The following is a 121,896-nucleotide window of genomic DNA, read 5'->3' as shown; positions in this document are numbered from 1 at the left end:
CTCGAACCTGCCCTGAGGCCGACCCGCGCCGGGCCACCTGGAGAGCTCGGAGCCCGGGGGTGGGATCTCAAGCGCGCGCCTGGGACGCCTCCTGCTCCACCTCACGAGGACTTTCTTCCTGAGCTAAACTGGGTGTCCCATGTGCGGCCTCAGCTTGTAGATCGTCCCCTTGTTCCTCTGACAGGATTTTCTGAGGTCCAGGCCAACTAACCCTAACTAGGCTGAGGAATCTGCCTTTTTGCGGAGACTCAACTCAAGGTGCCTTCTGTGTGCATTTGGGGCTCTTGAAGCAGCTTTTGTGATTACCTCTGGCGGGGTTCTTAGTAAGCAGTGCTGATGATACTTTGATTTATAGCATGTCAGTTCAAATAGTATTGTTATATGTGGCTCTTTATGTAGTCCCTAATAAATAAAAACAGAATTTTGGGTACTGCAAAAATATTGGAAATGTTGCCGTCATCAGTACAAAAAGGTATTGTACTGTGAAAATAATTTTATAATTAATGTTTTTGTAATCTTTCTCTCAAAGTTTTAATAGAATAACGTTTCAAAATTGCACTAACGAAGTTGGATAAAGTCGCAAGTTCTTTAATCTTGGTTATCTTGAGTAAAATATAGGAAGACCAGCTGAATTTTGTTTTCTTGTAAGTTTTATAAGGCGTTATTTCAGTTTTGCATCGAATTAAAATGTTTTCAATACTGATTTATAGAAGGTGGAAAATCATGGTTGTGACATAAAGTTATCTCGGGAGTAACATTTAATTCACATACATTAAACTGTAGTATAACTGCGCTCACAGCAAAGTAGCTGCAACTCTAGAGGAGCTGCATAGCAACTATCCAGGCTTTTAGATACTGGAGTACAGACTACTAAAAAGACCTCAGATAGAAATCTAAGTCAAATTAAACTCTTTGAACCATGTGTGCTCTTTCATACTCTTCCTGAAGATAGTCTAGTGCTGACATCAAATTTTGTTATATCTGTGTTTGAGGATTGCAGCTTAAATGTGCTGAAAAATATTTAATGTGGGTGATGTCTTAAAACTATTACCCACCTTATATACCACAATATATATAGTGTCAGAATTTTACTAGCTGTCAGTTACTGTAGAAATATTTCAGAGGTAAACGGGCAAGTTTCCACCCGCAGATCCACGTCTTTGTAACAATGAACTGTACTGCTGTAGGTCATGTTAATTAAAAGCAAAGACTCTTAAATTTGCTACAAGCATGACTGTTTTATAGCCAGAGTTACTCATGTCTTGGTTCTCTGGGTTTTGGACCAAAAATTGGAATTGATTATAGTTACATGTTTAGGTGAATTGGGTTGTCACTCCAGACATTTGAGTTTATTGGGTCTTTTGTGCATTGATTGACTGCAAGCAGTAGTTTGACTTATGATGAATTAGAAGTAATAACGTGGTTTTCTGTTTCCTTTATTCCACGTTGCCACTGATCCTTTAGGTGTTGCTTTTCAGATGAGGTTCCACCATCTGAACAGAAATGACCTTAAATGTTGAAAAGCTGAAAAGTCATGGGACTGTAAACTCCAACTAGTCTCAATACTTCATGTGTGAAGGGTGGAAAAATTAATGTGTAGTAGTAGAAAACACAGGATAGATGTGGGGATGTAAATGCTTGTCTTAGTCCACTGGTTTCCTGTAGTATTAACTGCCTGTTAGTCATTTGCAATTAAAATGTGTTGATAAACTAATTACCTGAGAGTCAGGTCTGGAATACCCTTTGATGTTATCATTACCTGCACACCTACAACATGATAAGATTATTTCACACATCTAAAGATGAATGACTTGTCTATAAACTTTTACGGTATATTTATTCTGGTTTTAGACTTTAGAAGCTGACCAGAATGTGTTTGAATTCATACAGAAATAATGTTGATATTTGGAACCCATGTCGAACTTCTATGAAGAAAGGGCAACAATGATTGCAGCCGGGGATTTGCAGGAATTTGTTCCTTTTGGTCGAGACCACTGCAAGCACCACCCTAATGCTTTGAATCTTCAGCTTCGCCAGCTGCAGCCAGCTTCCGAGTTATGGTCTTCTGATGGTGCTGCTGGCTTGGTGGGATCCCTTCAGGAGGTTACAATCCATGAGAAACAGAAGGTTCCATTAAGTTTGCCATTATACTTTTGAAACATAGTGATGTGATCTACTTGTAATTTAAATTTACCTAGATGGTAATTGAGAAATGAGTATGGTGCTAATATTCTAGAGTAGAGGTTGAGATTTGATAATTTCAATAAAGACTGAAATAATGAGTTGTTTATATTATAGTGTCCTAACATTTATTTAGACACATGATTCACAACCTTATAGTGATAGTCAAGTTCAATACTATGTTTATGATCCATTTTAAACTTTTCTTTCACTTAGTATGTGGGGACCATATTTCATGTTATTTGATGTTCAGATGGTAGTTAGAAATGGTCCTGGCTGTAAAAAACTTACAGAGGCGATAAGAAATGCCACTTAAGTACATAGAGTAGTATTTAAATACAGGAGTGAGATGTATATGTGGAAAAATCAATCTTTTAACTGCATTTTCATACCCCTTTGGTATACCAAAGTCTCAGGGAGGGGGGGTCTATGCAGTTATTGAAACCCTTCTCACATTCATTTTGAGGAGTGGGGCAAGGGAAGGAAGGTATTTGCAGCCATGAAACAGTAAAATCCACCTTGTGGGTAAACTCCCCCAGTGATTTACATGTGCACCTCATTGCACCCTCTCCACTGTCCCCTCGTTCTCCTACACTTATGCCCTTTTTGTCTTCTAAGCATGTTAATATGCTTTTGGCAGAATAACACTAATATAATATAAAATAGTATAGAAAATTCTTGAGTAGCTTCTTGTTTATGAAATCTCATAAGCTCTATAACACAGATACCCATGCACCCCACTGTTAAGTACCAGACCTTGTAAGAGTTGGGCTTTAGATTGAATTTTACTCCACAGGCAAAGAGAGAGTAGGAAATTTATATCTGGATGACTGATTAATAAATATTGCTCCATACTATTGAAAAAGACAAAAAAGGAGTGTTTGAATATGTCTTTCATTTGTTAATTTTTAAGGAAAGCTGGCAGTTAAGGAAAGGCATAAGTGAAATTGGAGAAGAAGTGGATTATGATGAAGAACTCTATGTGGCTGGAAATATGGTGATCTGGAGCAAAGGAAGTAAAAGCCAGGCATTGGCAGTTTATAAAGCGTTTACAGTTGACACTCCTGTTCAACAGGTGAGTTGATTTGAATTTTAACATTTGATTGAATAACACCTTTTTGTTTAAAAAAAGAAAAAAATTTTTGGGTTAAATTTGATAGCAGTGATAGAAAACACAGCATAATGATTCCAGCAGCTGGGTGTGCATGTAGTGAAGATAATAAATAGGAAAATAAAAATTTCATTTCTATATATTACATTTTTTCACACTATTCTTTGTCAGTGTAATAATCTTTAAACATTGTTCTTTAGTAATTTGATTTGTTATTGTCAGTAAAAGTTATAAGACATTAGGGTACAAAAAGGATTAACATGATTACAATTGATTACAAAGTATTAATAAATAAAATTTGGATTTATAGTGATAATTAGAAAAAAGACTGTAGTTGATAATTTGCTGTAATTAAAGTTAGCTATTACACCTAACTTAATTCTGAAAATTGAAAAAAAAGGGAGTTAAGCATTTTCTCTGCCTTTTTTAGAAAGACATATAGTTCATTTTCAATTAATGAAGGAAAACATTTACTTACAGAATAATGCCAGCTAGTTTAATAGCACCTTTTTTATTATAAAAAATTAAAAATACATGTATATAAAGTAAGTAGAATAACATAATGAATCCCCATGAACCAGTTTCATTAATTATCATCATCCATTAGCCATTCTTGTTTCCTCTATACCTCCAACCTGCTCTTTATCTCATGATATTTTAAAAATTGATCTTCTAGTCCCCATATTTCCTTTAACTAGAAGTTAGTTTTAAATATTCTGAGAAGGAAACTTAGTAGATGACATCATGTTTTTCATCCTGCATTATAGCTGGAGGTACATAATGTTCCTTTGTTTCACTTTTTGACCAAAGGAATGTCACCAAATGCAATATTTTTTTGAACCTTGTTAAATTTATTGGTTCTAGAAAATCAGCTGAAAGAGATATTTTTGGTGGTGAAATAGATCTGCTATTAGGTGATGTTAGAAAATTGAAAATTACCTTTTCTCAGGTGGAATGATGACTTTGTGGTTACCCAGGAGAACGTTTTATTTTTAGGAAGTGATACTGAAATATTTAGGGGTACAGTGTCATGATATCTGCAGTTTTCAAATAATTAGACTCCCGGGACCTCCCAGAATCCCACATGTAAACAAATGCACAGACAGAAACAGATATGGCAAAATGTTAATAATTTAAATTAAAGTGAAAATGTTAAATTTATTTATTTATTTATTCATTAAAAAAAAAAAGATTTATTTATTTATTTATACAAGCACTGGGTACAGTAAGAGGGTGAGAGAATTCACCAGAGCAGGGAGCAGAACAGGCAGACTGACGAAATACACTGCTGAGGGGAGCAGTGGGCAGCAGGAGGGGACTGTACGCTATGTGGGACCCTTGCCCAGTGGCCGGAGATCGAACCGGGACTGCAGAGTCTGTGGACAACTTCACAGCGCGGCGCTCAACCACCTGCACCACCAGGGGAGGCCCTAGATATATTCTCTTCCTTCTCTTTTCTTTTACCTTAAGATTGTTTCTGAGTGGAATCATAAGATCTTTAATTTCAGTCTGTTTGATCTGGAGAATATTATTTAATCTTGCTAATATGGAGAAAGATAATTTTATATGTTGGTTAAGCACAAGGGGTTAAGCACCACACTATGAAGCAATCCTCAGCCTCTGTAGCACCAGTCGATCCCCAGCTGGCCAGGGAGCAACCCACATAGTGCAGCAGACCTCTCCTGTCTTGGCCGCTGCTCCCCTCAGCAGTGTATTTCAGTCAGTCTGCCTGCTTTTTTCCCCACTCTGTCTCTGGTGAATCCTCTCACCACCACCCCCCATCTCTGACCTGTATGAAGCTCGTGTATGCATAAATAAATAAATCTTCAAAAAAAAAAGATAATTATATAACTCTTTTGGAGATTATAAAATAGCTTAGCAAATTTTAATTCTTCTGATAGTCTTTTGCTTTATATGGGATATGGGATTTAATACAGTTGAACCACTGTTTAAATTTGCTTTTGCTGCAGAACCTATGTATAGCAGGTTTTTGAATTTTGTTTTCTTTTCTTTTCATAAAACTTATTTGCAAACATAGTTTATCTTTCCTGTATAATTTATTACAGTCTAATTTTATCTTATTCTCATTTATTCCCATAGTACTTGGGTTAACACTGAGGAGGAGGGACTGTTATTATGTAGATATCATTATTATTATTTAGATACAAATTTCTTAGATAAGCATTTGTTTTGATTTTAGGCATTGTGGTGTGACTTCATTATATCACAGGATAAGTCTGAAAAGGCCTACAGTAAGTTTCTTTTTGAAAATTTATTTCATCTGATGATTCACATATTTATTTCATTTTTTTTGTTGTTCAAAATAAGTACCCACTTTTAGTAATGGTTTAACATAAATGTTTTTTCTGTCGTACATTAAAGAATTGTGCTGTTGGGATTTGCAGATGTTGTTGATTTTTTTTGGAAAAAAGTAAATCTTATTGTACCCTTTTTTTCAGGTAATGATGAAGTAGAAAAATGCATATGCATATTGCAAAGCTCATGTATTAACATGCATAGCATAGAAGGAAAGGATTATATAGCTTCTTTACCTTTTCAGGTAAACTTCAGTATTTCAATGTTTTTGTGTTTTGATGGACAGTGTTCTTGAATTAATTGGTTTTGGAAGTTTGGCTGCTCTTATATTTTGTAGTAATCAAGAACATGATTTTTAAACAAATAACTAAATTTTAGCAGCTTTAGTGAGTAACCATTTTTCCATCCTTTGCATAAAACAAATTACTTAATGAAGTTTGAAGTCTTAGAATTTTTTTTCTGATTAAGTGATAAATAAGAAATCATTTTGGTTATATTAAAACACATGAGTTCATAAGTAATTTGTAAAAATGAAGAGGAGAATGGAATATAGAGTGTTTACTGTCATGTTAAATCCCGTTGCAACTAACTTCTAAATCAGTTAAGGAAAAGCAGTCAGGGAGGTAGGAATATAATTGTAAAAATGCAGTATCATGAATATCAAGGAAGAGTGTTTTAACAAGAAAAGCACGACTAACTCTCTCCAATTATGCTTAAGCAACTAATCAATGAATGTACATTGATATTAGCAGCATGGTGCTCACAAGTGGCCTTAATCAGAAAAGTTTTGAATGAGTTATTGGAGGCAGAAGCCAACTTTGGGGATAGGTTGAAGAGTAGAGGGGAGATGGGTGTGGTTAAAGCAAAAAAATAAAATAAAACACATGAGTAATATTGATCTTTCTGGTTTCTCATCATGTTTTTCTTGCCTAGTGCTATTTTAAAATTTTACCATGTTGTCATTTTGGTACTCATTTTAGCCTCTCCAGGAATTTCAGATAGAATTTTTCTTTCTATTTTGTCTTAGACTGGCTTATTAGAATTACTAACTTAATTATCGTGTTACTCTGTAAAACTTATTAAATTGGAATAAAATCTAATGTTTTATACTTTTCTTAAAAACATGTTATAAAGAGCAGTTTCTCTTGCTTTTGCTTTTTTCCCATTCTTTCACTTGACAGGTTGCAAATGTTTGGCCCACCAAATATGGATTGTTGTTTGAACGAAGCAGTTCTTCACATGATGTACCTCCAGGTCCACCTAGGTACTGATTTACTCAGATCAGAATATTATTATTTGTGGCTTTTGTTTACCTATAAGTTTGGGATGATAATAACAGCATACAGAATGCTATTTTCTCTCATCTAGTATTGTACATCTTTGAGTTCCATTTCTCACTTGGTACTTAATTATCTATAGCTACTTTTCCCCAGTAGTAAAATTGAACAAGCCCATCACTTAAAGATGGAGACTCATTTCACAGTTCTACTATTTTTTTCATTGTGTCACTTAGAGCTGTCTTAGCTTTAGTTTTCTTCTCTGCTGCAGGAATATTATTATTGTCTTCTTAGGATTTATGCAAATATTAAACAAGGGAATGTATGTAGTCTTTCACAAAAGACTTAGTACATTTTAGGCTATGTAATAAATGGTAGGTGCATATTGGTGGTTTCTCTACCTTGTTTACCGAATAATTTGTGAGATCATTGAAGGCAAAACATACAGTACCTGTCACGGTGTGATGCAAATAAGTAGACATTAAATTTTGAAAATAATTGCTTATAGGTTTTAATCTCTGTGTTTAAACAAAAGTCCTGTTTTTTTCCTCTTTCTTTGATCACTCCTTAAAAAATGAGCCCTTTTTATTAAAATTTTTCTTTTTTAGGTGCACTTCTTTGTAAATAGGTGAAGGGAACTTTATTAATTTTTTTACCTGTCGTAGATACATTGCTACTATGAAAGGTTAAAATTAGGAAGACTGCCTTATGCCCATTACAGAATTTATGCTATAATATAATGACTGCTGTTTGTAAATATGCCATGAGTTGTATTGATTTCCCACCATACACATAAAATTACCCTGCATAAGAGGAGTTATTTCTATGAATGAAATAGAAGATACTGTGAAAAACAATATGTAAAACATTTAAAGAGTTGCTTTCAGAGATGGTAGGTTTCTAGTTGCTTGTGTAATCTGAAGATATTTCTTTTCAAAGAAAATGTAAAGTTTGTGCACAAATGAAGTCATCCTGTGATTGATAATTTGCTTATTACTAGAGAACCTCTACCCACTATGTTCAGCATGCTGCACCCACTGGATGAAATAAGCCCACTTGTTTGTAAATCTGGAAGTAAGTGTATCTTTATAAAATTCTTTTAATAAGTGCATTCTTTTTGAGTTTGGGGAGGAGAAAGAACTAAAAGGACCTTATAAAAATTTGATTTGTTTTAAAAAAATAATGTAAGCATTTAAAAATAGTTTTGTGTTATAAAAAGAATTCATATTAAAGAAAGTACTTGAGTAGCCTAGTATTCGTTATTTTAAGTTACTCTTTTAGCAAAAATAGGGCCTGTCAGCCACTCAAATACTGATAGATTTGCTCACTTACCTATTGATAAACTCTCATCTCTGTTGCTTAGTAATTACTAAGTAAGTGAGTGTTCTTAAATGAGCTGAATTTTTCTTTTTTTTTAATAAAAGAGATGGTAGGACCTTAGGCCTATAGTATATAAATATTAATGTTTCATCTTCTCTATAATGAACTTTTATTACTTCCTATCGGTATTTCTAGATGCTTATTTATTTTTAAATAAGTTTTTATTGAGGTAATGTTTGTTTATAACACAAGTTTCAGGTATACAGCATTATAATTTGACATATATAGATGCTTATTTTAAAATTTCAAATGTAACCAAACATCATAATCATAAATAATTTTATAAGTATATAAATATCTGATGTAAAATTATGAATAATAAGGAATTGAAGGCTAAGAAAAATTTATATTTGATTTTAACTTTAGTACTTTGTCCCAAGTACATATTCTGAAATACCACTGAGGTTTTTATCTTCTCTATCAGGATTTGGCAAACTACAGCCCCTGGGTTATATCCAGATGGCAGGCTGTTTTTGTAAGACTTATGAACTGAGGATAAATTTTATTTTTTAAAAGAGCTGTAAAAGCAAACAAAAAAATTATGCAACAGAGCTGGTATGTAGTCTGCAAAGCTTAAGCTACTTATTCTTTCACCTTGTTAATAATTTTGTGTTATATTGGTAACGGTTACAGACAACTTATTACATGTTAGAGTCTGGATTGAATGGTGTCCAGCCATTATTGATCATGTTCTTTTTAATCATGTTTTTGAATTTTCAGTGACTTCAGGGATTGCTTATTCATAATGTTAAAATGTAAAACTAAATACAGTATGATTCTAATTTTGTAAAAACAAAATGTGTGTATGTATAGGAAAAAAATGAAGGAACAGTTAATTATTAATGGATTAGTAATTAGTAATGGATATTTTAAGATGGTAGAATTATAACTGATTTTTCTTTTTCTTTTTTAAAATTTATTTAATTATACAAGCACTGGGTACAGTCAGAAGCGTGGGAGGGTGAGAGAATTCACCAGAGCGGGGAACAGAACAGGCAGACTGACGAAATACACTGCTGAGGGGAGCAGCAGACGTGGCAGGAGAGGTCTGTCGCGCCATGTGGGATCGAACCAGCACTGCAGAGGCTGTGGGCAGCTTCGCAGCCCAGTGCTCAACTGATGTGCCACCAGGGGAGGCCCTGATTTTTATTTTTCTTTATAATTATTTATATAAAATAAGTGTTTTTAAATTTTCTGACATTTTAACTGAGAGGGAAGTATTTAGGAAGCTATCAATAAGGATATGAGAAACCAATTTGTGATACTATAGAAAAGCGAAATATACTAGGAAAAAAATTTTCCATATGTAATCACTAAAGCAGAAATAGTCTGCTGTTAAGTTCTATTTGAATAGTTACTATAGAGGACAAATTGCATACAGAAGAACCAGTAAGGAAGTCAAATGTGGCAGAGTAGTTGATTGTAATTTATAAATAAGCCAGTTATTAAATTCCTGTGGCTGAGGAATTTAGTATTGAGTCAGTGCAAATTTGAACATGTAATTGCATATATGTGAAATTGAAACTGATAACATATTCTTTTTTTTTTTTTTTAAAGATTTATTTATTTATTTATACAAGCACTGGGTACAGTCAGAAGCGCAGGAGGGTGAGAGAATTCACCAGAGCCAGAGCGGGGAACAGAACAGGCAGACGGAGCAGAACAGGCAGACAGAGCGAAGACACTGCTGAGGGGAGCAGCAGGCGAGGCAGGGGAGGTCTGCTGCTCCATGTGGGGGTTCGTCCTGGCCAGCGGGGAATCGAACCGGCACTGCAGAGGCAGCTTTGCAGTGCAGCGCTCAACCGCTGTGCCACCGGGGAGGCCCTGATAACATATTCTAATGTATTCTAAGGAAGTTGAAAATGCCCAAAGTAAATTTATTAAAAATTCAGGATTAATATATTAGTGGAGTACCTTAACTAGCTTGTTTTCTCTTTGTATTTTGAAATTGTCAGAAGTCACTTCATAAAGAACAGTCTTATAACATCTGTTATTCCGTATGTGGTTATTTCTGTTTTATCTTTAAGGTCTTTTTGGTTCATCACGAGTGCAATATGTTGTAGATCATGCAATGAAAATTGTTTTTCTCAGCACTGACCCTTCCATTATAATGACCTATGACACTGTTCAAAGCTTACATTCTGTGTGGGCTCTCCGAAGAGTCAAACCAGAGGTAAGGATAAATGCAAGTCACTACTTAATGTGAGAGCATAGTTAATCCTGAAAACTAGTGCATGTTTTGGAAGAATCGTTAGTGAAATAGATTGATCTTAGGAAAAAAGAAACACTTTGTCTTTAATAACTGGCATATGCCCTGCATTCTCACAAGAAGATTATCCTTTTTTTTTAATAAATTCTTTTTTTTTTTTTAAGATTTATTCATTTATGCATACAAGAGCTGGGGAACAGGCCAGAGGGTTGGGGGGGGGTGAGAGGATTCACCAGAGACAGAGTGGGAAACAGAACAGGCAGACTGACCAAAGTACACTGCTGCGGGGAGCAGCAGGCGAGTCAGAAGAGGTCTGCTGCGCCATGTGGGATGCTCCCTGGCTGGCCAGGAATCAAACTCTTGATGCAGTGGCTGCAGATAGCTTCATAGCTGCATCTTAACCCTTGCGCCACCAGGGAGGCCCCCTATCCTTATAATCTAATTATTGTCTTTTCAAATCTCCCTTCTCTCCATTTGGACCTAAGGAAGAGAATGTTGTTTTGAAGTTCTCTGAACATGGGGGAACCCCACAGAATGCGGCCACCAGCAGTTCCCTTACAGCACACCTCAGAAGTCTCTCCAAAGGAGATTCTCCTGTGGCTTCACCTTTCCAGAATTACTCCTCCATTCATAGCCAGAGTCGCTCCACCTCCTCACCAAGTCTACACTCTCGTTCACCTTCTATTTCCAACATGGCAGCTCTAAGGTGGGCATTAAATGTGGCAGTGTTTCTTTGTATTAAACATGATATCTTGAGAAAAGGATATTTTATTTTCAAATTTTCTCATGTTTTGAAGGATTTAAAATTTCTGTTGACATCTCCTGGGTATTTTTTAGAGAAATAAGCCTTTAATCCAGTTGTAGTACTTTTAATCAGTCTTTCAGGTCTACTATGTTACTTTTTTCATTGAGTCATCTATACTTGTTTTTAGTTGGCTTATTTCTACAACTCAGTGGTAGCACTTTGATGAATATTAATTGCAGCAATATTTTTGTACTATTTTCTTTTGTCTTAATTTACATTAACTTATTTTTGTTAATCGTTATTAGTGATTTAGGGGCATTTTTTGTTAGAATGTATACATAATAACATGTAGAACATGTGTTATAGATCATGCAATGAAAATTCTTTCTCAACCCTGACATCTCCCCAATTATGATAATATATTAATATATTCAATGTTTTGAATAATATAAATAATTTTCAGAGGCATAAAATAAACTTATTTCTAGTTTTGAAAGAATAAATTCTAACAAGAATTTTATGTCTTTACTGGATCTAGAAGATGTGGTATATATACACAATGGAATATTATTCAGCAATCAATAAAGATAAACTCATGCCATTTACAGCAACATAGATGGAGCTAGAAGGAATTATGCTTAGTGAAATAAGCCAGAAGGAAAAAGAAAAGTATTGGATGGTTTCACTTATAGCAGGAATATAGGGGAATCAAATAAGACATCAGTGTAAAAAAATAATAACAGTACAAAATACAACAAAGCAAAACGGACAATTATAAATCAGAGACATACTGCAGGGAAGGAGGTGGGAGAGGGATCAGATGGAGGGCGGGAGGAGCACAGGGGCCTGTGGTGATGGTGCATTGGGGAAGGAAACTATATGGGGACTACACCTGAGGTGGGGGGAAGCAATTATTGTTTAAAAATGAACAATGATGTAAAAAAATATATAAAAAAAGAAAAAAAATAAAACAAATATGCATAGTAAAGATAAAAAAATAAAGAATAAAATAAAGAGAATTTTATGTCTTTAGAATATAATAAAAATACATGTAAAGCATGTTAAAGCTTTTTAAAAGTAGCTATTCTTTTTTAAAAACATTGTATTTTTTACTGGGATTATGCCATGAAAGCTCTCTATACATAGAATTTTAAAAAGTGTTGTTAGAATGTTATCTGTCAGCCTGCATTGTTAATTTGATGGACTTGCTTTTCACTTTATTTTGCAGTCGTGCTCACTCTCCTGCCTTAGGAGTGCACTCTTTTTCAGGAGTGCAAAGATTCAACCTTTCAAGCCATAACCAATCTCCAAAGAGACACAGTATTTCTCATTCTCCAAATAGTAATTCTAATGGCTCCTTTCTTGCACCAGAAACAGAACCAATTGTTCCTGAACTTTGTATTGATCATTTATGGACAGAATCAATTACTAATATAAGGTTTGGAATATATAATTTTATGTTCAAAGAAAAATATTTTGTGTTTTCTTTAGTAATTCGTTAATTCAGCTAAAACCAGTATCTGTGTTAGTGGCTGTGGGTTAACAGGCAAATAAGTTACTGCCCCTGTTTTTATTTATTTTTTTTAATTTATTTTTTTAAGATTTATTTATTTATTTATACAAGCACTGGGTACAGTCAGAAGTGCGGGAGGGTGAGAGAATTCACCAGAGCCAGAGCAGGGAGCAGATCAGGCAGACTGACAAGTACACTGTTGAGGGGAGCAGCGGGTGGCAGGAGAGGTCTGTGCGCCATGTGGGACCCTCGCCTGGTGGCTGGGGATCAAACTGGCGCTACAGAGGCTGCGGGCAGCTTTGCAACCCAGCGTTCAACCGCTGCACCACCGGGGAGGCCCTGCCCCTGTTTTTATTTATTTTATTTATTTATTTTTTTAAAGATTTATTTTATTTATTTATAATGCACTGGGTACAGTCAGAAGTGTAGGAGGGTGAGAGAATTCACCAGAGCCAGAGCGGGGAGCAGAGCAGGCAGAAGGACCGAAGTACACTGCTGAGGGGAGCAGCGGGCGGCAGGAGAGGTCTGCGCGCCATGTGGGACCCTCCTCCGGTGGCCGGGGAGCAGCCGGGGATTGAACCAGCGCTGCAGAGGCTGCGGGCAGCTTCGCAACCCAGCGCTCAACTGCTGCGCCACCGGGGAGGCCCCTGCCCCTGTTTTTAAAGAGAGAATTAAGGACACTGCATGTTCTGGTGGTTGGGCTTTGGAAAGACGAATAGGTGTTCACTGGGCAGGTAAATGAGGAAGGGGCAGAGTAGTCGAGATTGGTTAAGAGCAAAAGTTTAGAAATGTGAATGCATGGTATGTTCATGATTCCTTATATGTGGGTCATAAATTTAACAGGAGGAGCAGAGCAATAAATATGCCTTGTTGGCTTATATGGGGTGATTGAAGCAGGAGAGACTAGATTCGAATTTCAGGAGTGTTTAGGGATTGGGTTCCTGGGATTTTTGGAGGACCTGTGAATGGATGAGCTTGTGGTTACAGGGGTGGAATTATAATCAGTACTTATGTATATGTCTGTTACTCTGGGTCTTTCCTAAGGGGAGGGTTTTCATATTCAGCCCAGTAATGAAGATAGAATTAGAAGACACCTAGCGACTGAAGTCCTGGATGCTGAATATTTTGGGTGTGAAGAGAGACAGAGTTGCTGCAGTGAGACAAAGCAAAAGAGGTCAGGTCGGATAATCAGCAGGAAATGTCAGGAAACGCAAGAAAAGAATAAAGTACCAATTATTTTGTGCTGGTGAGATGTGGCACTAAATGATGAGTTCAATGAGATAGTACCTAGATGGCAGTGAGTTCACGTGACTTTGACCAGAGCATTTGTGGTGGAGGAAGCATGTGTGGGGAGGGGGTATGAAGTAGAAAAAGTAAATGGGGACTGAGGAAGTAAACATAGACATAGAGACATACATAGTTTGTGTTTGAATGGGGATGAGCATAGAAAACTAGCTAGAGGAGTCTCAGGGTCAAGGGAATTTTGTCTTTGCTGAAATAGAAAAGTTAGAAAATTAGCCTGCACTTTTTTTTTAAGATTTTTTTTTTAAAGGTTTATTTATTAATTTATGCAAGCACTGGGTACAGTCAGAAGTGTGGGAGGGTGAGAGAATTCATCAGAGCCAGAGTGGGAAGTAGAACAGGCTGACGGACGAAATACACTGCTTAGGGGAGCAGCGGGCGGCAGGAGAGGTCTGCTGCAGAGGCTGCGGGCAGCTTCGCAACCCAGCGCTCAACCACTGCACCACTGGGGAGTCCCTAGCCTGCACTTCTGCTCCTATATACTGCAGTGTGTATCTAAAAAGTAAGGATATTTTCTTACCTTGCCACAATACCTTTTTCATACTCAGCCGAATTAAAAATTCCTTTATATCATCTAATACTCAGTCTAGCTTTATATTTCTAGACTTTAGTATGAGAGGGTAGGCTCCAGGACTATATCCACAGGAAGGAAATATTGAAAATATAGGGGAGAGGAATAAAGATCCAGAAAAATGCACAAGTGGAGAGATGGTTGATGGTTATCAGATGGTTCGAGCAGGAGCTTGAGCTCAACCTTACAACATTTTCTCTGAAATAGAAATCAGTGTATAGTCTGAGACAATAGGGTCAGGCATGCATTTAGTTTAAGGAAAGTAAAGATGTGAAAACAATGTTGAAATAGATTGTCTTCCTCATGTAAGAGAAAAATTTCACACACTTTAAAAAACCATTTGTCTTTAAATAACTTAGTGGTAAGTTGGGTGTAATGTAGATACTTATTTTACAGAATCACAGTGTACTGCGCCACTCTAGAAAGCATTCTTTGTGAATTAGAGGTGCGGTTTAAAAAGGAAGGATGAAGTGAAGCCTAGTTTGAGAGATGAAGATAGAATAGATTGGAATGGCCATATTATAAAATCTGCCTCATTAGACCCTTTAAGGGGTAGGAATTCGATTTTGTATTACTTTAGTGAAGGGAAGGTACTTGGCATAATAATGGAATTAAGAATCTGTGAAGTGGACTCAGAATCAGGGAGCTGAAAGGATCCTTAGAGGTTAGATCATGAAGTTAAAATCTCAGAAGTGTTTTTGGTTCTTCAAGGTTATTGCTTGATCCAAGGAGCTTTTAGATTTCTTACAGAATATTTTCAAAGACCTTTAATAGTTACCATGGTAGATTTTTGAACTAATGTTGACAGTTACTTTATTAATGTATTTATTCCAGAGAGAAAAATTCACAAGCTTCAAAAGTATTTATTACATCTGACCTGTGTGGGCAAAAGTTCTTGTGCTTTTTAGTAGAATCCCAGCTCCAGTTACGGTAAGGGTGTTTATTTCTCATTGATTCTGTGTAAATAAACTTAGGGTTGCTTTTTCATTCATCTGTAAAAAAATTGGCTTAAGTAACTTTACTGAAATAATTATATACCATAAAATTGACATTTTAAGTAAACATGATTTTTGGTAAAATTTACAGGTATGCAGCCATCACTACAATCCAGTTTTAAAACATTTTTATCACCTTAAAAAGATCTTTTGTGATTGATTTGCAGTCAATTTCTGTTTCTGATGTTATCTCAGTAGAAAAAAAAATTCCCTATTGATTAGGGTCTTAAGTCTCATGTGCTTATTAGCTGTTCATTTATCTTTTTTTTTTTTTAAAGATTTATTTATTTATTTATATAAGCACTGGGTACAGTCAGAACCGTGGGAGGGTGAGAGAATTCACCAGAGCCAGAGTGGGGAGCAGAACAGGCAGAAGTACACTGAAGTACACTGCTGAGGGGAGCAGCGGGCGGCAGGAGAGATCTGCGCGCCATGTGGGACCCTCCTCTGGTGGCCGTGGAGCAGCCGGGGATCGAACCAGCGCTGCAGAGGCTGCGGGCAGCTTCGCAACCCAGCGTTCAACTGCTGCACCACCGGGGAGGCCCTGTTCATTTATCTTTATAGGTGAAAAGTGTATTCTAATCTTATGCCCTTCTATTTACCTTTTTATTATGACATAATTACAAATCATAGGCAGTTGCCAAATAGTGGAGGAATTCAGTGTACCCTGAATTCTTTCTTCCCCCAGTGATAACATATTACATAACTATAGTATGTTATTGAAACAAGGAAATTTACATCAATATAATCCACAGACCTTTTTCACATTTTATTGTTTTACATTTACACGCTTCTGTGTATGTAACTGATTCTGTGGAGTTTTCTTACATATATATATTTGTACAAACACTGTATTCAAGACACAGAACTTTATTACTTCAAGAGATTGCCCACGTTATTCCTTTATTGTCACATACCCACCCATCACTATCTATAATTTTTGGCATTTGAAAATATTGTGTAAATGGAACCATACAGAATGTAACCTTTGAGATTGGCTTTTTCCAGTCACTAGAATACCCTTAAGATTAGTACAGGATATGCATGTATCAATGATTTGTTTCTTTTTTATTTTAATATTTAGCTGTGTAAAGTTTCAAGAGAGTAATGATAAAACCCAGCTCATTTTTGGCTCTGTCACCAACATACAGGCAAAGGATGCAGCACCAATTGAGGTAAATGCAGGCACATAGCTTGAGAAGTTGAAAATCATGGTCCTTAATTTGCACAGATTGCAAAATAAAATTATTGGCTTTTTTTTTTTTTTTTTTTTTTTTAAAGAAGATAGACACTATGCTGGTCCTAGAAAGCAGTGGAAACCTGGTGTTGTACACAGGAGTAGTTCGGGTAAGTAATTATCATTTCACCCCTTTAGTAGGACTGCCTCCTTAATTACTATTTTTTAAATGTTATATGAGTTTAATATGTAAGATTTGTTACCTCCTGTCTAGCATTTGGCAGAAGATTTCTGTAAGAGTTGAAGATGAAGGTTGGTCCTAATTTAGAGGCCTTGGATGCACTGCCATTATAATGATCCTCTTGTGAGCCTTGGGAAAATTTAATGTGCATAGGTAGATTAAAAAAACATGTTAACTGAAGTTTTATAAAGAATATCATTTTAAAATTGATATATTTGTAGTTTAAAGTAACAAAATTTGTATAAAATTTCCTTAAATGTCAAATGTATATAGCTGTATTTTTTAATAATTGTAAAATTTACTTATAGAATAATGCAAATATCAAATTTAAGTTATAAAATTTAAATATATAGAATTTAAAGAATAATGAAGTGAACATTCAGATAGCCACTGCTCAGTATTTAGTATTCTGGGTGTCTTTCTGGGTTGCATTCCATCTACCACGCCAACCCCACCATCCTGACTTTTGCAATATTCAGTCACTTGGTTTTATTACTACTTTTTTGCAATTATGCATGTATCACTAAGGAGTAAGTGGTTTAGTTTTCCTTTTTTAAAAATTTTTTTATCAAGGAAACCATACAATATACTTTCTGACTTTTTTCACTCAACATACTATTTTTAGATTTATCTGTGTGGATGTGTTGATTTTGCTTAAACTCACTGTTACTTAGTATTGTATGATTATACCAAGACTTATTATTTTACCAGTCACTAGAGTTGTTTGTGTGATATTTGCTGTTTCCGCTAATAAACAATGGTTTCAAAAAATCTTATTTTTATAGACTTCCTAGCCTTTTTATTTGTGTATTCAACTTGGCCCATATGGTGCTAAACTATTTTCTTAAGTACCAATTTACACCATCTCCTTTTATTCCTTGCATCTAATAGTGTGTGAGAGTTCTTAGGTGCTGCTTTATGTTTTTGTTAATCCATAATACTATTAGTAGTTGGGTTTTTGTTTTTTTTTTTCATTTCCTCCAAATTGTTGCCTCATTATGGCCAAGTGAGCATGAAGTCAAGGCACCCCACTTGGCATTTGCTGGCAGAATGGAGAGCAAGAAAGTGTTTTTCATGGTGTTTATCTGGAGTAGGTTGATCTGAAAGTTTTCTATCCTGTTAGACTGTATCTTTCTCAATACTTTGACTAGGGAGAGCAGGATTTCTTAGGCTTTTTTTGTTTGTTCTCATACTGAGATTGTGGTCTGTTAAAACTTCTGTACTGTCAAGAAGCCAGTCTGAGAACTGAGTCGTGTACATACCAGTGGTTAGTTCTCAAACTTTTTACTGTGATGTTGTTTGTCAGTTTTACACATAGGTCACTCAGAAACCCGCCCAGATTTCATGCACATATTTAGGAAATCCTTCCCTCTATTTCCTTCCTCTCCAGTTCTTCCCTTACTTTCTGCTTAGGAAAGAGAGGGGTTATTGTCTTGTTCAGTTTCAGGGCAGGTATAGAATATAATGCTTCAGCCACAGTGTCTGCATGCCATGGGAATGTGGAGAGGGGCTGCCTCATGCTTATGAAAGTAGAACTCTGTCCAGAGTGGCAGAGTCTGCCCAGAGGAAGAAAATGTCTGATGATGAGGAGGGAGATACCACCTACTAGTTGTGGAGTAGGAATGTAAGTTAGATCTGGCTCAGAGTCTCTGCTGGTAGAGGGGTACCAGCTGGTCCTCATTGTTGGGATGAGAGAACTCTACCCACCAGGTCACAGCTCCTGATGAAGTAGGGACTGGGAGCTATGGCTTTTTTGTTCTTGTTTGCCTGGAATTGGACACCTATGGTAAAAATATTTCTGCTCTGATTAGTCACGCTTTCTTGACTCTTTGGCTAGAAAAAACGTTTTCTTGGGATCTCTTTTGTTTTGCACTTGTAGGCATTTCTGGGTTGCAAGTCCCTGGAGAGCTCAAGGCCTGGTTATGTAAGAAGAAAAAAAAACAAACAAAACCTAGGGAGTTCATGATAGGTCATTGCTTGTTTTTAAGACCCTGTCCACTCAGTGTTTTGTTCAGCATTTAGACTCTTTTATCTGTTGCCTTATGAATTTTGTGCATTTTTTTTTGTTATTATAGTAGTTAGTACTTTCTCCATGTTGTCTTGATAGCTTGATAGGTCTCTGTGATAGCTTTTTAAAAAAACTTCCTATCTACCAGTTTTCGCTGTCATTTTTGCTTTTTAATTCTAAGGGTTTATTTGGGCAATTTTTGTTATTTTACTAGCTTTTGGGCAATATTGATGTAAATACATATGTTGCTAAAATTTTTCTTTAGTTTATAGTATCTCCTTTTAGTTTTATTAAGAGATTTCATGTTGTATGGATATGAATTTTGATTGTTTTTCCTGAGAACACTATGGCTAGCTAAAATTAGCATGGTCAACTCTTTTAAGGTCAATGAAGAATTTATGTAAAGTTCTTTTGAGGAGAAAGTATTTGAGAGTTTATGATGGAAGGCAGATTATGATCTGGAGACCACATACAGGCTCATAGTAAATGGCTGGAAAACAATCCTACAAGCAAATGAGACCCCAAAAAAGTTAGGAATAGCCATATTTATATTAGACAAAATACACTTCGATCTTAAAAAGGTAACAATAGACAGGAATTGTCATTATATAGTGATTAGGGAAACAGTACATCAGGTTGAAATAACGCTCGTTATCATGTATGCACCAAAGAATGTGAGAACATATAAGACAACTATTAACAAACCTGAAAACAGACATTGGCAACAACACAATAGTTGTAGGGGACTTCAACATCCCACAACATCCCACTCCATCAATGGACAGATCAACCAGGCAGAAAATCAACAAGGAAACAATAACTTTAAATGAGGAATTAGACCACCTGGGCTTAAAGACGTACAGAGGGTACTACAGCCCCCCCAAAAGCAGAGTACACATTTTTCTCAAGTGCACTGGAATATTCTCCAGTATAGAGCACATGTTAGGTCACAAAACAAGTGTCACTTAATTCATGAAGATTGAAATCATATCAGGTATCTTCTCTAATGAAATTGGGATAAGATTAGACATCAATCACAAAAAGAAAGCAGGAAAGACCTCTAGTATATGGAGAAAAGTCTAATATTATATCAGTATATGCAAAGAAAGCATTTGCTAAGATTCAACAATTGTTTGACAAAAACTTAAAAAAAAGTAGATGGAACATACCTAAATATAATAAAAACTATGTATGACATTCTCATAGCTGACATCATATTCAATGGTAAAAAATTGGAAGCTTTTTCTCTAAGATAAGGTATAAGACAAGGATGTCCACTTTATCACTACTATTTCATATAGCTTTGAAAGTGCTAACTAGAACAGTCACACAAGAGAAAAAGGGATCCAAATTGGGAAAGAAGAAGTAATACCATCACTATTTGTAGACAGCATGATTATATTCATTAAAAAACTATAAGGATTTATTTTCTTGTATATCACTCAACTTCATGTTTTTAGCCCCTGAGAAGTAACTGGTGTTCTTTCTCTCTGCCTAGAGGCTTACTCAACAAAATTGCCACTTATAGTATTTGAAAGCTTAGGAAACTTGCTATTTTTACCACCAATAAAGTAGAAAAATGCATAGCATGTGGTATTGTGTATAATGTCTGGGCTATATTATTATCTCCTTTCATCCTGTAAAAAAAAGTCCTCGGTAATGGGAACAAAACAGATCAAGAGAAATTATACTTAGATATTTGTAGTTGGGTGGGGAAAATTGATACATTATTAAAATTTTAGTTCTCTGTGTTTTTGAGTGTGTCTGGTGGCTATAAACTTTGAAATCTCAAAAAACATGTCTGTTTATGTGCTTTTAACATTTTATTTAAGCATATAATACATAAGACTAATCTTTTTTTTTAAACATGTTTTACTGCTTAAAGGTAGGAAAAGTTTTTATTCCTGGACTACCAGCTCCTTCCTTGACTATGTCCAACACGATGCCTCGGCCCAGCACGCCACTTGATGGTGTTAGTACTCCTAAGCCTCTTAGTAAACTACTTGGATCCTTGGATGAGGTGAGAAATGTAATAGGTGTTGTGAAAAATTAATAGTATTTTAAAGAAGTTTGATCACATCTTGGTTCTTGCCATGGATATCTTTTTTGTTTTAAAAATGACAGAACTGGAAGGTTACCTTTTACTTGTAGCTATGTTTCAAACACAGATGATTCAATAGATGTACATTCACCTCCCCTGACATTTAAGATGCTTTTTGAAGGTGTTACTGTCATGAAAATGATGCATTCTTTTCTATGAGGGATCTCACAATTTACTTGGGTGAAACGGGTATAACTCTTTGTATAAGAAATTATAATTTTAGGTAGATTCTTAAGACTTATGAATGAGGAACAAAAAGTATTGGAAATTCACTCATAGGAAGATTCATCCTGATGAGTTGATGTGATGGAACCAAAGGCTCATTTCTTAGAGTCACATGGAACTTGGTTTGAATCTTGAGGATAAGTAGGATATAACTGGATAGAATGGGACATTTGGAATATGAGAATTACATAGCCATGGGCATGGAACATGGAGGCAAGAGAGTGCAAAACATTTTTTGTGTGTGTGTGTGTGTGTGTGTGTGTGTGTGTATACTTACATACATTTATGTATATTTAGCTTTATCTTAAATTTTGTTTATATTAATGGTTCAGTAGGGTTTCTGGCTGTGTTTGGAGTTTGTCTCTGTTCTTTTGTTGTACTTATTCTCTTGTAATTTGATAACTACTTTTTGTATAATGTTTTGATTCTATTTTCATCTTCTTTATTTCTTCTAATTATTTTTGTTCTGAGGTTACTATGAGGTTTATATACATGTTCTATGCTAAGCTAAAAAGCTTATAGCTTTTTAAAATTAAAAGCTTGTTAATCTTGAGTTCATTCCAATAATTCCCATTTTCACTTTCCCCGCTTCCATGTTTTATATATTTGATGTTTTGCTGCTTCTAAATGGGGTTTCTTTTCATTTTATAGAAGTCCTTTTAGTATTTTTGTAAGAGTGTTTTGTTGGAGGTGAATCCCTTTAACTTTTGTGTCTGTAAAGCTTTTTATTGCTCTTAAGTGTGAGTTGGGTAGAAGATTCTCAGTTGGAGATCTTTTCCCTTCAGCACTTTAAATATATCATGCCATTCTTTTCTAACCTGTAAGATTTTGCTAAGAAATTCTTAAATCTGATTTTTTTCTGGGTGCTTTTAGGATTCTCTCTTTCATTTTTGCTGTTTTAGTTATAATGTATTTTGGTTTTGTATCTGGGTTTATTTTGTTTGGAACTCTGGATCTGGATGTCTGTTTCCTTTCCTGGTGTGGAGAAATTCTTGGCTATTGTGTTTTTAAAATACGAATTCTGCTCCTTTCTTCTGGAACCCCTATGATATGAATGTTGTTTCTCTTGATATTGTCCTTTAAGTTTCTTATGTTATCTTCATTTTTTAAACTTCTTTTTGCTGGTCCTTTTGTATGTTTTCCATTATCCAGTCTTCCAAATCATTGGTTTTGTCCTCTGCTTCATCAAGTTAACTGTTGAGTCCCTCTGTTGTATTTTTTATTTTTTATTTTTTTATTTATACAAGCACTGGGTACAGTCAGAAGCACGGGAGGGTGAGAGAATTCACCAGAGCCAGAGCGGGGAGCAGAGCAGGCAGAAGGACCGAAGTACACTGCTGAGGGGAGCAGCGGGCGGCAGGAGAGGTCTGCGCGCCATGTGGGACCCTCCTCCGGTGGCCGGGGAGCAGCCGGGGATCAAACCGGTGCTGCAGGGGCTGCGGGCAGCTTCGCAACCCAGCGCTCAACCGCTGCGCCACCGGGGAGGCCCCCTCTGTTGTATTTTTTATTTTATATGTATTTTATTTTTTAGCTTGGTGACTTCTCTTTGGAACTTTTACATATTTTTTCTGTCCTTGTAGTTTTCATTTTGTTCATCCATTGTCCTCCTAATTTCAGTAAGCATCATTAAGACTGTAGCTTTGAAGCCTTTTTCCAGCAGTTTACTTAGTTCTGTTGCTTTCGGATTTTTTCCTAGGGTTTTGTTTTGATTCATTTGATACAGATAAGTTTCTAGGGGAGGTGGGATGTGAGGAGGTGGATACTGTTTAGTGCATAGGGCACAAGTGTCCTGGGTGCTGTAGCTGCTTGAGCTGAGAAGGGTATTCAATCACTGTCAGCTCAAGACTGAGTTTTCCCCAAAGCCTCAGGCTGCAGTTCATCCCTCAGTAGCAGCCGAACTCTGATCTCAGGAAGCTTTGCAAACAGTGTGTTTCCCCTGAGGCTCAGGCATGACTAGAGTGACTGGGGAGCTGTGGGTTTGGACCTCTACTGAAAGAAGCAGGTACTGAGGGTGTTTGCAGTTTTAGTAGCAGGCAGACTGCTCAGAGCCTGCAGAGCCCAGGCTGGGGAGGAGCAGTTCTGTGAAAGCTGACTGAAAGCAAGCCCTGGTTGGAGCTGTGAAGGTTGCCCACTACTCCCAGTAAGTTTTACAGACAAAGCTTTGGTGGTTACAGTGGGTGAGTGAGCTCCAGGAATCTTGTGGAGCCTGGGTGGGGGAGGGACACATATTACCCCTGGGGGGCTTTAGGTGCTGACTGGCAAAATCCCAGGAGGGGGTTTTTCTGCTCCCTTAAGTTCACAAAGTTTTCCCTGTAAGTCCAGACATTGGCAATTACTTTCAAAAGGAGAGTTAGAGGAGTAGTGTAAGAGTTCTGTGTGATTTGGAAGAATTTCTTCTATAATGTAAAATGTCCTATAAATTGAATTATAAGAATATAAAAAGGGTTGGTCTGTCATGACTGGATTTAGGAATTGAGGTCATTTAAAATCTTTATATATGTACATTTGAACAAGTAAATGTGCTTTTATTTTTAAGATACACATTTGCCCATAGAGAAATACCACTAAGTACTGCCCTTTTTTCCTTGCCTTCTGTTGACCTCTAATTCTTACATTTTGCCAGCCTTGGCTGCTTCAAATTACAGTTTATGTCTCTAGTTTTAAGAGATGCCAAAAGTGTTGTTGCGTCCTGATTTTCCTCTTAGATGGTTGTCCTTATATACTCTCAGTTTCTATATTCCCTCTACCCCTACCCACAATCAAATATTGCAAATGCCCAGAGAATTGTGGACTGTTTCCCTGTGAATCCCGTCTTTCTCTCACAGATCTTGCCCCTCAGGTGCAAGTTGTCTCCACAGCAGTCCAGTGCATCAGAGGCTTTGCAGTTTTACCTAATTTTTCTGTTGTTTTTGGAACAACAGAAAGATTTTTAAATCATTCTATAGAACTATTAGGCCATACCTAAAAAAGAAATAATTAATTTCTAAAAAAATTCTTCATATGTGTTGTATTTCTGACTTTTTACAGGTGGTTCTGTTATCCCCAGTTCCTGAACTAAGGGATTCTTCAAAACTTCATGACTCACTCTATAATGAAGAATGTACTTTCCAACAGCTTGGAACTTACATTCATTCTATAAGAGATCCTGTCCATAACAGAGTTACCTTAGTAAGTATATTTATTTTTAAAAGATTAGGTAACTTTCCAAGAAGTAATGTCATTTCAGATTTGTCAGAATGCAAGATTTTGTCTGAAAAATGAAAGCATTTTCCATAATTTTTGAAATCTCTTTGTGTTGTTTTTGCACTATTTTACTTTATAATTCTGCTTAACTTTTTTAAAAAATTTTTTTAAAAGATTTATTTATTTATGCATACAAGAACTGGGGTACAGCCCAGAGATGCAGGGAGGTGAGAGGATTCACCAGAGACAGAGTGGGGAAAGAGAACAGGCAGACAGACTGAAATACACTGCTGAGGGGAGCAGCGGGTGAGTTAGGAGGGGTCTGCTGCGCCATGTGGGTCACCTCCCTGACCGGCCAGGGAATCGAACTCATGCTGCAGTGGCTGCACACAGCTTCATAGGTTGCATCTTAACCCCTTGTGCCACCAGGGAGGGCCCTCTGTCTAACTTTTTAAAGTTTTTTTTTTTTTCTTTAAAGATTTATTTATTTTATACAAGAACCAGGGTACAGGCCAGATACGTGGGAGGGTGAGAGAATTCACCAGAGACAGAGTAGGGAACAGAACAGGCAGACTGACGAAATAAACTGCTGAGGGGAGCAGCGGGCGAGACAGGAGAGGTCTACCCTGCCATATGAGACCTTTGCCAGCCGGCCGGGATCAAACGGGCATGCAGAGGCTGTGGACAGCTTTACAATGCTGCACTCAACCGCCTGCGCCACCAGGGGGGGCCCACTTTTTAAAGGTTTTTATATTAAAAGTGATTGAAAACAAAGCTTCTTTAATCAGTTGAATTTTATATTAACAGCATTTTTGTCTTTTTAAGTTTCCTTTGGTGATGGTGAATTTTAGTGTCTATAAAAATTACACTATTAAAATGAGAATTTTGGTTTTACAGATAAGCACATTCATAGTTTCTGAAATTTTGAAGTACTCAGTTCTTTTTGAAAATATTACTTGTTTTCCACATATTTTATTGAATTTTGCTTTGATAGGTAAAGTCTTGTAAAGCATCAGCTATTTTTAAGACATTCAAAGACTTTAATGCATAAATTCTATACTTGTTCTTTTTGTTTCTGTTCTTTTCACTAGGAACTGAGTAATGGCTCCATGGTTAGGATCACTATTCCTGAAATTGCCACCTCTGAATTAGGTATGGTTGAAAATCAGACCTCACTTGTTTGTAGTTTCAGTTTGGTTTACCAGATCTGGAGTAGTTGCTGACTTTTTTTTATATTAATAATTTTACACTAAAAATTAGGGCTTTAAAATTTTGTTATTTTTGAAACCATGGGTATTTTACTTGCAGAAAAGCTATAAAGAACTGAGGGGCACTGTATAATGTCCATTCCATGTATGTTGTAAGGCTATGGGTACATGTGAAGGATGTGATAGTTCTGTTTCTCTGTGATTTATTTTATCTTTACAATATATTACAATTTATGGCATGCATCAACAAATTGAGTAACAGGAAGTCTAAGCAACCAAAGTAGTTTTTGGTAATTTGATGGTTTTTAATTCAAAAGATATCTCTTAATTTCAGGTAAATTGAGAAATTAATGGCATTGGTTTAACTGAATAAAACTTAATATTTTAGTCAAAATATAAAATATTTTAATAAGATTGGTGTCTCCTTGAATTAGTATTGAAATGCTATTTGGAAAATACTGGGTGAGAATATATCTGAACATTGAATAGTAAAGAAAGCTTTAGAAATCAAAGAATTTGCCAAAAAATGTAAGAATGCTGGTGCAATCTAAGAAAACATTTTAGAAACTAAATGCTATCAGAAATGATTAAAAGTTAGAAAGCTTTGATTAATAGGTATGTTCATTCATTTGAAACATCCTTTAATGCTAGTTAAGCTTTGTAATTTGATGATGCATATATTGAATGTTAGATATTTACTGACATATTTAAGCAATGTTTCATATGAATTTATTCATGTAGAAATTGTGTGCTTTTAATAGACTGACCTTTAATTTCTGTCCAAATGGGGACATTTTTGAGAGTGAAATTGGGAACTGTTAATAAATTGCTTGACAGTACTTATAAATCAGTTCTGTCTCAGGTAAACTGTGCTATTTGGTCACAGAATTTCTGCTCCAAAGTTAATGATTGTAAAACTGCCTGAGACCTCTTGTAAGACCTGTTGAATTCAGTGGTTGGTTTAAATGGCGAATGATTGACTAGGCAATGTTTGCATCCCCTAGGCTCTTAAATGCCAGTTTTCTTTTCACAGTAATTGACCTTTACATGGTGGTAGTTAAAAAATATTATTTTTAAAGGGGAAGAGAAATGCATGTATACGAAGTACACTGAAATCAATCTTTACCTTTAATAGTGCAAACATGTTTGCAAGCAATTAAGTTTATCCTGCCAAAAGAGATAGCTGTTCAGATGCTTGTCAAGTGGTACAGTGTCCACAGTGCTCCCGGAGGACCCAGTTATCACTCAGAGTGGAATTTATTTGTTACTTGTCTCATGAACATGATGGGTTATAACACAGACCGGTTAGCGTGGACCCGAAATGTAAGTACATAAACTTGTTTTTATTCTTGAATTATCCTGTTGTTATCAATGTGATGTTTGCATGATTCATAATACATCATTCTAGGTATATAACAGGTCAGTTTATTAATAGGCATACCTTGTTCAACAAAATGGAATGATACTAAAGCTTATTGTATACATATTATAAATTTAATATTTAATAACAAAATTTTATTAGTAATTACAGTAGAGTTTTTATAACATGGTAAAACACACTTGACTGTTTCTCATTTCATCTTTCTAAAATGACTGCAAGTTATGATAGGATTCGTAGTAATAATTTTGGTTTTATTGATGAAGAAACTGAATCAGTGATCACAGACTAGAGATATGTTCAAAACAGGCCTAGACTGTGTCTTCTGATCCATGGCTTAGTATTATTCTTTTTTTTTTTTTTTTTTTTTGTGGGCCCTTTGCCAGTGGCCGGGGATCGAACTGGCGCTGCTTAGGCTGTGGGCAGCCTCGCAACCCAGTGCTCAATCACTGTGCCATCAGGGGAGGCCCTTAGTATTATTCTTGAAGCCAGACTTGGTTTTCATATACATATTGCTTAATCTGTGAGGAAGAAGGTTTGGCTTGAGGCAGATTTAAAATGCTTTAACCAAGCTATCTACTTTGTTAATGATATAATATTGGATCCCTCACCTCACTTCCCAGAAATGTTCTTACAGGCCCATAATAGTTTTTTTTTTACAAAATTAGCTGGGTGGTATCTTTGGTATTGGTGGTTTCCACTTGGCTTTGTATATCATTCCTAGGACTACCGTGTCTTGGAAAATGTAGGAATTAAGGAGAAAATATTACTGAGATAACCACTCTGAATGTTTTTTGGTATTACATTTTGATAATTATGAAATAAATGAAAAATTTTCACATCATTAAAATTTTTCAAAAAAACCACCCTTATTTTATCTTGTAATAGGCTATCATGTAATTTTATCATAACTATCCACTAGCTATAATTGAATGTTTTTTCCTTATGAGTAATTTGCATACATTCTCTTACATTGCTAGTCATTTCCCAAGAATTAAACTTGGGATTACTAAGTCAAAAGTACCTACTTGCGCCTGTCTCTGCCATAGAATTGTTAGACTGCCCACTCTAGATGGACTTTAAATGCCTACTTATTTCTAATGCATTGCTAACATTGGGTTGATCCTTTGAGACTTGGCAGATTTTGAATCTGGCTAAAAGGTCCTTGTTCTAAAAGAGTCATGACCTTTTTCATTACAGAAATAAGGGAGGAAACTGCTTTTGCACTATCTGTGAGCCAGGCACTGTACTGGATGCTTTTTATACATGATTTCATTTAATCTTTACAACAACCCTAGGAGATAGTTATTGTGCTATGTTTTTCTAGATGAAAAGAATGAGCTTTGATGACTTTCCATAATTGGTGAAACTGATTTTTGAACCTTTTAAGTTGATCACTTGACAATGGTAAATTCATGTGATTTTTGTTTTGTCTTTTGGCATTATCTTCCAGTTTGACTTTGAAGGGTCGCTTTCTCCAGTGATTGCACCGAAGAAAGCAAGGCCTTCGGAGACAGGATCTGATGATGTAAGAATTATTTCTTGTTAGTATAAGTTAATTTATGTATATTAGTACTAGTCTTCCATTTTGTTGGTATTCCTATTGATTTGTGTATATATTTCTGACACCTTTAGCTTTATTTTTTTTTCCTCAAATTTTATTTATTTAAAGAAAAAAATAAGATGTTTGAGCAAAACCACAAGTGGTAAAAATCATTTGGTTACAATGAATGTTATGTCTAGATAGTGTTTAAATTGTGACTATATTAACAATTTTTTCTCTTGCAAGAAAATATGTAAACATTTTATTATTTTATTATTTATTTATTTTTAAATAATAAATTTTATTTTTATATTCCCCATACAATTGCAGCCCCCCCCCATTTACCTTTAGCTTTATTTTAATGTGAATAAGTTATTTTGAAGAGTAGCATCTGTTATTTTCTGTGGTTATTTACTTTTATTTTTAATGATTATTTGAAAGTTATTAAACATACACATGCTGCATGATTTATGCTTGGGTTTTTAGATATTTTATTGCCAATTAATCATCTAAAGTGACAGCATTTACCTTTTAATGCAGTATTTCTCCAGTTTAGGTTCTAAATGTATCAGACTACATATGTATCTTCTTAAGTAGTCTCCATTTTTTAAAAATTGAGGTATAATTTACACAAATGAAATGTTCATAGCCTAAGTATACAGTTTGATCAATTTTTACAAATTAATACTCATGTAACTGACACCCCTCTTAAGAAACAAAACTGTTCCACCTTTCTATAAAGTTCCTTTGTGTCATTTTTAATCATTCCCTTCCTCTCTTCTTGAAGCAACCACTGATTTGAATTCTATTACCATATGTTATTTCTGCCTATTCTAGAGCTTTTATATAGTGAATAATAGATATAGTATGTAATCTTTATATATAAGGAAGGTTTTTTCAGCATATTGTTTTTGAGATTCATCTATGTTAATATAGATATCAGTAGTTTCTGCCTTTTTAGTACTACTGAGTGGTACATATACTATAATTTGTTTTTTTAGTCTTCTGCTGATAAAACATTTAGCCTATTTCCATTATTTGTCTACTATGAATAAAGTTGCTATTAACTTTCAGTAGTAAGTCTTAGTGGACATACATTTTCAATTCTCTTGGGTAACAACTAAGCAATGAAATTGTTGGATCATTGCTGGTTCCCAAACCGATTGTGCTATGTTGTTCTCTTACCAGTAATAGTAAATAGAGTTTCTCTTGTTTATATCTTGGCCAGTATTTGCTGTCGTCAGTCTTTTTCATTTTGATCTAGTTTCTCTTAATGGTTTTAATTTGCCTTCCCCTCATGACTAATGATATTAAATACTTTTTCATTACCTACTTATATATTTTTGTGAAGATTCTCTTCAAGTCTTTCCACCTCCTTTTAATTAGACTTAAAAAATATTTATTGAGTCATAGACATTTTTTATGTATTTTGGATATGAGTTCTTTGGCAAATACGTGTTTTGGAAATATTTTCTCCCTATTTAGATGAAAAGAATTTTTTATTTTGGTTGTCCAATTTATTGCTTTGCTACTTTGATGGTTAGTTTTGTATCTGTTCCAAGAGTTTTAAAGTTAAAATAACACATTGTATTAAGCTTTGCAAAAATACCAGTAAATTTCAAGATCTGAAAATAGCATAGATTATATTCTTTCAGCAATAAATCACAAATTGGATCCAGACTCAATATTTGTTAAATGTAGTATAGTCAATCTGAATATAAAATTCAGTTAATAATTAGGTTACATTACTAGCCCCAGCATCTTATAAACATAGATATATATGCAAACTGGGTATAACTAGACCTTTTTCAAAACACAAATCAGTGGAGATGTCAGTAAACGTGTCTGCCTACATTTGGCTTCCATTCTTTCCTTCTCTCCATAGGGCATCACCTGAGATAACCTTTTAACTTTCTCTCTCAGTTTTTATCTTAGTTGGAGTCTTCACCCAAAGTCTCTTCCCTAAAACGGTATAACTAAAATTTTTCCAATAGTTTTAAAGATGACTTATCTTAATGTTTATCATTGGCATCTGGAAATTGTTGATGTTGGTCTTGATATTTCAGCATTATGAATTTTTTTCATATTTGTAGGTCAACTTACAGTGAAAATGAAACTTGAATTGATTTATATATATATTTTTAAATGATGACATTACAGGGAGGCTTCTTTTAAAAATTATTATCCTTCTTTATTCTTCTCAGGACTGGGAATATTTACTAAATTCAGACTATCACCAGAATGTTGAATCTCATCTTTTGAATCGATCTTTATGTTTGAGCCCTCTGGAAGTTTCACATGTGAAAGATGAGGATTTTTCACAGAATCTCAGTCTGGATTCTTCTACACTTCTCTTCACTCATATACCTGCCATCTTTTTTGTGCTTCACCTTGTCTATGAGGAGTTTAAGTTGAATACCCTAATGGGCGAAGGAATTCGTTCACTTGTTGGCCTTCTTGTTCAGTTGGCAAGGTAAATATTGCTTGTAGATTAGCAGCTGCCTAGAGGTCTGTAGGTGACTATCATAGCTATGAATGTTATAGTGATCTTGTAAGTGAATTTCTGAAATCTACCTCTTTAGAAAACTAGAGTTTTCTAAACTCTAGAAACTCTATGGTTTATAATTCCTGTAAACCACAGAATTATTTGAAGATATTGGCTAAGTAAGGACCTTATGGGCTGGACTGAGATTTCCGGTCTTTGTTCTAAGATTAGTCTTAGTGTGTTAAACAGTGGGGGTAATCTGTTTATCCTATTCATTTTGATAAGATGGATGGCTGCATTGTGGTGGAAATTCTATAACACTTGCTGTTTTGGAATAATACCTGTATTCAAATAGTTCATATGGTTAATAAAATCATAATTTACATATATAAATTATCACATAGGTTGGTTTTATGATCCATAGTTCAATGGTAAGGAAAGTTGCCTATGTTTGTTTCTGAGAACACGAGTAGTATTTACTAGCTGTAGTATTTTGCTATAAATTGTAACTGGTTCTTTTGATCCACAATAAGGTTGTTCGGTTAATACGTTGTAGCAGCATTTTTAGCACTTTGTGTTTGGCACTCAGTTCTAAAGATCATATTTAGGTATTAGTACCTTTGTGACTCAGTGATAGAGAAACTTAAATTTGAATTGAAATGTCTACCTCCAAATTAAGATTACAGTACATTTTCTAATTTCTGTGATTTTCCTTGAGATTCTGACATTTTGTAAGACATGACAATTTTAATTGCTCATCAGTTTCTCTCTCTCTTTTTTTTAAAAAGATTTATTTTTTTATATAAGAACCATGATATAGGCCAGTTGCACAGGAGGGTGAGAGGATTCACCAGAGACAGAGCGGGGAACAGAACAGGCAGACTGACGAAATACACTGGTGAGGGGAGCAGTGGGTGAGACAGGAGAGGTCTGCTCGCCATGTGGGTTGCTCCTAGGCTAGCGGGCATTGAACTGGTGCTGCAGAGGCTGCAAATAGTGTCACAGCGCTGTGCCCAACCACCTGCGCCACCAGGGAGGCCCTCATCAGTTTCTCTTATTACAAATTATTGCTGTCATGAATTTTTTTTTTTTTTAAAGATTTATTTATTTATTCATACAAGCACTGGGTACAGTCAGAAGCACGGGAGGGCGAGAGAATTCACCAGAGCCAGAGCGGGGAACAGAACAGGCAGAAGGACCGAAGTACACTGCTGAGGGGAGCAGCGGGCGGCAGGAGAGGTCTGCGCACCATGTGGTACCCTCATCCAGTGGCCGGGGATTGAACTGGCGCTGCAGAGGCTGCAGGCAGCTTCGCAACCCAGCGCTCAACCACTGCGCCACCGGGGAAGGCCATGAATTTTTTTTGTAATAAAAAATTTTCCAAACCCTAGTCATGATTCTCTGAAATAAGTAACATTTGCATAATGTTTTGCATTTTATAAGAGGTATCTTTTCCTACGTATATTATCTTATTTAATCTGCAAAACTTCAGAGTGAGTAAACTGGTGTTTCCCCATTTTCTAGAAACAAATACTGAGATTCATAGAGATGACTTGCAGAATATTACACAGCTATAAGTAATAGGAGAAACTAGGTACAGGGTCTTTACTCTAGTTTTACCTCTACTAAATTTGGCAAAAGTATTTTGGGTTGCATTTGTCATATTGTGCACTTTAAAATTCAGAAATAAAATAAAGACTAGGTTTGATTATTTTTTATCTTACTGTTTTCATTGCTATCTTTTTTTTTTTTTTTAAAGATTTATTTATTTATTTATACAAGCACTGGGCACAGTCAGAAGTGCGGGAGGGTGAGAGAATTCACCAGAGCCAGAGTAGGGAGCAGAGCAGGCAGACGGACCGAAGTACACTGCTAAGGGGAGCAGCAGGTGGCAGGAGAGGTCTGCGAGCCATGTGGGACCCTTGCTGGTGGCCGGGGATCGAACCGGCACTGCAGAGGCTACGGGCAGCTTCGCAACCCAGCGCTCAACTGCTGCGCCACCGGGGAGGCCCTCGTTGTTACCTCGTTGTTATCTTTTTTTAAACTGAAAAGTTAAACTGATAAATCATTCTAATTGTGGGAAAGAAATGCTATACTTTCATCATTATTTATTTTTATGTGTTCTTTACTGTTTTAGGGACTTAAAATTGGAACCTTATGTAGATCATTACTATAGAGATTACCCAACACTTGTCAGAACTACTGGACAAGTATGTACAATTGATCAAGGTAAGTATGCCATTTAAGAATTTTACATTGTAGTGACTTTTGCTTGTATCTTTCTCAGTGAATAGTGGTTAAATTTATTTCTTGCAGTTGGTTTTGTTAATATTTAGAACTCTATTTAAATGAGACACTTTTCACATGTACACAAACTACAAAAACCATGATGCTTTACTTTCTCCCACTGTTTCCTTCTCTGGCAGAACTGTGAGGGTAGGTTTAAGTAAGAGTGCAGGATTATTGGAGAGATACAGGTAGCTTTGTCTGTGAGGATACTCTTTCTGCCCTTCTCTTCTTTTGTTTTGTTTCTATTGTTTTGTTGTCTGATGTCTTTTTAAGGTCAACAGATTCTAAGTCAGAGGCATTGTCTTTCCACCTGGCAGATTTTAGTTTGTAGTGTTTGATTTCTGACTAGAAGGGGTAGTAGGGATAGGAAAGGGCTTTCATATACTCCTCCAAAGGAGCAGAGCTGTGTTTCTGCAGTCCTCCAGTCCAGCTAGGCTATCACTTTGTTTCCAGGACTAGATAAGGTCTGGCAGGTACAGGAGGCCTGGGAAGAGTCTTTTAAAACTACTGTTTCCCCTAGACTCGAAAAGAGGGAAGGAGGGGTAGTTTCAATTAGTCTGGAAATCGGGAGGTGTGATGAGAGCAAGGTGTGCATAATTAAGAGGAACTCCTCTTTACCCAGAAAGAAAGAACCTTAAAAACACTACTGCTCTACTCCTCAGTCAGGGCAGCTCTCCCACTTTCTGAGACTGCCCACTGCCTCTTGCAGTGTACTGTCCTATTACTTCCTAATTTTGTTGCTGACTTATTTTGGTGTTTTTCATGAAATTCTTTCCTTGAGAGACACCAATGATCTTCAGGTGTCACTGTTCTCAATAGTATCATAACTTATTAAGTGTGTGGAAAAATAGTACCCATTTCTAACTGCCAAGAATACTTAGTCCTGGACCCATGCTATTCAGTAGCTCCTAACAATATGTTATTTCATTTCACTAGTATTAAAAATTGAATTCCTTGGTTGTACTAATTGCATTTCACGTGCTCACTAGTGGTTGCCATATTGGACATCACAAATAGAATATCCCAGGTCTGAGCTAAAGGGACTTAAGATTGGGTCCCAATTATTAGAACAAAGCGAGATCCTGGGTGTCTCTTGCTTTTTCACTTTCAGGATTAGGCAAAAATTTTGGTTAGATTCTTTATATACCTTGAGCATAAGAATCTGCTAAATTTTTACCCAGGATGGGTTAGAATAATGGTCATTTAAATTCTACATCTTATAATATAGTCAGTTACTTACTGTGGCATGAGGCATTTTAGAGCATGTGGAAAAATGTTATTCTGTTTCTAAATGACAGGTGCTGTTGATCACTTTTCTTTTAGTGTGAATATTTATCTAATTTTAAGGTCAAACAGGATTTATGCAGCACCCATCATTTTTTACTTCTGAACCACCAAGTATTTATCAATGGGTGAGTTCGTGTCTGAAGGGTGAAGAAATGCCACCCTATCCTTACCTCCCTGGAATCTGTGAAAGAAGCAGACTTGTAGTCTTGGTAAGTATCCAGAGTGTTGCTTCATTTGTTTATATTTTTTTTTACAATGTAATTTAAAAAAATTATACAGAAAATTAACCTTTTTTCACTTTGTGTACACTTCTGTGAGTTCTGGTAAACTTATAAGTTCATATAATCACCACCCTAATTAGGATACAGAACAGTTTTACCTCCTACAAAATTCTCTCATGCTTTTGAGATTCATCCAAATTGTTGCCTGTATCATTAGTTTGTTATATTTCACTGCTGTGTGCTAGTCCCATGGATGGCAATAGCACATTGCTTCATCCACTCACCCTTTGAAGATGTTTGGCTTGGTTCCAGTTATGACTCCAGCTGCTGTAAACATTCATGTCCAAGTTTTTGTGTGAATATGTTTTTATTTCTTTAGAGTAGATACCCAGAGGTGGGATGATGGTCATATAGTAAGTATATGTATATGTAAGAGGGTACTGTCTCTCTTCTGTCTAAAATGAGAGATGGGTAGGGAAGGAAATAATCTAACATTTATTAGTGGCTTTTTATCTTCAGGCAACTTTATGTACATTTCCTCACTTAGAAGAAGACTATCTTTTTTTCTTTTTACTGTGGTATTTTTGAATAATGTAAATGACAGTATAAAAAACTGAGATAAAAATACATTGTGTTGTGTTTGTATTATGTGCTAAGTATTTTGAACTCTTTATAGAGTTTAATGTATTTTTTCTTTGTCTTATCTGTCTTTGCTTCACTCCTGAAGATTTAGGGTGAGGACATAGAGAGATGTAGTAAATAAAGATGTTTTATCTTGATAGTTAATCCTGCCTATTTTCAAAATGGATTGAGGCAATTCACAGTTTTAAAATGAATGTTTCGGGCCTCCCCGGTGGCGCAGCGGTTGAGCACTGGGTTGTGAAGCTGCCCGCGGCCTCTGCGGCGCCGGTTCGATCCCCGGCTGCTCCCCAGCCACCGGAGGAGGGTCCCACATGGCGCAGACCTCTCCTGCCGCCCGCTGCTCCCCTCAGCAGTGTACTTCGGTCCTTCTGCCTGCTCTGCTCCCCGCTCTGGCTCTGGTGAATTCTCTCACCCTCCCGCGCTTCTGACTGTACCCAGTACATGTATAAACAAATAAATAATACATACTTCTTTAAAAAAAATTAAAAAAAAATGAATGTTTCTTAGCAAGATCTTCTTTTTTCAATAATTGCCTTTATTTATTTTTGAATAAACCCTGAAAAAAATTACCTCTCTTGAGCAGATGATCCTTAGTCAAATAAATTGGTTTATATATTTTTTGTATTGTTTGTAAATGAAGATAATAGTGTATAAACTATTTAAAGTCACATTGAGTTACTGTTAGATACCTGCTTGAATAGATAAAAGTCAGAGTTTTGGTGAGCAACTAAAACTCTTATAATTAGCTTATAACTGCAAAAATAGCACAGTATTTTTTTTTTTTAAATAGCACAGTATTTTGATGAAAAAGTTCTTATAAAGTTAGATTTTATAGTTATCATAAGACAACACAGTCCTACTCCTTGGTATTTACCAAAGAGAATGAAAATACATTCTTACACAAGACTTGTATATGAATGTTTATAGCAATGTCACTCACAGTTGCTGCAAACCTATGAACAAGCCAAATTCTGTTTGAGTAAACAAAATTTGTACCTTTGTAATCGAATACTACTCAGCAGTAAAAAATAATATACTACCGATGCATGTAATAATCTGGATGCGTCTCAAAGTTATGCTGAACTAAATTAGGATACATAAGACTATATATTCTTCGATTTCATTTATATGATATTGTAAAATAGGTAAATCTGTAGGGAAAGAAATCAAATGAGTTTCTGGTGCTGGGTATTAAGAGAAGTGGATTGACTATAAAGGACACTAGGGATCTCTATGGTATGATGAAAATATCCTGTATTATTATAGTAATAATGTTTATATCATTATATAATGTTTATCAAAACTTGAAGTTCTACACCTAAAATGAATGCATTTTTCTATATAATAAGTCCTTAACTTCATCTATAGGTTCTTGGAAAATTTTGACTTTTAAGTGAAGTGATACATAATGAAACCCGGTCCTTTTAACTTTGATGAGAAAAAAGAAATCTGGGGCCTCCCTGGTGGCGCAGCTTTGAGCACTGGGTTGCGAAGCTGCCTGCAGCCTCTGCAGCACCGGTTCGATCCCCGGCTGCTCCCTGGCCACCGGAGGAGGGTCCCACATGGCGCGCAGACCTCTCCTGCCGCCCGCTGCTCCCCTCAGCAGTGTACTTCGTTAGTCTGCCTGTTCTGCTCTCCTCTCTGGCTCTGGTGAATTCTCTCACCCTCCCGTGCTTCTGACTGTACCCAGTGCTGGTATATAAATAAATAAATAAATAAATAAATAAATAAATAAATCTTAAAAAAAAAAAAAGAATTAAAAAAAAAAAAAGAAATCTGGCCAACATTGTATGTTCTTATTCAGGTATCTGTTGTATATATACTTAAACATCAGTTGTTTAAAAATCTCAATGTTCTCCTCATGCAGAGTATTGCACTTTACATACTTGGTGATGAGAGTTCTGTTTCTGATGAATCATCACCGTATTTATCCAGAATAACTACAGGTAAGTCAGTGTAATGTTAGGTTTTTCAAAACAGATTTTTTAAAATGTTGATTGGCTGTAAGAGTTGAGATTAAAAAATTTTCTAAAAAATTTTGTTTGCTTTAGCGGCCATGTCCTTTGTCTTGTTTTATAGGTGATGGTCCAGCATTGCACTTTTCTAGTTTATAGTCCACCGTTGATTTTCATAGAATTTAACAAACTATTTTCTGTACCTAACAGGGACTACTTTAGCCTTAAAGAAATTATTATGCTTTCTAGCCTACCAGATTACTGCTTAGGAATTGCTAATGATTTATTTCTGTGCAATTTTTACATGTTATAAGATTTTTTTTGCCAGTATAACTATCAAAATAAAGTTTAATTTTTTTTGTCTTTTAGCCCCACAAAAATTGCAAGCAGAACAAGAAGAAAACAGGTGACTTTTATTCACTTGTGCTTTTATATTAAAAAATATGAAACTATTTGTTGTGTTATATTGTTCTGTTTTATAACTGTTTTGTTCTCTTACAGGTTTAGTTTCAGGCATTCTACATCAGTTACTAGTCTAGCTGAAAGACTAGTTGTGTGGATGACTAATGTAGGTAAGGTAACCTTTGTGACTTTTTATTTGTCTTTGAAATACCAGTGAGAAACCCTTGCTTTCCCTGAATACCTCTTTCCTAACTAGAACCTGCATCCTCAAAGTGAACTAGAATTGTGAAGCATGACAAAAGAGGGACTCTTGGGCCTCTGTGGCGCAGCGGTTGAGTGCTGGGTTGCGAAGCTGCCCGCAGCCTCTGCAGTGCCAAGGGTTTTGATCCCTGGCCTCCGGGGGCGGGTCCCACATGGCTCGCAGACCTCTTCTACCACCTGCTGCTCCCCTCAGCAGTGTACTTTGGTCCTTCTGCCTGTTCTGCTCCCTGCTCTGGCTCTAGTGAATTCTCTCACCCTCCCACGCTTCTGACTGTACCCAGTGCTTGTATAAATAAATAAATCTTTTAAAAAAAAAAAAGAGAGGCTCTGGCTCTAAGAGAGGGTCCCAGAGGTTCATAATTGTGTTCCATTCAGACCATACTTCCTTTCCCTGACAATCTACAAGTTTCATAAGTAATAACTGGGACACCAACTTTTTATCTGTTGGTGGGTAAAGAATCTTTATTTGCCAATCATCTTAAACCGGCCATGGCTGTAGCTATCTAGACTAGCCTCTGGAGAACTCACTCTCTACACATTTAAATTTGACCATTGTATCAGAATTCAGTATTTCTGGCAGAATACAAATATAATTGTGTAAGTGTTTTAGAGTATGCTTTTGAATGATACAGGCCAGGTATTTTAGGTACCAAAATGAAGGATCAGCTTGGAAGAGGGAAAGAGAGGAAGAGTTTTCTATTCTCACAGTTCATTCTCCTGGGTTTTAACTTGAACAAATTTTTAAAGAATTTTTTTTTTCCAAAAATTACTTAAAAGAGCAAAGTTAAAAATGATGTTATAACAATATAAAAAAATAAGGATATTATAAACTAGTATGCTAGAAAGTAATACTTTAATGAACATTAAGGATGTTTCTGAATTTGTATTTAAAGAGTGTTCTAAATGATATAGGTTTTTTTTTTTTTTTTTTTTTTAAAGATTTATTTATTGATTGATTGATTTATACATACATTCATACAAGCACTGGGTACAGTCAGAAGCGCGGGAGGATGAGAGAATTCACCAGAGCCAGAGCGGGGAGCAGAGCAGGCAGAAGGACCGGAGTACACTGCTGAGGGGAGCAGCGGGCGGCAGGAGAGGTCTGCGCCATGTGGGACCCTCCTCCGGTGGCCGGGGAGCAGCCGGGGATCAAACCGGCACTTCAGAGGCTGCGGGCAGCTTTGCAACCCAGCGCTCAACCGCTGCGCCACCGGGGAGGCCCTGATATAGGTTTTTACTGTTCTTTATTGTATGTCTCTTTGCCAATTACAGTAATTGCCATATGATATTACAGATAGAATACATGTGCTGAGAATCATTGAATCAGTTCTACCCATTTGTATATTAAATAATTAATATACGTTTATTCTCTCATACAAGGAAATGTTTTTACCTCAGTCAACTTTCTGTGTTAACAATCAATGTATATAAATAATGTATAATGTAAAACTTACAAGATCCTTACAGGAAAAATAGTTTTTATTTAACCTGAGCATCTGAAAAAGGGTATGCATACAAAAAAAATGCATGTGTTGAGAAAATAACAGCGAAGTGAATACTGATGTACTGGTCATCCACTGTTAGAAATAGTTATACTACACTGTTAGAACATTGCCAGCGGAGGAAAAGCCTTTAACCCCTATATACTCTTCTCCAACACACCCTACCACTATAGGTAACCACTATCCTGTACAAATTTTGTTACTTGTGCTTGTTTTTCATGGTAGTTTTAGCATCTTTAATATTTCTTAGTGTTGTATTTTTGAACTTATATATAAATGTTTTCTTGGATCTTCTTTTTTCACTCAATACTATTTTTTAAAGATTTGTTTATGTCAATGTAACATAAGACCATTTATCTCTGTTATAATATCCATTGTTTAAATGTATCACCACTTACTCATTCTTCTAATGGAGCAATTGGTCTGTTTCCTCCCCTTCCTGTTTTTGTATACATAATGAAACATTGTTGCTAATGAGTATTTTAATACTTGTGGTCATATACACAATTCCTGAATCATTATTGATGGATGATAGGGATAGACCTATCCATGCCAAATGTTTTTGTACCAGTTTATATGATCACCAGCTCTGCATGAGAATTATTGTTACTCTCCAGAGTTGCAGACACTTGGTATTGATTAACTTGAATATTTGTCAGGTAAGTGTGACATTAAATTTTCTAGTGGTTTTTAAGAAATGTATCTGTTATACAGTCCAGCCATTCCACTCCTGGGAATCTACCCAAAGAATGTGAAAACTTACTAATTCTAAAGGAAACCTGCAGCCCTGTGTTTATTGCAGCACTGATTATAATAGCCAAAATATAACAACCTAAATGCCCCAAAACAAACGAATAGATCAAGAATATGTGGTGTATACTATTCTATTAAAAAACATAAACTCATGCCATTTGTGGCAACATGGATGGAGCTGCTAAGTGAAATAAATCAGGGAAAAGGTAAATACCTAATGATTTCACTTATATGTGGCATATAGAAAAACCAAACAAAGGGGCAAAGACAAGCCCTGAAAACTGACCACAGATATGAGGTATAGGGGTGGGGGGAGTGGGTAAAAGTAAGGGTGGGGGGTGAGCACAAGGGAATATGGTGATGGACTATGGATGCTTTATTGGTATGAGAACTGTGGTGACTACATCTGAGGGGAGAAATCATATATTGTTCAAAAATAACAGTGATATAAGAAAAAAACCTACATTTTAAATATTTAAAATAAATTTTTTTCTAGTAGCTTTAATGTGCATTTCCTGAATCACTTGTTGCATAGAGCATCTTTTCCTATGTTTATTGACCATTTCATCTGGAAATGTCTCTTTCTTTGTGTTTTTCCTGTTGCATTGTTTATCTTTTTAGGAGTTTTTAAAAGATCTTTTTTTAATTTATGCATACAAGAACTGGGGTACAGGCCAGAGGTGCAGGGGTGAGAGGATTCACCAGAGACAGAGTGGAGAACAGAACAGACAGACTGACTGAAATACACTGCGGAGGGGAGCAGCGGGAGAGACAGGAGAGGTCTGCTGCGCCATGTGGGTAGCTCCCTGGCTGGGGATTGAGCTCACATTGCAGAGGCTGCGGACATCTTCATAGCGCTGCGCTTAACCCTTGCACCACCGGGGGGCCCAAAAGAGATCTTTTTATGCTAATCCTCAATGTCAAGACACTGGTCTGGTAGTAAGATGAGTAAAAAGAATTTTTTCCTTATTTGTCAGGATGTTTGTTAATTTAAGTCAGGGGATGCCTAGGATGTTGGCAGGTCTAAATGAAAAATTTTGTCACTTCCTTTCACCATTAGGTTTCACTTTGAGGGACTTGGAAACTCTTCCCTTTGGAATTGCTCTTCCTATCAGAGATGCAATTTATCACTGTCGAGAGCAGCCAGCTTCAGACTGGCCAGAAGCTGTCTGTCTCTTGATTGGACGCCAAGATCTTTCCAAGCAGGCCTGCGAGGGAAACTTACCCAAAGGGAAATCTGTGAGTTTCAGTATAGAAAGTTCAAAGTTTTAAATCAGAGTGGAAGTATTCATTTTACTTTATGTCTTTTTGCAAGTTTGCAGATTACCTTTTGTATTATATGTCATATGGCTCTTCAGTTGGACAAGTCTTACTAATTGTAAATTGAACATGAAAACAGGATAATTTGTGAAAGCTTTATTTTGCCTGGACCTTTCTTTGTCCTGAGTTGGGACAAGTGCTGAGTCAGCATAGCAGCTACCATGACTTTTTCCCACTTGTATCATCTTAGTAATTAATGACTTTGCAGTTATTACATAGAAAAAGGGAGAACACATAGATCCTTAATTTAAATAATATATAACTTTTAAATACTTTTGTGATGGATTTCTTGAATTTAATCTTTTAAGTAGACTCTAAATACATCTGTTTAATCACATAAACATAAACTGAAACCCCAGGTAAAAGAATTATTTTGCAGGAAACGGGGCACTAAAATTATCTTTCCTGAAATGCTGTCCTTTATAAATTGTCAGATTGATGATTGTTCAGGAATGGGTTCTAAGAACTCTACAAATAGAGAGTGAGGTACTCTCACTACTGTTAAAATCAACCTCTTTTAAAACTTAAAACTGGACCTTTTAAAATGTATTCTAAATCTCTTATTAACTTAAAAAAATGATAGCATTCTGTTTCCCTGAGGATCAGGGAGGATATTGTTACACTCCTCGTAACTTTATGTTCCTAAGAAAAACAGTGCAAATTTAGTTCAGCTCTTAGCCTTTGAACCTAAGCATAATAATCAATATATTGTAATTGCTTATAATCCAGGTTAAATCTTAGGCTATTAAAACTTTTTTGAAACTTGTATCAGAATTTATTCCTAACATCAGAGTTGCCCAGTAGATCTGTGACAGAAGTTGTTTCCATATAGACCTGATCTATGGCAGAGTTGTACCAGCACATCTCTTTTTTAATCACTTTTATTATTTTTTTTAGAGATTTATTTATGCATACAAGAACTGGGGTACAGGCCAGAGATGCAGGGGGTGAGAGTATTCACCAGAGACAGAGTGGGGAACAGAACAGGCAGATTGAAATACACTGCTGAGGGGAGCAGCGGGCGAATCAGGAGAGTTCTGCCTCACCATGTGGGTTGCTCCCTGGCCAGGGATCGAACTCATGCTGCAGTGGCTGCGGATAGCTTCATAGGTTGTGTTCTAACTCCTTGTGCCACCAGGGAGGCCCTTAAACTGCTTTTAAATAACAACTCATAGTGTTTGTCCTATTTTAAACAGGAAACTAAATTTTTTTGCTAGTAATACAGCTATTCTTTCCTTGAACAAAATTAGTGTTTAGCATTTGGACTTCTTGCGTTACTCTGAGTGAGAGCAGTTTAGCATCATAGCACTAAACCAAATGGTACTGATAATTACTCATCTGTGTTTAAATGTCATTTAAGAAATTTTATCTAAATTCAATTCGTTCAGTTATTGGTGATTGTATTACATATAACTCATCTAAATTCATCTTATTAGACATTTGGGTCTGTTTTTTTTTTTTTTTCATAGAAGAACTAGGGTGTAGGACAGAGGTGTGAGGGGTGAGAGGATTCACCAGAGACAGAGTGAAGAACAGAAAAAGTGGATTTAATGACATACACTGCTAAGGGGAGCAGTAGGCGAGACAGGAGAGGTCTGCTGCACCATATGTAGGTCAGCTCCCTTGCCAGGAATTGAATTCCAGCCATAGTGATGATAGCACTGAGACTTAACTCCTAGGTCACCAGGGAGGCCCATATTTGGGTCTGTGTTTTATAGCTAACTCAATTATAAGAAATAGTTTCTTTTAAAATTAGATATTTCATAGGAATCAATATTTTTGTTAACTAAAAGTGATCATCTAGTGAGGCTATGTTGCTTCTATATTAAATGTTGCAAAACTAGTATTTCAACTGGGAAGTAATCTTATTGAAGGAGTTTAAGATTCTTCTTAAAAGATAATGAAATTTTGTGCTATTCACATCTGTGTTGAAGTCTGAGTTATTTGAACTGATAAGGCTTATATTAAAGTACATGCTCAGTTTATGAGGACAGAATGATAAAGAATTTAACTCTTCACTTTTTGCTCCATTCAGTTCCTTACCTTTTAAAATTTTTATTTGGAATATATTTAGGGGAAAATAGTGAAAACCAGCCATGATCTCTTCTATTTAAAGTGCTAAAATAAGAAATTATTGTCCAGCTTCCTCCAACTCTTGATCATATTTTTCCATTGTTTTCTTTTGCTTATATCAATAAGAGACATTATTTAAATTAGTGTGGTTTCTTTAGTAAATGGGGTTAAAATTCCACTTGCAGTAGTTGTTTAGGATATAGGTGATTTTTATGATTTATTGAGAATGTTTTCTTGCAATAGAATCAGCCTCCTGATTTGTCCTAAATTTAAATTTTTTCCCTTGACTCAATAACGGATGTTTCCAAGTGCAGAGTATAATTGTACTTTAAAAAAATAGTTCTGGGAGTCCTAGTATATGTTGGTAATTGAATACACCTCTGCTTTGGAGTATTTTTTCATAGATAATCTCTCCTCATGAAACATTGTCCTGTGTGTCGTTGTGTTCGGTAAGTGCATGCTGACTGGCTTTAAAATTATTATTACAATTAAGTCTGTTACTCAGGTGCTCTCATCAGATGTTCCTTCAGGAACAGAAACTGAGGAGGAAGATGATGGCATGAATGACATGAATCAGGAGGTTATGTCATTAATATGGAGTGAAGATTTAAGAGTACAGGACGTGCGGAGACTTCTGCAAAGTGCGCATCCTGTCCGCGTCAATGTAGTTCAGTACCCGGAACTCAGTGACCATGAATTCATCGAGGAGAAGGAAAACAGGTGAAGGAAAACATATTATCTCTTGTCAGAGCCTTTATTTATTTATTTATTTGCTATGCTAAAAGCCCTGAAAAGATACTTTATAAAGTGCCGTGCATTTTTAATTTTCACCCAACCCCAGTAACCCATATATATTTTCAAAATCTTTTGGCATTTGATGACATAAATGTATTTCAGAGTCTTCTCCTCTTGAAATACAATTGTGAGTCTTTAAAAAAGGTCAATTAAAAACCATTTTGCTCAGAGTCAAAAATTTTCAAATAAAGCAAAACACAACTCATTCTTGTATATCTTGATCAGGAAAATATTTTGAGGTGTTTTTGTTTGTTTTGATATATCTTACATTTAATAACAGTATTTTTTTTCCTGATGTTTTGATAGGTAATATTTACTGACTTTTCTCCTTTCTAACATCTATCCTTTGGTAAATTGTAAGACTGTAGTAACCAATGTCACATGCCTGTGACATTCCAGAACTCTTGGGACAATTCAGCTTATATTTTAAGTTCTCTCCTTTCCTTTATCTGTCTTGTTTCTACCATCTGTTATTCTTCCAATACTGTTTTCTAGTTCTTATTTACTATTGTAAAGTAATTTACTGTGGTACTGCTTGAAGGGTAGGATCATCTACACGTAGTTACAGGCTGCTGAAGATCTGAGTTGGTCATAATCTCCTATTGCTGTTTCCTCTCCATATATACCCAGCTAAAGAAGGAAATGCAGAGAAGTTGAGGGAGAACATCGAGTTAGAGTACGGGCTTTGGAGCCATGCTGGGTCACTATCTACTTGGTGATTTTGGATAAATTACTTGACCGCTTGCTACTTTAGTTCATTGATTTTCTGAAACCAATTTATTTTTACTTTTTAATATCTCTGAATGTAGGATATGAACATCAGTCAGTAGGTGTTACGATTTAATTGGCAATTTTTTTTTTCCTTAGTACCTCATGCTACTGTGATGCATCTTAAAATCTTTGACCTCCTAAATGGAAGGGATACAGTATTACTGTTTTCATTATTATAATTTTATGATGGATTTATGTATAAAATTTATTCTCGAAATATCTGTGGTATGCAACTCCTGGTCTTATTCCAAATTGATTGGGACAGTTTTCCCAAAGAATCTTAGGAGAGGAAAATTTCCCTTTTTAATCATCCAAACAGGCAACTATATGTGAGTAAAGTTAGAAAAAGAGTGTGCTTGGTGAATATCTTTATTTATAGAGAAAATGTTAACTGCCTTAACTTCTGAAATTCCTATTTATTTTTGTATTGCTAAAGGAGCTAAAAGGAATGTAGTGTATTTTCACAGAAACAAGTTGAAGAGTAGTGTAATTGTCTCAGAATATATCCCACAGAAGTCATTTTAATCTTGGCTATAACTGATATATATGCTATTAGTCCTACAAATCCTAGCTATCTTGTAAATAAAACTAATTTTGTGTTTCTCTGGAGATATCATGAAATCCACTCACCTTCAGTATAGCAACTTCCTTTCCTTCATTGTATACAGGCCATGGAGATATAGCACTTCTGAAACTGTGCTGGCAAAAAGGACAAAGGAGGGTTACAGATGGACAGACTCAAGTTAGTTAGACTGAAAATAACATGGTGAGGAGACCTGAAAAGTATATATTTCCCTTTGAAATGGTTACCATCAATTAGAGTAAAATTATAGGTTCTTTTTTAGACATTTAGGGAAATGTTGGCTTTGTTTTTGGACCAGTTGATTTTCATTCAAAGCAAATAGGATATCAAGGAAAGGAAATGTGTTTCCCCCTTTGTGTCTCTAATTGGAGCAAAAGGATTAAAATGAAAATAAGGGTTTGGGTAGTTCATCCCCATCTTTGTATGGGTTTACTTTGATGTGACTTCTAATACATAACACCTTCTTTTGAAACACTTGCCTACAGATTACATTCCAATTATGCTTTGCTTAAAAACTTTCCATACTGATTTTTATTTTAATTATAGATTGCTCCAGTTGTGTCAGCGAACTATGGCCCTTCCAGTAGGACGGGGAATGTTTACTTTGTTTTCCTACCATCCTGTTCCAACGGAACCATTGCCTATTCCTAAATTGAATTTGACTGGTATGTTAAATTCTGGTTTCACTAAGAAAGGGAAATGATTGTGTATATGTTTAGTTGAGTTATTTTGGATTATTTTATTTAAAACCAAAGAAATACTCTATCCCTAGTGATTTTAAATGTTGTTTATAGCTACAATCCTGGTTATCAAAGCTCAAATAACAAGTCAAATTAAACATTTTTACTTCCAAAATTCCTGTTTGATTTTACATTGTTTAAAGGAACTAAAAGGGCTGTAGTGTATTTTAACTTAGAAAGTTAAAATATTTTAACTTATAAGTTAAAAAGTAGTGTGTTACAAGGTATAGCCCACAGAAGTTACGTTTACCTTGACTATAACTTATACATATAATGTGTATACACACACACACACACACACACACTCACAGTGCTGTTAGTCCTGAAAAACCTAGCCATTTATAAGGGAAGTAGAATATAGCCCTTAACTTATTTTCATTTTTAATTAGGCCATTTCAAGGTATATAAAAGGGTATGGGAAAATTTAAAAAGGTATTATTGATAATGGTAAGATTATTGAGCTTTAAATAATCTTAAAATGTAATATATAAAAATATTTAGTCTTAAAATGTCTTGTGTCTTATAAATAGATGATCATTGTACAAAAACTAGAAATTGTCAACAAGGAAAATGATCAAATATAGCAAAAACGACAACAGTGATTTTAAACAATTATGATTTTTCATTTTGTGTCAGTTTTGATTCACATGTGTAAAGTTTTATTCATAGTAATTAGTATTTTTTCAGGTATTATGGGGATAACTTTTGAATGTAGAAAGAATAATTTCTGTTCTCAAAGTATGAATTTGCAATTTTGGTTTTGTGAATTTTTATTCTTTCAATTTAAAATTTTGTTACATGAATAGGGCGGGCCCCTCCTCGGAACACAACAGTGGATCTTAATAGTGGAAACATCGATGTGCCTCCCAACATGACAAGCTGGGCCAGCTTTCATAATGGTGTGGCTGCGGGTCTGAAAATAGCCCCTGCCTCTCAGATAGACTCGGCTTGGATTGTTTACAATAAGCCCAAGCATGCTGAATTGGCCAATGAGTATGCTGGCTTTCTCATGGCCCTGGGTCTGAATGGCCACCTTACCAAACTGGCTACTCTTAATATCCATGACTACTTGACTAAGGTGAGCACTTATACTTCCTGCACTGCTAGTTTGTCTCACTGGGCTATTGTAGTAGCTTCTAATAGTTCTATACACTCTTTTTTCATTCTAGTGCCTCTAAATTCAGTCTTTTCATAGCCGAAAGAATAATCTTCTTAAGTATAAGTTGGAATATATCACTTTTGTGGTCAAAACTATGTAATGATCTTCCATTACTCTTAATGAACGTTCTGGGAGCCTATGTATCCTACTCACCTCTTCAGCCTTACCTTATATCACTTTTTGCTTCCCACACTCCAACCATAGATACTGGGCATTTTAGCTCCAATTTACCAAAATTGAACTTCCACTTTAGAGTTTTGCATACCAGTCTCTTGGCATAAATGCTTCTAATTTTATACCATAAAAAAATCATCTATTTAAAGTACCCAAATCAGTGGTTTTTTTTTTAAATTTTTTAAAAAAAGATTTATTTATTTATACAAGCACTGGGTACAGTCAGAAGTGCGGGAGGGTGAGAGAATTCACTAGAGCCAGAGCGGGCAGCAGAACAGGCAGACTGATGAAATAGTTTGGTGAGGGGAGCAGCTGGCATAGCAGCTGCTGAGGGGAGCACTGCTGAGGGGAGCAGCGGGCATAGCAGGAGAGGTCTGCGCGCCATGTGGGACCCTTGCAGGTGGCCGGGGATCGAACCAGCGCTGCAGAGGCTGCGGGCAGCTTCGCAGCCCGGCACTCAACTGCTGCGCCAACGAGGAGGCCCAGTGGTTTTAGTATATCTAGAGTTGTGCATCCACTATCACTATTAATTTTGGAACACTTTCATCTCCCCATGGGAAAACTTCTCTCTCTTCCTTTCTCTCCTCCTCCCCACTCCAGCCCCTGGCAACCACTGATCTTTATGTATTTGCCTATTCTGAACCTTGCATATAAATGGAGTCATACAATATGTGGTAAAACTGGCTTTTTCAATTACCATGTTTTTAAGGTTCATCTGTTTTGTGTATCAGCACTTTATTCCTGTTTGATGCTGGATATGCTGTTATATGAATGTACCATATTTTGTTTTCCATTTATCAGTTAACCAATATTTGGGTTACTTGTGGTTTTGGCTGTTATGAATAATGTTGCTGTAAATATTTATATTTTTTTATGTGGACACATATTTTCATTTCTTGCAGTATATTTTTAGGAGTAAATTTTTGGGGCCATTGGTAACTCTTTGTTTAAATTTTCAAGGAGCCACCAAAAAATTTTACAGTGTAGCTGCCTAATTTTATTTCTTCCTTTCCAGTCTGGATACCTTTTATTTTTTATTTAGCCTAAATGCTTTGGGGAGGACTTCCATTATTGTGTTAAATAAAAGTGGTGAGAGTCCTTATATGTGTAATATAGAGAAACCAAACTGAAGTTCAAGAAAATGTCAAAACTAGGAAGCTGACCTTAGAGTTGAGGCATATAACAAAGTAGGGAGAGTCAGGGAGGACAAAACATAGGAGGGATGAACACAAGGGAATATGGTGATGGTTCATAGGTGATATGGTGGCAGAAGAACTTTGGGGACTATAATGATGTAAGAAAAAAAATTTAATTAAAAAAATAGTGGTAAAAGTCATTGTCCCTGCCTTGTTTTTCTGTTCTTAGAGGAAAATCCTTCAGTTTTCCCTTATTGAGTATGATACTGGCTATGGGTTTGTCATATATGTCCTTTATTATTTTTAGATATGTTCTATACCCAGTTTGTTGGGAGTTTTTATCATAAGTAAATGCTGAAGCTTATCAAATGCCCTTTCTACATCTATTGAGATGATTGTATGCTTTTTATCTTTCATTTTATTGAGTTGATAAATCATAATGGTGGATTTGTATATATTGAACCACTTGGTCGTGGTGTGTAATCTTTTTAATATATCATTGAATTTGGTTTGTTGAGAGTTTTTATATCTAAAAGACTGTATATTTGTTTGGTAGTGACTTAAGTTTCATTCTATTTTCTATCTTAGGGTCATGAAATGACAAGCATTGGACTACTCCTTGGTGTTTCTGCTGCCAAACTAGGCACCATGGATATGTCAATTACTCGGCTTCTTAGCATTCACATTCCTGCTCTCTTACCCCCAACATCTACCGAGCTTGATGTTCCTCACAATGTCCAAGTGGCTGCAGTGGTTGGCATTGGCCTCGTATATCAAGGGACAGCTCACAGGCATACTGCAGAGGTTCTGTTGGCTGAAATAGGTATGGCATTAATAGTGCTGTGTCTTCATAAACATCTGTTTCCCAATCTACAGGAACCAAAGTAAAAATGATAGTTAAATTCTGAAAATTAAGGATAAACCATAGAATGACCTGACACTAATAAAATAAAGTAAGTAAAATTTTCCAAGGCTGATATGAGCATGCTCTTTATCTTGATTTTTAAAATTTATTCATCTACACGGTAATTTAACATTTTTTTTATCTTTCTGAGTGGGATTCTATTGAATCCATTGTTCCTGTACAACTTACTAGAAAGTTAACTTTAAAACTTCTGTGTGTTGGGATTTTAAGAGACTTTGCTTAACTGTGTTGTTTTCTATATTACAGGACGGCCCCCTGGTCCTGAAATGGAATACTGCACTGACAGAGAGTCCTACTCTCTAGCTGCTGGCTTGGCTCTGGGCATGGTTTGCTTGGGGGTAAGCACAGACTTTACATATTTTATGAAATGAAAGTATTAACATAATTTTTCATGAGAATTATTAATAGTTTGAGTATTAATTCATGGGTAATAGTTATTGGGAAAAACCCAAAATACCCTGCTTTGAAGTTAGTTGACTGTTTTATTTGTCATGGGTATGTGTTATGGGTTTTATTCTTTGATATTTCCTTTCACATGTCTGTTTTTTCGTTTCAGCATGGCAGTAATTTGATAGGTATGTCTGATCTCAATGTGCCTGAGCAGCTTTATCAGTACATGGTTGGAGGTCATCGGCGCTTTCAAGCAGGAATGCACAGGGAGAAACATAAATCTCCAAGTTATCAAATCAAAGTAAGTTGAAATCAAATCAACAGATCAAAATTCTGGAAATTAGAAAGTTTTTTTTTTATGTTAACATTTGTAAATATGTTAACTTTAAGCCTTGACTAGTATTCAGAAGAATTTTATAATAGTTTAAAACCTTTTATATGAATAAACTTTTTTTTGATAGGAAGGAGACACCATAAATGTGGATGTAACTTGTCCAGGTGCCACACTAGCTTTGGCTATGATCTACTTAAAAACCAATAACAGGTATTGTGCACATCCCCCCACCTTGCCATCCATGACAGTGAGACTTCCTTTCTGACCTCAGTAGTAAAACGAAATTATTTTGATGTATTTATTTCTCCTGTTCTAGAGCAACCTGATTTCAATTCTTTCAAATATTATATTATATGGATTTTATCTGGAAATGATATATTTGCTATTTTAATGATATTTGACAATACAGTTGTCGATTTCTATCATTTCTGTTTTATAGTTAATGTAATTGACAAATAATGCCCAAATTTCTTTTCATTAATTTTCCCTGATGTAAGAGGACTGTTAAGCCAGAAACACTTAACATTATTCTGTTCTTTGTTAACCGTTTATAAAATGGTTTTGGCTTAGTTCAAAAGCTTTCCTAATGACTATACCTTCTACCTTCCAGATCCCCAATGAGTGCTGAGGCTAGAAAGTAGACCTTTGGGATTTGATCTTTTACATTTTGCATAAAAACAAGTGTTTAAGTCTTTTCACTTAAAAAATTCAACATTCAAAAATTCAGAATTCAAGGAATTTTTCAATGTTGCTATGGGCTCAGTTTTTTGCCCATAGAAAAATTGAATTATGCAAAATCAAAGTGGTTAAAAACATATTTATTCATATATTATTTTGAATGAATGTCAGTGCTTTGTGCATGTCAGTACTTTCTTGGCACTGGAGAAATTTCAGTGAACTAAACAAAACAAGTATTTACCTTCATGAAACATGTCATAGTAAGACTTTTATATATACCTAAGAAATATATCAGAAGATGTAAAGTACTAAAAAAAAAAAAAAATAGGGCAGTGAGTGAAGTGGGGAAACATATTTTGAAATCTATTTTGAGATTCTTGATAATCTTACTTTCTACATAAGCAATGATGCTTACTGACATTCTTCCACCAACAGATCCATTGCAGATTGGCTCCGAGCTCCTGATACCATGTATTTGCTGGACTTTGTGAAACCAGAATTTCTCTTGCTTAGGGTATGACTCTTTGCAATTTTTCATTTCTGTTAACATGATGAATCGATTGATGGTTCTCAAATTTGCAATATCAATGTCTCTATTTTTACTGTTAATCAATCCATTGTGTATATAAATTTTTTTTTTGAAATTTACAAGTAAACTGTAGAAATCCCAGGAAAGGCAGGTTACTGGGCCTTCATTTTTTGTTCTTTTATTCTGCTGGATTTTTTGTCCTTTTATTATTTTAAAGGATGCCCTAATATCTTTAAGTGTATAATTAATGACAGTGAATTTTGACATAATTATCTTAAATTTTCTCTTCTTTAGTGTTTAATTTGTATGTTTTTACCATGGGAATCTTTTAAATTATATAGACAAATAAATGACTTATCACATTGTGATTTCCTTTTATGGAGCAAGTTTAAAAAGTCCAACTCCTCCAAACTTTGATGATGATCAACTCAATTTTAGATTTTTTTTGTGCCTTAAAATCTAAATATTTCAATAGGTCGCTTAGGTTAATACAATATAGTTCACTTTATTTTTCAAAATTTCCATCCACTGGGAATTGATTCTTAAATTGTTCTATTTTATATTACCGTTATGCAGAACCTGTGAACTGTGCTTGCTCTCATTTTATCTGTATTGCCTTTTTAAGACTCTTGCTCGATGCCTGATTCTGTGGGATGATATTTTACCAAATTCCAAGTGGGTTGATAGCAATGTTCCTCAGGTAAGTACATATAATAAATATTTCTATATCTATAAAATTATGACTTCTTGGAGCATTTTTTCAAAATTATTATTTTTTTAAAAGATTTCTTTATTTTTATACAAGAACTGGGGTACAGGCCAGAGGCACAGGAGGGTGAGAGGATTCACCAGAGACAGAGTGGGGAGCAGAACAGGCAGACGGACTGAAATACAGTGCTGAGGGGAGCAGTGAGCCCAACCAGAGAGGTCTGCCGCACCATGTGGGTTTCTCCCTGGCAGGCTGGGAATTGAACCCGTGCTGCAGAGGCTGCACTGAACCCGCTCAACCTGCTGCGCCACTGGGGAGGCCCTTTTCCAAAATTCTATAAAATACTTTTTCTTTCAAATGGAAAATTGATGATTGTGGTATCTCTTAAAAACGTAGAAACTTTTGTTTTAAAATTGTGTGCTGACCAATAAACCATCACCTTTCCTTTCAGCCCCAGACCCCTAGAAATTTAAGTTTTTAAATATTAAATATCCAAAAGTACCCCTAAAAGATGTCTTTGACATTTTTGTTTTAATTATCCATATAGCTAAGATGCTGTTTAACTTTGTGACAATTTCCATTCTACTATATTTTAAGTTACCATAATTACTTTATAGGATATTTACCCAATAAACCCAATAGTTAAAAATGAGTAGACTTTCATAAAAATACCAAATCAATTATTGTAATTAAATATGGGCCTTTAATTAATTGTACATGTCTAATAGTGGTCTCAGTTCCTTTTTATTTGGAAAATAAATCTGTTTTTCCTGGAGAGTGCTAGAATGCTTCCCCTGATATTTTAATAAGAGAAAGTTTAAAAATGGTTGACAGAATTTTATACAAACAACTATATCATCAATTCTACATTTAATATTTTACATTTCTAAATGCATTTCTAAATAAATTCTACATTTAATATTTTACTGTATAAACTTACATATATAGCCATATGTCTATTCCTCTATCTAATGTAACATTTTTTGATAAATTTCAAAGTTAGTTGTAGAGAGTAGTACAGTTTTCTCTAAATTTTTCAGTGTGTTATTAACTGAATTCATTATTTGTATTTTTTTCATTTTAAGGTAAAAATTACATTTAACAAAATGCACAGTTCTTTAGTATTCCATACAATTTGAACAATGCATATCTTTGTGAAAACAAACTTCTACCAAAATGTTCAGAAGTTCCCTCATACCCTTTACTATTCTGTGCATTCACTTCCCATTTTCTTTTGCATATAATTTTTGCATCTAAGAACTGGGGTGTATGCCACAGGAGTGGATTCACCAGAGACAGAGTGGGGAGCCGAACAGGTGGATTTACTGAAATACACTACTGAGGGGAGCTGTGGGACAGACGGGAGAGGTTTACTGAGCTGTATGTGGGTTAGCTTTCTGGCTGGGGATAGAACTCAGGCCACTGAGGTGATAGCACTGAGACTTAACCCCTAGGCCACCAGGGAGGACCTTACTTCCCATTTTCAAGGCAACCAATTACCTGATTTTCTTTTCCCCGAAATATGTTAGCCTGATGTAGGACTTTATATCAGTGCAATCACATATAGTATAAACTTTTTTGTATAAGACTTCTTCCACTCACATGATTTTGAGATACTGTTGAGCTTATTAGTAGTTCATCTTTTTTATTGTTAAGTACTATATCATTGGTTTGTGATCGTTATTTTACCTGTAGTAATGTGTCATTTAGTTCTTTAATTTAAAAATTTTCTTTATATATATTTTTTTCAGTAGTTAATCAGTATGTCGTGGTTTTCTTTCTATAAATTCTAATGAAGATTTTTGAATCTAAATTTATGTCTCATTAAATGTAGGGGAATTTAAGCTATTATATCTTTAATCATTTTTCAGCCCCATTCTTTATATTCTCATTCATGGAATTTAATTATCTGTATGTGAAACCTTTATAAATCATGCCAGTGATCTCTGTAACAACTGTAAGGAAAAGGATGTATTTCTAAACAACATACATGTGAACATATTGACAGTTTAGTTAGCTTGGTAATTAATTTAGTGATTAACCTCACCTCTGGTAGGTAGGAAGGTGAAAGGAAAGGTGAAAGTTTCTCATCTCTGGTAGGTAGGTAGGTTAATACTACAAACATCTGTGAATAAGAAGTGTGTGTCTCTGATTAGAGTTCTCTCCAGTTGTTTTTTTTCTTTCCCCACTGCTTCTCCACACCCCTGCATCAGCTCTACTCTACAGCTATCTTCTTTGTATTTCAACTTAATGGTGTGAAATGTTAGTACTCTATTGTTGAACCAGAATACACCCAAATCCTCCAGTGTATATTCATTCAGTACTGTTCAGTTATTCATATTTAGCCCATCTTAGGTTTGTAACTAAATCAAATTCAATATGATTAAACTGTAGGCCTTTGAGTGAAATGGTTTGGTAAAATTTATTTTCTATAGATATAGCCATTATAAACAGTATGTTAGCCTTCAAATTACTACATATTTGTAATGTTAGAGTTAATGACCAAGTGTTCCTGCTTTGTATCTTGACAGATTATAAGAGAAAATAGTATCTCTCTCAGTGAAATTGAATTGCCTTGCTCAGAGGATTTGAATTTGGAAACTTTGTCGTAAGTCATGAAATATGTAATGCAAATGAGTTATCCTAGCATCTGTCTGATAAATCACAATATACTATATAAGAAGTAATACTGTCCTTGATTTGAATAATTCTGAATCCCCCATGTCTCTAATCTTTGTTTATCAGATGCTCACAAGTTTGCCTCTTGTTCAGTGCCTATGCTTTTAAACAATATTGAAGATTTAACTTTTACATATTTCTTTTTATCCTTTCCATTAAAATAAATTGTCAATTATAAAACTTTCTTTTGCTGTATATGGTACAGTGCAGGTACACCTTATTGGTAGGGCTGCTTCATGCTACTGAGGCATAATTGAACATTCCCAAAAGAATATAAACTAGTTTAGAGAGTACGAATATTTGTATTTTTACCCCAAGATAATAGTAGCAATGAATTTAAAAGCAAAATAATGACAATACTAATTTCTGTAATCCATTTTCAGACAAGCACATGTCTACATAATTGCAGGAGCATGTTTGTCTCTGGGTTTTCGGTTTGCTGGTTCAGAGAATTTATCAGCATTTAACTGTTTGGTAAGAAGTATTTCAATTTACTGTGTTGTGTTTTCTTTTTAAACAAAACCTTGATATGTTTCTTCTAACTTTGAATTTTTTTTTTTCAGCATAAATTTGCAAAAGACTTTATGACTTATTTGTCTGCACCCAATGCTTCTGTAGTAAGTCTTTAGATTTTCCTTGGGAATAAAATTAAACCTGAAGAAAATTGACTGATAAATCAGTTACTTATGCATTGTAAAATATTTCTGCTGTTTGATTTTAGAATGGGAGATTTCAAGCTTTAGCTCATCTTCACATTTTTGTTCTGGGATATTAATTGAAAGAGAATGTGATTGCTCTTGAAGGATGCACAGAAACCTAATTCTTGTGACAGGAGAATAGATAACGATTATAGCCTTCATGCAGTGCCATACCTTGTGCAGTTCTCTCTCAGTACTAAATACCAGTAATAGACTTTTAAAAAAAATTGATATTTAGTAAAGTGCAATTGTTTTTGATGCATTTTTGTCTTCATGAGGGAAAGACTGCAAGATTTTGTTTCCTGGTTTAAAAAAAAATAACAGACTTATGCAACATAATAAAAGAAAGTTGAGAACATCAAAAAGTCTATTATTAGCTGTTGTCAATTGCTACTGCTATGATTGTTAATTATTATGGCATATCCATTATTGCTATATTGTGGAACTATCACAATCATGTTCCACAGGACTTTTTAATGAGTGAGGGATGGCTTGTAATAGATTAAATTCTGTATATAATAGTATCTGTTTTATTTGAGAAAAAAATACATAGATACAGGAAAAGATTCAGAGAAAAAGAAAGCCAAAATGTTAGTAGTAGTTCTCTTTGGGTGGTAGTCTTCCAAGTGATTATTTCCTTTATGATACTTTATTTTCCACATTGAACTTACATTTCATAATTAAGGAAAATGCTTATTTTTACAGATTTTTTAAAGTTGCAGGTATTCATAGTCTTCTAATGATGACCAGTTTAGTTTTGATAATAAAGAACTGCAACACAGCAGTTGTGGCATAACATCTTTTTGTATTTCCAGACAGGTCCTTACAACCTTGAGACCTGCCTAAGTGTGGTGCTGCTTTCACTTGCGATGGTGATGGCTGGTTCCGGGAACCTAAAGGTTCTGCAACTTTGCCGCTTTTTGCATATGAAAACAGGTGGTGAAATGAACTATGGCTTCCACTTGGCCCACCACATGGCCCTAGGACTTCTGTTTTTGGGAGGAGGAAGGTAAGTATTTTTTATAAGTATTTTTTTCTTAATGAAATGATTTCATGAGCAAGATCTAATAGTGTGACTTATTTTTATTTTGGAGATGATGTAATATAGGGTCATCCACTACACTCTTTTAAAAAGGGCTTTTTTATTGTTTTGTTTTCTTTTTAAGATTTATTTATTTATACAAGAACCAGGGTACAAGCCAGATGTGTGGGAGGGTGAGAGGATTCACCAGAGATAGAGTGGGCAACAGAACAGGCAGACAGACCGAAATAAACTGCTGAGGGGAGCAGCGGGCGAGGCAGGAGAGGTCTGCCGCGCCATGTGGGTGGCTGCATGACCGGTGCAGACAGCTTCACAGAGCTGCAGACGGTTGAGCCACCAGGGAGGCTCAGTTCTTTATAGTTTCAAAGATCCAATTATGCCCTGCTCAGTAGAGTTACCTTCCTGTCTGAATTTCTCAGAAGAATCTGTACTTAGTATTTGGGTGCATCGCCTCGTATTCCCCTCTGTTTATGATTTTACCCTTCTACTAAACTGCTTTCTCAAAAAGGTCATGAACAATATCAGTAACCAAGTCCTATGAGATTTTCTTAGTTTTAACTTTTTTGGTCCTTTTTTAGCATCCATCATTCTTTAATTTTTTTTTTTTTTTGCATGTCTTTATTTATTTATTTGTTTGTTTGTTTTGTTTATACATGCACTGGGTACAGTCAGAAGCGCGGGAGGGTGAGAGAATTCACCAGAGCCAGAGCGGGGAGCAGAGCAGGCAGAAGGACCGAAGTACACTGCTGAGGGGAGCAGTGGGCGGCAGGAGAGGTCTGCGCGCCATGTGGGACCCTCCTCCGGTGGCCGGGGAGCAGCCGGGGATCGAACCGGCGCCGCAGAGGCCGCGGGCAGCTTCGCAACCCAGCGCTCAACCGCTGCGCCACCCGGGAGGCCCAGCATCCATCATTCTTAACCACCTTATCCATTCATAAGAATTCTCTTACTTCCAATGATTTGTATTGACTAAAAATACACAGAGAAGTGTACAAATCATAGCATAGCTCATTGAACTATTATAATATGATAATCTCTTTGGCACCATACTGATCAAAATATAACTCAGGACACCCATCTCTACCCCTGTAATGCCCCTCCCAATCACTGTTACCTCACCTCTACCCAAAGGTAATCCCTATTATGTCTTCTGCCTGTTTGTGAAATTTAAATGGAATCATATACTGTGTATCTTTTGTACTTTATTTATTTTGGTCAATGTTGTGTTTGTGAGATTTATCCACACTGTATATAACTTTTTCACTCTCATTTGTATTTAAAAATACTTGGCACTGATTTTTCTGTATTTTTTCCTACCTGTTGATTCCTATTTATTACTTGAAAGTATATCCTTTCTCTACTGCTTTCTCAAACATGTCCATATAAATGTGTTTATTTTAGGGGTATTATTTTTTCTATACTTTGTCAGTACAATGTTGTCTTAGTTATTGTTTTATAGTAAGCCTTGATACTCAGTTGAGTAAAATCCTCCTGGGTTTTCTTCTAAGAAGTACATTTTTCTGTTCTTGGTTCTTTGCATTTTCATCTAAATATTGGAATTTTTCATTTTCACACTAAATAACCTGATTAAATATTGATTGGAATTGATTTGATTCTGTACATCAGTTTGGGTTGGGGATTGAAATCTATCACAATATTGAGTCTTCCAGTTAGTGGCTATGGTAAATCCCTTCATATATTTAGCTCTAATGTATATGCCCTGGGCCAACTAATACAGTTTCTAGAAGTCATGGAGCCTTATTTTCTTCTCTTCTTTAGGACTGTACTAAACATTGGGACTCAAATTTCCAAAAGTGCAAAGAGTAAAGATTATCAGAAACCTTTGAATTTCCTTTAACAAAGGAAATTAAAGAATTGTTCTTTTCTTTAATTTTTAAAAATTAAGAATGGCTTAAACTTATTACTGTGAAAATTATTTTATCCTATGATTGTTGAAAATTTATTTTTCTTTCAAAATAAACACCTACATTTATTTTATTCTTATATTCAATTCCATCTTTCATTGTTCTGTACTTTGTGACCCCCACTCGCTCTTTTCTTATACTGAGTAGATTTTTTAATCTGTGCTATTGCTATTGATTTGGTCTTCAAGGTTATGTGTACTTTGTGACAATATTTAAACTTAGTACAGCCAAACCATTATTTTAATTTCAAATTTTCTAACATTAATATCTAATGATCATCTTTGAATTTGGGTTTAATCAAAATAGCAAAGAGAAAAATCACTTATTCTGTGCCCATCCCAAAACAGATGTATTTTCTTACTTAACGTTTGAAACCTCATTTTCCTAATTCATTAAATATGTGTGTTTGATAGATGTTAAATTCTTACTTGGTACTCTTTAAAAAGACAGGGGAAGTGGGGAATATGTGTATGTGTACAATAAAATGTATAAGTATATTGAATAGCTATGAAACCTTCATAGTAAGGATGCACATATATTTATAAAGGCGTTTTACCATTATGCGTTGCCACAAACTCCAATTTCCTGACTCTCAAAAATACTTTGAGAATTTGTGCACAATGTGACTAATCACGTCTGTCCTTCCTGCTTCGTCTTGCAGGTACTCTTTAAGCACATCAAATTCTTCCATTGCTGCCCTCCTCTGTGCCTTTTACCCACATTTCCCAGCTCACAGCACTGACAACCGGTGAGTAGTGATTCTGTCCTCAGTGTCATCTTTGTGAAGTTCTTGAAGGAGATAATTAGGCTCCAGGGAATAATTTCCAAATTAGCTTTATTCTGTTGAACTTAATTATCTTCCTACTTAAATCTTTTTAAAAGTTTTTCTTACAGAGTATTAGACCAAGGCCTCCCCTGGTGGTGCAGTGGTTGAGCGCTGGGCTGCGAGGCTGCCTGCAGCCTCTGTAGCACCGGTTCGTTCCCCTGCTACTGGTGAGGGTCCCACAAAAAAAAAAAAAAAAAGTTTTAGACCAAAAGAGGGCATTGGACATATGATGACTGACATATGATGACTTCCATTGTGCTCCAACTGATAGAACTGCTGTAAACCCAGAAGTAAGCCAAACAAGGATATCATTAGGGAAAAATTCATCAATCTAAGGAGTAGTAGCCAAGAGAAGGTGAAGATGATATGGATTGTAAAATGTCAAAACTATTTAAGTGTGTTTAAATTCTAAAGTGTAAATTTTAAAGTTTTAAAAAATTGCTTGAAAACTCAGAACTCACAAAGAAATATATTGTCACAATATTGCCCATTAATTGTTGCTATACTGTGTGTGTGTGTTTGCATTGGTGTACCACATTTATATGTGGAAGAACTTTGCTGTCCAAGGGAACTGACATTCTTTCCCTGCACCCCCAACCCTTAAGTAAAAAAAAAGAAAGAACTAGAAGTAAATGTCTTAGAAGGTGAAAAGATGCCTGTGTTAAACAGACAGAGGTATTTGAGAACTAATTTTATAAATGATCAATTTGTTACTAAGTATTTTCATGTTTACATAAATTTTTACTTCCCTGCAAAACCTCTTAACTGAAAATTCAAAAAATTCTTAGGTGGGGGATCACATATCTATAATTTTTTAGAGAATTTCTCTGTTACTTTTAATTGAATCTCATCGTCTCCCTTTAGGAATGCTATCATTGGAAGATTTTATTCTAGTTTCTGTCTTGGTTTAGCTTTTAGGCAACGGCAGATTGGAGAACTTAGGCTGTTGTCACCTCTTCTGTCATGCTGTTCATTACCTCCTCTCTGTTATTCCTGTACACAGGTATCATCTCCAGGCTCTCCGGCACCTGTACGTGCTAGCTGCAGAACCAAGACTTCTAGTGCCTGTGGATGTGGATACAAACACTCCCTGCTATGCACTCTTAGAAGTTACCTATAAGGTACCTCTCCCCCATCTTTAATTTGCATTTTATTACCACTCATCTATCTTTGCAGGTCAAAATATTTTTAAAGTCTCGTCCTTTTAAAGATGACAGGAGTGAGTTCAACTGATAGAAATTGAAGCTTCCAAAATTTTTTGTTCATCCTGTCAGGCCATTGATAGTGTATGGGGGTAATGTTTTGAAGATCATCTGTAGCTATTTGTCCTTAGAACTTGTAGTTTGAAAATGTCCCTGTTTACTTGACTGACACTGGTGTTCTAAAAAACAAGTTGGAGTAGAACTATTTTTAGATTTGTTAGCATAGTGCTTTAAAGCCCAAGGTCATGTATTTGATGAAAGATCTTTGATTTAGATGCACAGATTACAAGTCATGTATCTTTCCTTCATTCAGAAAATTATCAAGTACCTTCTATGTATCAAAGACTCTGGGGGACAGAAATGTAATGACATTGTAATATTCTTGAAGGACGTCTATCTCTTGGGAAGCCAGGCGTGGATGCAATTAGAATAGAGTGTGGTAATTGGAGATATGTGTGGAATGCAGGGGAAGCAGAGGAGAAGGGCTCTTATCAGCACTTCTGTGGTTTGGAGAGGCTGACAAGGAAGGACACAGTGTTGGGTTTAAGCTTTGCCAGCTGAGTGAGGCAGGTGTTCTGCAGAGGAGGTAATAGGTTGAAAGCCCAGAGACCTCAGAAGTGTACATCTTCAGTACTGACAAGGAGGTGCAGTGCTAGATATGGTGGAAGATGTCACAAGCCCTGTGAAGGAGTGTAGATGTTAGTCCTTTAAGGCTTGAGCATCAGAGAGGATTTTATGTCATTTGACAATGTGTACAAACCGGGGGAAGGGGAAGTGTAGAATGGAGATGTTTTTTCTGCATAGCTTCCTCTCACGACATGGTGAAGTGTGACTACTCTTCTCTGTTTGTAAAGGGCACTCAGTGGTATGAACAAACCAAAGAAGAATTGATGGCTCCTACTCTTCTTCCAGAACTCCACCTTTTAAAGCAGGTGAGTTAGCTGTGAATTAGGGAAATCTGTGTCAGAGAGAAGTTCAGCCAGAACAGCATAACATTAAAGATAGCGAAGTAAAAGCCAACACTTTCTCTGTGTTTTCTAGGAAATAAGAAAGCAGCCCCTGAAGGAATAATCATGAGGAATAGGGAGAGTCTTTAATTAGAGAACTTTACTGATAAGTGAGGTTACCTCCGACCATGATTCATGGAATCATGCAAATGGAACTTGTTAGCCTCTTATTAATGTCTCTTTCTAGCCCAGTTATTCTATTCCCTCTGAGAATTGCGGACCCCTTTTGTCAAGCTAGCACCTTTTTAGCATTGCGTTGACTGTTTTTACCTTTACCTTGGCAGATTAAAGTTAAAGGCCCTCGATACTGGGAACTGCTCATAGATTTAAGCAAGGGGACCCAACACTTAAAGTAAGTATATTACAGTCCTCAGATGTGTCTGTGAAGTGAAGAAGTATATGCGAAGGAATAAATTATGATTATTATCTGCAATGATCCTTGTCCCCCTTTGATGTCATTCAGGACAATATGTAGAGTAGGTATTGAATTGAGTGAGCTATGTCTTTGAAGGAGAGTTTGTATTAGAAAATGAACATTTTAATTAAGAAATCAAATCCTAAATATTTATATTTATTCATTGAGCAATACTTTACTTATTCAATAGATATTTTATTTACTCATTTATTTTTATGCAGTGGAGTGACTTAAGTTGGACAGTAATGGGATGGAAGATGATAAAGACTTTATCTCCAGTGTATATGGTATTGGGAAATAACTATGTTTCCAGCCACACACTGCCAGTGATACCTCATATTAGATTTATGCCTCTTTTCTTTCAGGTCAATCCTTTCCAAGGATGGAGTTTTATATGTTAAGCTCAGAGCAGGTCAGCTGTCCTACAAGGAAGATCCAATGGGATGGCAAAGTTTGTTGGCCCAGACTGTTGCTAATAGGAACTCTGAAGCTCGGGCTTTCAAGGTAGCATTGATTGGTAAAAATTGAAGGATGAGAGAGGCCTATTACTAGTGCCCTCACAGGACGTACTTTTGTGATGACATTTATGGTACTATCTAGGTGGATCTGCTTGTTCTTATCACTGTACATTATAAATACTGAATGACCTTGGGTCTGTTTGCTATTTATGTGGCAACCATATGGGTCATCTGCCAGGACTTTTAACGATAATTTATGTTTAAGTGCAGAAACAGTCATAATATAGCTTCACATTATAAAAATAATTTAGCTTTAATAATTTTACTAATCTGTCAAGCCTCAAGTATTTCAAATTTGCTTAATTTGTGGCATAAATAGAAAATGATTTTTGCCATCTGTCACTTTTTAGTTCCATTTAAAACTACCTTTTATCGCTTAAATATTAGTGAGGATAAAATGAAGATAGATTTGGCCTTATTTTTATTTGCTTTTTATTTTCATAAGTACATCTAATACTGTAGTACTTAGGCTACATAGTTAACAGATTATACAAATCATTCTCATTCCTTTGAAGGTCAGTATATATTTTGTTCTACATTTTAGAGCATCAATAAGTTCCAACACTAGAAATGTGTTCTATAATCTACCACTGAAATTTCTGAATTTATCCTCAGTTTTCAGGAATTCCCTGAGCGAATATGTTCTTAGTAAATGTACATTGAAGAGCGAACTGAAGTAGTTAGGATCCTAAAATATGGCAGATAGATTAGCTAAGTGGCAGCCACAGGACTGACTTGACATTCTTTGTTTTTCTAGTTGTGGGGGATAGCATTTTATTTTAATTTAACTAATTTCTTTTTAGGTCACTTAACTTGTAATTGAGCTTTTAGTTCCTAGGGTTTAAATAGATGTAGTTGATATCAGTGAATTGTGTTTAATTATACTTGATAGGTTGTCTGAAATATTTTAGAAGGACTTTCAAACAAAGTTTTACTTAAATTAATACTGTTTCTTATATAAATGAGAGCCCGTCTTAAAGATTCTAACCAAATTTGTAAGCTAAGCTTAGACATGAGTTTGAATGGGGAACATATATAAAAGTTATGACATCGCTATTTCCTTTCTTCTGGGAATTCAAAAGTAAAATATAAACCTTAATAGAAAGTGGTTGTCTCCTTCATATTCCAGTTTCAGGCTAGAATATTGAATGATACTCTTTTTGTTCCCCAATTCTCTTTATTGTGGTAAAATACACATGAAACTTATGTTTTGTCCCTTTTTAAGTATACATTTTGATCGTAGTAAGTGCATTCATATTGTTATGCAGCCATCATCATCATCTCTCTCCAGAACTCTTTCCGTCCTACAAAACCCTATATTTATTGTTTCTATTCAATAACTCACCAACCCCTGGCAACCACTACTTTACTTTTTGTCTCTTATTTTAACTACTTTTCATACCCCATGTAAGTGGAATTACACAATGTTTTTTGTGCAGTGGGCTTTTTTTCCTTTACCTTCAGTAACAATTCTGGTGTCTAGTTTGCTTTTCACTTAGTGAAGGAAAGGGAACACATTTCTGGGTACTTTGTATAAATAAGATCTTTTTATTACTGTTTTTTTGATAAGGGTGTATTTTACCTTGTGCAAAGAGTTTCTTCTAACTGCTTAGCAGAACAGGTTGATGAAGCTTTAGCAGGTTTGTACAGCCTTGGGTTTTGTGGGACTATTGTGTGAAAAGTGAGGTAGATTCCTAACAACTGCATATATTAAAATTTAGCTGTAAGAAAAATAATCTTAATTATTTCACTTATATTTGTTGTTATTTTTTAGCCTGAAACGATTTCAGCATTCACTTCTGATCCAGCACTTCTGTCGTTTGCTGAGTATTTCTGCAAACCAACTGTGAACATGGGTCAGGTATCTATTATTTGGTTTGCTTAGCTCTAAGACTAGAATTTATTATTGTTTCTACATGTGAACACTGCCAAACAAATCAATATTGCTTATATCTGCCTATTAGATTAGATTTGGCTTAGGCACATTGGATGATTTTCATTTGGCAAATAAGATTTTCCAGTCTTATTAAATTCAGTAACTTCCTACATTGCTTGAAGAAACAATTTAAAATTTCTAAAACATTAGGTTTTTGAAAAATTTGATAAAATTGTATTGGTTTGCCATTGATTTACAAATAAAACATTAGTTTTGATGGGGGGCACTTTCTTAGGTCCAATATGTTTTTCGTATTTGCTCCCTTTCTCAGATTTTTTACATAATTTTATTAATTTTTTTCTCTGTATTTTATAGCCTTTCTTTTGATCATAAAATTGTTCACTACAGGGTTCAAAGAGTACCTAGCAGTTCTTTGATTTAATCCATAATTACAGTTGATAAAGAATTGAATATGGGTATTAGATGATCTGGGGTTGATGATCTGTTGTCCATGGGTACCTGTGGAAGATTTTTCAATCTCTCCAAGATGCAGATTCTTCATTTTTCTAAGTGGATATATAATAGAACCTCGTTGTTTTGAGGGTTAAGTGAAATAACCGTTTTTTCTCTTACTTATTGGATCTTTACTATATGTTGGACACTCTGCTGGGTACTTTGTGTAAATTACTTTGTGTAATTTTCTTGTTTAATTCTTTATTCTCAGGGTACATAATTCATTATTTTGAATCTGCAGATAAGGAAACTGCCACTTAGAGTTGTCAGGTGTCCAGGACCCTGCAGATAGTAAGGGCTGGGCTTGCACTCATGGGCACGGGTCCCTGATGAAAGCCTTCACCTGCCCTTAAGTCCTGCCTAAGCTGGACTTGGCTGTGCTGCCTCCTCTGAACTTGCCCTGCTTAGTGTTTCTACTGTATCCTTGTGGATGCTAGTTTTCCTTCCTGGATCCTGCTCTTAGGAGCCCAACCCAAGGCGTATTTTTATGATAACCTGTCTGCTTGTTTTACCCTAACTTGATCCATTCCTCTCCTCCACAGCACTTACAGCTTTAACTGTCCCTTGCGACTTAATTTTGGTTGTATTTTATCGATGTCCAATGTTACATGTACTGTGTTTTATAAAGAGCTAGCAGTTTTACCCTTTGTTTCTTTCACTGAAATGCTTAAGGATGGGCTACAATAGTTGCTGTACATCATTTCTTGAATTGATTTTGGAATATACATTGATGTGCTATAAAGAGCTTCTCATTTTCCATAGAAACAGGAAATTCTGGATCTCTTTTCTTCAGTACTCTATGAATGTGTTACTCAGGAGACCCCAGAGATGTTGCCTGCATACATAGCAATGGACCAGGTATAGTTCAAAAAAACCTATTCTAATTCTGATGAGATTTATCCTCTATTTCAAATAGCATGCTGAACGGTAAGGTAAAATTCCCTGTCTGTATCTTTAATTTCTCATTGGCTTTTAGAAAGTCAAAAAAGGAAACCCTATCAAAGTTGAAAGCTACATATATCAAAAAAGCTTGGAATTTATGATGAAAGGAGTACCCCTTGGTGAACTGCCTTACTCTAGGGTTCCCATTTTCTCTTCTTTTCCTCTAACTAGAAGAGGAGGAGAATATTCTCTTCCTTTCTTCTCTAGTATCTTTTATGGTCTCACACTTCCCTCCTGACAAATTCTCATCTTGCAAAATAATTGTGCTGTAAGTGAATAGGCAGTACCCTAGTGATGACAGTAATTCGCAATTATACTTGTATGATTAAGCTTGTAAGGGGCTATAGTATCAGCATGTAGTAATTGAAAAGGAGTAGGAATTTATTTAAGAAGTTTTTTTTAAATGTTATTATTGTTTTCAAGATTCTAAAAGGGACTGTGCAGAAAATAATGCTTACCAGTTTTTCTAGGGGATACTTTAGGTAGGTACTAATACATATGGCTTTTTAATGTCATTATTTTTTAGATCCAGATGTGCTGTTAAGCTATGCTAGAAGTTTTCAAATGTGGCTAAAATTAATCTGATGAATCTTAAAAATACAGATCTTCAGATCCCATTCCATATCTGTTATGTCAGAATTTCTGGGATGAAATCCAGGATCTATAGTTTCAAACAACTCTTCAAGTGAATGTGATACAGTGAGCTCATAGATAAGCATTTGGAGCTCAGTGCTTAAAGCTGAAGGAAATAATCTCTAATGGCAAAATAATCTCTACTGGTGAACTGATTGGGAAAATATATTTAGCAGAAGTTAATTCCAAAAACTTAAAAAAAAATAATACTGTGTTAAGTAATATATTCTTTTTTTTTTTTTTAACCAAAATTGAGTTTTTATACTATGAATTTCTACAACAGAAATTTAGTTGGCACTTAGATTTAACACGGACTATTAAACTTTGGTATTTCAAACACAAATGTAAAATGCCATTAAAAGAAGGAAAGAATTTTAAACTGAGTTATACATACAGGAAGAAGGAGCAAAACACACCTTGGCCTCATTAATGTCTCCATATTTATTCACCTTCTCCAAAAGAGAAACATCTGTTCTACTATATTCTTAATTACAAGGTCAGTTCCAACATAATCAAGTTGGCCTACAGCGCAATTATTGTCTGGTATCCGCCTTTTTTGATTGGAGAATTGGACTATATGATGTACACTGGCACTGCTTCTCCAACACACTTTCAGTACAGTTGCCAAGTATTGAGTTGTGGTTATCGTTTGCTGTCTGAGGAGGAATATGTTCTCCTCTTTTTATATTTTGAGCCTTTGCCCTTTGCAGTCATGGGCAGATATCTATTGAGCAAACCCTCTGGTTGCAGCTCTGGTGACTTTTCAAATGATTCTAACAAACAATGTTATCAGTAGAACTGTTTTGGTCTTCTGACCACTTGATTCTTGTCACGTCATTGTACCCCACTTGGGTTTCCCAGTACTGACTAGCTGTAGACCTTTTTTGGCTTCATTTTTTTAAATCCATTTAGCCAAGAATGAGCTCATTTGCCTTTTACTGTTGGTGTAGGGACCATATTGAAGAGAGAGGATCATCCATCTACTCAGTGAAAAGCTCCTGCACGGGGCAGACTGCATCAAAACATAGAATGGATTTCCCTCTGCCCTTTATTGATCTTAGGGGGCAAGTTCAAAAAAAAAAAGTACTGCACATATACTGTACATGTACATGTACTCTACATGTCTGAGGAAAGAGCCATTAGTAATTTCACGAGTTTGTTAATGGATTGCTGTTCCTCTTTTCAAGGCTGTAAGAAGACTTGGAAGAAGAGAAATGTCAGAGACATCTGAACTTTGGCAGATAAAGTTGGTGTTAGAATTTTTCAGCTCCAGAAGCCACCAGGAGCGACTCCAGAGCCACCCAAAGCGGGGACTCTTTATGAACTCTGAATTCCTCCCTGTTGTAAAATGCACTATTGATAATGCCCTGGACCAATGGCTACAAGGTAAGAATCGCATTATGCCCCTTGTAAATTTTTATTTTATTTTTTTTTACTATTGAGTTGGATCTTTGGTCAGACTGCTCTCCCATCATCATCCCTTGTCTCTCCTTGTTCCTTTCCTCTCCTACCCCCCAACCTCAGAGCCCTCAGATCTTTATGAATGTCCGCTAGTTTTTTAAAGTGTTTTACATTGTCAAATTGTCTGTTATGTATATGTCTAGTATTTGTTTTTATCATTCTGACTTACCTAACTGTATAATTCTCAAATTCCCTCTGTTTTGTTGAAAATGGTATATTTCATCCTTTCTTGTGGCTATGTAATAATTCATGGTGTCTGTGTACCACATCTTTATACATTTGACCCTAAAGGAGATTTAGGTTTTTTCCATGCTCCAGCTTTGTCTTTTGTTTTTTTGGGTAAAGTGAATTCTTGATGGAAAAATAAATAATAAATAATAATAAATAAAAATAAAATAATAATATAATAAATAAAATAAATAATAAATAATAAAAAGAAGGCATTCCTGTGCTTCTCAGTTCTGTAATCAGTTGTTTCATCCACTGTTTCTCTCCCAGCTGGGGGTGATGTGTGTGTACATGCCTATCTCAGTGGACAGCCCTTTGAGGAATCACAGCTGAGCATGCTGGCCTGCTTCCTTGTCTACCACTCAGTGCCAGCAGCACGGCACCTGTCATCTATAGGACTAGAAGGTAATTGTATCTCTGAGTTCTCTTTCAGTACTTGTCTTACTGACTCACATCTAATTTTAGTTTCTTGATAGGAGGAATTTTTATTGTTTTCTCTTGTTAAGTTTTGTCTTCCTTTATTTTGGGCATTATTACGGAGAACTTCTGGAAGAAAACTGAATTTTACTCGTGCATAAACACGAGCACAGCGCTATGAAGCTGTCTGCAGCCTCTGCAGTGCAGGTTCGATTCCCAGCCAGCCAGGGAGATACCCACATGGCGCGGCAGACCTTTCCTGTCTTGCCCGCTGCTCCCCTCAGCAGTATTTTCAGTCTATCTGCCTGTTCTGCTCCCTGCTCTGTCTCTGGTGAATTCTCTCACCCTCCAGCACCTCTGGCCGGTACCCCAGTACTTGTATAAATAAATCTTTAAAAAAAAAAAAAAGTATAGTCTATAGACTTATAGTTATGGCCACGATAAAATTGCTTGTCTTGGACTCACTCTTCCATATAAACAAATGTAAAAGTTATGCAAACTATGTAAAACATCTATTTAAAGGAACTGGTAGCAGCTTGCTGGTAGGACTTGATTGAGGGGCAGCAATCCCAGGAAGATGGGAAACACAATCAGGAAACTCCATATTTATTCTGATTTCCCCCCAAAGGCATTTGCCAGTTCACAGCACAAAAAGCAGAGTGCTAACAAAAAGCAGCAGTGCTTCTGGGCAGATGCACCAGATTTGGGTTAATGATTGCCCCAGAGCCTAGATCTTGAGGAATAAGATTTCCCAGATAGGAGGTAACAATAGAAATAATAACCCAAAAATGTGGATGTGCTTTTCCCTTGAGGCCTTTACCAATTTTTTACCCTGCACATGCACAGGGTTAGACTTCAGAGAATCTAGTGGAAGCCAAAAGGCTAAAAATTGGAGGAAGTTTCAGTAACAGCATAGTGCAAATGAGACAAAGGGAGGAGTTCAAGGCCTGCCAAGGTGAAGTGGCTCTGGTGTGCTTCCCTGACATTCAAATGAAACAATAGCTGGAACCAGCCCTGTGAAAAAGGTAAAATATAATTAGGTCTAAATGGCCTCAACCGGAATTGAGATCTACTTGCCTGTTAGAAGAAAATTTAACTTTCTAGGAGGAACAAAACATATGGAGAACTTCTACAACGTTGAATAGATAATATTCAGTGTTCAATAAAAAGTTACAAGCTACGAGAGAAAAGAAAAACAATAGACATATGTGATCCAGATATTGGAGTTACCAGGAGTTGAATTAAGATAACTATAACTGCTATTACCAAGAAAATACAGATAATTGCACCAGAAATCTGGACTCAGTAAAAGTTAAATGGATATTCTAAAGCTGAAAATAATGAGATGAAAAATAATTATAATTGACCTCAGTCAGATGTTAGAATAACAGATATTAAAAGAATTATTCCATACTTCAAAACATAAAGAGACATAGAAGATATAAAAAGATTATAACTGAATTTTTGGACGTGAAAGCTTCAGTGTCTTAGATGAATAACATTCTGAATGGGATTAATGGTAGGTTAAATATCGCAGAATAAAACATTAGTGAGCTTGAGGATGTGGCAATATAGTCAAAATGAAGGTGGGAATGAGGCAAAAAGGAATATGAAGCTTAATAAAATGTTGAGGTGATATACTTTCCCACTTTCCTTTGGAGCAGTGGTTTTTGTTTGGTGGCACATCAGAATCACCTGGGAGCTTTGGAAACTCCAGATGCCCAGACTGCACTCACAGGAATTAGAATTGGAATCTCTGGAATAGGGGTTGAAACCATTGCTTCTTAATGAATGTAGGATAAGATTAACTTCTTTGTTACTCATTTTGAGCCTGTATCCTTTTTTCAGGTTAAGTATTGAGTGCCTGGACTACACAATATAACTTACAGGTTGACAGGCACATTCATGACTTATAGTTTTAAAATATTGAATTAAACAATATTAATGGTTTCACATGTAGTTATAAGTCACATCCTGAAGAATGGATAAATTTAATTTTGTATATCAAAACATTTTATAGTGCATTTAGAAAATACATAATTTAAGTATTACCTTTGGTGAATTGTTTTCGAAGGGAAGAATTCCAGGTTTAAACCTAATTGTCTGACACTTCTTTGAAAGGGGATGGATGGCTGCATTTCTTTGAGATACAACCTTTTTTTCCATTCTCATTTTTTAGGGAGCACAAGCTTTGCTGAACTCCTCTTCAAATTTAAACAGCTCAAAATGCCAGTGCGAGCTTTGCTAAGATTGGCTCCTTTGCTTCTTGGAAATCCACAGCCAATGGTGATGTGACCCCATCTGGTGGTAACCTATGCTGCAATCTGATGGCTGCACCATACCCTGACTAGCAGCAAAGCTAGAGAAGCATTTATAAGTTTTATAATAGAAAGGGGGAAATGAGCTGCACAGACCTCATTGTATTTTGAAGTATAAGTGTTTTCAATATTCCAGAGACTCTTGTTGTCAACATTAGCATTATATGATCTATAAAAGGGAGTTAAAATTTACTTTTGTAAATAAAGTTTTTTGGTTTGTTTTCAAAACCATTGTTTGCTTTAGTTGGGACTTCAGAGAATAGAATAGTTGGAACTGAGTGGACATTGGTTTTTAAGGGCTTTCAGCTACAGCAGTTCAGGTGAAGTGACTTTATGCAAGGCTTTTAAAGAAGCTCTGTCATAAAGTCTTACTTTCTGCAGCAACAAAAGGGCTTGTAAAAGCATTTCCTAAGATGTTTTGCTTGTACTTCTGTGGCAGTGCCAGACATCCTCAGAGTGTGATCACATTAAACAGATTTGTACTGTAATGAAGAATTGCCTAGCAGGATGCCTGCTGTAAGTGGAGGAAATAGGAAACTTCTACTAAAGCAAGGTCTTTTGAAATTGTATTTTAAAATGAAAGACATTTCATTTCCATCGAAGAAGGCGCCCTGCTGTCCAGCCTCTGACATGTATCCAGTGCCTCCTAAACAGCCAGTAGGACCATAAGCTGGTAGAAGTTGCAAGATTTAACCAATGATTGCACATTTGACAACTTGAATTGTGGTGTTTAGCTTTAAAAATAAAAATTAAAGCAAATGGAAATGTTTCCATTGAGATTTTGGCAAAAGCCCATGTGGTATTTGTTCTGAGAAGAGCTAGTATTTATAAGACATCTACAAGCAAAATGTTCCTCTAAACTCAGTACTCCATCTGCATGATGGCCCCAGTGCCCTTCCCTGCGTGTGAAGATAGGCTAGTTGTGGCTGACCAGGAGGACAAAATGTGCTTCCTTTCACAGTAGTTTTTCTTCTAATCAAGGGTAAAGGAAAATAAAAAACAAATGAGATTCTGGAAATTCCATTTGAATCAAGATGAAAGAACTCAGTATCTGGGCAACTGTTGCTATTTTCCTTCTCAATTGTTTATGATTTGAATGCTTTTCTCTGATTTAAGAATGACTTAAGTGAGTTATTTATACACAGATGCACTCTCATACATGACGGGGGGGGGGCAGTCATCAGAATGTTGTCAACAAAAACAAAAATCAGGCTTTATGAGAAAGAGGTAAGATGGCAGGTGGCGTGGAAACAGCACTGTCTTTATACGGAGCAAAGGGCATCTTCTGGGCATTCTTCTCTTAAGCAGACATGCTAGGTGTATCAAATTAATTCCAGCTACCTAGGGTTCTCAAAAACTTGAGATTGTGATTCTCACCATCCTGAACATTTCAACCTCAGATTCATGGCAGAGGAATGGCTAAAGAAATACATCTGGCTCTTAAGAGCCTTGCCCAGCAGTGGCACAGGTCACTTGCAGTTGTGGCCTGTTGGCAGGAAGTTGTCAAAGTGCTCCACCACACAAAAGTATGTCTATGAGGGGAGGAGAACCAGACACTGTTGGGTAATAGTACCTGTCACAGTGTGGTTTCTAATTTACTGCTAATTCCTACATCTGTCATTTTTACTTATACAAATAGAAATGCATATCCATTGCTTCCATTAATGGACATATCTAAAGAAACAGTATAGTCACATATATACACATAGACTCAGGTTATTTCCCTGCTGGATGTTGACATTTGTGCTCCTTCCATGAGTGTCTTAGAAAGGAGTGAACACATGAACTTGTCTGCATCTCTGAAGCATAGAGCCAAGCCTTAGCAGGAGGAGACCATTTGGCGAAGCCCTACAAGAACTTCCCCTTTGTTGCTTAATCTTGCTTGATTAATGCAACTTTTCACCCTTTCTTAGAAATCAACCAACTTTACAGTTTATGGTGAAGGTCCTGTTGCAACTCAGAGGATCTGACATCCTAGAGGAAGGAAGAAAGACGAGGGGCTCATTGCTCAGCTTGAGGGCCAGTGTGCAACCTTGTTTGGTGGGAGGCTACGTACCTGCTCTACAGACAGGCCAGTGTTTGGGGGTCAGGATACAGAGTTAAAGCCAGAGTATGTGGGAGCTGAGGCACGAATTGCCAGAGGAATGGATATATGTTGATTCTGAGGAATGCCTGTGCCAGAACTCAAACTGAGGGACAGGAGAAGGCCAAAGCTAGGAGAGGATGAGCTGGATGAACTAAAGCCCATGGGCCAACTTGATACCCAAACTGGGAAGACTTTGTTGCCGTTCTTAAAGGTTTGGGGGTCTCTTCTGTGATACCCCCATCCTAATAACAAATTTTGTGCAAAAAGCCTTAATGCATGAAGATTCTATTCAATTAAACTGTGAGAGAAAGGGCAGGATTTGGTCACCTCTGTACCCCTAGTGTCTTAATTTTCAACCAACAGGAGAAGGAAACTGAGGTGAGATGGGAGAAGTGGCTACTCTAGAAGGGGTTCCCTGGGCCCCAGGCCTCTGTCAGAACTTACCCTCCCTGAAGTTTCCCATGCTGTTTTTACAGAGATTTCCAATGACCATCTTCCTGCTTCTGAGGGCCAACCAGGTTCCCTCCCATTCTGAAATACGTTGCTTGCTTCTCATTACAGTCACAGCTGCAGAAAATCTTTTTTGATAAAAGGCCCTCAAATTATATCCTTAATTCTTGCATGTGGATTAGGATGGACTTGCCTGCTCCCCTCCTCTTGCTTTGCTCTATTGTATGACCTTGAATGAAAGTGAGGCTGGGATGAGGAGGGGACTGCCCAGAGGTCCTGACCTTCAGGCTGGGAGAACCCCTACATCAGGCAGCTGTGTGAAACTCACCGAGGACCTGTGGGCGCCACCTGGTCCTGCCCCCATTCTAAGCTGACACTCCTGGCTGGCTCAGGCTGTACCACTTCCCAACATAACAAGTCTGGGCCCCAAACCATACTGTTTTTGCCCTGTGCCTGGTCCATGACTGCTTTTCTTCCTAACCCAATAGATACTCAGGAGGGGGTAGATGAAATGTTAAGTTAGAAGGACATTGCACCAGGCAGAATTTATGAACACCTTGAACAAGCAGACAATTTCATTTCTTCATGAATCTTTGGAAAACCCAAAGCCTTTGTGTAATTTCTTGTGATGAAATGAATTGTATTAGCTATGTATTGTTGTCTTGGTCACATAACAACAATCTTAGAATTATTTTTTCTAGAAATATTTCTTCCTATTTCATGGTTCATTATAAAATGAAATAAGAAATTTAGAAAAATAATTTTATAGTGCTTAGTAAAATCAATGAAAATCTATAAATCATTTCCACTACTTTTACTCCAGTACTTAGGTGTGAGACATGTGGCCATGTCTTTGTTGCCAGTGGAGCTGTCTAGACTTCTAGTCAGGTTCTCTGGGGTGGGAAGCCTTGAGCACGTACTTTCAGAACCCAGATGTGCTGGGACATGAACCACATGGTCACGACTTTGGGGCACTCATCACAGAAACAGCAGTTCGAAACTAGTTAGAGCCACTTGTGCTTCTGTCATTTGTCTTGTGTTCATTTTAGTGCATATCTTTCACTTGCCAAGAATATTTTAAGTTTGCTATACCATTTCAGAGATGAAAAAGATAATTTCATCCACTGGAAATGTGGGTAAATGCTCAGGAATTGAAGGAAGAATCATTAACATCCCTATTTGCATTCTCTGCCCCTAGAGATCTGGAGGAGAGGAATGCCTACCCTCACTCGAAATTTCTGCAAATTTTCAGAAGAAAGTGTGGGTGCATCTTGTGTCCCCTTGCTCCAAACTCCCTCTCTGCTGCACAAGTTCATTTGTGGGTCATCTCACTGTCCCCTGTGCATGGGCTGGATGTCTATTCAGCATCTCCACCCCCTGCTCTTCTCTCTTAACCATATATCCCAGTTGGGGCCAAGTCAGAGTGTGCCAATAGTGGGCGAGACCCATTTGACTGGGGTGAAGAGGCAGCAAAGCCCTTCCTCTCCTGGGCAGTTATAGGCAGACAGGAGGGCAGATGGCACACACCTCATTGCAGGAAGCTAGTGCCAGCAGGGACATGTGCCCTCCCCCTTGAGTTTCTGGAAGTTTTCAGGGGCTTCGCCATCTTCTGCTCCAAGTGATCCCCCCACCATCTGCTAATGTACATCAGTACCCTTTCTGATTGGGATCTTGAGAGCTTGTTTGGAGGTTCTAGCAGGGGAGCGCAGCTACTCGTATACCCTCGACCGAAGACCAGTCCGTCTCTATTCGGGGAAGGCCGTCCTTTTCGACCGAGCGCGCAGCTTCGGGAGGGACGCACATGGAGCGGTGAGGGAGGAAGGGGACACCCGCCTAGCCAGCCAGATCAGCCGAATCAACCCTGGCGATCAATGGGGTGACAGATGTCGCAGCCAGATCGCCCTCACATCCTCTGATTGGGATCTTGAGCAACTCAGATGTGCATTCAGTCTCATACTCAAGTCCCACAAAACCACTCATCACTAGGTCTACCCTAGGCTTTGTTATGGAATTTCTAGCCTCTTTGTTACCTCTACTGAGCTCCCAGTGCTGTTCATTTTCCTTTTCAAAGGGTCATCAAATCATCAGTTGTTCTCTGAGGCTGCAAATCTTTTTTTTCCTCTTGCAATCTCATAGTCCTTGCACCCACTCACCTGGAAGGTGCCAACCTCAGAGCTGCTGTGGTAGTGACCACCCAAGCAGCCCCAGGTTTCTCCCCAACAGCTCTGTGGACTCACAGAGGTCTGAGGCCCTTCAGGTCTGAGGCCTGCTGGGGGGATGTTGCCCCTGCACTGAAGGAGCCTGGGAAGGAAGCAGCAGGTTCAGGGGGAGGGAGCTATGAGGAGAGAGAAAGTCCTAAGAGAGCAGCATGAAAGTCCCCCCAACCACGTAGTACTTATGGAAAAGCAGCTCAGGGATGATCTGCTGTCCTCATGCGGAGAAGTCACGGACCCAAGAGGGACCCAGACACTGCAATTTTTCTTTCCTTTTTTTTTATTGTGATAAATGGAATTTTTCTTTGGAATTCTGAGATTTCTGACATAGACTGTTGTTCCTGGCCTTCAAAAAAAAAAAAAAAAAAACCCAAACACACACAGATGCACACACACACTCAGGCACACACACCTGTTGAATGAAATTTTCTACCAAACTTGACTTATCTCAGAGCACAATTGGCCTGCTTTCCTCTCTCTTTTCTTTTTCCTGGGGTCAGCATCTGCTCCATCACCCTGCAGTGAGGCGCAGATTTATCCTGGTACAACTGGCTACCCAGGCAAAGGGCTCCTTTTGCATTTCACGGAGGTTTGCCCCCACTTCAGCTACATCCAAATATAAAAACCACATTTAAACCAGAGAAAGCACATACTAATGAGCATGATGGCAGGCAGGTGGTTTTCTAGAAGTGTGTTATCTGTTATGTAATTCCTCACGGTGCTGTATGTACTTCTTTCCTTTTTTGCCAGCATTCTTATTTTTTCAGAGACCAGCAAGCCCTAGGAGCGTTCCCTGTCTGTGACAAGACCATGCCTCGCACTCATCCTGCAAGGGCCCAGCTTAGTGTAGCTTGCTTCCCGTCGGAGCAAAACACACAAAACTTTTGATGACAAGTTGGACTTTATCTTTCTCATTCCTCCCAAGAGCCGCCATGGCAACGGCCCCTTTTCCAGAAAGGATGAACTCAGTGTTTTCCATGTCTTTGTGTTTTAAAATTTTCAACTCAGATCAAAACCCTGCAGAGGTTTTCATGATTTAGAACTGCATTTTAGAACAGCATTTCCAAGAGTTTCCCTAAAAAACAAACAAACAAAAGAACATGCATGTTCAGACCTTATGTTGCAGGGTATGTGATTCTATAACCAAATTCACCTGCACGGTTTTGGTACAGACGCAGGCAGTTACTTTCTTTCCCAGGGTTGTTCTCAGACCCCTTTCTATGATATGCATTAATGTTTGCAGTAGCGCTTCCTCCTCACGCTCACCAGTCTGGTTGGTGACTGGGGTGTGGGCACAGGGGGTAGTGCCCACACTCACCTGGACCACCTGCAGCCCCATCCAGTCCTTGAGGACCTAGGGGGTGCACTGGCGCACCCGACTCCAGACCCAGTGATGTGGGTTCTGGGCCTGGATCTGCAAGCGAAACACAGGCACATGAAAACTTGGAGGATGGGCCACACCCCACTCAACCCCGGGGTGTGCCTCCTGGCCGTCATCCCCCACAGACCTCCTCACACAGTTCCGGGGTGACCCAGGCACGGTGCCCCATTGCTTGGAAGAACTCCACCTTCAGCTTTAGGAACTCCTTATAGAGGTCGGGCCAGTGCTCCCTGCCCAGCAGGAACTGGAAGATGCTCCTCTTGGATGTGGGGTTGTCCTCCTCCATGTCCGAGGCAATGTAGCTGCCACAGGGTGAGAGGGGAAGCTTGTCCTGGTTCCAGCAACGACTGCCAGTCTTGAGTGGGACAATGGGGAGAGGCTGCAGATGTCACCCTGTTGGAACCAGTGCCCAGAGCAGAGTATCCAGGACAGAGGGTCTGGGAAAGCCCTGTCTGCAGTGGGACATGGCTCTGGAGGGACGGCGGCACTGTCCTCAACACTGAGCCTGCAGGGCCCATGACGTTTGGGGCCCAGGTCAAGTTTTGGCCTGCACCCCATTTGCTAGGGGAGTCCTTCTGCAGTCACTCAGTCTTTTGGCCCCTTTCCTTGTCTCAGGGCCTTGGTCATTACCTTCCCCTCCCCCATGACCACCTGATCCTTGAAGGCTTGTCTGCTCTATGGCCAAGGGGAACCTCATGGGGACCCTCAGGTGCCTGGGCCAAGCCATCCTGAAGGGATGAGGAGGCTGTGGGTTTAGGGATTTGGGCAGAACTGAGAGCCAGTCCCTGAGGCAGCGCTCACAGGGCCAGGAAGAAGTGGATCCTATTGTAGAGGTGTCCAGGCAGCCCGACGCGGCCGAAGTACTCCACCACCATGGAGAGCAGGTACTGCGAGGAACGGGGAGTAGGGGGGAGCAGAACGGATAGAGGGAGGGTGCTCTGGAAGGTCCACAGGCCTTTCCCCCATCCAAAGGCCATGGTGGGAAAGACACGCAGGGTTGGACTAGCTTAGGGTCTTAGGACCCTTTGAAATATGGAGATGAGCTGATGGGAAGGTCAGGGAGGAGAGGCCCGGGGGGCAGGGCAGGGTCAGGGTCCTTCCTCTCTTGTTTCTACTGTGAGAGCAGGTCTCCAGGGCTTCTCTTGCCCAGGCAGAAATCTTATTTTCTACCTGTGCCCATGGGGTGGCGACTCGGCAGACCCCTTGTTCCTTTGTCATTTTAGTGCTACAGTTACCTTGTCAGACACTTTGAGGAAAATATCAGCTTCCAAGAAGCTCTGGATAACAGGATCCTCTGCAAAGGAAGGAAGGAAGGAGTGATGAGGGTCCCCACCCTGTGTGACATGTGAGAGGGAAGGAGGAAACCAGAACTTTCTGTGAGTCCCCTCTGTCAGGGAGCAGAAGCCTTTCCCTTTCTGCCAGGAAGCATCTGAGTCTTAAAATCAGTAACAGCTCCGTTCCTTCCATTGACATACATAGGGGTCACTGTTAATATTTCTCAGAATTTAACAACTCTATCTCAAGTAAAAACCTTGGATGTGGCCTTGGGCTCCATGACATCATATCCTTGTCACTTCATCATGCCGTGACTGCCATTTCCTGTCCCATCTGACCATTGAAGACCCTGTGCAGGTGGTAGAGAGTGAGTAGCTCCTGGGACTGGGCTGCTCCCCACTTTCCTGAATCCCTCACTTCCTGGAGATGATGTGATCCCCTGTCCCCAGCAGGGTCTTCTTGAGTTGTCCCCTGCAGATGCCATTTTCCTGTGACCCCAAGGATGCCATGTCCTGCCATCCTTCACTCCTAGCCTGGGACAGACATTTGCACAGCAGGGAGGTTGGAGGGGCCTTGGGTCATTTCTCCCTCTCTGATTTTCTTCAGTGAGCCTTGCCCTCATGGGTTCTGTCCAGTCAAACCTTCTGTGATGAGGAAGATGTTCTACAATCTGTGCTATGCAATATGGTAGCCATTTGTATGTGATTACTATGCACTTGAAATGTGTCTGGTGAGACTCAAAGTTTATTTAATTAATTTCAACTTAAATAATGACAGGTGACTAATAGGTGTTGTATTTGTGAGCTCAGTGTGGTTCCCAGACTTCCCACTCAATCCTGCGTCTGGTCATGATGACACTTTCTCAGTCAGACCTTCCCTAAGTGTCCCATTTCATAAAGCCTTCCTCCCTTTGCCCATTCCCCATCTCTGGGAAGCTTGCCTTTCTACAAAAAAATTCATTCTCTGCATTTGTCACTGGCTGAGTGCAACTCATTTCTGTCCCTGTTGTTTCTTCTCCCATTTTAGCATAAAGACAGTGAAAGCTGGTTTGGTCTTCCATCACTAACTTCTGAAGTCTTAACTGGAGGGAATGAATGAACCATCTCTACGTGGAGAGGATGCACCCCTTGGTTTGTTCTGAAATGTCTGGGATCTCCTCCTACTCCTCCATGCCTCCCAGAACTTGTCTTGGCAAGGAAAACCCTGTCAGCTCCTCAGGAGTTACCTGAACACCTTCCAGTGAGAGCCCAGGTGGTGGTTGAGCCCAGAGTCATTGCCCCCGCGATTCTCAGTATAGAGGGGCGTTCAGCCCACAGCTCAAGCAACCCACCGAGAAGTCGGTAAAATGCTTCTTGGTCTTCAGGACGGTAACTGGGTCTTCTCCTCTTGTTCATCCTGAGTTTTGTCCCCTCAACATGATTGATGGTCCATATTTTTCTCTTCTGCCCCCTCTTCCTCCAGGACTTGAGCTCACAGATAGCTTCAGAGGAGGTGGCGTTGGAAGCTGGGGGGTTGTCCTCCTGGACAGCTGCAGGTACAAGACTTTGTATGACCATGGATGTGACCCCTTTGGGGCATCCTGGGTCCTACCCTTGTGGCTTACCCTGGGCTGGACCCTGCCTTGCGAGGACAAGGTGACAAACGGTTGCTCAGCAATAATAGGCCCTTCAGGTTGGGCTAAGTAAATGGAGGGGTGCCCAAGGACCCATACCCGCCTTGACATCCATCAGCATTTTCTTCTGGCCTCTTCTCTTGGTTCTCTGCTCAGGGTCAGCCTCTGATGAGGCAGAACAGGAGCCTGGAAGGCTCTTATTCTGAGTAGCTGCGGGGAGAGGAAGGACCCCAAGTGATGGTGGGAGGGACCCTCCTGGGAAATACTGGGCTCTTCGTTTTCCACTCACCTTGAGGATTTTGCATGTGATGTCTTGGGGGATGAGAATGACTGTCACCCCTCCCGCCTTCGCACTTGTCTATAAAGGAGGGCAGTGCATCCAGAAGAGAGGGTCCGGGATGGTGGGGATTATTATTTATCTTTCTTTGCCTGGCATGTGTTGCTCTCCTGTGCCTCTTTCCATGGATCTTTCTGCCTGGAGGACACCTCTATGGAGATAAATGTGAAATTCTCCAGTTATAGAGATTTTCAAGTGACAAGACAGCGCCTGCCCTGTCTCTCCCTGGTCACCCTGCCCCTGCCTCTGCAGAACTCATGTGGGTCAAGGGGAAGACCCTTGAATTCGTGAGGGTCTATCCCCTTCATTCACTTAAAGACTGGGGTGAAGGGCAGATGACCCCACACACCTGTCTTCCCTTCCATGCACACCCTCTTCTTTTGCTTCTTTTTTGCAGGCGCCTGTTGGCTTGCAGGAGTCTCTCAGGAGGTGGGTGTGGAGCTCAAGGTGATACTGCCTTCTGTGTACAAAAAATGGAGGTGACCCCATGGGATCTGACTGGATTCTGACTGGAATCTTTTGGCTTGACCTGCTTCTTGTGAGATCTAGTGATGGCAAAATGGCAATAATAGTAACTAACAGTCATTGGTTGCCTATTAAACATCAGCTGTTGATCAGGGCACTAAGAATTACTGAGTTCAGTCCTGAAAAAGATCTGTGAGGGGTGGTTTATAACTTACCTGAGGAAACCATGGCTAGGTCTAGGACTTGCTTGACCATGGCTAGAGCACTTTGAGTCTGGGACTGAAACTTGTGTCTGAGAAATGAGCCTCAGGCACATTTCTATTCAGGTTAAACAGCATGTTACACATTCATTTTGTCATCAGTTCTACTTAAATATTCTTGTGAACCATTATAAAATAATGGGCAAGCAAGTCTGCAAAAATATAGCCAGAATCGTCCATGCTTATCTGGGATGGCCCTTGGGTTGATTGAGGCAGCCTTGGTGCCCCCCAAGGGTGGCGCCATTACCCCACCTGAGGACAGTCTTCCTCAGGACTGGTGGATTCTGCATTCTTCCTCCCGCCCTGCCCTGCCTCTCTCTTTATATTCCTCTCTTTCCTCTTTCCTCTCTCCTTTCCCTCCTCTATTCCCTCCTCTTCTCCCCTCCTCCCCTCCCCATCTCCCCACTGTCCTCATGATGCTTGAGTTTCTCAGGGTGCCATCAAAGAAGGCCCAGTTCTCTGAGAGCTGGCTTTATGCTCTGATCTCCTCCCTGTGTTTTCACATCCTTTCCAATTTGCCCCCCTTCCCCACACCCCTCCTTTTCTCTCTCTCACTCACCCAGGGCACAGCCTCACCGGAGAGCAAAAGGAGCACAGACTGTAGCAGAGTGTTTGGGATCAATGGCTTCCGAGGTTCTGGAGCCCAAGCCACTGATGACATCACAGGCTTCCAGCAGGAGCAGGCTGTGGGGGGAGGAGTAGGTGCCCCAGTCTGAACATGGGCTACCTACTCTATCCCAATATTGCATCCATTCTGAAACTCATCTTGTATTTAATGAAATTAATTATGTCTCCAGATGAAAGGCATACATCGACAAATCAAACAATGGAGAAAACACAAATTTGAAAGTTCATTAATTCTGCATCCATAGTAAAGTTGCTGGTGTAGTTTTACTTTTACTGCTTATTTGTAGGAGATTAACATTTTTAAAACTTCTGTATTTTGAGATCATTGCAGATTCATTTGTAGTTGTAAGAAATAACACAGAGTGAGCCTATATACCTTTCATCAGATTTCCCCCAAAGGTAACAACTGTAGTACAGTATCACAACTGGAAATCAACATTGGTATAATCTATAAACTTTATTTAGATATCACCAGCTTTATGCATACAGTCTTATGTGTGTCTGTATTTATTTATTTATTTTATATAGAGGCATGTTTTATTTATTTGTTTGTTTTGTTTATACATGCACTGGGTACAGTCAGAAGCGCGGGAGGGTGAGAGAATTCACCAGAGCCAGAGCGGGGAGCAGAGCAGGCAGAAGGACCGAAGTACACTGCTGAGGGGAGCAGCGGGCGGCAGGAGAGGTCTGCACGCCATGTGGGACCCTCCTTCGGTGGCCAGGGAGCAGCAGGCTTTGCAGGGCTAAGAAGCATTCTGGACAAAGAGAAACCCCACCAACTGGGAGAACATTTTTGCACCCAACACTAATGATAAAGGACTGATCACAAAAATCTGCAAAGAGCTGATGAGACTCAACAACAACAAAGAAAATAATCCAGTCAAAAAATGGGCAGAAGAGCTAAAAAGAAACTTCTCTGAAGAGGAAATGCAAATGGCCAACAGGCATATGAAAAAATGTTCAACATCACTTGTAATCAGGGAAATGCAAATCAAAACTACCATGAGATACCATCTTACACCAGTGAGAATGGCACATATTAAAAAAACTAGCAACAACAAATGTTGGCGAGGTTGTGGAGAAAAAGGAACTCTCCTGTACTGTTGGTGGGAATGCAAACTGGTCCAACCACTATGGAGAGCTGTGTGGAGATTTCTGGACCTACTAAACATAGAGCTTCCATATGATCCAGCAATTCCACTCCTAGGTATTTACCCAAAGGACACAGAAACATCAATTCCAAAGAACACCTGCACCCCTATGTTTATAGCAGCACTATTTACAATAGCTAAGCTTTGGAAACAGCCCAAATGCCCAAAAATAGATGACTGGATCAAGAAGATGTGGTACATATATACCATGGAATATTACTCAGCATTCAAAAAAGATAAACACATGCAATTTGCAGCAACATGGATGGCGCTGGAAGGGATCATGCTCAGTGAAATAAGCCAAAAAGAAAAAGAAAAATACCGGATGGTCTCACTCATAGCAGGAATCTAGAAAACTTAAATAAGGGATCAGGAAAAAGAATAACTATAAGAAAGTGAAAATCAAAATCAACAAAAAACTATGAACCAGAGACACTTTTTGGGGGTTGGGGGCCGGGAGGGGAGGGATTGGGGTCAGAATGGGGCATGTGCAGTTGTATGGGGGAATATAAAAATAAAATTTATTATTTAATAAAAAAAAAAAGAAGAAGCATTCTGGGCATGTTGCTCTGCAGGCCTTCTCCCAGTAGGGGGCACTCTAAGTCCTCTAAGGAAAGAATTTACCAGCCAGTGCTGGTGTAGTTGAACCAGACAAGGCTTTCTTAGAGACTCATGCTTGAGGGAACCAGTGCCTGAAAGGAGAAGGTAGCGTGGCTCCTCGAAAGGAGTGAGGAGGAAATATTTAAAGGGTAGGCACGGTGTAGAGCAGAAAAGAGCAGCCTGAGCTTGCTCTGGGTTGGCCTAAGCCAACGCACGCACAGATGGTTAAAATTCCAACTGCACGTGTGGCCTCTCGGCCTTCTCCCTCCAGGAAACTGTAAGATATTCATTAGTCAGAATCTAATGCTTTTTGTCTAGTATGGCACCTCATGGTCAGCCTCATGGGCCAAATTTTTGGACAGCCATGATTTAGTCCATTTGTTCAAACAGAACTTGGGGCAACGCTCATCCTATAGGCTCATATTTTCTTTTACCTAGGCTGTCTCATACAGCCCCCAAAGCATAGCTTTTGTGGGGCTTTCAAAGATTGGTAGATGTGAGGGGGTGCTGATGGACTGACTTGCAGAGAGACACACCCTCAACAGGTGAGCAGGGAGTCCAGGTGTTCTGAGGGCAAGTGCTTGTGTGAGCTCGGAGCAGTGAGCAGCAGGCTTTGCAGGGCTAAAAAGCATTCTGGGTGCAGGGGAGACACTAGGGTCTGAAAGAGTTCCAAACATCTCTGCTTCCCTGGAATTTTCCTGGGACAGTGGCACCGGAGAAAGGGCAGGTAAGCAGAGGGAATACAGGCAGGTTTGCACATTCCTATGGTTCTTGAGTTCTGAGCCCTGTAGGAAGCTGGGAACCTAAACTTTCTGAAACAATGCCGCCCCCCCCCCATACCCCGACCACAAAAGATGAGTCCTTTTAATGGCATCAATGCAGGAAACCAATGCAGAGTTTCTTACATAGTGTTGGAGAAACCCATGGCTTTAGAGATCTAATTAGCTTTATAAGACAATTCAGGAATCAAGCAGCCTCCCACCTAGACACTATGAAGGGTTACACAAAGTGGTGGGTATTAATAGATAGAGAGTGGGACAAGATTATTAGGAAAAGAAAAGAATATCTCAGGAGTAGGAGGAGGGGAAAAAAAAGAATATCTCAGGTAAAGACCTTCTTTCAGGGCCAGGCATGGGGGTCTTAAGCCGAATACCTCATGGGTGCTGACTGACCAGTCAATCTCCAGATTGACTGGTTTAGTATCACAGTTTTGGGAGAGGCTGAAACTGCACTAGCTGTTTGTAGGGTAAGGTAAAAGTATCAGGCTTTTCTGCCCTCCCACCATTAGGATAGATGAGGGAACCCTGTGGCCCTGAATGCATGCCTGATGGCTGGCACTTGGAGTGGGGTGTAGGCATATGTAGATGGGATTCACCTGGGCTAAGATTGGGCTTTTTAAGGGCGGCGTCACGGGGATGCCAGCAGAGAGCAGAGAGAAGAATAAAAGAGCGGCAGAGAGAAGGCCGGAGAGCCCAGACAGAGTGAAGACTTGCTGGGCCTGGGAGGCCTTCCAGCCTCCTGGCCCCCCAGCACCCCTGCCTGCTGTGTACCTGGTAAATCCCAATAAAAGCCTGAAAAGCCACCGAGGACTCCAGGACTCTTCTCCTTTACCCCGTCTGCTGGATCAGAAAACCGGTTCAGTGGCCCATCCTGTCCCTACACTGTTAATTCTGTGTGGGGCCCCACATGAAGGACTCCATCTTGGGCAGTTGGGGAGAGTGTACCTATTTCTATTCTATTTTTAACAGTAGAAAATTGCCAGAACTTGTAAAAAAAAAAAAAAACAACTATAGGCTGTTCATATAAAACACACTGTGAGTAAAAATATGCAAGAGGCAAAGCACAGGCCGGCCCAGCCCCAGTATGGGGCTGTCTCACACTGGGGGCGACCCGCTGGTCCTGAGAAGCGTCTGAGGTGTTGATGGAAGCCGAAAGTAGAAAAGTGACAGTGAAAGTTCTCACCAGGACAAGCACCAGAAGTGGGGGTAGGGATGATTAAGGAGTTAGACTAAACCCAGAGATGGAAGTTTCCAGGGATCTGAGGTGGGGTCAGAAAAGTTTATCAGCCAGAGGTGGGGGCAGAGAGGATTATTAGTCACAGAAGACCAATCCAATCTGACCCCAAGGTGATAATTTCCACAATAATTCCGTCAAAGAACACTGTGAAAACACCCCTTGCTTTGGCAAAATGCAGCTCTTGTCTTTTCATGACCCTCCGCCTGTGTCTTATGCAGGCGTATCTCTTTCCTTTTTCCTCTTTTCTTAATAAACCCCACTTGCCGAACTCCATCATCTGAAGAGTACCATGGCAGGCTGGGGAGGGCAGGCTGGAGCAACCTTCTGCAGCTTCTTGCAGATTGTGAGGACCCCCTACACTACCTTGGCCTCTCTCTCTTTTGTTTTCTCCTGTGACCACTGAGGACTGACTTGATGGTCCTCAGCAGCGGGAACATGACTGTGGTCTTACCAGGCCTCCTCCTCTTTGCCCTTAAAGGTCTGTGAGAGAGAAAGGAACTAACGGGTTCCCTCCTTTTAGGTACAAGGGCTTAGAGGACTGGAGGATCTCTTAGGAGAAAGTGTTGTTGCAAATGTAGCTTGTTCCAGGATATAATTAGAAAAACACTTTGGCACTGAATGTCGGTCTAGGAATTCTTGTATTCTGTGCCAAATCCCACCCTTTCAGGGTGGTTGGGAGGACTGCCAGATGGATGATGGGCTTGCACCATTTAGGCTGAAACTGGTGAGTGTCAGTCAGGTGCTGATGGTGGCTATTAGACCCACTTAGTTTGGCTTAGAGTGCCCCCTATTGGGGGGAGGCCTGCAGAACAACACACCCCTATTCTTGTTACTGTACAAAAATTATCTGGGACAGTGTGCTAAATTACTTCAGGGGACATCCACGCGTAGGGGATGTGGATGTAAAATCACTGTGAAATGTTGCCATCTTAAATTGCTAATATCAGGAATTTTATTTATGTCCGTTGTAAACGTAGAGACTTGCTGTGGTTCTTGAGGGATGACCACAAATAATGTCTGGAAAGCATTTTGAAAATAGGTTACATAGTGTGAGGGTTACCTAGTGTGAGGACCTGAAAATGTTTTAATGGAAAACTGTAATATTTATGGGACGACTAACTGACAGGGAAGCGCAAACGTATTTATGGATGTTGATTAGTCTGAGTGATGGAGGACAAGAATAGAAAGACTGGAAAGGAGGTGCCCCAAGACCAGAACCTGACTCACAAGGATGTGGGGTCGAGGGGAATCCCATGACCATTAACCCAGCTGTAGAGGTCGTGACCCTCAGACAGTAGTGCCTTATCACAAGGCATGAGACCCAAGCAGGATCAGATGCTACTGGGAGTGGAGCACAGGCCTGAGGGTAAAGATATGGAGATTGGGCCCACCCTGGAATCTCTGGTCCCTTCCTGGTTTTGCCTAGTTATCCCAAATCAGCATCAAACAGGCCACTCCAGGGAGGAGTGACCCCTCCCAAACAGAAGAGGACTGTATCAGTGCAGTCTCTGCACAGGCTCAGGGCAGCACTCCCACTGCCCACCTGTGACTATGCAGGTGCTTCTTTTCACCAACTCTCTCCCTCTGTAGGGCAGCAGCCTCCCTGCCTGCCTGTGACCTGTACCTGCTGGAACTTTTCCTCACTGACCTCCCTCAGTGGAGGCAGCTCTCAAGACTGCCCGCCTGCAACCATGCAGTCTTCTCTCAGCAAACCTGTCCTTTTCCCTAATAAACCTTCTCTTTAAATATAACTAATGCCTCTGGTGGAGAAACTTGCCTGGGGAACTCTCCTGGGAAACTCACCGCTGCCGCTGAAACGGGAGCTCTGGTGAAACCTTTCTCAGCGTGAACCCAAGGACCCGCAACTCTACAAAACTCCATCATGAGGACCATTTCTTTTTAGAACTTGGTAAGCATTTTTGTATTTCTGTCAATAGCAGTGGGCCCAGAGTAACTGATTCCCCTTGAGTGAGCTCTTCCGATTATGACAGCCAATGTGAGGAGGGACTGTGCTCCTGGTGTTCCAGTCCTGGTTTAGACGTGTTGGGTGTAAAGGCAGGAAGGGCCAGTGCAGGATCTCTATGACCCTAGCAGACGGGGTAAAGGAGGAGAGAGTCCTAGAGCCCTAGGTGGCTTTTGGGATTTACCAGGTACACAGCAGGCAGGGGTGCTGGGGGGCTGGGAGGCTGGCAGGCCTAACAGCCCCCAGCAAGACTTCAGCATTCTCTGGGCTCTCCAGCATTCTCTCTGCTTCTCTTGTGATTCTCCTAGCATCCCCGTGATACTGCTCTTATAAGTGTGGTCTCTCAGCCCAGGTGCACCCACTTACGCATGCCCACACCCCACTCCAGGTGCCCGCCATCAGGCGTGCATTCAGGACCGCAAGGATCCATCATCAATCTTAACGGTGGGAGGGCAGAAAAGCCTGATGTTTTATCACTTATCCTACACTGGGTCATGCAGTCCCGGGTTCCCGCAGGGTGGATATGAGGGTTCAAATGAGAGTATGAATGACAGGGTCGGTGAGAAGGACCAAAAAAGGACCCCTGCAAATTGTGGAGACACCAAACACCAGCAGATCTCTCTCAAAAATATGAAGCTGTTTTTTCTTTGGCTACCACTGAACAATGACTGGAGAGGAAGACGACACAGAGTTTACCTGGTTCTGTTTAATTGAAGAAAATACTTGACCAAGAAGTCGCTGTCAGTTTCCACTTATTTATATTTTTTCTGTTCTGTTATTCAACATCACTTTAGTTTAGTGCCTGGGTTTACGTGCCAAGATAAATCCAAAGCTTACAGGCTGGATTCTTATAAAAGAAGAAAAGAACAAAGTTGGCCAGGCACACACACAGGCTGCACACAGGAACACCCTCACGGTGACGACAGCTGAGTTCCACTGGGGGGGCCGTGCGCTGCCGAGAAAGCCGGGTCCTGCCTAGACTGGGGAGGTGGGCACAGACTCTGCGGTCCGGCACGAGGGCCATTGGAATTTGGTGATGGTCCGGGCAGAATGAAGGACATATTGGAGGCACGAGTAGAGCAGCTGGCCCAGAGTGCAGGGGGTGGGGAACCAGTGGGGAACCATTGGGAAGGAGGCTCCAGGCGCTGGGAGGTGGAGGGCGTGGGCGAGGCTGGGGAGGGGAAGCTGTCGTCACCCTCCCTGACTGACCACAGGGTTGATGAACAAATATCTTGAACCTGGCTCTCCGGGTTCTCCAGAAGGCAGAAGTGGCCCTTTGGTGGGTGTAGAGGAGGAGAAAGAAGAGAAAGTGACAGCAACCCTGTAGAGTAGGTAAAAAGTATCAGGCTTTCCTGCCCTCCCGCCATTAGGATAGATGACAGCTGTCCAGAATGCATGCCTGATGGCGGGTGCCTGGAGTAGGGTGTGGGCATAGGTAGATGGGATTCACCTGGGCTGAGACTGGGCTTTTAAGGGCGGCGTCACGGGGACGCCAGCAGAAGCAGACAGAACAAAAGAGAAGCAGAGAGAAGGCTCGAGAGCCCAGAAAGAGTGAAGACTTGCTGGGGGCTGGGAGGCCTGCCAGCCTCCTGGCCCCCCAGCACCCCTGCCTGCCGTGTACCTGGTAAATCCCAATAAAAACCTGCAAAAGCCACTGAGGGCTCCAGGACTCTGACTCCTCCCTTACCTCCGTCTGCTGGGATCATAGAAAACCTGCTCAGTGCCCATTCCTGCCCCTACAAACCCCCATCCTTCTCCTGGCTCCTTCCCTTTCCACCCCATTCACCCCCATCCCCAACTCTCAGGCCCCTTCCTCGGGGCCCCATCCCCTGCCCTGCGGGCTGTGCTGCTTGGCCCTGAGTCCCTGTGACTGGGCTGTGGGGCTAGTGACGACTGTCTCCTATCATCTTTCTGAAGCCCCAGGGGTCCCTTTTGGTTTCAGGGCATCAGCAGCAGCCACAGTTCCATTTCAGGACTCAGGCTTAAATCCTCCCACCCTCCACCCCAGGAAGCCCTTCTGCCCTGGCTGCTGCAGCTGGCGCTCTCTCCCAGGTGGTCAGGGCTTTTCTGGGGCTCTTGACTCCTCAGGCGGCTCATTCTCCCAGTGAGAACATCCTTATTTTTGCTTCAACTGCTTCATCTTGTTTGGGGAGACAAATTGAATCCTAATAGGATTGAAAGTACAGTGGCCAGCGCTCTCGGATTAGTACAAAATTGCCTTTAATTCTTTTACTTAGTGTAATGCTCTGAGACCAAGCCACACTCAGTATCTCAACGCAGACTTGCTCCAAAAGACATTTCGCCCATGCTCCACTGTGATAGGATCATCTCCTTCTGTAGGAAGCTCCCCTGTGGGGAGTGGGGAGTACAGAAACTCCTGCAGAGTCCAGGGCTCCCTGGTGCTGGGCACAGCCCAGGCCAGCGTGGAGATCATTGCAAACTGCTGATTTGTCAAGGCTCAGTCATAGCCTTGCTCAATTCTGTGGGGAGGGAAACTGGGGCAGTTGTGGTGGCAGCCCAAGGCCAGGGCCCACAGTGGTGGCCTGGTTTTCTGGTTCCAGATGGTGCCAGGTAGCTGCCCCTTGTCAGATCAGTGCTGTTGGTGCTGGTGGGTGTAGTGAGTGTTTCCTCCTTAAACGAGCTAGAGGGGTTTCTGCTCTTTAGAAATGACCAGCACATTTGCTTTTAGTTGAGGAAAGGGAAAATCCCAGCTTCACAGGCCTGAACATAACATGAGGCCAGAGGAAGTGGCCCGGGACGGTGACTCAGCAGTTCAAAAGCATCCTGAAGACCCAGCTCTGCAGTGTTACTACTCGCTCTTCTGCACCCCCTTCTTCCCTTCTGCAGTCTGGAACTACATTTCCCCACCTCTGACACCTCTTCTTTTCTCTAGGATCCCAAAGATCATAGAAGGCAGCTCTGACATTGGCCTGGAGACGTGGACCATTCACAGGAGGGCTTCTCTTTGGAAAAGGAATTTCCCCTTTCATGTCCTTGAGAAACAGCCAGAAGGAGAATTAGAATAGAGTTTCTCCTCTCCTCCTAGCATTCCCACTTTGGCACGCGTAGCTCACCCCTCTTCCATCATCCTTGCACTTGGACACGACTGAAAGGCAGCTTTAGCTGGCTGCTCTGGAGCTCTCTGTCATTTGGGGTTTTACACCACTCGGGGTTTTCACTTGGTCATGCGTTGTATTCCAGCTTCGGTTAAGGTCATGCAAAACCTGACCCATAGGGACGTCCCGTGCAGGCCCCTGATTTCCTTGCATTCTTGTTTGGTTGCAAAGGCTCACATCTTGGAGAGTCTTGTATTTGCCTTTTCTAAGTCTTCTGGCCAACCCTGTTTATAGATTCTTGACAAACGCTATGGATGGAATCTTCTGGCTGGCCCTGGACTTTGTGTTCTCCTGTTTTGCCTGTGCGCTGTGTGCAGGAAGGGAGAGCCCGCGGGCCTGTGTCTGCTCGGATGCCACTTCCTGAGCCAGGCCGACCCTCGTCACTCCATGTACAGCGTGAGCGTAACTCTCCTTCCTTTGTGGCACTTCTCATTTTCCTTGCTTTCCTCTATTTTGAATTTCTCACTCATCTTTTACTCTCTTTGATAACACATTTATTGCTTATAATTTGTCTCCCTCTTTTAGAATATAAACTCCAACTGCAAGAATCTTAATCTTTTTTGTTCACTCAGGTGTCCTAATTGTCTAGGATTAGTACCTGGCACACCGTAGGTGCCCGAGAAATAGTTTATGAACAGAGGCATGAATGAATCCTTAAGCTTCCGAACCATAAAAAACCACTAGAAAAAATTAGCTGCTCAATGTTTCAAAAAGTTGTCATCCTGGGTTGGAATAATTCCATATGAAACTAGAAGGAAATGCAAATGAAAACTTTGTTTTTAAGTATTTTTTATTGATATGAAATAAACATACTGAAAAGAATACAAAGGCATACAAAAGCATACAAAGGCATGGGTGACTACGTAGCTGCTACTTTGCTTATTTCAGGCGTGTTTAACTGCGGTTGACCTTGGTGGGGTGTACAGAGAAGGGCTTCTGAGGCCATCCTGCAACACTGACCCCCCCACTTTTAGTCTCTGTTATTTGGGACTCCCCATGTCTCTGGCATCAGTGGCCTCAAGTTCAAATGGTTCTCCAAGCCCCCTCGTCACCCTCTTTCAACACTCCCTATTCCCAGGCTAGACTCTGAACGTCCTTGGGCATTTTCTTGCTGTTTGTTTTCTATTCAATTTCATTCATTCCTGCTTCTCTACTGGTGTTTTAAAAAACCAAACACATCAGGACATACACTCTCATGGGTGTAATCCTCTTTGAAGTGGTCACGCTTGGGGATTTTGCATACATATTCCCATTATTGCTCCAACGTCTTTGTGAATGGGCTTCAGACCATGAATATCCTCAGGGGTGGCAAGTTTTCATTATTTAAGATTAGTTTTTATTTGAGAAGTAGCCAAATACCTGCTGGCAAATAGAATGCCCCATAGGTAGGTGATGAAGTAGTGCCCACCTGCTGCTCTGCCCGGAAGCCAGAAGGATCGCATCAATGCATATGTGTTTTTTTTTTTTTAAAGATTTATTCATTTGTGCATATAAGAACTGGGGTACAGGCCAGAGGTGTGGGGGGTGAGAAGGTTCACCAGAGACAGAGTAGGGAGCAGAAGAGGCAGATCTACTGAAATACACTGCTGAGGGGAGCAGCAGGGGAGTCAGGAGAGGTCTGCTGCGCCATGTGGGTAGCTCCCTGGCTTGCCGGGGGATTGAACTCATGCTGCAGAGGCTGCAGATTGCTTCATAGTGCTGTGCTTAACCCCTTGTGCCACCCGGGAGGCCAGATGCATGTGTGTTAATGTGAGCCAAGAAAGGAGGCCGCAAGGACAGAACCGGGTGTCCGCTGTGTATGTACAACTTTGAAGTAGGGTCTCCCAGACTTTTGAGTGAACACTCGGATATCTTCATGGTGATGCATTTGACTTTGAAAAAATAGACAAAAAGGAACCATTAAGTCATAGTCCCACTCGACAAGTACTCCCAAAATTCTTTGTTTCCCTCTTTCTGGCAGAAAGGTGAAGAAGCCAGTGATGGAAGCTCTCTGTGTCCTGATATCCTCTCTCTAGAATCCACCTCATATAGCTGTTATGTGACTCAAGGGGATATTTGTCAAATGCCATGAAATTGAAACGTATCATGGGGTGTCCATCCTCCCTTCCAAGTCTGAGCATATTTAGAATAATGTGATGTGAGGTGCCCCTTGTCCTGAGTGCCCTGGGAACAAGTTACCCAGTGAACTGTTTCTTTTCTTTTTCTTTTTTTTTAAAGATTTATTTATTTATTTATACAAGAACTGGGGTACAGGTCAGAGCGTGGAAGAGTGAGAGAATTTGCCAGAGCCAGAGCAGGGAGCAGAATAAGCAGACGGACCAAAAGCACTGCTGAGGGGAGCAGCGGGCGAGGCAGAAGAGGTCTGCTGTGCCATGTGGGGTTCTCCCTGGCCTGCGGGGAATCGAACCAGTGCTGCCGAGGCTTCGGACACCTTCGCAGCTTGGTGCTCAACCACTGCGCCACGGGGAGGCCCTGAACTGTTTCTTTAAATAACTCAGGTGACTGGCACCCTTTGATGTGGAGCACAACTCTAAAGGCAGGTTCCAGGGTGGGCAACTGGTTAGTGATATTTCTCAGTCACCTTCTGCCCTGGCGGTGGGCTGGCCAAATCATTGGCAGGCGGCAAAACTCTGGTGTTTAGTATGTGATCCCATCAGTGGCCAGTAGGTGGCAGAAGCTGCACACCACCCCCAGCTTTACTCCCATCAGGGCTTTCTCAGAAGGGGAAAGATCTATTTCTAATCCAGCCTGGGCTTTATGGCAATGCTTAATCACATGGAAAGGAACATGCAATAACTACTGGTATTTCTGTAAACACACATGCTAAGAACAGCTGCCAGTTGGGGAGGACAGAGGGAACACTCAGTGAGAGGTCTCCTGAGGACAGTCTATAAAAGGAAAACCCTGCGGGTTTTTAATTTAAGAGGCTTGAAGTTAACCTTTGTGACTCATCGAAAGAAACATTTAGAGCCCAGAAGGACAATGATAATACATTTTATGGATATTAACCTGGTCCTCCTCCACCGTGTGTCCCCTCCCCTCATGGCAAAATATAGGTGGACAGTTCCCCTCTCTCAGGTGGGGGTTGGAGGCATTATTGCCCCAGCCCCTGCAGGGCCAGTCTGCCCCTCACAGCAGCACTTTCTGGACTGACTGTGGCTGATTCTCGTATTCTTGGGTTCTGGCAAGCTGCCTACTTCTTGGGTTTGTCCTTTCTCTGAAGGAAAGTTTATTTGAATCTCATTGTGCCATTAATAAAATTGGCATCCGAGGATAGGAAGCTGAAAAGGAGACACATCATAGCAAAATAAGAAGTGGACTCTGCTCAACAGTGGGGCCAGGAGGACCGAGTGCCTTTCATTTAAATGAGTGTGGTAGATACACAGAACAGAAAATTCAGCACCTTAATCATTTTTAAGTGAGCTTGGACCGTGTACTTTGGATATCCTCTTTGGTGAACTGTCTGTTTAGATCTGATGCCCATTTATTAATTGGGTTCTTAGCTCTTTTTTTTTTTTTGGAAATTGAATAAGCTTGGAGTATATTTTGGATAGTAAATACTTCTAAGTGTAATATGTCAATATTTTCCCCATTCACTAGGATGTCTTTTCAATCTACTATATTTTCTCTTGCTCTGTAAAAGCTTTTTAACTTGAGGTAATCCCAACTGCTTACTTTTGCTTTTATTTCCCTTGCAAAAGTGGTTTTGTCTCTAAAACATTCTTATCATCTATATCATGAAAGACATTGCCAGTAGTTTCTTCTATGTATTTTAATGTTACAGGTATTGATCTTCAATCCATTTTGAATGGATTTTTGTGCATGGGGCTAGAGAGTGATCCAAATTTTACATGTTGCCTTCCAGTTTTCCCAGCACATTTTTCATTTATTTATTTATTTATTTATTTATTTATTTATTTATTTATTTATTTTCTCGTATAGGCCAGAAAAACAGGAGGGTCAGAGGATTCACCAGAGACAGAGCAGGGAGCAGAACAGGCAGACTGACTGAAACACACTGCTAAGGGGAGTAGTGGGCGTTACAAGAGAGGTCTGACATGCCATGTAGGTCTCTCCCTGACCGGGTGGGAATCGAGCCTCCGGGGAGGCCCCCCCCAGCACCATTTGTTAAAGAGACTCTCCTTTCCCCATTATATGGCCGTGGCTACTTTATCATGAATTAAATGTTGATATAGACATGGATTTATTTCTGGGCTTTTGATCCTGTTCCATTGATCATGTGTTCATTTTTACTCCAATATCTTATTCCTTTAATGACCATTGCTTTACAGTATGATTTAAAATTAGGTAACATGATGCTTTCATTTCTCTCCTTTTTTCTCAGGAGTCCTTTTTCCTTATATTGTATATACATACATTATGTGTGAATATAGGGTTTTCTTTTGCTCTACAAAAGCTTTTTAACTTCAGATAATCCCAATTGTTTATTTTTGCTTTTATTTCCCTTATATTAGGGGTCAAGTCTCCAAAAGCATCTTTATCATGTGTATATATGAGATCTAGATATCATATGTATGTATGGTTCCATATCAATTTTAATATTTTGTTCTATTTCTTTGAAGATCATTGTTGGTATATTAATGGGGTTGTATTAAATCTGTGCTACTTTTGGTAGAATAATCATTTTGACTGTATTGATAAGCTCCATCCATGAGCTTGGAATGTTTATTGTTTGAAATCTTTTTTTTTTTAATGATTTATTTATTTATACAAGAACTGGGGTACAGGCCAGAGGTGGGGGTGGATGAAAGGATTCACCAGAGACAGAGTGGGGGGCAGAACTGGCAGACATCTGAAAACACTTTTTTTTTTTTTTTTTTTATAGAGGCATGCTTTATTTGTTTGCTGGTTTGTTTGTTTGTTTTTGTTTATACATGCACTGGGTACAGTCAGAAGCGCGGGAGGGTGAGAGAATTCACCAGAGCCAGAGCGGGGAGCAGAGCAGACAGAAGGACCGAAGTACACTGCTGAGGGGAGCAGCGGGTGGCAGGAGAGGTCTGCGCACCATGTGGGACCCTCCTCCAGTGGCCTGGGAGCAGCCGGGGATCGAACCGGCGCCGCAGAGGCCGCGGGCAGCTTCGCAACCCAGCGCTCAACCGCTGCGCCACCGGGGAGGCCCTGAAAACACTTTTGAGGGGAGCAGTGGGTGAGACAGGAAAGGTCTGCTGTGCCATATGGGTATCTCCCTGGCCGGCCAGGAATCGAACCCGTGCTACAGAAGCTGTGGACAGCTTCATAGTGCTGTGCTCAACCCGCTGTGCCACAGGGGAGGCCCCCATTGCTTGAAATCTTGATCTCTATCCTTTAGTAAAGTTTTGTAGTTTTCATTGTATAAGTCCTTTATTTCCTTGGTTAGGCTAATTCCTAGGTCCTTTGTGAATGGAATTATTTTCTTAATTTCTTTTTCTTGTTCATTATTTGTGTACAAAAATGGAACAGATTTTTGTTTGTTGATTTTATAACTTGCCACTTTGCTGTTTTCATGCATTGTTTCTAATAGCTATTTGGTGGAGTCTTTAGGGGTTCCTATTTATAGTATCATCTTGTCTGCAAATAATGACAGTATCATTTCTTCTTTTCCAACCTGGATTCTTTTCATTTCCTGTTGTTGTCTGCCCTAGTTAAAGCCTCTAATACTAGCTTAAACAAAAGTGGTGACAGCAGGCATTATTGTCAGTTCCTGGTCTTATAGTGAAGACTTAACTTTTCACCTGAAGTTTGGCTTTCTGAGTACTTCTCTGAGAGGACTAGGCATCCTGATACCTTCTTGTGACAGTGAAGAAGGAGTCCTCTCCCTGCTCTCTCCTCAGAGCCTCTGCCCACGGAGCCCTCTGTGTGTGCGTACATCTAGGTCCAGTCCCTCGACCCCAAGAACCCACTAGTGGGCAGCTCCATTAGGGCCAGACTTAGGCCACTGGAATTTCCTGAGGTGTCCCTGAAGAGGAAGCAGCTCTGTATCCTCTGAGGACAGGAACAAGCAGGCGGATTGAAGTCTGAGGAATCCCTTCTTCACTGAGCCTCCCTGGAGTGGAGCTGGGCAGGTCGGGAAGCTTGATGTCTGCAGCCTGGCCAGTGACCCTCCAGGCCTCTGAAATATCCAGTAACAGCGTCACCCAATGTGTCTGCCCATGGTCTCCTTTAGTCGGTTTCCAGACAAGCTTGTGAGGTCCATGGTGAGTCAGTTTCTTATTTCTAGATTATTTTATTTAAAGAACCTTTTGTACATCTCCTAAGAGATATGTTCTGTGCAGATTCAAGTCAGTAAAAGGCATTTTGCCTTCACAGACCTGGGAATCATGGAGGGAGATACCTGATTCAGCATGTGGTTAAGTTTTTCAGCCATGGTGGAAGTGCTGGGTGGTTGGGTGGGGTGAGGGCCTGGGCAGAAAGGTTAGATAGCCCCGGAAAGGGTTATTTGCTCAGTGTCCTTGGCAAAAATGAAGGTAATGATAGCTCTGGTGGAGGGTTTAAGCAGGCGAAGGATGCATGTAGAAACATCTGGAATAGGTAGGTGCTCTGCAGGGGTCTCCTTCTTTTCCTCTGTCTGCTTCATACAAGGTGGGAGAAGAGTGTTGTTGCCCAGGTTTAGGCAGCGAGAGGAGAGAGGTTAGGGTTGCATGTGGGAGTCTTGCTGACTGCCTGCATTCAGTGGACTGCCCACAGTGACTGATGCCTAGAAGACAGGACCAAGCTCCCCGCAGATGGAGGGCTGTGCTCCCTGCAAACAGAGAGCTGTGCTCCCTGCGGTGGGGAGGAGAGGCTGCATGTGAGGACACAAGCTCAGACTCTGTCTTTCCTGGCCAGGAGCTGCCACTTTCTGGTTAAATTGGGGTTCAGACTTTGGAAGGGCTGAGCCCTCCCAGTGCAGATTGCAGATTTCTGTTTTATTCTTGCTCAGCCAATGGCCCTTTGCTGAGAGGCAGGTACAACTCAGTCAAGTGCAGTTTCCAATTTGATTATTAAACGCATCATTCACTGAGCATTGTGAGTTTTGAAATGATTGTTTGTTGGCGGTAATGAAAAGGCTATTTGTGGGTAATTGCTTTACATGTATTTTATTTCTGCTTTTTTGGAATTAGTACTTAATTTGTCACTCTAAAGACATCAGTCCACTTTCACATGAAGAGTAGGGAGCAATTCTACAGAATAACATTGTACCACAGCCAGTAGTCATTACACAGGGGAAAAGTTACTGAGATGAGATTTTATACTCACGCCCCAAGATGTCCCTAACAAATACTTGTTTTGTGTATTATTGCAAACACCTGTAACACCACAAAGCTAGCTGCTTCTTAGAGCAATGTATTATTTTTAATCTCTGTACTAGACTACCCATATCACCAAACTTTGAGAAAAGGTTAAAAGCAGCTTCCCCTGTACCATCACATGCTGCTCCAAATCTAAGCGACTGTGTCAACTTGTTCATAGTTTAGGGCTGCTCAGAGCTAAAAACCTGTTCTCTTGTTTTAGAGATATTTATGTATCAAATTAACATATTTATAAGTGGTTTATAGTACTTAGCTGCCTAAATATTCCCCTTTGTCTTGTGACTAAGGACCAGCCAGGTGGAAGAGGTGAATAGGCCAAGGCCTGGAAAAAGGGCATGGAGCACCCATGTCCTGTCCAGGCCCCCCACTTTCCCTGTCTACACCCCCCAGCCCGGAAACTCTGGGTTTGGCTTTATTAAAAGGGACTTAACAACATTTACAAAGTATTTCCAGCAATCGTCTTGATGAACAGTTCACAGTTTGCTTTGGCTGATTTCATCTCCTCCTTTCTTTGCCAGGAGCCCAAGTGCCATAGGGTGCCCCGTTAAAGATGAGGAAAGTGGAGAAAGAGAGAAGGGTGTAGGAAGGCTGTGGGGGCAGCAAGAGCAGACCTGGGTGCTTGAAGACAGGCTCAATTGGACCTAGGTTTCCTACCTCTAATCCTGCCTGGTCAGCCTCTGTCTTTGGCTGAGATTCTGAACTGCACTTGCTCGCATTTTAGAAGCTCCTTTTCCAAGAGAGAAGCTTAGTTTGCATCTCAGTTTTAGGACAGGTTATGTAAAAATACAACTTGGTTATATATCTGTGGGTGTGGAATGTCAGAGGAGGGTGAATTGATGGAATGCAGATCCGGTTTTGTCATTCATGAGCTAAATGACCTGCACATTTTATTCTCCAATTTTAAATGTTTCTCCTGTCATGGTTCCTCTTCTGTTAAGGAACAAGAGCAGGGTATAATTGCCTATTTCTTCCCCTGAAGGGGCTACAGAACACAGTGGGGGTGGGAGGGGTTGAGGAGCACAGCTGTGGGAGGAGGGAGGAGCAGAAAGTGGGCCTGCTGGTTGGAGCCTGGGCAATGCGGAGGTTGTCCATTTGCTGAGTCGGGACATTAGCTCTCCTTTATTTTTTGCGAATTCACTGGAGTTTGGTTGTAAAGGGCCCAGCAGCATCTGTGGCTTTTAAAATTGGGAATGTGGGCAGCATTCAGTAGAGACTGAAGGTCACGACTGGGGGTGCCCCCACCGTCCTTTCTTGCCTGGCAGTTGCAACCATTAATTTCGGGGCTATTGTGGCAATGGTGGTATTATTCTGGGTTTTGGCTTCAAGAGAATCTGTGATGATTTTTTTGTTATTTCACAGAAATCGGTACCAGTGGTTGGCATGTAATGTGGTAGCCTTGGGTCTTCATGTCTGCCCAATACTCTCCAGGAGAGCGAGGTGGTGGGAAGGGAGTGTGGTCAGTTTGCTGACCTGCAAACACCCACGCAGGCACCTCATATTCTTGCTCAAGAATTTTCCCAGGCTTGGTGCATCTGTGAACTTACAAAAATAGTACAGTCGACCTTTGTCATGTGTGCCCTAAAGAAGCAACTTCATGCTTTGTTTCCTTGTGAGGAAGAAAGAATTTTTGTTCTGTAGAGTCTGTCCAGTCCCCACAGGGGTAACCAGAACCAGATTCCTGTTCTCTGACTATCACGGCTTCACCTATTCCATTGAATTATAGATGCTCATGGGGTGTGTTCCTCAGGATTCTTCCTGTTATTTTTTGGTGGGTGTCTGAAGATCACACTGGTCTTTCTTTGGGGTTCAGGAGCTCACATGATGGATTTGTGATGTGGATGCTGCCCTCTGGGCATCTGTGACATCTGCTTTATCCTGGCCAGCGCTTCCAAGCAGTGCTGCCTGGACTGGGAGTCACTGCAGACACCCCCTGGGGTCCCCTCTCTGGTGGGGATGGTCCGCATCACCTCTGGGGTAGAAGCCTTCTGTCTGTTCACTTTCCTGGGGTACACTGGTGGTCAGGCCGTGGATCCTGTTCTAGCTTTCTGAAGGCGTCTCCTTGGCCTGACATGGACCACCCTGTTCTAGAAGATTTGAGACACCGGGGATTCCCTCCCTGCCTCTCGTGCTATGGAATCACAACCTCCTATAGGAAAGAAAGAGGTGTGGACAGCAAGTAAAGAAGGAAGGACAAGGACAAAGTCAATAGGCTGACTTTTTGGAGTGTGGAGGTGGGATCTTTACAAAATATTGATAAGAATTACATAAAATAAAATTGACCCATTTCAAGGGTAACAAATGTTGGTGACACAACTGAGATATAGAATACTCCATCATCCCAGGAAGTTCCCCTTAGCCTCTTTGTACTCACTCCAGCAACCAGTGACCAGTTTTTCTATTATTATAGTTTTGCCTTTTCTAGAATTGCATGTCAATGGGACCAAGCAGTGTGCACTCTTTGTATTTGTCTTCTTTCATTCAGCATGACCTGAGGCTTGACCCCATTCACGGTTTTCAATGGTCAGCCAAGTGGTGTTATGTTGCATGTACGTACCGCAGTCTGACTGTTTGGTGGACATTTGAATTGTTTCTACTTTTTGCTGTTTATGAAGAAAGCTGCTATGAGCATCCACGTCTAGGCCTTTCCTTGGACTTACGTTTTCATTTTCTTGGGTAAAAATCCAGGAGCCATTTGCTGGGTCCCAAGGTAGGTGTGCATTTAACTTGATAAAATACAGCCAAGGCGACTGTACTAATTTGTATCTAAAATAGGCATTTTAGTCTAGGGCATAGAACTGGCCTCCCTGACCTCCACTGGGGTCTGTCTGCAATGGTTTTCAAGATGGTTTTACTGTCATTAAGGTAGTTGACTTTCAGGCAGAAGGTGATTACATATCTGCAGAAGAGATGACCCCCACTTTTGAACTCTGGGTGCTGCCCAAAGGTTTGCTCCTGAGGAAACAAATACATCCCGCCAGATATGCATGTGAGGCAGGTCTCCGGAGTGGATGTCCCCAGTTCTGCGTGTGTGCCTCACATGGCAGTTTCAAGTTCATCCTGTGTTGAGATAATGCCTGAGGCGAGAGGAAAAAATATCTGTGGCTGTCAAGTCGGGTGGGAAGTGATTAATCACGGAGACTTTTATGGCATGCTGAACTCTTTTGTTTCCTGACCTTTACCCGCATGTGGCAGGGGCAGGCAGGGTCAAGTTTAAATCCAAGATGACAAGTGTCTCGACTGAGGAAGGTTCTGCTAAACGCTTGGTTTGGGGTCAACAGCCCTGTGTCTCACACCTGGTGAGACTCCCAAGGGAAAAACAGTTATGAAGGCTGAAATACTCACTGACACCCCTCTGGGCTAGAACTTTGGGCCAGTTTTTCAGAACTGAGTCACCCCTTGGATGTGTTAGGGGCTTCCTGAGTGTCAGCAGCTTCTGAGTCACTGTGTTTTACCTTGAAAGTTATTGCCCTTCTTGTTCCTTATCTTCTGAAAGGCAATGTGGTTACTTCTCCCGGAGGCCTCCTCCCTCCTACCCAGGGGGTCGGCATTATCAGTGTGAGCTTGCTGATGTCATGGCTAGTACTGTTGGCATGGTTGTAGTCCTAGATCATGTGATTTGTGACCTTTAGACACTAATTTATCACTCGATAAAATATGGCCTCTTTGAAAAAGTATCTCTCATGTTGTCCTATATTCTTTGGATCTGCCCCACTTTTTCCACCAGTTTCTGAGGCTGCAGTTGCTGCCGGGCCCTGATTTATTTATGGCTCAGCAATTGGAGTCTGGACATTAGGTGGGGACACGCACACAAAGGTTAAGGTCTAATGTCAAGTTTTAAGTGAGTTTCATCCCATCTGAAGCCTTGTTTGGGAAAGATCTTTATTTTTTCATTGACATCAGTGACTAGACACTTAGAAAATGTCACACCGCTAACTTCTAAGCTTCAGCCTGTACTTTGAAAAGGTATGTGAATCCTGGCCTGGCCCAGAGTTGGAAACCTGTGAGGCCCACCAGTTCATCAGGAGGGCGGTGGAATGCATATGCAGCACACAGCCTGGGGTCAGCTTCCCTGTCACCTGTGCAGGTCTCAGGTCTGGACCCCCGTGCACTCGCTGTGTGTGCTGGTGTGCACCCCCGCTCTTAGTACCCGGCTGTTGACAACTCCCTACAAGAGGGCAGCATGGCATATTACCTAATTTGTCTTTAACCCAATAGTCCTAGGATAAACTGCAGAGTAAAGTGGTCTATGGGACACACCCTGGTTTGCTCCTAAAGAACATGTTGGAAAAAGGCAGTATTTTTCTGTTTTAAAATAAGTAGGTTTGGAAGGAGCTGGGAAACTGCGGGGTTTAGTTACAAAATGACTATAATTGTGGGAGAAGTATTTTCTTTCAATTTTGAAACACATTAAACAAGATATACAATTTAGAAATAATTTACAGTTAGAGGGCTCTTTCATCCAAGGAGGTGGGGGGGGCACTTCTGTTTGGAAAGGCTGGTCACGGGGGCTGTGGGATGGAGCCAGGTGGGCTTCTCTTGTTCTCTTTCAACTTCGTGTCAGCCAATGGAGAGGAAACTGATGGGGGGAGGGTAGGAAAAGGCCTATTTTTTTTTTTCTCTATAAGAAGCAGGGGGTGCTGACTGAGCAGAACATTAAAAAGGAGAAAGAATCCCCTTGGAATCAGCTACAAAGGAAAATTGCCCAGACACCTTGCTGGGGCCACATGGGGGTACTGGTGACTGAACCTGACCGATGGTCCTTCTCTTTGCCCCACACAATCTCATCAACGTTATGGACAAATGTCTGCTGAAGGTCCAATCTGTATTGGGGATGGGGCTGAGCACTGGGGAAGCCAGGGCTCAGAGATGCAGGCCTCACCCTCCACAAGAAGACAGAAGACTCCCTGTCACAGGACTGCATGTGATTAATGCTTGGTTGATGGTAAAGGTCAAAGGTGAAGCCTGCCCATGGGAGGGGATATCATGGGGGTTCCATGGGGCCTACAAGACTGTGTGGTCTGGTCTGTGGTTCCTGTGTCTTCACCTCTGACTCAGTTCACTCTACTCACATTGTCTTCTATCAGATTCCTTGATAGTCTAGAATCAGTGAGCATGCACCTGCCCCAGGACCTTTGCACTATCTACTTTCTTTACCTGAAACACTTTCCTTCTGATTCTTGCACAACTAATTCTTTCAGGTTCCTTATCAATAAATTTCATAAACCAATAAATAAACTTCATATTATGTGGCCTGTTAAAATACCAAACCACAGTAACAATTTTACCAAAACATTTCTAGTAACTTAACTTTGGTCATTTTTGTAGAGGTATAATGTCCTCTGGTAATCTGGCTTTGGTAATCCAAGTTTTTGGTCGTGAAGTATATAATTCACTACCTTGCCGGAAGCTATCTACATTCCCAGCATGGGACCTAAGAAATGTTAAAAAAAATTATCCCCAAACTTTGTCCCCAAATGAGGACAAAGGATGACTCTATGTCCTTTCAATGTCATGCCAGAACATTGCTAATAGGCCCACTCCAGGATTATTTAAATCTTGAGGGAAATGTACCTTTGTTTCATGTACTATTTAATAGTAGGTAGAACACAGACTCTGTGTCATTACATGTTAATTTACAGAAGATAAGTTGCAAATAATTTTTGTTCAATATAGAGATAATTTCTCTTTGATTGAAAAGATAGTCCCAAATGTTAAGTTTTACTGCACCATAGAATAATTAGCCAGTTTTGCATGTTACATAATGCAATGAACTGAACTAAAATTCATGTTGAAATCCCATCTGCCAAGGTGGTAGTATCAGGAGGTGGAACTTTTGGGAGGTGATGAGCTTATGACAGTGGAACTCTCAGTGAATGAGATTAGTGCTCTTATAAGAGACCCCTGGGAGCTAATGAGTTTATGGGCATTGTTTTATTTCAGTTTCTAACTCTACTGTATTTCTGAAGTATTCATTAAGGAAGTCCTGATGGAATGGTTTTGGCTAGTGTTCTGGACTATCCTGCATTTTGGGGCTGATTGATCATACCTGGAAGCAGTGACTCAAATTTCAAATGCCACTTGCAAAGAGTGATTTCCTCTGCTCACTTCCAGGCCTTCCTCCATCCTCAGATGCACTCTTGTCAGAGCTGCAGTGTCCCCTGGGCTGCTTGGAGACGTTGGAGCTAGGCGTGGGAGGTAGGAAGGCATAGCACAGGCTAACTGGAGGACCACCTGCATCTCACCAGTTTATTCAAGTGCCCTTTATGCAGACAAGCTTCTCACACAAGGAACTTTGAGTCTGGTTGGGGCCACATAATAGGTGGCCACGTAATAGCTCCCCACATGGGGAGTCAAACAGTCAGGAGGCTCCCTCCATCCTGTGAGGACACCATGAGAACACGGCCATCTGTGAGCCCAGAAGTGGGCTCTCTCCGGGCACCAAATATGTCAATGCCTTGCTTTGGCAGGGGCATTATGGGATGTGAGGACTCCATGGTGCTTTGGTCGTAGGGCCCTCACCTTAAGCACCATCCTTTCGTCTGGGAGGTGAGAAGGAGTGGGAGGATTGGAGGCTACAGCATTCCAGACATGGCCTCATTTTATATTCTTCATGTCCAAAGTTGAAACAGTTTTCTATTCCAAGAACCTCTGAAAGTGGTTCTTGTTCTTCTAAAATAATTAACCAGACATTTTTAAAAAATTACCTGTATGATAATTAAACAGAGAGGGCTGGGTTAAAGTCAGCGAGCTGTTTCTAGAGCTTGGGGTATATGGCCAGAACTGAAGCTGTGGGGGCTGTGAAAGAATCGGTGCTCCCGGGAGGGATGGGTTTGTATGAGGGAGAGTGCGTTAATTTTCCTGGTGAGGAAGGCCTGCCACTGAGTGAACCAGGTGGTGGGTCAGGTTCCTCTGTAAGTCCACGGCGAGTCTCTGACCCGAGGGCAGGTGTGTCCTGAGCTTGGGGTCGTGTGGACTGCTTGGTGTAGCATTGCCGCTTAGTGACGGGGTACATTCTGAGAGTCATGCTCAGGCATTTCTTGGTTGTATGAGAGTCAGCGTGTACTTATAGACCTAGATGGGCCGGCTACCACACATACAGGTCACAAGGCCTGGTTTGTAGGGCCCGCCATGGTGGATGCAGTCCACTGCTGGTGGAAATATTGTGAAGCCACACCTCATGGTACTGCCACTTCCAAAAGCACTTCTCTCATTTAAAATGTTCCTCCTTATGAGGTGCCTTTCCTAAGAATGAGCTCTATGGATATTGTGTTTCTAATCTGTTGTGTTGTTTTCCTCACAGAAAAGTGGGCTTGCTTCATGTTATTTGCTCAGCTGGGTAGAAAATATTACCCTGTAGGGATGGCAATGAGGGCTGCCATTTTGAAATAACTACATAGGCTCCCCTGCTCAGGTGGATGCCGCTACTTGCTCTAGCTGTGAATGGATTTGGAGATGCACATGGTGTGTGAAATGCAGTGGGGTTTGTTTCTCTGCTCCTTCCTATTCCTTCTGGGGCATACATGCATTCTCTATAAAAAACACATGTGTGCACGCACACACACACACAAGCATGAAGATATTTTTGAAATATGAGTCAAGACTACAAAGAGGCCCTTTTAGCATAAGAGCGCACAGGAACTCTGCTAGGGTGACTTTAATTTTGGTAGTCGGATTTTCTTGTGGTTACTCTACCCAGAGGCCAGACCACAGGGAGGGCTCCCCCCTCCTCACCCAACCACACCAAAGTGCGGGAAGGGACCACGGGGAACAAAAGAAGAGTGTTCCCCCTCACCTGTGAGTGGGTGACCACAGGAGTCTGGCTCAAGGACTTGGGGTGGGGGTGATGACTGGTTGTAAGCCCCTGTCCCTGTCCCTACTGTCAGGGTTGGAATGGGTGACTTGATATGAAATAAAGGGTGGGCCTGTGCATCCAACTGACTCCAAGCCTGCTTGGCTGTCTGTCAGTAACCTATCTGGAAACAGACTCCCCCTGCTAGTGAAGGCAGTGACACTGACGTTACTGGGTAGCCAGGTCCATTGCTACCAAATAGCATTGTAACTAGGAAGTACCTGTGTGCAGTAGAGTATTTCTCTCCCACCTGGTTTCCTGTCCACCACCATCCCCCTATCTAACCAGCAATCCATTCAGTTCAATACTTTATTAGTGAGGTCCAGTTTTGGAAACTGTATTCAGTGAATAAGGCAAATGCCTGTGTTTTGATGTTCTTTCTTTTTTCACTCGGAAGGAATAAAATAACTCATCCTATGATGGAGGCTGGTGGACTTTGTAGGTTCTGTGGTTGAAGGGATAGATTTTTACAGAGACATAGCAATGTCATTGACTGCCAGGCTTGGATGGCAGATGGGTCTGGGCTGCAATGCTCACTATGTCTGTGCGCCTCAGTTGTTTCATCTGGGAAATGGAAACAATAATGTCTGCTCCACAAGGCTGTCTGAGGATTATACAGAAAGTGGGGAACCCTGTATCTGGCTCCTGGGATGGGAGTTCCAGTAACTAGAGGCCATTATTGTTGTTGTCAGAAGCTGTGCTGAGTGGGCAGGTTGAGATGGTACAGAGGCCCTTGGGGGAAGACCAGGTTGGAGACTTGATGGAGAAAAGAATGTTCCCAACCTCGGCTTCCACATGGTAGGAGCAGGGAGCCCCCAGCCAGCTAATGGGGAAGATTGTGGGGCCAGGCCACCCTGACTGCCGGAGGCTCTGCCTCCTTCTTCCAAATTGGTTGGTTGGCGAGCCCAGATTAAGCAGGTGCTTGGTGGGGGTGACTCCTCAGGGTCCTGGCCTGAGGTAGATGTGTACAATGGGCCAATACTGTCAGGAGAGAAAAGAGGGGGACACAGACTCTCTTGCAAAGGAGTGGGTATTTGAAATCAGTGAGTGAACTACTTTTCTTTTTCTTTTTTTGAGGGGGTTGTTTGACTCCCTAGGCCAACCTGCCTTCCTTGCAACACTTGGATTTTGTGAGGGACCAGATGATGGGTCTTTTAGCAAAACACTTCCAGTGCAGACTCAATAGGAAGCCCTGTGCCGCGTCCAGATCAGGGTGCAGCCCCAGGGTGAGGGCACTCCATGCTGAAGGAGCAGCAGCACGGTCAGCCTGACCCTCTAGTGTCTCAGAGGCCACACAAAGCTGCAACCTCCCTGGGGAATATCTGGGCTCTAACTGGAAGCCTCTGATTTCAACTCAGCCCTCAAGGGAGTTCAAGAGAATCAGACCGGAAAAGGGGTTACAGGTGATCTGACTTCCCCTGGTCATTTCTAAACTAAAACCTGGCCCCAGCCCAGGCTCTGACCCCTGGTACCCCAGACATCTGAACGATGTGATTTCCTCCAGGGATTCTGGGTAAGAGATACAGTGCAGGGGGGCAACATTTAAAAGAAGCTGTTGCCATGGCTCAACTGACTGTATACTAACACAAAAGCAGATCCAAAGCTCTTTATGACAGATGGTTAAATAAAAAATGCAAGTTGTGGAATCATCTATGCAGCAAATTCTTACTGCAAATGTATGCACATAGAGGTCTGAGGAGTCACAGGCCAGACCCCTGGCAGAGGTTGAGGGTAAAGGAGAACTTTAATTTTTTACTCTATAGACTTTTTCCTCCAGAAACTTCAGAGTTCTTGAAAGCACAATTGATCATATGATGCACACAGTAGGTACTTTCCTTGCCATTTGAAATGCCTCAGAAAACACAAGCCTATACTAAAAACTTCCATTGCATCTGACAGGAAGAAAACACATATTCCCAAAACTTCAAGTTCTCTCCACAGCCTTCCAGTCCTAATATCTCAGCTGTAAATCTTGTCCTATCATTGCTACTTGCTAATCTTCCATCATTACAGGCTGTATTATTGGCAGTTCTTCTTAATTAAACCTCAGTTTTACAAAGCCTTCCTCTACATTTTAGTGAATCAATTTTGGAAGACACCTTCCACAATGAAGGGAAAAGAATTTGGATCAATAAAGCTCAAAGAACATTCAAGGAGTTTTATGATGCTTTTGATTTTTCTTTCATTTCTTTTCTGATGTTTCTCATGATAAGTTCCTTTGTTTTCAACTGTGCATTGCTTTATCCTCACGTTCTTTGATTTTTTTTTAAATCATGCTACTAGATTATTATAAGACTGTCCCGAATATAGTTTTCTTAACTATTCTCTATTGATAAACTTACAACAACCAAGTTCTTCAGTCAGAGGGTTGTAACTTCAGATACAGTCAGAACTATAGTAAATTTTCAAATATCAAAATCTATACTCTGAGGATTTGGCTGATATTTGGCATCAAAAGCTGCATTCCTTGCACTGCAGGCCTCCACAAACCGCCCGCGGCCTTCTTCGAGTTCCTGGATTCTGCCTGGAGCAATTGGGTAATTAATTCCTAAGATACTAAGTGGGTGATTGAGGCTGAGATTCAGCGTGCAGCGGACCTGGGCAGTTCAGGGCCTGGCGTGTCTCAGCACCTTCTTCCTCTGACCATCAGACCTGCCTTCCACCATCAGACTTGCCCTCCTTCCCCACACTGGGGATCCAGTGGGGACCCAGCTCTGCCATCAGGTCTCTCCTGGCCTCTTCAGGACATCCTGTGCAGGTGCTCAACCCCTCTGCCTCCTTCTGCCTGTTGGACATGCTGTCTGCAGGCAGCTCAGACCTCAGGGGTCCGCTCAGTCTCTCCCAGAATAATTGGAACAAGAAGACAGCACAGTTGCGGGTGTGCATGTGTTTGGTTATTTCTCTGCAGAGAAAGGTTTACATGAGAAAGGATTTATCTATAACTTGAATATTTAATAAGTACATGAAAAGACTGCATTTGTCAAAATAAAAAGAGAGTGTATGTAGGGCCCAGGGGGAGGATTCAGCTTTCTGGGGTGAATCCTTTCCAGCCTCTGGCCTCTGGTATCTGGGAAGATCATCTACCTTAATTCACTGGGGATGAAACGGTGCTCATACCTGGGGTGGGGGGGGTGAGGGGACGGGGGGCCGAGGAATCTGATGCTCCCATGTCTCTGACTGTGGCTGCTGACCTGGGACTCTTAGAGCCTTGATGAGGAGCCAGGGGAAGGGATTCCTCAAGGCATCTCTCCCATTTGTTCTGGACTCAAATGCTGGACAAGGGTGGCATTTCTGAGAACCTAAGGAGAGTGCAGGATGTGTCTCCAATGAAATGCACCAAGGCAGCATGGTTACTCTGACATCTTAGCAATCGTGGGCCTAGGTTAAGAGCTGGGTTTTAGGGTAGTAACTGCTCCTTGAGGAATGAGCTCTGCCCTCTGCCCTCCTCACCAGGGACTTGGAGCATGAGAAAATGGGCCCTGTGCTGCTCAGGGAGAAAGTGGGGCTGGTCTTGGCCCTCAAAGGTAGCAGGGACTGCAGGGTGGCTGCTGCTGGTAGGGCTCCAGGAGACTGCAGAATTAAGAACTGCCAAGATAGGGACCCAGGGCATTTCCTAACATACACTAGTCACTTCAGCTAAATCATGCAAACCTGCCCATGGCGACTAGTCAGCTCGTAGAGGACTCAACACAGTGGGAAGGCAAAGTCTGCCCATCCTCGCCCCCTTCCTGTTCTCCGTTCTCTCTCCTCCCTAAGTTGCTGTTCATTGCAGGAGTTGTAGGTACCATTGGTTTTGCACTTAGTCAGTGAGTGTCCCTGTTGATGTCTTGGCCTGGATGCACTGGAGCACTGCCCACCTCTGCTCCCCGCCACACAGCTGGCAATTTAGAGTGACAACACCTCCAGTGACTCCCGCTGTTGCTCTGAGTTGAGCCAGGGTCACAGGGGCCATTCCCAACTTCACTCAACCTTCGGGCGAGGCAGTCTGCTGCGACATTTCAGGGCAGTGAGGTGACCAAGAGCCATGAACTTGGAGCCAGTGTGACTTGCATTCAAATTCTAGCTTTGTCGTTTACTTGTGGGTGACTGCAGGCAACTTTCTAACCTCCCTGGCACTCAGGTGCCTCAGTAAGTGGGGATAATAGTTGAAGCCACATGACAGGGTCGCTGAGGATGACATGAGATCATTCTGATGGGGTTCAGCTCAGCACAGCGGCACTAGAAGTACTCGGAGTCCCAGACTCTAATTAGGGCTTAGCGTGAGATGGGGAGGCGTGCGTTTCTGACCCACTTCTCAGGGCAGAATTGTCTCTCAATTTGCTCCCTTCTCATTGCTGTATAGATACTTTTTCCCTTTAAAACTGTGAGGCAAGTGATTTACTGTTAAGGCACTGATTCTGATGAATCAACAAAGTTCTCTATTGAGCACCAGGGTAAAGCACAGGCATGCCTTCCCAGTCTCTTCTCTCGTCCCGCCCTCTGCTGCTGGGTTATTTCAATGCTGCTCTGCAGGGATCCTGAGTCCCCAGGTCCTGAGGGAAGCAGGCTGAGGGGCCAGAGCTGCTCCTGAGGGAGAAGATTGCCGGAGCCTGCTCAGCCCAGGCCTGTGCTGAAACTCATGCAATCTGAGCCTGCTGCAGTCCCACTAGAAGTGGATGAGATTTTCCTTTCCCTGGAAAGTTCTTTTTGAGCTTTGCCGTGGCAGTTTTGCCCGCATGTTTGCTGACTCACCTGTGGTTTTTGTTCCCAGAACATCCTCTGCCGTGTTTTGGCTGCGGGGAGCCGTGTGTGCCTGACTTCTCCCACCACTAAGCCTCGCCTCGCCTCTGGGCCACACCCTGACCTTCCAAGGAAATCTGAGTATGTGGGGGACTGTTTTCTAGAGGTTGAAAAGAAATGGAGAGCGGGATGCTATTTTGCATCATTTGGGTCATTTTTAGTTCAGTGAAAACAACACACCAAAACCGACCTTCCGCTTAGCTCTCCTTGGCCGTCTTGAGCTAGGCTGGCACAGGCCCACCCCTGCCCTCCAAGCCTGCGAGCTCGGCTCACACTAGGTGCTTGGTCAAGTCTTACCCGTTCCTCAAGTCTCTACAAGTGCCTGGGCTCAGGGCTTCTTTCCTTGCTGATTGTGGCAGACTTGTCTTTTCCCTATTACTAGCCTATGGCAGATCACCCCGACTTGATTGCAACCCCTAAGGACAGGTACTAATCCATGATCCTTTCTAGTGATTTCTGAAGAAGCAAACATACCCCTTTAAATAAAAATAATTCAAACACCAGAAAGTGCAAGGAAGAAAGTCAATTTTGGTTGAGGCCCAACACCTCAGAGACCATCTCCACCCCTGTTCACTGTAGCCGCCCTCTGGTTAGCTCTCTCTGCACCTGCACCAGGTGATGTTTGCCTATGTTCCTACACCAGTGGCACCACAATGGCCATCGCTGTCATGGGAACTGGTCAGCACTGTGCTTCTGTGTTACTTCTTTCCTACTGCTCCATCCTACCCTGGGACCAAGCAGCCAGAGTAGTATTTTGTATGAAGTCAGTTTCTAGTGGACCTTGATTAATGCCTTGACTGATGATTCAACACACATTTCTTGACAGATAGTGATGTGTGGTTAAGACACAGGCTCAGCAGCCAAACTGCCATGGTTTGAGGCCTGACTTACCTATCTGACATAAGTAACAAACTCTCTGGGCCTGTTACCTCATCTCTAAAAGAGGGATAATAACTTGGCCTATTTCTTACATTTGTGCTATTGACTGTGTTTTAAACAGTGTCTGGCTGGAGGTAAACATTGGATGAGAGTTACACTGACTGCTTATTAACATGTAAACCCTGGGAATATGGAGAGAACAGGCTTCTGCGGCTCTTACCCATGCAAACGTGCACAGCACACAAGAGCTGTGGGACAGCCATCACCTCGGGACTTCCATGAGTGGCGTGTTAAGGAAGGACACCTAAGCCAGTCAGGGAGGGGCTGGAGAGAACCCCCCTGTAGGATGTACCAACTTCCTCACTCCCAACCCGAGTAGAGAAGAACACTGCACCACGCCCCTGGGGTGCTGCAGGGAAGAGGCCATCCATGGCTGAGGGGGACCCCCGGGGTCACTCTCCAGGCATCCAGCTTTGTTTCCCTGTTGCTGCCTCCACTGGGGTGGAAGAGGGAGGGTCTGTTGTGGGGTGGGGGTGGGGGTCCTCTGATGGCCTCTGTCTCACTGATCCCTTCTGGGCCCTCTCTCTACTCTTAATGTTTTACTCTCAGCTTCAGCGCCGCAATCTTACGGACCCTTCCTTTTTCCTCCTGCTCCTCATTAGCGGCTGGTGATCTTGAGGATCTCAGATGTGTATTTCTGTCCAACAAAAAAGGATCATGACTGTTTTGTGGTCCACATAAAAAAAGGATTGATGGAGGAGAGGAGGGGCTACTTTGAATTATAACTAGATTTTGTATTTTTTTAAGTTTGCACTAACCAGAGTTCTTGTGAGGGTGTAATCCTAACTTCTAGGGGTCGCCCTCAATCCTGGACCTTGGCAGGAGGACTTCATGTGTCCTAGTCTTATCATGAGCCCTGCAGGGGCAGTGATGTGCGGCTTCCTGAGGAGTGAGTGAGCCCACTGAGTCTCTTGTTCCCCTGACAGATGGAACCATCATATCAATCGATGCTAGATGACCGGCAGTGTAATGCTACACAATGCATGATCAATTCGTCTATCCAATAGTGAGAAATGTAGTTTAAGGGTCAGTTACAAAATTTACCTTCATTACATTGAGTTTGGGGTGACCAGGAGGGGAAGTCACATGAAGAGCACGCCACTGAGTGTTGGGTGGTTACCTGGCTGGGGTGCCTGTGTCTGAGCGGTGTTGACGGGAGGTCCTAGGCTGTTTTCTGCTTTGTGGTGACCTGGTCATGTTACCTGGCAAATCCCTCCACCTCTTAGCTTCTGTTTATTCTTCTTTAACATGAAGAATAGTAAATTGAGTTCCAGATGTTAATAGGTGTCTCATCAAGAGGGTCCATGGTCAAGTATGTGTGGAAAACCTTGACCCTCTGTTCTCCCAGTTACGACACTTCTTAGCACATCACAGGCCCTGCAGCATTCCTGGGATAAACCTGCTCAGGGTGCTCAGTGGCATAGGCCTCAATTTTGACCATAAAATCCCTTTATGATGGTAGTAATGGGGGATATGGTTTGGGAAATATTGGTCTAGGTGTCCTTTCTGCGCTCAGATCTCTGATGCGAAAGTCGTGGCCTGTGCAGTACATGTTGGTGATCAGGCGTGATCGTGCCTCTATTCATATCTGCTTTGGGAAGGAAAGCTGGGGCCAGCATCATGGAGCTCAGCCACTCCTGTCCACAACCCAGACCTTGCCATGCAGCACCCGAGAGCTTCATAGGCACCTGTGCACTTGGGGCACACAGTCCAGTGCCTCAATCATTTACCCCTGGGCTTCTCCACCTGCTCCCACATTTCTTGGGTTCCCCAGGCCCAGCCCTCCTGGACCTCTGTCACTAGCTGACCCAGCCCCACTGTCCCTCCTCTTGACCCCCTGCCCCCACTACCCTAGTTCTAGTCTTTTTTTTTTTTTTTAGTATGCTGATTTACACTCTGCTTTCTACTTTGTTTTTTTTTTTTTTTTCTTAAGATTTATTTAGGCATACAAGAGCTGGGGTACAGGCCAGAAATGCGGGGGTTGAGAGGATCCACCAGAGACAGAGCGGGGAACAGAACAGGCAGACTGACTGAAACACACTGCTGAGGGGAGCAGCGGGTGAGACCGGAGAGGTCCACTGCGCCATGTGTGTTCCTCTCCGGCTGGCCGGGGATTGAACTGGTGCTGCAGAAGCTGCGGATTGCTTCACAGTGTGGTGCCCAATCCCTTGCACCACTAGGGAGGCCCCCTAGTTCTAGTCTTAAGGGGAGTAGGATGCAGCTGAGATCCTGCCATTCTTTCTCCGGCCCCACTTTCTCAGCTTGAAGCAGTAACTACCCAACTCTTAGTGAAATCACTAATGACTGTGTCTGCAGGCTTATTACTCTCTGCAGCTGAAAAAAAGCCTAAAAAAAAATCAAGATAATTTGCATTTATGTTGCTTTTTCACTCTTCAAAGCCCTCATTCATGATCTCATGTGGTTGTCTCGACTGGCCAAGTTCGAAAGGGCAGTAATCTGAGATGTGTTTTGTAGCCTGTAGCCCACAGAGCAGAAGGGAGAGGGCATCCTTCACACCATCCTGGCAGCGGCAGGAGTCCCCAGTGGCTGCCTTCATGTCCTCATTACTTCAGTGGCTCGGTGAACCCCGTGCACTGAAGCCTCCCGCCGGCTGGAGAGCTGCCCCTTCTTGCGGGCGCAAGTATGGCCAGGGGCTGACTCCCAGGCTGCACACAGGCTTTGAGGCAGGGAGTGCAGGTGCAGGGCCTTTCCTAGGGAGGCTTGGCTTCTGCATCAGGAGCAGACTTCCTGGTGCTGGTGTTTGTCAAAAGGCCGAAGCCAAATTCTTGGCCTATATCAGAGAAGCAAGTTTTAGTACCTAAACATGTGAAGGGGGTGGAGGACATCAGAGGGGCACACCCTGAGGGCAGAGGTGCATGCAGGAGGGGTGGGTGTTCAGTGCTGCTGGGTCCCAATCAGTGTGGTCACCCCTCCCTGTCCTCGGGGCTGCTCATCAGTCCTGCCTCCTCTCTGTGGCAGCCAGTGGGGCTTCAGAGCCCCCACCAGTGCTCCAGGTGGAACTGCTGTCGTGGGACAGAGCTGTCGTGGGACAGGGACGCTGTGACCATCCTTGTATCTGGGCTGGATGGAGATGTGTAGCACCTTCATGCATCCACTGGCTTACACCTGACACCTTTCTTAAAAAATATCACAGCAAAACTCCCAGTGTAAGCAGAGTACACCCTTGAACAGCAAGGTGTGTGTGTAGGGGTAGTTTAGTGCCCTCACAAGATTCTGGTTAGTGAGGAACTTAAAAAAAAAAAATGTTGCAACTAAAATGCAAAGCAGCATGTCCTCTCTCCATCTGGACTGTAGCTCTTCCAGAGTATAAATTTTGACTCCCTCAAAACTTAATCATTGTCATCTTTGGGAATCCATGAAGGGGAATTGGCTGCAGGACCCCTACCCCCCACCTTGTGAGGCCCATGTCCCTTACAACCATCCCTCTGCAACTGTGGGTTCCGCACCTGCCGTTTCAACTAGATGACATTTGAGGTTGGTTGAACCCCTGATTCAACCTGGATTCCCATGGATAGAAAAAACAAAAAATCTGTATATAAGTGGATCCTTGCAGTTCAAACCCATGCCATTCACAGGCCAATTGCAATTACATAAGCTTTTTCTGAGGCTTATTAAACAGCATTAAACAAAACCACTGGGTGCTCCTAGTCAGGTGTGCTGAGACATTTGCTCTGAGTTTCAGGCAGTACCAGGATCCTTTGCCTGCTTTAAGTCCTGCTGTACTTCTTCCTTGGAAACAGGGTAAGAGACCACACTACTCAGCAAGCTGGGCCCTGCACCCCCCAAGCCAGACCAAGGCAGCGTTTAGCTCAAGTTCCACATAGAAAGTTTTCCTACTATTCCAAACCTGCACTGTTAATGATGGAAAATTTTTCTTGTAACTTTGGGTGGAAATGCCTTTTAAGTAGGTTTTTAAATTTTTGAAGGCAGCATATGGAAAATAGTGAAGTGACAGAGGAGAACATAAAAACAAATCACAAGCTCGCCTTTCAGAGATAGGTGCTTTTGATACTTCATTATATTTCTTTCCTGTCATGTGCATATACACATATATGTGCAGTTTTATGTTAGTTTTGGAATTCGTTGTGCATGTAATTCTGTATAACGATTGCTTTCCCTTTAAGATGACAGCATAACCATGTTCCTGCATCATTAAATAGTCTTGAAAAGCAGCATCTTTAAATTACTGCTGTTTATTCTATCTTATGCATGAACCATAATTTATTTACCATTCCCGTATTGTGAGGCAAAGACACCGGTGCCAACTTTTTACAACCTTATATAAAGCTTCAATGAACATCTTTGCAAATGAATCCAAGTTTCTGACTCATTCTTGCCAATGGATTGCCAGTGGGTCATTGCCAGGTGGAAGGGATCTGAACTCCTTTTTTAAGACTCTTAACCCAGATTGCCAAATTGCTTTCCAGAACAGCTCTTGCAAACAAGATGAGTGAGGCTTGCAGCACACGTCAGCAACCTCAGCTGGGGATGGTGGCAGTGTCAGGAGGGTCCATTTCATGTTCTTCCTGTCATCCTTAGGTGGAGAGTCAGGACTTGACTTGTTTAAAGAGCTCTAGGCCCAAAAGGAGGAGGAAAATGAATGAGTATTGAAAATTTATCTTGTGTCCCACCCTGTGGAAACACAGCAGCAACAATACAATGCCTGGAAAGGAGCTCTTTTCGAGAACATTCCATATACTTTCTTGGCTTCATAAATAAAGTATTATTTTCACCTTTAGAGTATCCAGGTTTTAAAGACTTTGTGTATTAGGTAAAACTCATATAAATCACCAAGTTGTCATAAGCAGTAGTGTTCACTGGGTGAGCAGACCCCATGGGTACCAGCTGTTGTTACTTCTGGCTCTTCTATCTGGTCAACAGTGAGCCTGTCCTCAGGCTGGGCTGGCGCTCCCTCTGTGAATGTCAGCATTGTCACTTTGCTCATGGTTCTAAGAACAAGGACTCTGAAGAAGGCAGTCCTCAGGGTGACTGGAGAGGGGAGTCAGCTTTCTGAGGGGATTTTTCTCTTTCTTTTGGGTCAGAGTCTCAGGGATGAGGTGGAATATTATGGTTCTCAAGTTCAGGCTTATTTCTTTCAAATACCCATAAAATACGTTTGTAGAAATGTCTTAGCTAAAATACGACATGAGCAGCGTCCCACAGCCACTGTTCCTGATGCTGACAAACCCCAAGGCACACCCTCCCGGGGCAAAACCTCTTTGGACTTCCTGCTCCCCCACTCCCTCCTGGAGATATGCTCTGCTCTGAGGGTCACCCTGGGGCGGCGGGGGGTGGGGTGGGATGGGGTGGGGGGGTGAGGGGGGCATGGTCAAGCGTCAGACTCTCCAGGTTCTTTCTTCCTCAGGGCGCTGGCTCCAGCAGGGTCATGAGGGCTGGTGTGCTCACCCCACCCTGCGTGTGACCGGCGGAACAATGCTCACAGGATTGTGCTGGGGCTCCGGCTGCTGCCCATGGGGCCCTGCAGACGTTCTTCATGTCTCTCAGTACTGGTTCCTCCTCTATGTAATGGGCTAATAGAGCTCCACCTCTTCAGCTGGTTGTGACCCTGCATTGAGTGATCATACAATGGAAACACAGTGACAGCTTAGAAGAAGCATGACACATGTCACCTTTCCTGTGCTTCATCTCACAGAACCATCAAACAGGCAGCAACTGGGAATCACCTGGGGTGCGCCTCATGGAGGATGTTCATTATGTGGAGCCCCCTCTGGGGGAGATATTGAGCAGAGAGAGGTTTCCTTGTGCTCTCAGATGGTGCTCACCCCCAGGCATGATGTGGGTCAGCTCCTACAACTCTTTCTTGGCCTGGGGCCCCAGGCAGCCCTTGGTTTTCCTATCCTTTGTGTCTCCTCTGAATTCTTAGAGACCCTAAAAGTTGTCCTATTGGTCAGTTTTCAGAGAGCAGAGATGTTACCCTGGTGCCACAGTGGTCTGGGGAGTTACAGATAACCTAGTCAGGTGCCTGGCACAGCAAGGCAGGCAAGGAGGTTTAGAGGCCACAAGGTGGTGCTGGGCCTGGGCAGATAGAGGTGGGGCTGTCCCTTCTGCCCCTGCTGTGGCACCCAGGTTCTCACCCAAGCTGAGATTGATGGGGCTTGGTGGTTCCCACTCCCCCGAAGACAACCCTTGGGAACAAGCACCTTCATGGCCCCCTGCCACCTGTAGTCCTACCCAAGGAAGGCGACCTTTGGCTTTTGACCCTGGTCCAGAGCCTGCTCTTTTAACCACCTGGGCTATGCGACAAGCGCAGCAACCTTCACATTAGCCACCTCTTCTGCGATGGCTGCAGGACACGGCTGGCCTGTCTAGGACAGCTGGGCTGTGGCGATCCCTCCACCTAGTAAGGAAAGAACCTTGACTTGTGCCCACTGTTGGCAGACCCTCTAGGGTTAGCAGGCCACCAAGTCCTGGCCTGAGTTGGAGCTTCCTAACCTGGGTTTCCTGAATTGTGCATATGCTGGGCCTCTCCTGGAGGTTGTTTTTTTTTTTTTTTCTTTTAAATAACAACAACAGCATGAATATCTTTCTTAGGGCATAAGGAACCTTCCTTCACAGCTATTCCCAGCACATTGAAGAGTGAGCATTCCCAATGTTTTCTTGAGATTTCTTAAAGGAAATCTCTCGCCCAGGCTCTTGGGTGTGGCACTTGGCTGCTGGGAACAGACACAGTTTATCTTGCAGAGAAAACTATTTTGCAAGAGGTTTCCCACAATTATGGTCTGAGGGAGGGTCCCTGCCAGCTTTTCTTAGTCACTTGGGCTTGGGGGGGAAGGTGGTTTTCGTGTCGTTCTTTTTTTTAAATCTGAAAGCAATGGCATCTGGGAGCAGGCTCACATGGGTAATTACCCTGAGCTGGGGAGACAAAAGGATTGCTGATCAGCAGTTCTCAGCGCCCTGCAGGTGGCTGATGGCTTTTGGTGGAATGTCACAAAGTACCCAAGCTGGGGGTGAGTCAGAAATCCTCAGGTCACTTGCGGTTTTCTTTCATGGTTTTGCTGTGACTATTAACTTGTTTTTACTTAACAAGAAAAACAGGTGTTTGGGGTGTCTGTTTGAAAGAGGCTGCCCTGTGCTGGCTGAGCCACAGGCTGGAGTCATATAGCTGCCCCCCCCCCCGTTTGGTTGGCACTAAACAGATACCTGCAAATGGGAGCCACCTGCAAAACCTTCAGAGGGGGCACCCCTGGTCACCAGTGCTGAGCCTGGAGTCTCAGATCCTTGTGATGTTGGTGGATAGGGAAACCGAGCTTGGTATAGTCACTCACCTGATGAATTTGAATGGCTCACTTGTTGGGCCAGCTCCCAGGGTCCTCACAGATCCCAGAGTGCCCGCTCCCTGTGCAAGTGAGTGTGTGCTCTGACTGCATGCTGCCTGGAGGAGCAGACAATGCTCATCTTTAATTCCATTGCTATTTGGATGGAAATAAAAGCAGCACATTTGTCCAAACACTGATATGGGCTCTTTCCACCTGCGCGAGGTAGCCAGATGCTGCAATTTATCTATCTTCACTAACATCCACACCTGGGTTCTGCATCTAGTAGCAGGAAACTTAAACACCAGGTCTCCAGCTGCAGGGGCCCACTGCTTTCCTCACCCCCTGGGCCTGAAAGGATGAGGTTCAGGCTTTATGGCAAAGACCTTCACAAATGAGAATATTTGTCTGCAATCAGATCTGCTCTCGACACAGGGATGAAAGGGGAGACCCAAGCTTGGACCCCTGGCTTTGGGATTGGAAATGACTGGGGTCGGCCAGAAAAACAGAACATGAGCGTTGTTGACCAGGACTTAGAAGTGGCCCAGGTGTCTTTTTTCCTCATCCTCGCTGGCCTGCCTTGTAGCTGAATCTGTGACCTGCAGACATAGAACTCTACAGGGTTGGAGTTTTAAGCTGCAGCTGGGCACACAGGTGGTAGGATTACCCAGCGCCTACCATCCTGGTCCTCTGCCACCAAGTTATGCCCCCAGGCTGTGGGACCCCTGGAAAGTGTGGGGTGCTTAGGCTTTTTGTTCTGTGACTGGGAGCTCCAAAGGTGTGCTGCCTCACCACATCACTGCAGCTGGCAGGAAGACTCATGGCAGTTGGATGAGTCAGATGCTCGGGGTTATTAAAATGAATGCCATCAAGTTCATTTCCAAGGGAGATGGCTGGTGCGGTGCTGCCACTGACTGATGTCCAGGAGGGCAGGCATGATGCTGGGAGAAACAGCCGCTGCAAACCACCTTTGCGCTCTTCCCTGCGGTGTCTCCTGTCCTGGAACATGCCTGGCATGGGGTGGTCAGTTCACCTGTTGTCAGATGAATATACTTCCCTGTTTTGGGGAAGTAAATGATGGCACAGGGATACCTGCCAGTGTATCACAGGTCATGTTCAGAGTCATTTTTTATCTTCTCTTATGTAATTATCAGAGGGGCAGGGGATGGTGTAAACAAGCAGGCATGTAGACATCTGGGCTGCTGTGAGTGGATGACAGTGTCAGGCTGGGCCTCCTGGGACCTTGCTTTGACCACATGAAAGGGTGGATTGCCTGGGGGTGGGGCCCACAGAAACCCTGGGCAATGAAGGAGGGGGCAGCTACTGCAAATGACAAAGTGAATTGGCTTGTGGTAAAGCGATGTTCTCTTTAAGACAGCCTTGCCAGGAGGTGAAACTTCATCAGAATGAGGTTCAATATGAGCTGGAAGCTGCCCTTATAGCAAATCAGAGGCCCCTTCAGTTTCTGCAGTTCCCACTCTCAGGGAGTGACTGTGGTCCACGGAGGCCTCGGGTGGCTCCTCCACCCTGGCTAATGAAGCTCCCCTGTCAAGGGCTTGGGGCTGCTGGCACAGAGAAGGTGCTGGGAGCACTGCAGACTTCCAAGGGCTTGGATAACCAGTTGGTGGAGACATCTGCCCTGCTGGCTGCCGCCGTCAAGTGCAGAGGTGGCTCTGTTCAGCTTCTCGCCAGCCAACAGGTGTTTGTCATATTGGGTGGGACCATGAAAACCCCAAGACCTAGAGGCTTAAAGTCCATAGGAGGTACTCCTAATGTTCCCTGGACTTGAGTGTTGTATACAGAGAACTAACTGTACCAGACTCAAGAGGTGTGAGCTGTTGCTGGTCACAGATGAGATGAAACATTTAAGCAGGAGCTGCTGGCAAGCCCCCTGGAGCCTGAGTGTTCTTAAGGAAACCAGGGAGCAGTCACCCTCTGAAACTGCCAGCAGAAGATAATTACTTATTCTTTTAGTTAAAAATTCCAATCCCTGGTTTTTGTTTCTCCATCTGGCATAACTCTGGGAACATAATCACCCCAACATGCTAGCTTGCTGCTTATCTACCCAGCCTGACCTTCCTGTTTAAGACCAGGTGTGGACATAATACATGGAAAGTTGGTGCCCAGAGGAAAGGCCAGGAGGTGGGGAGACCCCACCAAGCAACCTGCCAACTCTCCTCCGCTGTCTTACTGGCTTCCAAGGAAACCAAGATGTGTCTGGGGGTGCTTTGCTGCATGTCCACACTCCCCCTCTTCCTGCTGATGGGTGGTGCATTCCCTTTTCTCTCCCATCATGTCAGGTGACAATGAGTTTTTCCTCCTCCAGAGTCACTGCTTGGCCAGAATGAGATATTACTTTGCTCTCTGTTGTGTGTGGCTGGGGAGAGACGGGCAGACCAGCCAGCATCCAGTCTGTCTTTGGAGAGCAATTCCTTCAGGAGGGAGTACAGAGCCCTGGGGGCCCAGGTAGACCCTCCCACATAAGCCAGCACCCCCTCTCTGAGCAGCAAGAAACAGTGAGCTGTAGACAAGGAGGAGGCATTCTTTATTATCTGGGGGTCCCTTCCTGAGAATCAGTGAGCTCACTCTGAGGAGAGAGTGAGTTGTGTAAACCACTTTAACACAAGTGCCTTGCAGACAATGGACTCTTGCCTTTAAAACTTTAATATGGTGTCATTGTGAGGATATTCCTCCTCTGTCCTCAAGTTCACCTTGAAGG

At 40.7% G+C, this 121,896-nt stretch overlaps 1 protein-coding gene across 1 annotated transcript; it reads left to right on the top strand.

Annotated features, from left to right (window-relative positions):
• Nucleotides 1-1,914: 1,914 nt before the first annotated feature.
• Nucleotides 1,915-71,451, top strand: ANAPC1 (anaphase promoting complex subunit 1; the record flags this gene model as incomplete). The annotated part of the gene is made up of 47 exons (XM_084235336.1): nt 1,915-2,127; nt 3,095-3,256; nt 5,493-5,544; nt 5,752-5,852; nt 6,790-6,872; nt 7,886-7,959; nt 10,293-10,438; nt 10,960-11,180; nt 12,448-12,657; nt 15,440-15,535; nt 16,685-16,775; nt 16,882-16,951; nt 20,916-21,046; nt 24,380-24,520; nt 25,627-25,687; nt 26,879-27,066; nt 28,575-28,649; nt 30,869-31,137; nt 33,287-33,378; nt 34,786-34,934; nt 37,456-37,534; nt 37,913-37,949; nt 38,045-38,115; nt 41,522-41,700; nt 44,360-44,574; nt 46,550-46,668; nt 47,550-47,821; nt 49,801-50,035; nt 50,384-50,475; nt 50,694-50,828; nt 50,989-51,071; nt 51,975-52,053; nt 52,694-52,768; nt 55,309-55,385; nt 55,840-55,930; nt 56,020-56,073; nt 56,970-57,163; nt 59,780-59,866; nt 60,948-61,065; nt 62,001-62,078; nt 62,438-62,505; nt 62,934-63,072; nt 64,861-64,947; nt 66,238-66,333; nt 68,238-68,436; nt 69,010-69,144; nt 71,336-71,451. 47 exons carry the CDS (start codon nt 1,915-1,917, stop codon nt 71,449-71,451), a joined length of 5,835 nt encoding a protein of 1,944 aa, XP_084091462.1.
• Nucleotides 71,452-121,896: the final 50,445 nt, after the last annotated feature.

The sequence above is a fragment of the Talpa europaea genome (assembly GCF_964194135.1).
Source record: "Talpa europaea genome assembly, chromosome: 6".
Taxonomy (NCBI): domain Eukaryota; kingdom Metazoa; phylum Chordata; class Mammalia; order Eulipotyphla; family Talpidae; genus Talpa; species Talpa europaea.
Note: the sequence above shows the minus strand (reverse complement) of the source record. Positions and strands in the feature narration are given on the sequence as shown.